Genomic DNA, 144,179 nt, shown 5'->3' on the forward strand with positions numbered 1-144,179 from the left:
TAAACTAAATTTATAAGATATTATATTCAATTATCATTTAATTAACAAAAATAGAAAATTTTTTTTTCCATAATCGAATATAGCACAGTACAAAGAACGGTTGAACGCATGTATAATATATATTTTTTTATGTGGTATGTATGACGATAAATGTAAGGGTCGATAATTTTTGACATCATGCCGAACATCACAATGTTGCTTTACACAAAACTACTTACAATTTTTAATGTAAATTGAGTCTTAAATATATTCGTTCTTTTAATTGTACTAAATATTTTTACAGTTTTTTTAATTTTAATACAATAAGGAGGGGGGCTATTTTTTAGTCCAGAAAATATTATTTAAGTATCATTTTTAAATAAGACTTAAGAAGATGCACCCTAATTTGTTGAATTTTACTTTTAAAATACGTTATAGTATATAGTATAACATTTTATTTTAAAACTTTAACAGTATCTCAATCATAAATTAAATAATAAAAAAAATATATCTGATCACGTTTTTAGAATTAAAAATAATGGTTGACTTGTAAAAACCAAGTCGATAAATGTAATTTAGGGTAAGTACAAAGAAAGGCTTACCCACGATGGGTTTTTAGAATACTCATGAATTTTGTGTATTTAAAAATACCAAAACAGAAAATTGTACACTAAGTCAATATTTTAAGGTATTGACTAATAAATAGGTGGGTAAGTACTCCGAATAAAGTATAAATATTTCGATCACCATATTGTACTGCATACCCTTTAATTATTGTAAAATAATGATCAGAAGACGTCATATGCGCTTTCGCACTGTATACTGAAAAGTTTGCAGTGGATGTATGGATCGAGCCTAGTCATTTTTGTGAGTCAATGATTCAATGTAATAAAATGCTGTAATTGTTTATGTATTTTATGCCTTGTTTTGTGTTTTCTATTTCCAAACGCTTAATGCGTATTTTATACATAACACAGAAGGATTGTTAGAAGATAATAATAATATACAGTTAATAATAATAATAATAATAATAATAATAATAATAATAATAATTTTAAAGTACTGCAGTAGGTAGCGTATCTAAGCGGTTTTGGCACGAATGCACTTGTTGTGCATTGACACCGCATAATGATATGACGCTCTCCCCCGCGATGGTAGTATAAATTATTATAATATAGGTGTATACGGTATCCGTGTGGACGTCGGTAATGGAATTAATTTTTTTTTTAGTTAAATAAAAAAAAATCTTCCTCCAGGTCTGTGGCTAACCACGGTTGGTCAATGCCGATGACGGGCAGCCGCCTGAATATGCCAAAGGTAGTGATGCGCGGTAATAACAATTTTTTTTACAAAATATTATGTAGGTACGCGTTAAAGCATTTTTTTTTATAAATTATATGGTGAGTAACGACCGTCGGAAAGTTCATGTCTTGTGCAGCAGCAGATTAGTCGCGTTCAGACCTGTCGTCGGCGATGCTGTGCAACTCCTGCTAGCCGACGTCCGGGACTTGCTCTCCGTCAGTTTGAGGTTCTCGACGGTTTTGTTTTCGTTCGAGTCGTCGGCCTCGTTGACGCATTTCCGGTCGTATGGGCCGACCACGCCGGTGAGAGCGTTCAAAGGTATCCGGTACAGGCGCAACGGTTTAGTTTCCGGAGACACTGAAAACACGAAGAGTCTGGCATTAGGATTCGAACGACGCAAATTATTTACCTTCTACTAATAGTTATAGTAAAGCAGTATAATATCATTTTACTAGAAAGTGCCGTCAGTATTCGGATGTATCCTACCAGGTGTTTGGAATCGGATTTGTCGGATATCCTGATAAGATTAAAATTTTCTTAAGTGTATTTTTCGATTACCAGGCCATTGTATTATGTTGAATTATTATTGTAATAAAAATGAGTTGATAAGTTTATACACTGACAAGGTTATATACATGGTAAATATTAATTATTAATTTTATGATCATTTAATATTATTAAATGATCATTTTACGAATCGGTATTTTCCAAAAATCTAAATGTATAATTTTTAAATCTAAAATCCAAATAAGTAATTTATAAAATGTATATATTACAGTTTATTTTCCCAGAACTACACACGCGTTTAGTCACACGAGGATGTGCCAAATCTGTATTTACTAGAAGAATTCGGTAGGTATTCACCCAAAGTCCTTCCCTATATCGATAAATACATTCTTATAGGTATTTTAATAAAACTTATAAATTCACCTGTGAAATATATCATTTTTACAGAGAAACAGGAATAAGGAATAAAAAAAATTCGAGTTGGCTAATGTCAAGTTAGTTACATGTTTTTGTTACACATTTAGATGATGAGGAAATCATCCATTTAAATTCTGGAAGTAGCTTAGGTGCGAAAAGTTGGATAAAAAATTTAAAATTTAAGTTTGAGTTCAACGTCAACATTTTCAAGTAGTTTAAATTGATCGATATCCCATGTGGCCATATTATGCATATTATTATATGTATATTTATAGGTTATAATATATGAGTCGGAATAAGGGGAGTTATTTTTTTAAAAGTTATTCATTATCTTTTTCTTACAAAAAAATATTTTATTTAAATATTCAATATATGGTGGTTTTGCATTTATGGTTATATTACATTTTATATTTACGTCATGTTCACTAAATATAATATGTTTGATAGTAGGTATAATGCCGACTGCTTTTCTGAACTGATATCGCCATTGCACCCAAGATATACATAATACTTAATATAGTAATGCATGTGTGTAATATTATAAGTACAATGTGAAAGTCACCGCGTCCCAATAAAGCTATATTTTGTATATTATTATAGATGCAGATTTTAATCGAATAAATATAGCTAAGACTTCGGTTGCATTGTGCTTACGCCCTACTCTATTATGTTAATGCCTATTATACTACCGAACAATTAATGAAGTAAGGTGTAGGTGAGTGCAACTGCAGTGCAAGTGCATTACGATAAATAAGCCATCACTGGAACAGGGTAAAACAAGAAATACCAACAGGTTTTCCCCGTGGCCCGCATGTACGTGTCCTAAAAAATACTATCGTTTGTCCAGACATTAATTACTCCTATTGGCTATTACTATAAATTATTTTTTCCTAATAATGTGATGCACAAAAATCAAAACTACTACACATAAAATATGCACACTTCTTCAACCTTGGGCCATGTACCTACTCAAAACAGTCTTTGAATACTTTTTGTCGGTTTTAATCGAGAAATGGTAAAGCACTGAATAGGTACAATGTCATATTATATTTGCCTGTTACAACGCGGTGTGCTAACAAAATATTTTCATAATATAACTCAAATTAAATACGCTAATATTAATTGTGTGTTCACTATTGTTGTCGAAACGGTTTAATGACTACGTCTTGGTCGCTATACCCAGTAAGTACTTTTATAATATTTCGCTGGAAAAAATCTAAATTCAACGTATAAATACGGTATTGTTTTTTTTATTATTATTATTTTATCAAAAAGCATAACAACTAAATAAACTTCTCGGAATAAATCAAACATTGCAAATTAATTGAAGTCAATTTTGAATTGAGTTTTTACGAGTGCGTATACAAATCGAAATGTATTTTCGCTAGACCCTCGAAACGAAGACCTACGGTCGCCGCGGGTCTTTAGTTATTGATCAAATAATGTTAATACAGAATTGTATAAGTATGTTCAGCAGTATTAAATCAATTTCAAAAACAAAGAAATACTCGTTTGATACTTCTGATTTAAATAAGGAATACAGCTACTGTATGATTTTCCAACCTTTGGGCTTTGATGTTAAAATTCACGTTTTCTTACACGATCTTTGATTTAACACATTTAAGATTCGTATTATGTGTTCAATGAGAACGTTGCTTTTTTCTGCCCCCACCCCTTCCACTCAAAGTTAGACTTAAAGTTTGATAATGTTAAGCACATAGTTAAGCACTGTTTGTTCGTTAAATCGATTTTATATCGATTATATTAGCTGTAGGTATAATATATTATTTACACGAACTTATGAAATTATTTATTATTTTTTGTTTAAAACCTGGGAGTGTGGATAAGGATAGATTATACTATGTAATAAAAGATAAGTTTATTGCTTCACGGGAATATGAGTATTAAACCTTTTTTATACGGATAAACTACTGCTGAGTATAGTGTTTATTCAAACGACCTAAGTGTATTGTACTTATAATGCCTTATAACTATTAAATCAGGTTATATTAATGTCTCTTTTTGATATGATTTATCATGTGCCAGCTGCCAAGACTAAATTACCTATATATTTAACTTTATCTAGCTGTATAACCTAACACTTATATATATATTTATTTACAGTGTGGCGAAGCAGGCGGTGACATGCTTTCTCGTTCTGCTTTCTGTTGGTCCATTTGCAGTCTTTCCATTTTCCCGTGGAAAAATTCAGGAGCAGTAGTTGCGAAATATATGTCATTCTATGTCAAAAAAGTAATAGCAACGTTATATATAATATCAATAATAATAAGTAATTGAAAAATAAATTTTCTGAAATGAAAAATTTGATTTAAAAAAAAAAAGTAATTTAGTCTTTGACTCGTACCTTGGAACAAATTAACTTTAGTTTTGGCATAGCCATGGTCTGAACTAAATTGCCATTGATTATAAGTCTGATTTCCATTGTATCCGTGGTAAATGCTATGATGTACGGGAAGGAACACACTGTGGAAACATAAATAATTTTTAATATAATGTCTAAATAACATATTATAATAAAATCACCTGTAAGGAACATGTTTAATATTTAATAATACAACTACAGTATTATGTTATGGCTACGACTAAAAATTTTGGAAAATATCTTATTCCAGTTCAATCAGTATAAACATTTAATAAAACTTATTACAGCAATTCAACTATAGATAAAAATGTTGATAAATTAAAAATACACATCCCCAAGTTCGGTGTATCCAGATTATTCCTTCTAAATGGAAAATTATTTAAAAAAAAATCACGTTGGGTAGGTATAATTTAATATATAATATGATCGTTGAATATATGGATATATAACATAAGATTAAATTTATAATAATATTATGTAGTTGATAAAACGAAAAAAAATGTTGGCTTGTCGTTAAAATGAAACCGTGAAATGTCACGTCAGACGAATGAAAAAAATATAAAAACCGTCAGACGTTCCACTGCAGAACTCGACTGAACGGATTCTGCGGTCTCGTAAAGTTTGATTTTTCACCGTCACGCCAAACCGCAATGCTTAATTAGACACGTCGCTTATACGTACGGTCCATCACACAGACGATTCATTATAATTACCTATGTCTTTCGGAATGGAATTCCAATGGAAATCAAATTCAGTCGTATTGTTCGTCTCGCTGAGTTTTTGAAAATGACAAGTGTCTGTAAAACACGAAGCGCGCAATTAATTATAGACTCATTATACAGCCAATGTTAATGTACTAGAATGAATTTGAACGTGAATAGATCATAATATACAGAACCTGTAATGAATTTAAACACGTGGATTTTCATCTAGATTTATACGTGACGTATTTTTGTGTGTGTTGTATGTTTGTATATTGTATGTATATAATATATATATAAATATATATGAATGATACATGTATTTATAATGTATTTATAATGTGCATATATGAATGAAGAGTATGTATGTATGTATGTATGTATGTATGCATGAAGGTATGTGTGTGAGTATATATTTTTCAATTGATTTTACTGATTTCAGAAAGAAAGACTGACTCCAACGTTTAACCCGGTTATATTCCATGAAAAAATTTCATTTTTTAAAAATGGTATAATTTAATTTAATTATCTAAAACAGAATACTACTAAAATTTCGGTTCAGTAATTATCGAATATCGAAAGAATAGTTTTGTTTTTATTTATTTGCATTGTTTATAGAGCCAATATTAGATTGTCTAGTTAAAGTTTAGGCGAGGTACCTATGACTCATATTTATTATTATTACAACAGTGAACAGTTGTTTGTGAATCACCTCTGCCATTTCAATCCATTCTGCATGAAAACTATTCGCTATAAGCCCAAGACTATATTTTATACTGAGCAAATTAGCGTATCTGGTTAAATGGATCATCTTGCATGATATAAAATGCATTATATAATCCTATACGCGCCTATAATATTATTGGTTTTATCGATGTTTTTTTGACTGTGGTGTGTGCGTGACACAATCAGGATGAGCAGTGTTGTCGAGGTGAGGCGAGACGGGTAATTGACGTGCTATATCGCACCTCCCGACCCCCGATATAATAATGTACGCCCACCGATAAATTATATTTTATCATTATAAAGTTTAAGCGAGTTTATTTTATTTTTTCAAATTGAAAAATATGACTCACACTGGGGGGTATAATTTTTCCGTATAAATCGGATTGTATTGGCAGAGCCGTTCAAACTTTATGTGGACGAGGTAACTGTACACAGCTAAATAATGGGGACTGAATAAAAACCTACACTAAAACTAGAACGTATATACTATATAATATGTATACATAATATTTTATATTAAATTATTACGTATAAGATCGTAACTATCAGTATATTATAACATATACAAACATAATATTATTATGTTTATTTCATAAATAACGTACATTAAAAATCCCGAATATTAGGACCTGCAGTTACTGAGTTACGACAGAGAACCTTTATTATTTATTTAGTATTTGGCTTTTGAAGTGACTGGTAATATGTTTTATTTAGGTATATATACATAATATATAGGTATATCATGCTATTTAAATTGATCTGTCAACCCAGACTAAAAAAAAAAAGAAAAAAGAAAAGCATTGCAAAGTACAAGCCAAACATTGAATTTCCTGTACATCTGTACATGTTAGTATTGCATATTTGCACGGATGTGTACATTGGACAATATAATAACATATGGTATGAAGGATTTTTTTGAAGTAGGTGAGATAATGTCGGTGGTGGAGTCAAAATATCCGAATTATAAATAAATTATAGATTTCTGATTTATAGTTTTGTAAAATTAATTAGCGATGCAGTTTATGATATTCTGTTTTTTAAACTAAATATCTGATATATTTGCTTAAATATTTAACTTCAAATTTGGGAAAAAAAAAAATTTTTGCTTATAATTTTAGTTTTATATATAGGTATACATTAGGTGATGTGTGTGTGTAAGTAGCAACGAATTGTTGTTTTCTTATACCACTAATAGTTAAACATGTAACATGTAATAATAAATAATAATATAATATGCTAGATGTTTACACTATAAACGGTCGAGTCTATAATAATTGATGTTCGCGCGTATTAAAATTTTTAGAAATATATTCGGTTGGAATAAATAAAATTGAAATGAGCTTTACAAAAAACTGAGGAACTGGGCGTTGTACCTAAATTTGCAAATGTAAGTGAAAGTGTGTGTGTGTGTGTGTGTGTGTGTGTTCACGAATGAAAAAAAAAAGTCTTTACTGTTATAGCACAACAGCAACTCAGGCTCCTCGTCCTCGTAGAGATCGGTGGCCGACACCAGGTGAGCTTTGGTGCCCTCTTGGACTGCAAACAACCGGCGGGCGGTGCCCGATCCGTCGGTGATGATGTCAAACTGATGTTTGTATCCGACGCATATGCTGCAAGTGTCCGAGTTGCCACCGACGGCCGACTCGATTAGAGTGATGATCGACGGCTGTTCGGCGATTTGGAATTCCTGTATAACATGACAACAATGATTCTATTATCAATCGTATAGACGTACTCCAGATTTTTTATTTTTCTAAAAAATATCCACTAGATTCCTCTCACCCACCTTTTTCCTTAAAAAGTACTAGAACCAAACTCCAGCAGCCTTAGTCAGTTACTCTCCTCTAATAGTGAGGGCATTTCATTAAGTAAATCAAATAATCGAGGGTAAAATTGATTTAAATTGTGAGGTTCCACCACAAACCATTGTTTAGAAAAATCTAATCAAGTATGACTACACAAAATTATATTTTGCGATAATTGATATTGAATTAAAAATATTAAATTATAACGAAAACCATGGAACTCACTCTGCTGTACAGTTAGGTGTCGAGTTTAAAAAATTCTGATTGAGTATAAATAACTGCAATGGATGTGTTAAATTTTAATTCCATAATCATTGTATATGAAAAAAGATTTTGAGTGGATATGATGTGATCTATTTCTAAGGATATTTTATAATAGTATACAAATATAGCTGCAAGTATTGTTATTAATTTTTTATTTAAATAGACAATACCGAAGTACAACGTACTATAGAATGGTAAAATGGATTAAAACTATATCAAATATTTTGAAAATGCCATTGTATATAGAAAATAATAGCATATGACGTTACGTATAGAATTAGTTTCTGCAACTAATATCTCTTGTATTACAACATAATTATAATTATTACAACGAAATAATTAACAACTACAATTGTTGAAGGAAAAAAGTTGCTTATTGTTAAAAATGTGTAAATATACATTTTTTTCTTAAAAATTTGATCTTCAAAAGATTTAAAAAAAATATAACTATCGATGATACATTTTTTTTTTTGATGAATCTTTAGCAGATATCTTTAATTTATCGTTTATTCTAGTGGAATTGTTGTATGTCTATGGGCCTATTGGGATATTATACTGTGTATCCATTTAGACACAGAAAACCTCCATAAAAATCGGCTTGGTGAGTTGTTTGATATCATACATCGTATCTTGTATTTACTATTCGCTACCAGAATTTTAGAGACACATAATAAAGTCATGAACTGAAAATGTACGAGGCCTCGTCATATCATATTACATACGGATATGAGACTCAAATTGCTTTATTTCGTTTCCATGCCTGTGGCGGTCACACAATCCTAATTAAGTCTACAAGATACACCACAATTGTGAAAATTAATACTCTCTAAGCACGAAGCAAATAATTTCAGAAAAAGAAAGCGTGCGTGTTTAATTTAAAAATAGGGAGAGGTACTATAAAATTACAGAATGATACACAACCGTGTTATTTTTCTATTTTATCAATTAAAATAACAAAATAATTAAAGTGTAGGCAGTATATTGTATTATTTTAATAAATGCTTTGAAATAAAATGAAATAAAAGTGTTGTTGTTGTAGATTAGAAAGTAAAATTCAATTTCACCTGGTATTAAATTGATATCTTGTACACTTATGTAGTAACAAGTTGTTTTACTTTTTCAACATTTCAACAGAATCTATTATTCTATTAATCTATTAATTCTATTATTGTACATCTAATGAAAGTGTCAACAAATATAAATCACATCAAGTTTCAATCCGTAAAATCTTAAATCAAACTGAATGATATATAGTACCCCATAGGATATAATTATTCATTATGGAGGTTATTAATAGATCCCTGGGGCAAACGATACGAAGGTTCTTGACAAGAGGAATCGACTTTGTGCGGATGGTGCTGCACTGACCTACACTAAAGTGCAGTGAAATGTTCAGAATTTTTCAAAATTGGGAGGGTTTTTATAACTTTGATTAACTGTAATAAAGATAAAAGTCTTATAATTATAGTTATAAATGTTCAAATTTAAGGTGTTTATTATACGTAGGTGTATAGTCCGTAATTTGGTTGAACATTAGCTATCGATTATGTACATCGAGTGAATTGGACAAATATAGAGAGCTAGTGTGAAGTTTGTTTCCCAAATAAATTTTGATCACAACATGGTGCTCGTTAGCTAACGAACTTTACCTTCGACTTCTACATAAATACCAATGATTAGTCAAAATATATTTGAACAAGCATTAGACGTAAAACGAATTAACGAATGCATCACTAATCTAAATTGGTTTAATTGACTTATTCTGGCTATTTTCCGGACATCCGAGTCTCGACGATATTACCAATAGTATCGTACTTTTGTACGAATAATTTACACGTATATTATGCAACACTATGTTAAAATATTTACCCTCAGATACATGAACCCTTCGACCGTGTCCGTGTCGCTGGCCGGGCACCAAGCTGTCCAGGCGGCCGAGTGTTTCCATTGCATCAGCGTCAGTTTGCGGTTCACACAGATTACCTGTCGGGTAGAAAACTGAAATATTACATGGACCACCTACGAGGTGGGGCGGCGATAGTTCGGGTTAAAAACTGTTGCTAGGGGCTAAAAAATGGTTGTGACCATGACGGGTATACACACATATATACAAATTATATCTGACGAGTACCACCTACGTCCTATGATATACGATAATTGTGTACCTGAACAATATATCATCATAATACGCGGCACTGGCAATATGATATGAGCAACATATTCGAAGGCCGAAATTCGCTCAGCAACGGTAAATACACTTTTCTCGACCTCTCTCTAGCGACACCGCTTTCAACACCACAGTAATTAAGTAATTATAGTCACTTGCTGTAATGCCGATAACGTATGTATATACGTAATTTATAGTGAACAGTATTTGTCACGATATGACGGGATAAAACGTTTGCATGGTCTGCACATTTTATGTAAACTATAATGATGTCGAGTTACACTCTCCAAAAAACGTTTAGTTATAACCACTTATATTTGATAACTAAAGCTAGGATTTTAATGACCTAAAAAATATACAAAAATGCACTAAAAAAAAAATGCAAAAATGACCTAAAACCTATAAAAAACGAACTTAAAAAATGACCAAAAAATATACTTAGATGATCGAAAAAATGTATTTTAAAAATAAATATTACTATTAATTATAAATTAATTAATTATGAACATAATAGGCTTATGAATGTAACCGCTTTCTAAAATAATTATTCTTTAAAATTAATAAAAGTATAAATTAAAATAATTTAATGAAAAATATATCATATTTTTTTTACNAAATAATTATTATTTAAAATTAATAAAAGCATAAATTAAAATAATTTAATGAAAAATATATCATATTTTTTTTTCACCTGTACACATATCATTGCGTCGCACAATTAGATGATTTTTAAGATTTTCAAACAGGAAGCTGCAACGGAGGTCAGATAAAATGTTTTTAGGTATATGAAGAAAAACTTCGTTCAACGTCCACAGAATTAACAGGGGTATATTTGAAATTAACCATATCATTTAAAGTTAGGTCTTCCGGAATACCATCTCTACTTGTTGTATTTTCACCGTCCAGAATAGCAGATATATTTTTGAAAACTTCGAACCCATGATTTTTCATCAAAATATTTTTCAGTTTGTTTGATATTGTTTCTCCGATTACATTAGGGTAACGGACAATGTAGTCTCAATATGTTTTATTTTATTATTATATTCTGATAGTAAGATTCCAGGAGCCTCCAGATTTTTTTATTTCTGAAGGAATGAAACCAAAATTAGATTTTATATAAATTAAATTAGCCTCTAAACTTGATTTAGACATAAGTTCTTTTGATTCTTTTATAGTAGTCGAATCATCATGATTTAATTCAAGCATAACTTTTTTTACATAAGAAAAACTCTCACAGTTGTAATTTACAGCATTTAGCCAGGTTCCCCATCACGTGATTACGGGTTCGGGCGGCAATGGAATTTCTGGAGCAAGAGTTTTAAACATTTGTGTACGATTTGATGATTTAAAAAATTTCTTTTTTACCCAACTTATAAGTTTATTGACATCTTGAAAATTTGATCTTATTTCTTCCGCAACTTTATGAATTGCATGCTCCATACAGGTAACATGCACCATTTTTGAATACAGAGTGCAAATGGCTCTTCCTGCTTTCGTCATATATGGAGCAGCATCAGATACAAAAATGAGGACATTATCCTGTTTTATTCATTCAGGCCACAATGTAAACATTGCCTTATCGAATGCTTTTGCAATGGTCGAATGATATGTTTTTTGCAAGACATCAGACTATAACTGAATATATCCTGATTTTTTTGCTTCCAGAGTACCATTAACGGTATTTACTACATTACAGCTTTCAACATCTGTCGTTTCATCTACACTTATGCAAATTTTTTTTTATCATGGTGTCTAATATTTCGTATTGTATTAAATAGCATTTTTCAACATAGTTTTTACGCAATTTAGACTCGTCTGGGATTTTAAATTTTATATTTTTTTCTAAAAAATTCTAAAATTTGTGTTATTTAATTTAGCAAGTGGAATATTGGCTGCCAATAATGTTTCACAAAGCTCTAAATTAAATGACGATTGATCACTATTATTTGTTAAATTAGATCATAAAACTTGATTATTTTGTTTCACTTCATTCAGTTTTAGTTGAATTTCACGAGCATGCTTATCTCAACTGATGCGTTGTTGAATTGTAAATTTATTTTCGGAGGCAACTGCGACATTACAAACTTTACAAAAAAGCATCATGCCGTCCGTGGAAAAAATATCGGCACCAAACTCGCTCACAAAACTCTGTAAACGGTTCCTACTGTTGACTTAACTTTTGGCATTTTGTACAGTTAAGATCGATAGAACGACATAGGTAGGTACTTTTTGAATTCACTACTAAAGCTACTATTGTATGCCTAAATAGTTATCGGTTCGTTCGATATTTAATCTTATCGGATAAATCGACAATTAATTATATTAATTTTTCAATATTAATGGACTGGAGTAGGTAATTTCCTATAGGTACTAGTTGGGATTACTTTTACAACACATACAAAAATCTTAAAATAAACAAAAATTAGTTTAAATACACAAAATGAAAGTAATATTTGTAATATTACTAAAAAATGACCTTAAAAATTCAAATAAAATGCATTTAACACAAAATATGCAAAAAATGCAAAAAAATGTAAAATACAAATTACATATTATAAATTGTTATATTAAGAAACAAATTTAGTTTTTGGTTAGAATTATATAACACTTAGAGAAAAAAATGCAAAATTAACCAAAATCCTAGCTCTAGTGACAACCATTTACTTACTCGGCGATTTAAAATTTGTATTTGTCATCGTAGTTACGATTTCTTCATTCACAATATTTTTAATAACAATACTAATAATCAATTTTTTAAACAAAATATCGATAAGAAGTAACTACCTATATATTAAAGGAATTTTCATTTACCGAGTTGCATATGTACTATTACTATTTTCAATTTTTAATTGATTTGTTAAATATTTTTCAATATTGAACAGTGATTAGTTTAAAAATCGTTTATGTGTCATGCTAGTCCTTAGCAATTTTGCACTCACCGAATTATAAGAATCATTACATAAGTGTAAGTAGATAGTTAATCAAGTTATTTGAAGGGGCGGAGGGGGGGGTCTATCTAAAATTTAAGGTTGCTAAGTACACCCTATCTCCATTTTACGCTTATGACCTCCTGGCGTTTCCCCCATAGTTCAACCTGCAGTGTTCGGTTAACTCGGTGAAACACCCAACCCCTAGCTGTATCATTTATAGTGGTGGTATATTAATGCGTGCATAATACAGTTTTTGCATAAACAAAAAAATGTTTACTTTTAATTAACCAACATAAATATTAAAACTGTTGTTGTATTCGCATCTGCTGCAGAGATTATTTCCGACGAAAAAATATATGCGTATTATATGCATTACAGCTATAGAAATAACGTCTATTATACAGTGGATGTACCTTATTATGAGTTATGACGAACGCGGTTCGCCGATTTTACGGTAACAGCGTCCATCACTGGTAATTTGATCGTAAGGTTAAATACTCGGAAAAACTAAACTTACTCTATTATCATTATTATTATTAAATGTGTTAGTAGTACGTAAGCGGTCTGCGTGTTTCTACACACTTTCGCATTATTATATCGCCCTCAATAAAATATGTTGCTGCGTTTCAAAATATTCAAGACCAGTGCTTTACTATATACCAAGTACTGTACTGTGTACAGAGTGGTTTTATACCTAACCACCAGGAAATAAAATAATATAAAGGTATCACATTATATGCTTTTTTCACTTTTAACTTTTAACTGCAACTTACATAATATTTAAACTCCGAAAAATCTGCTATACCTTTTTTAATATTATTTTATACTATTATTATGATTTATGTGCCTAAAACTAAAATCGAATAAGATGTTGTCTTGTTCGTGAAAACTAAATGTCACTATAAAACATTAATAGGTAATAAAATTTACCATTTTGAGCCTCGAGCCCCCGGGCTTACTAATCGCGTACATACTGCAGCCCCTCGTGCGTTCTAGTTTATGGTCTTTGAGGTCCGGTTTGCTTTTTACTTCCGTCTGCATGTCAGCATCGAACTCGGACAGTCTGAACACGTATATCTTGCTGTCGCGCCCTGCAACCGTAAAACAAAACAAAGTTTAACCACCGTAAACGACACTATCCGACCGGTTTCAAAAAAACAGAGCCACTTGCCGGTCACCACTCGCACTATTATAATAGCACTCATACTCACCTTTTTCGGTCCTGAACAAAAGGATACCGTGAGCTTCTACGACGTTCAACTGATTGGCTTGTATCGCCTTGTCGAAGATTTGCCTCTGAGACACGCCATCTGCGGACGAATAAAAATTGAAACGTTATGGTCGAATTTCAAGCGATTAATAAATGACTATATAAACACAAGCGGGATCCAGAAAAGTTTGTTTAACGTCCGATGAACAAATAATGTAAAATTTGTGTGCTCCGTGGAAACCTCAGTACGTAGGCATAGTATAATAGATAGGTTCATATGCGTTTAGCACAGGACGGGTTTGCAGACATAAATATATCGATTGTGTATAATTCTAAAATGTATTAGTGTGTATAGAAAGTGTCGCTTAATAATTTAAAGCCGTTCAAAGGTTTTAAATAAACTTAATTCCAGTGGCACTCGGATTCGTCTGACTACCAGAGAAAATCGAATTCACGCAGTCATAAACCATTAGAATTAAGGACGATACAAAGGCCAGTGTTTTTAATAGGATTTGTATTTAAAAGAGTTAAGGGCTTGTTTATAATGTTGATTGATTTTTAAAACGTATATAGAGGTATATAAGTATAAATTGTATAAATTATTGGTATATTATTAAAGTCGAAAAACAATAACTTTTACGGAATATTTCCAATAAATTAATAATTAAATTTAAAGCTATTGTTGTCCGTGGTTACAGTGTAATATAATTACTATATATAATTTATTCATATATATATATATAAATAAAATACATTTTAATTCAAACGAAATATTTTAAAATTAATTTAATGTTGAAACCAGCAAATAATGCTTTTATTTTTCTTAAAAAAACATCTTTCGTAGTTTCGTTATGATTTTGTTAATTTTTAAACGAAGGATTCTAAAAATATATTCATGAAACCTTTATTTTCTTTTGTGTTGAATAATGAAATCAAGAGTAATTGGTTTTGGTTCAAGTTATATTTTTGAATATCATACAACAAGAAAAACAACGAATAATACGTTTTTTACTTTTAACAATAACACCAGCTATTGTATTAGAAAAAACGAATGCATATTCGTCATCGAAGTTAATTTTAATTGTCATGAATGCAAATATGCAGTACACCATTATTATAAATGGTTAAATTGTTGAACGAACCATTAAATCACATCACTTATTTTGTTTCTATTGTTTTTCGAATCAAACACATCTGACACTTATATAACTTAAGCATTTGACCTAAAAAACAATTTCGATACGCGTGGGCCGCTGGCATATATACGTTTGTTTTCCACAATTATGTTTTAGTTGTACTGTTTCTGAAATTTCATAAATACACAATAACAGTGTCGGAGTAATATGTGTGTAATCAGAATCTGAACACGAACATTCAATCATGTGAAATTAATTGGTGTCGAAACTATTTTAACCATATTATTAATCAAGTTATCCGACATAAAGATTTGAGTTACAAATGTTCACAATTGATCTTATACGTATGATACATAATCTGTGAACTCAATATTATAACAAAATATATCTAACTCAGAAGTCATAATATTTAATAATTTAAAACTTAAGAATATGATTAATCCGATCATGAATCACCGTGTATTATGTAAAAGCCCACAAAATCATCTTACAATAAACAATACATTATATTAAATAGATACATTTTATATTTTAATTGATTTGCGGTTCAATTAAACTTAATTATACTATTATACTTAATAGTTAATATTATGATATTACTATAAATCTAAATCTCATATTATTGTGGGATGTAGTGAAATCCGTGTATTCAATATTAAACACAGTTGAGTTGGTCTTAAAGTATTTTTTGATATATCAATAATAATATTTATATTAAAATTTAAAATATGAAAAAAAAAAGAAATGCTTCATTTTGAACTAACGAAGTTGATAAGTTTTGTTTTTAAAACATTAAAGGTGAATGTTTTCTACAACTATATTTATAGTTTTTATTTATCTTTTTCTCCATGTATAACAATGTATCTACTCAATCGTGGTGTTTAAATGATTAAAATAACAAAACAAAAAAAAAACCATTGTCAAGAATTCAAATTACTATTTTACAAACATACATCTTAATTTATTTTATGGAAAGAAAGCAATAAAGGAAGAAGAATAATATACATGATAAGACAACAAGCAAAAAAAAAAAATTAAAAGTTTTTCTGAACGAACAAGGATTTGAGAATAAAAACTTAAAAGATTTTCGTTAAATTAAGGTTTACTCGATAAAAAAATTGAAATTTAAAACTGTAATATTAGAAATAAAAATTAAAAAAGTTTTATATAACTGCAGGTATAAGACCAAGAAGGGGCTTAGTTGCTCAATTTTTCAACACGTAAACTATTTTTTTTATATATAACGCAGAAAAAATAACATTATATAAGAGATGGTTTTGGTGAGGGCGAGAGAGGACCGATCTAATCTTTTGATGTATCGCTATTCATTTTTGAACAAGTGATTTAAAGGCTAGAGACACCCGGTTGATATTTATGGGTAGGAGAAAGAAGTGTCTTCACCAGTATAATTTATTATCATCCATTTAATGACATCCCACTCAGCTCGTTCACCCCTGAACCACTTGTTCGAAAAGTGGACAGAGATTAATATATATAACATCTATATCATTTCTATATATAATAAACTGAAGGGTGGGCCGCCGTGTTTTCTTATAACAAAATATAGATTAAATAGGTAGTATATTATACGTCAGGAAGCTAAAAATAGAGTTTTACCAACACTTTGTTACAATTACACATATATCGAATACCATTTATAAAATAAAGTCGCAGTAAACATCGCAGAAAAAAATATATTAAAAATAAATATTGTGTTTCCCACAATGTTGAGGAACCCCAATGATTTTGTTGTACTTACGAAAAACACGTTACAAAAAATATTCGTCACCATATTGAATCAGGTTCGTGTTGTTTGTACGTATATAATATATATATGAATTGATGTTATTAATTATTATTGTAATACACTCGTAACACCGTCAAGTGCACAAGAGTATCCCGTTTCAATGTTCGTCATGATTCATGAATAACAAAATATTGTAAAATCGTATTGGTTGGAATGCCGATTTATTATCCGATTTATTAGATATTGGAGTGTCCGGTGTACCAGTGACTGGTAAAAAAGACGAGAAAAAGTAAATATTTAAAGGTACTTCATCTACGAAGTCCATGTCTCAGGAGTCGTAAGAAGTCTAAGCCTCGGACGAAATGTAAAATAATTAAACCATAGTGTTTATTAGTTCATCGGTAGTTGTAGACGGATTAATTTAACATACGGCCAGTAATAGTAAACAAAACAAAAACCCAAGCTAACGGATAAACTTCTATGAATAATTTACTGTTAAACTGTAAGACGCGTAGGAATAGTTATAGTAACTAATACGACTTTAAAAATATATAATCTTCCATTATATTATTTATCAATAAAACGCTTTATCCGGAGTATGTTTCGTGTTCCAATATAGATTTACTTTTATGTGAGACCTTTAATAATATTTATTATTGCTTAAAGTGGTTTCCTTGTGTTTTTCAATGTCTGGCTCAACAGTAGTTACTTAAATTAATTCAATACATATAAGTACATTAACATTCTAGCAATTCATGGTACTCAAGACTTAATAGAATTCTAAAATAGGGTTTTTTAATGTTTAACTTTAAACTTTAATGTTTGGTTGTACTAAAAATTATTCAAGCATTTTTTGGGTTAAAATGTAAAAAGTAAAACACTTTTCTCTATAACACAATCATATAGTCAAAATTATTATTTAATAATATGGCATCGTCAAAAAGTCGATTTTACAATAAACATTCAATTTAGGTGGTATATTTGATTTCAGACTTCTGTTATTCCCGGTATTTTAAAAGTATTAAAACAATATAATGTATTTCAAATTATAATAAGTTTCATCTGTATATATTATAAATTAAGATGTACTAAATCACTAATCAACGTATAGACAAAACTATGATAGCTAGATACCCAACATTCTCGTGGGAACTTCGAAGCAGTAACTTCTTTATTCCGTGGATTACCAATAGAAATATAACTCCAACTGATTACTTTGTGATTTTTAAACGTACATGATTAATAAAATATGTAATATTCCCCAAATCACGCATACATGCATTTGGCTGTCTTTTTGTCTGTTTGTAAAAGAAAGACTTCGAAATTGATAAAACGATTTTGACGAATTCTTAACTGGTATTTTATTATTTAATGGAAAACGGAAAATTATAGATTAATATATTCACTTTAACTCGAGGATAGTCTTATAATATAGTTTGTAATAATATAAATGTATAAATTTCTATCCTGAACATTTGATAACACGGCGATTTAGATAGGCAATTTAGCTACATCACGGTATTGAGTTTCTATTTTTCCTGTGTCTTTATAAGATACTCTTTAACTTTTGACACCAGTTATTTGAGTTATAACTATAGATAAATGTTTATCTCAATAATATACAAGTTTATCAGTAGGCTTGAAAGTATTAAAATATCACCAGGAAGACTTTTTTAGAATTATTCCTGAGAATTGTATGCGACCAGACCACAATACGGATGTAGTTCTGTAACTCGGCGAATACCTTCAATAGGTACCTACCTATTCAATACCTACCTTCAATAAGTTTTGAAAACCCTTTCATTCAAATGATTTGAGTAAAATTATTTCGCAGATCCAAGAGAGATTCATACACATAGAATTGAAAAATTTGTTTTTATTCGTCAATGAATTCTGCATCTTCATATTTATAAGTTATTACACTTGTTGTGATTTGAGGCATTTGAGGAATATTCAAGGTGTAATATTCAAAAGTTAAGTTGCTTCTGTTTTGTCCAAACATTGTTGATTACAACTAGGTTTGCTCGGAAAAAATTAGAAATGTTACGTTTTACCTAAGTACTGTGCGCAGATCACCCACCCTAGGACATTTCTGGGACTTGTCCAAATATTTTTACTCATTTATTATGTTACTGTCATAGAGAAGAATATGAAATTATACATAATACAAAGCATTTTTTAACACTGGGCCCTTTCACTTGAAAAGTAATAATGTTTTTTGAAAATAATTTGATTTTATGACATAATAATGGTCTAAAAAAAATATTTTTTACTTGTCATCGTTAGAAATTTCAACTCCTTAATTTATTTTAAATTACCACACATACGTGATAATAATATTTTACTAAGAATACATTTTGCTGTATAAAAATCGAATTTCAAATTTATGTTAATTAGTTATAAGCAATAACTTAAAAGTATTTAAAGTTAACGTGAGTGAAGCTTTGAAATGGTATCCATGTAGGCTGTTATATTCCACAACACTCGTCAACACTCATACAACTATTAGACGAATAATATGCTGTCGAATATGATATAAAGTTCCAAAAGTAAAAAAAATACTTAAAAAAAAGTAAACAATTTGTTAAAAAAATATTTTCAAAAAGTTTATACTTTTCTACACTATAATGTATGTTAACTGTTAACATTACCAGCTACACTATAACGCCCAGCTATATCCAGTATTGTAGTTACACATGAAATTCCGAAAATCGCTGTTTACAATAATTAATATGTACATAGCACAAACGTTACATGCCAAGTATAGTAATTACGTGCAATGTGTACAGAACACATAGTGGCGGTAATATTGGAAAACATAAATCAATAATAGCAATAAACGGTTTTTATCGTTCGTCGTAGGTTTGGCACACCGACAAATTATGAGTTAGCAAACGAGCAGCCGACGGACACGTGTCGTAGTTCTTAGAAATTCGTGATAACTCAAATTGAAATGTCTTCAGTCGTTATCGTGCTTAAACAAATACGGACGACTCGTAAATTATTTTCGACGTAAAACCTGTATAGACATCTTAAGCATAGACGGATACGTGTCGTAAGCGACCGTCGCGGGTAGAGTGTCGAATCCTTTATAACGTCACACGGTTATCAGATTCGATTCATTCATCCGACAGCCACAGGGTCATTTAACACACACTGTTCGAACAATGTTTACCCTTATTGACCCTTTGGCGAAAACAAAAGTTACCCCATACAGTGCACTAATGGTCTGGTGGCTAAAGTGTGAATATAATACACGTATATTGTATTTATATTTTATTTATATACATACATTTCTTCATATGTATATACAATATATACACATATTATGTACAGCGTACATAAATATAAATATACAATATACATAAAATATATTATTATTTGTGTACTACGATACTATTTTATTTTACCATTAACTAGAATGAAAAAACATAAGAACTTCCTTAAAACACATTTTTCCTTTCTCACAATTATAACCGCGTATGGTTTAATGTGAAAATAAATAACTTTGTTTATATACCGAAAAATTAGTGATATAAATTTAAACGAGAACAGCGCTTTTTTCCTTCAGTTGCTCACCAATGCAATTAGTGCAATTAAAATTACTAAAATGGTAACATTTGTGGAATCTGCAAGTGTCCTTTTTACATTTTTATTTAGAATTAATTAATTATCAAACATAACCTCGATTCACAATAATTAACTTATATTTTGTAATGCATAAATAATATGGCGTAAATATGTAATTGAAATATACTAATGTTTAATAACTAACTACCCATTGCGTTCATAATTAATAACTAAAACCCGTGCAGTTGTCCATAATATGTTTGTCCCATGCCTATTAGTTACACATCGACGAATATTATCACACGTATTTAATTATGAAATATATCTTGCCCACGTCTTTTGATTATCATTGATAATGTTTTACAATTCACGTAAATAATAAGTGTACAATGAGTTATCCATATATTATATTGATTACCAGTTCAGGGGAATCATATAGGTATATGGTACAATGGTCACTCATTTTTAAGCGGTGGATAGTACCTACGGTATACTATGTAGTTGTGGTGAAGTTTCGTTAGGGCACTTATAGTTAGAAATGAGAAATCTAAATTTGAGGTGAATGTAAATTTAATTTAAATAATTAGTGAAAATAAAGACTTTCGAATAAAAACAACGAAGAATTGAAATAATAATTTATTTAGTTGAATAAAACGGTCCGAACCTCAATGGTACAGATCATTTAAGAACAATTAGGTGCAAAATAAATACAATATTCAATAAATAAATATCTTATATAATACGCAATTTACAAGAATCTAAAAAAAAATAATTGTATTAAAATTGATAGGCAAACCCAGCATTACATATAAACGTTGTTCGAGTGGGTATTTAATTTATTAAATCCCCTTACCGAGGAGAAGAAAAAAAATCAACTCTCGTTAAAAGTTTATTGCATAGAGCCACAGTCTTAGGAATATGTGAGTTTTTTTTAAATAGTTTGTGGTACGCACTAGAACATAAAAAATTGATGTAGAATGGTTATTGTATGCTGAAATGTTAAAGGGAAATACAATTTAAAAGATCAGGAGCAACGACGACACCATTTATTAGCTTTTAAATAAAAACTATCAGCTATATTTTTATGTCTGAAAGATGGAATGTTTAAAGAAGACTTAATTTGTGTATAATTATGATTATCAATGGGTAAACTAAATTTGAAGGCTACTGATTTTGAAAGTGAAAAATTTCAATGAAATGAATATCAGTTTTACAGTATGGATTCCAGATAGGAGCTCTGTATTCAAGAATAAACTTGACTAATAAAGAAGTTAAATAAATAAATAAATAAATAAAAAATAAATACAGACGTTTAAACGATCTAAGGTCTTCGAATTCTGATGAATGGCACTTAAAAATTCCCAAAACTTTCAATGATTATTTTACAATACACTCAGTATGATCACGGAAATTTAAATGACTGGTTAAAGTTATTCCTAAGTTTGTAATTGTTGAAACTGATCTAAGTTTAATATTATTTATAGAATACATATAAATTAATTGGTCAGAAGATCTGTAAAAACGCATTAAGTAACACTTAACAGTATTTAAAGCATTTAGGCACCCATTAATCACGACACCCATTACACAAAATATTTTATTCATCTTGTAGAACTAGACTACCCTCTAGCGAGGAACTATAAGTATAATTATAATAACTACATGCTTCGACCACTAGTTAAAAAAAAATAAATTTATTGAATCTTTAGCTTGGATGATTGGAAAGAATATCGAATTTCAGTTAATATTATAATCGAGATTAAATAAACTAAAAAAAAAGGTGGTTTGATTGTATAAATTATTTTAAATTCAATTAAAAAAATACCGAATAACGCTGACAATTTTAACTTGGCCAATTATTACCAATTTTATTTGTTACGTATGGCTTATATAATTTATACGAAACAGAAATATTATAAAATATGTTTCAGTAACCACCTGCGGGCTTGTATTACACGAGGCCACCATCGTAGATACTACGGTATAAATAATTATATTGTATTCTATGTATTCTCTCTTCTACAGCTGCAGGGACTACACGATTGGTTTACTAGTTACTACACGACTTTTACTTAAATTAAATTTCAGCAAATATATACGTGTTGTGTGTTTAATATTATAGTATTATACTGTGCATACATAATTTAATCGCTGATTTTCACGGATTAATTTATTATTAAAAACAAAACATAAAATATATTTTTAGGAAATCGAGACGAACGATGATTACAGCGTACCTTGTAACTGCGAAAAATATAATAAAATAATAATGGCATCGATAAACGGAATAAAGTCGACCTTTGCATATTTCGATGAACTGCACACCATTATAATATAATACAGGATGATTTATAAGTCTTCGTCCAATTTTAAAATTGCATATTCATTTTATAAATTAAGATTCAGTCGAGAAGCAAAACACTTTTCTTAAAATAATCAAGGTGTAACTCAATGTGTACAACAATTGTCAATATGACCCCACTGGCCACCTGGCACACACATATATATGGTATTTTTTTTTATTTGTCCATCTCAACAATAACTGGCGGCAGTTCGCCTATATTCATATAGAAATTCTCTCAAGGCATGTTCGTCAGAAATGAAAATAAAAAATACTTAATGAAAATACACTTGACCACCTTATTTTTACAGTGGTGTGTGTATAGGTTGTTTACCTGCAATAGCTTACTTTCACTATACATACTTTATAAATTCATAATCGGATGAAGGCTGTTGACTCACTCTGTACAACACGAGTAGTACGTCGAGTACTATTATAATACAAACTGATGTACACTCGCAGCAGTACACTAGTGTTTTAATATATTTTTTGAGTAGGGTAATGATGCGCAAAACTGCTCGCGGTATTCTGTAACAAAGTAATGGCTAGGAGGGACGTTTGCGACACAATTAGATATTATACGTACCAGACCTGGTTATATTATACATATATATTGAAGGAGAGCCATCGCTCGTGTACGTTACGAGAAGCAGTCCGGCGAATGAATGGGTTTTTATCGAACCCGTAGCGTTAAGCGCAGACATTACAATTCGTTTCGCCGGACCTTGAAAGTTCTCCGGCGAGTACTGGCTATTAAATATTATGACCGTCAATTTTGGTCGTTGTCAAAAAGTCTCGATGTGACGTGTGCTGAGGGTAGAAAGATCAAAATATGTGAACTCGTCAACCTCACTGAGTCGACAGAGCGAAGAAAACAAAAATATTTTAGATAGAGAAATCCCCAATAACGTATAACCATAGAGTGGCCACTTGTCCCGGTGTCCATAAAATATGGCTTGCGTTCATTTTCTGATTTAAAGAGGTGACCAAATTCGACTAGATTTTTAGAATGTTTATTTACTGTTGAAGTTAGTTATAATTTGCTAGACATCCTGTCTCGGAAAACTATTTAAAAAAAAAATTAGATAACTTGCTAAGTTTACTATGAGAGTGGATATTGTCAGGGATTGTTGTTAATGCCTTTTATTGTCAGGCAATAATTCATTTAGCAATATTTCCTAGGCAATTAAAATCAACCCTGTACTTTTCTACCAAAATTGATAAAAATGTTTATTGAATTTGCTTATTGAATTAAAAACGGGCATGCTTTGTGAAATTGATTTATCTATCACAGTTTTGAGTTATTTATGGCCGTGAGCATTCTCTATGGGATATATCTATATACCTAGTAGTAGGTAAACAATATACATTATAAATCTCAGAAATAGAAAACTTATTTGCAATAATATTTGTGCACGAGCACCGGAGCACGTCTATTAGCATGTTGCATAAGAGTATAACTTATAGTACCCATACTTATATAATTGACTGATTTTCTAGGGACTGTGAAGCATTGTATTAAATTTCTAACCCAATTAAAATATTTTGTTGAATACAAATATTAACATTGTCCCTGCCAGTAGTAGACATCTAGGCAATTTTCTAGTCATAATAATATTAAAATATGTGTGAATGAAATAATACAATATTAGATTTTTTCGACGTTGTCTATAATGTTGTATGTGTGTTAATGCCTAGGCATTGACAATATCGTATATTAAATACCAATGTTAGATATAAATGACGACGGCCTCGTGCAATTACGTGATTTTTTAAGTTGCATAAGTTCCATTATTGACGGGGTAACATTTATATTACATACCAATTGTTAAACATATTATATTATGACAAATTGTCAGGGCAATATTTTTCTTCTATTTTTTTTTGTGGTTATCGACTGGGGTCACGGGTCTATCGAATACCTACATCATCGTTCGGTTATTTAGTACACGTACTACCACAATTATTATAATGTTACGAATTTTTTACTTGCCTTCGATTACGAACACGCCACTGTTGTCGGTGCTGATGACCAGCCGGTTGTCAGCCCACGAGTCGCCGCACACGATGTCGTGGCCAAAATCCGGGTAGAAGCACTGCGGTTCCCAGGGCGCTCGCTTGAACAGCCCCGTGGTGGCCAGGCTGGTGGGTGCATCCCCTTTGACGATGGTGTCCAGCTTGAGGGCCTGGCCTATCCTCACGAACTCCACTTGCCGAGCCTCCTCTTTGCGCCTCGAGCTGCGTGGGGGGTCCGGCAGCACGTCACTGAATGCCCGTCTGTTCAACATTGCCTGCGACAAAAGCGTTTTCGTTACTACAAGTCTCCATATTTACAATGCGTGTTTGGGTGTGATCGTCACGAGATCTTTACGGCTTTCAAAACGCGGTATACAATAATACCTATGTATTTTTTCAACACGTTTATTTTAACGATTCAACACGCGCCGTGAAATACATATTTCGTCAAGGCGATAACTATAAAATATGTATCGTTCTACTTACGTACGTCCCTATCCTGCACGACCACCCCATACTATACCTGAGCCCGGGCATTTTCAATCCCTCGGGGGCATTAAAAAAAACGCCTTTGCGCCACCACTGCGTTTAACCCGTTTTATCAGCACACTGCAGTCGTCATTGCAGTGTTTCAAACGAAAACTTTTTTTTGTCATTAAAATAATATAATATTATTATATCTTATAATAGAGCGATTAAGATTATTTTCGAGGATTTCGAAACAAGGACAACGATATACGGTGTAAGATTTAACGAGCCAGTTGATGATTACCCTACCCATGTCATGTGATATATAACATATATATAATATATTATACTACCAATGGATACCAATGGATAGAATTGGGCTAAATTTTTTTTATCGAAATTGACATAAACGTAATGTTGCACTGTCGTTTCAGTTTGTTTAAAAGACATTTGGTAGACAATGTTATTGTTCTCAAAAACAAAAAGATTTTCGTATTTTGGTTTGAATATAATATATTGTATTGATCTTTTCGTATGTAGGTATTTTATCATCTCAACATCTTCGAAAATGTCGATACCTACCTTTAACCTTACCCGGAGCATAATGAAAAATCACCATTCCCATTAAAAATTACTAAGTTAATTAATACAATTTAAAAACAAAAAATAGTATTATAATTTTTTTAAATTATTTTCTGCTTCTAGATTTGTTGTATTAAATGTAAAAATGCGATGTAATGTTCTTAAGATTGCAAAAAAAAAAACACTATAAATAAATATTCATTATTTTGCAAAAGTTTCGTGAATCTTGTGGACAAATGTTATTTTTTGCAACAGCAGAATAAATTGTACTCAAAATGTATTCATATTTAAAAACCATTAACTTTGTTACATTCTTAACTTTTAACATATCGACGCAGCTAGTGAAAATCCAATAAATATAATACCTAATATCTTAGGTTCAAGTACATTCTACTAGTGATGGTACTTAATATATTATTATATGTCAATAGTTTTGATATATCTTAGTAATATACATATTACCATTACACACATCGGAGATATGAGTATATTAGTCGGTAGATAAGTACTTATTAGTTGTACATACTTTATGAAAGAAAGGTCTATATTTTTTTTCTAATTTTATGACAGTTGTATAATTTAATATTGTTATGAAAATCACTTGTCAATTAAATAATAATAATAATAATATACGAATGACGGTCAGAATAATGTACGTGTAAAATAATTATGGCTAGGTAGGTATTAAGACCAAATTAGTTCAGTATTTTTATGATGATGTAAATCAAATTGGTCAAATAAGTTGTTTTATAGTTATTTAAAAGTATCAAAGATATAGAGACGCAATTTTTTTTTTTAAAGCAATCTAAGTTCAAAATTTAACAAAACTTTGTTAAAATCATAATAATTTGTAACTAATTTTGTAGTCAACTTATAAAATGTTCAATTGCAGTTTAAGTTGGAAATTTCAATACAGGATTCTTCATAAATATTAGTCCATACTGAAACCAAAACCTACCATAATACTTTAAGTAAAATAAATGACTATAGTTAAAAACATTATATCACGAATTAAAAATATTATGCTTAGACACTAGTCACAAAGACTGACAGTTTGACAGAACATCTAACCTCAGAATAGTTTTTCGTGTTCAATGATATATTATTGAATTTAGATTTAACACATCTATTTAAGTGACCCACTCGAAGCCTGCAGTACTGCAGCTAGAGCGGTATCCACTTGCTCACCTTCTTTAGTCTATAATTTTTAAATATCTCTGTCGCCTAATAGAATTACGCACCAGCCAAAACAAAAATGTATAAAAGTTATTCATGGACCACAAGAAAATTTGACAGAGAGATGAAAAAAAAGTTACCAGGTAGTGGAAATTTTGCAAGCCCCGTCTCTGCGGTGTGTAATATAATACATCAGACGCCCCAACCTGAATCGAACAATATTATCATCATAATAACCACACTGTTCGTTCAGCATAGCGTGTGGTAAACCTACCTCTACGTAAATATAATATTATAATTTATAATATATAATAATATTATACCTGTATAATTATGTACCGTGTGCGTATCGCGTTGTCCTCGCCCGCACGATGTGTTCGTGGTCGGTCGTTCGGTTATCGTTACTACACCTACCTACATAATACTAAACATATTATTCTCCTCCACCGGTGCGTATTTATAGCCAAAGGCGAGACGGTCTCTACCCACGTCCCGTGAAAATTATACGATCGGCAGGAAAAACGCATCTAACGATATGACGCTCTATAGTGTGCCACCAACGGTGTCGGTGTAGAAATAATATTATTATTATCTCAACACCGGGTCCAACAAGGAAATAAAAATAAAATATTTTCAAAAAAAATCTGTCTTGGAGATTATTCCTATCACCTACGGTACAAAATTATTGTGTATTGTTATTAAAATATCTAAAATATTATAAGGCTGTTTATTATATTATACATGCGAACTCTCATTATAGTTTGGCCACCATAATTTGAATTTTTTACCTACCAGTGACCGCTATACGGACAATTTTAGTGACCAATCAACATTCCCAAAGTACTAGGCCCACATTATCATTACAAATTGGTTGGGTAGTAATAAAACCTTAGAATCGTGGATATAGTTAAAATGTTCAATTCGGTATGCCAGGCCGATGGACCCCAGCAGATTTTAACTGATCGAACATGGAGACTAATATTAAGCAATTGCGAAAAAAATTAAGTGTGTGACGTGTGTATTAGTTTTTGGTAAGTCGTGCGTGGTAAAATGTAATCACCACATTACTATACAAAGATGTAATTATCGCGGATAATGGTTCTCATAAGTAAGTAGATACTACACAGATGCAATTTACCAGCGCAAGCCTTAGAGTTCACTTCGACCAATCCGAAAACGAATCAAAACTTCACCTTTTTAGACACTTAAGGCGTTAAATAATTTCTTTCATTTGCTGTCGATATTTATTTTGGATCGGAATGAGTTCCACTAAACAAACGAAAAACTAACTAATTATTTTTGAATATTTATAATTTAAGTTTATAATAATAATAATATTATGAATTTAGGTTCTACCTCACTATATTGTGTACGTTTACGTAATGAAAATTGAAACACATAAAATACAATTGAATACATTTATTAAGTGCTGGAGTAGAGCATCAAATGTTTATTAATCCATATGAATAATATGGTGATATATTATTGATTAGATGGAACCAATAGATATAAGTAAATTGTGTCCAAACGACTTTTTTATGTTGACTGCGCTCGGATTATTATCTGGGTTAAAAAATTATAACATAAAAATGAATCCCATTTTTTTATCATCGGTAGAAAATGGGATCGTAAACTGAGCCAGAAACCAATATTTGAAAATTATAATTTAATAGTCAAAATTTAAAATTAGACAGTTAAGTGAATAAACATAAAATGGTTAAACGCAAATTAACAAAATATATAATATCAACGATATTATATTACATAACCTGTGCAATTTGCAATTTCATAATTTCACTTTTTTATAATGATCAATTAAAATAGACACTTTGTTATTATTTAAACAAGTGACCATCATGTATGCAAGTTGTACGTTCCTTTAATTTATCTTATTACCACATTATGGTGATAAACTGATAACAAACGAAGTGCAGTTTAAATGTTTAATATTGTTTTCACCTGTAATTGAGTGCAGATCACAACCATCGAGAAAAAGATATATTTTGCTCTGCACCTGTGATACGTAACCTATATTTGTACATGTATAGTGAATAATTGTACGTTAGCCACCTCCTAGCTAAATGAGTTATTCGTGACTACGCATACATGTCGTGAGTGTCAGTATTTTTCTCAATGTTAAGTCATGTCCTTATTAATTTATTTTCATTTAAGCTAATGGTGCTAAATTTGATTATATTTGTTGGGTAGCTATCGTTTGCCGAATAACGTAATTCAAACAGAGAACTTGAATGTCAAACCAGTCGGTTTTAATATTTATATTAACAATAAAAAAGTTTTTTTTAAATATTTATATTGACTAAACGAATAACACCTTAAAACCCTCACTCATAGACAGAAAAACAATTTAACAAGAGGATAACAATACCTTATAATCTGTCTTCGAATATAGTAAATTATAAATTAGGTACCCTTATCTGTAGCGTCTAAAGCCTATGGCGGGAGGCTGTAGACACCATAAAAGTGTCCATTTATGTTTGAACGCAGTCCTCATTGGTTTCAATAAAACTTAATATAACCCACATACCTATTATGAATTTACATAATTTACCTGGTACCATCACTGCAGTAAACGAATAATAATTGTATTAAAATAACGTAATACGTATTATTATATGTACACCTAAAATGTTTATTAATTGTATAAATATTGAACGCCGGAGCAACGCTCGTTCGTTAGCGATTTATTAGCTATGGCTAACTGTCGAAACGTTATACGAATTTTGCTGCGTCTATATATAAAATTCGGTGTTATTTCACCGTAGTGGTTATAATGAAAATATCTAATTTGACCGACCGAAATGTCGATAACGCTAGCGTAAAATAATATTACATCGCACGACCAGCAAACGCCGACGAGTGGTCCACTTTAAGTGCCCAAGCATAAAGGTGTAATCATCTCACCCCAAAATTGGATATATTTTTAACTATACTATCCTGGACGCTCAAAGCCAAAGCGTAGCAAAAAGCTTCCATCGCCTATATTATTGCAGTATCCCAGTATTATCACGAGATTGCACGGTCATTCAATTATTATTTTATTTATTTATACTTTTGTAACTCAAAATATTATAAGGCATTTTATCTAAAAATAAATTATTCTTCTGTAAGATTATCTGATGTTGTAAAGATGAATTTTCTAAAAAACAATACTCAGTAAAATACGTCTTTTGTATAAATAAATATATTATAATATGTACATAGTAATATCAATGGCTAAGTTGTTCGTCCAATTTTTCTCAAAATTGTTGGATTAGTCACCAGGTTAATCTGGGTAGTATTTTTCATTTGGAAAAACACTATAAATCGATATCGAAGTAAAAATATGTTTTTTTGTTATTTTAATTTTTCCGTTTTTAGAGTAAGATAAGTTTTTTAGTGTACACTTATAACAAGTTTTAATTAATGAAATAGACAATAAATATTTTATAGAGGTCTGAATATTAGGCGGACAAATACAACAAGTCCGGACTTGTTACTTTTGTCTAAAACAATTCAGTCAAACTCGAGTTTTTAATAAATCACCAACTTTTAATATGTCCATTAAAACTTTGTATGACTACGCTTAAAGTACATTATAATTGCCATTTATAACAAGTTCAATTTAAATTTATATAAATGGAATATTCATATCATCTATATTATAAAAAGATTCTTATATTTTTAGTATACCCAGAAATATTTTGTCGCCTGCAAAACTAAGAGTTTTATTTTTTGTGAGCTTGGTTCAATCTATTATTAGTTATTGTTTGTCTTTACGTAGAATATTGATGTAAATAAAATAAAAATTACATTGAATGGATTTTTGAAATTTACATTTTTCAGCAAAGGTTATAACCTAGTAATGATATTTTTAATGATTATTGGCTAATTTAGATACTTTAAATTACAAAAATGTATGGTACTGGTTATAAAAGCTCCTGTGGGACTGCAATATATAATGTAAAAACTGAAATGAATAAGTCTTAGCCTCCGCTTTTGTTTTGTTTTTGTTAAATTTGTGTTCGATCCAAAACTTCTTTATCTACTTTTAGTAATAATTATGTTCACCCTAAACACTACATATGACGGTGTAAAATTGTATGATTATATAACGTAATAATATTTATTGTTTTTTAATTGCGCTTTAGCTTCGGTGACGAGAGCTTTTAGCTGTATACATTATATTTCATTTATTTTTGGTAACAATTCGATTTCAATAATATGAGACTTCTAATTATTCGTTTGTAATAATATTATTATACTTATATTCGATACCTATATTTATTGTATAATATTTTTAGAATAGTATATTGTATGTGCCTATATATTTGTAGTTTATTTTTTGTTTTGTTCCCTTTCCCACATCACAGCTGTAGTGAGTAGACCAACTATGTAATTTTTGTGTGTAACTTTATTAAATAAAACTATTGGTGTTGGTTAATAAATAAATACATATACTCGTATAATAATAATTATACCGATTTGTACCGGCAATAAGACATTAGGACGTTATTTTTGGTTTCGAGAAGAGGGTGTAAATTGTATTAGTTTCGTAATGGTGTTAATTTATTTTAAAGTAGTAAACTTCTACAAAAATGTTCTCACGTAGTATCGATTTATTCCTGAACGTAGCATATAATAATAAGGTTAGATTCCTTTGTTTTAGCATGGTGAAAAAATCTACAGTAAAATGTTTATTTAATAACGCCTGGATCTTACATGATTGTGATTGTAATAACATTGTAGTTGCACGTATGTTTTAATTACAATTTGAAAATCAAAACTTAGAGATTTAATAGACATTTTTACTGAATGTACCAAAAAAATTCACTTGAAAATATTTTCTTTTACTATAAATCATAAACATTTATGGAGAAACAAATTCATTTTTTACTCCTCTCCGTGTATCTAAAAACTGTTTAGCTATCCAACAAAAGTGAAAGATACCCGGTATCTGATACCTGTAATATAACAATTAAAAGAAAAAAAAGTATGTAAGAAATCGATGGTTAATATTACTTGGTTTTAATTTATGAAAGTATAACGTATAATTAATACATGAAAAATAACACAAATGACACAGAAATGTTTATTAACTGTCGTATTTTACGAAACCGCAGTGTGAAAAAGTCGATTCAAAAGTTTAAAACGTTCGTTAAAATTAATTCGTTCGCACCAAAACCAGTATACCGATGGTTATATATCCGTAATCGGTCGGAAATAACTGTTATTTGTCCATTCCTCAGCTGCTGAAATAATCGGAAGTCTGTGCCGTTTACACGAAGACCTCGAAAAGCACACACGTGGCATGTACACTCGTATATCGATTGTCATATTATATTATACTCAATATTGAAGTATAAGTTATAACCTTTCACACGAGAACATAATATTTTATAGCACGTTTATCAAAAACTTACCACTTTACTAGAATCCGACATGTAGTCCGAGTACAGGTCTTTGATAAGCATGTCAAGTGTTCGTTCTCGTTTTTTTGCAAATGTGGGTGTATTGAAAGTTGCCTTCTCGCCGTTTATCACTGGAATGGAAAAAATAAAAATAAAATAAAAATTCACTGTTAATTGAATTTTTATTGCCACAACACCAGTAATTGCGACGAAATTGATAATTGTACCCTAAACGTAATTTCAATTTCCTATTGAATTAATTTTTAAAAGATTATATTATATAGGTAGAAACTTATATTTTTTTCACAAGAGATGTTCAATACTATACATTAAAATCAAACATGCACCAAAAACCAATATAATTTGTTTTACGTGTCAGCGTCAGCGTTATAGTATTTGCCGTATCGGCTTATATTTTTAAATCACCCAAGTGTGTTGATTTTATCGATAATAATAATGAAAAATTTCACATTGAAAAAAACTCAAGAAACCAAAACGATAACAATAAAAATGAATTTGATTGCATTTAAATATTTATAATAATTTTGGAATGACTTTTATAACATTTCGAATTCCTGTTAAGCACACAGTTTTCCAACTATCGATAAAAGTTCGGAATCTTACTTTATACAATGTCTGCCGTTAGAGAATATTGCGTGAGTTATTTTTTATTGTTTTACTTTTTTTATTTTTTGTAAATGTTGGTGTAGTGAGAATACACTTAACACATTATTTGCAGCTATTTTAATTTGTACATCATAATAACCATAATATATACAATATTATAGTAGGTGTTCGACAAAATTCAAGATAATTATTTTGAAAAGTTTTAATATTTTTTTAATAATAATTTCATTAACTTAAGGCATCTATTATAACTGCCAGTAATACTATTTGTGGTATCAAACAAATACTATCTATATATAATATTATTTATAAGTCTTGAATGTCGAAATATGACACAAGCATAGTATGGAATTTATAACCACGTAAAGTAAGTAAGTAATAATAAAAAAAAAAACTCAATAAATGTCTGAAGTTGTAATTTGTGTTTTGTAGTCTGAAGATAATAATACAATTTTATGGTTGTAAAATATTACTTATAAAATATCGTTACGTGTAAAAAAAATCTTAACGCTACAGTAGTTCATTGTACATTTTTTTATTTATCTTAATATTTGTATTTTAAATAACGTATTGGAACACGAAACTTATTCTCGACAAGTCATGCTGCAATTTGTACTAACATTTTTATACATACCAGCACGTTAGATTAACACGAAATTTTTTATCGTTTATATGCTTTTATGGTAATGATTTTAGATGGATTTGAATACATTAAGATAGGTAGATTTATATTCCCTAAGCAGTACAATCACCTATTTGAATATCATGTTCTCATCATGACTATACATTTAAGCGACGCGTATCTACCATAAATGTGTGCGAGAATAATTTGAAAATATTAAATAATGTTTAATTCTTAAATAAAAAAACAATTTGACTTAAAACACTACCTATTATAGTTATTGTATTAGGGGTATCCATAAGTAAGTTTCTCTAATGCCATGAAATATGTAAGAGAATGCTCCAAAATCGAAACCTTTTTTTACACATGCTGTCACTTTAGTTTTAAAGACATTTTTGGTAACGTGGGGCGATTTTCTTCAATTTCTATAGGTAATAGGATGTGTTGTTTCGTAGAACCAGTCAGTAACTTCGATGGCGACTTCATTTAACTTCTAAATGATTTTCTTCAAGGAAAGTTTTTCGTTTTTGAAAATATAAAACTAAATAAACGTTGAATTTTCCTCGTACCATACACTTTTCTTGGAGCACAGTTATTCAGGAGTGAAACGGTAGTCATTATTTATGTTACTGACTGGTTCTGCAGAAATGACTTACCCTTTACCTCGAGGGTTTGAAGAAACTTGTGCTACATTACAAAAAATGAATGTTAAAAAACAGTGATTACCTATGTAGAAAAATTGTTTGCATCCTTCAGCAGCTGTAAGTTAATAATTTATTTCAGTTTTTGATTTTTCTTGGCATAGTGAAATTTAGTTATTTATAGATAGGTATGTACGCCCTTCATAGTATGAATATAATATTAAACATTTTTTTATACTTAAATTATTTATTATGCAATGTAAAACGCTGTCAAAAGACAATGATCACTTACTTTTGACAATAAGAAATTCTCTGAATTCTTGAGGCACCTTAAAGACTGGAGGACACGGTAACGATGGGCCAAAGAGCGGTACAGATTCTTCGGAGTAAACTACTAGCTTATAGCTGTTGTCTGACGAATCGTACGCGACCAGCGCAAAAACATCTGATGCGAAAAGTTCATAGGAAAATCACTTTATATGTCATATGTGGTCGTGTATAAATCTCCATATATTGTGGGTTATTTTTCATACGAGTTACAAGGTACAAAGAGTTAAAAATGTGTATGAATTGGTATGAAATTATATTACATATTATTATTGAAATAATGTTTTTATTTAGTATACACTTATATATATTAAAAATAACATAATAATACGGTTTTATGATTTATGATTTTTTTGTTAATGTGCAGGTATTTTAACAACATGTAACATTTATTGTTATAATAATATACTTTTAATATTAATTGCGTACCTCTTGACCTCCGTTTTCTAAATATCTCCACCCTAGACGGTCGTCGTCACTAACATAATGATATAATTTTTCTTTAAAAATTCCTCTCCGGCTCTATTGGCTCTTCTTTCATCCTTGCACTTCTAAATATAAAATAACCAATTCGAAACAACAGCAATAATTTTTGTTTTGTTATTCCACACTGCCCAATCAATTACTTATTGAGGAATGAGCCTCTCACCGGGATGATGAGAATCGCCAATAAAGATCCGTCTTTCCTCTTCTACGCTAAATTCGTTTAATGTAATAACATTTCACTTACATTTTTGTTATGCTCTCATACTACGCCTCTTTGTATATTGGGCTCTCGCCCGTAATTATTACAAAACAAAATAAAATATTATTTATATTTCCAAAGGCACGGATCGTCAGCTTTATAGCGATTCAAGTTTTCAAAGGATACGTGTAAACTGTGACTTGATGAACGCGGGGTTGAACTGAGACATTTGCGTCGCACCCCCGTCTACGTACACAATGTTGACGATGTCGTTCCCAATGTGACGTTTGCGTTCCACCTGTTCAAATTGACGGGACGACAACCATTATAATAATATTATTATTATTATTATTATAACATACGGGGTGGTGTGTATAGTGTTTGTTTCTTATAAATAAACTATGCATTTTTTTTTTGTTTTGTTCTGTTTCGTTTTTCCTTCACGCTCGTTCGGTTATCGTGATATAGGTACCATAATATTATATTATTATGTTTACCTGCTGTCGGTTGTCCTTTGAATACGGCAACATTGTGGACACGTGAAACATGATTTCGTGCCCTTCGTATATCGTGTACGCCGAATATTCGCCCGTCATGTCGCCTGCGCATAAAATAATTATATACAATATATTGTAATAGCGCAGTGTAGGTAAGTATACGCAGGGGAAACGACAGTAAACAAAAAACTAGAAATTATTTTGGTCTTCGCTGGTGGGTTAGACATAGGTGTATGTTTTTTAGGTATTAATGTATTATGTATAATACTTGCGAAAAACACACTCACAGGTGGTATCTCGCACACTTACCTTTTACGTCCAATCCTCCTCGGTACTTGTCCCATCCTTTCAGTCGTACACGGTTGCCCAATAACGATACGAATTGATTGAATTCCTCACTGCCGTTTTCTACGAAACAAAATGTGATTAAATTATACACATAATTTTTTACTCAATATGTACTGGTTAATGTATACAGGCAATACAATATTATGATTACGATTTTCATTTCGCATTTAAGGTGGTGCAGGAAAGCTATACAATATTCAACGGAAATGTAGCAGGAAAACTATACAATACCAATATATCAAAATATAGGCAATATCAAGCCTAGAAACTATACAATCATTGAATTTTAGATTCTGAGTGGAACGATGAATGTATTGATTTTACAATGATGTGTGTTTTTTTATTTATTTATTTATTTATTTTTATTATTTTTTTTGTGTCTGTCATCACCTTTTAGGACAGTAAAACTGCTTCGATTTTCTTCAACAACAACTTTTCTGATTGGAAAGTGAATCTAGTTGGTACTTTGGGGGTCAAAAGTAAAAATTTCTTTGTAGTTTTCAAAAGCGACGTGAAAAACAAAAGAAAAATTATGGAAAAATGGGAATTTTTGCGCAAAATCGATTTTGGTTTTTGGTGTAACTCTTAAACAAATGGCCGTAGATATATGAAATTTTCACAGGTTGTTTATATTTGCATTTTCTATACAAGGTAAAATTTTGAAAATAATTTGACTCTTTTTGAACTGTTTACGGACGTTGTCAGTTTTCAATTTTCTTAGTTTTTTTTTCTATAAATACCAATAAAATTTTATTTGTTGGGCGAAAAAGCTTGAAAATTTAATACAAGGCTCCTAATATATTTTTACAATAGCAATTGTAAAATATTTAAAATACATAGGCATAATTTTTTTTTATAAGCATTTAAAATTCGAATTTTGACTCAGATATATTTTGGTATTAATAAGTCTTAAACCAAGGCTGACATACCGTCTCCACTCAGAATCGTTTTTCTTATAAAATGATATTGTATCATTGAATTCAAATTTAATTCCATCCATTATACAGTGACCCACTTGTAACCTACTGTACAGCAGAGCGACTTACCCGCTTTTTTTTTTTTTTAAATTTATTTGGAAAATATACAATCCGTAAGGTTAGTTTACAATATGCATATATGCGGTGTTTATGTGTTTTTACGTGAGTTTGCATGAGTTAAAGGAACTACCCAAAAGTAGTAGGTGCTTATGGCGTGGCCACTGAATTTAATTAATTCACTATCATCGTAAATCTATAAAAAACATGTCAGTTGGGCGAATTGTAACATTTCAAATAATGCAGGTTCTTTCTCTCTACCTCCGCACAAAGTAGAAATGAATTTAAAAAAAAAACATTCAAATTATATACCCGAACAAATTGTTGGGCCTAAATGAACGTGAATATGTGCTACGTATGCATAAATTCGTTTGAGTTACATATTTTATTAATTTATCATTAACTCGTACATTTCTACTCTCAGTCATCAATGTTTTTCTAAATTGTTTTTGGCTAACAGATAAAAGATAAACTTACGATCAAATTTTAGCCTGCTGGTAGCGTTTACTTTGCTTACGCAGAGCCTCATTTAGGCGAGCACCTGGATGGCTCATAACCTGACCTCCAATTTTCAGAACCTTAATGTTTGCATAATTTTAGTTTTATTTTTTGTTCTATGAGTTCATTAAAAATTGTTGTTGCTTCAACGTCTCCAGCTCTAAAATCTGTAAATCATCAGGTTTTGGGTGTACGAATAACTAAACTAATAATTACTATTAAGTTTAAAATATATTATATAGTTTTATTTATATACAATGATTTGTGTCACAGTGATGAAATTATATAGAAGCTGTTTTTTTTTTTTATCAAAATTTAAAATATAAATGAAAAGTAAAGTGGAGTATATGATAAGCAGCCGAGTATTAAGCAAACTTTAGAGAGTTGTAGATCTTACTTTATTTGTATGATGAAATAATAATTATAACACGTGTATTATCAAAATAAAAATATATTTTGAATATTTTGGAATTTGATACACTATTAGAACATTACACTGCATTGTCATACACACACACAAACGTATGGATGGAAATGATTTCATTTCATTGAATTTTCATTATCTCTCTATACATACACTTAAATACACTGTTTGTGATATTGAATACATAATCCTCAGGAGAAATGTTTCATGATGATATTAAAATATTACCATCAAAGATCTTATCAAAATGCGCCGTTTTGAGTTTTCATAAAATGTATGATACTCATTCGTGTATGTATAATATACGTATGAATAAAGTATGAAAATTAAACATTAATTTTAATAAATTACGTTAAAATATGTTCATCGAGTTTCAATGTTAATGTACAAACGTTGTATAATCGGTTTGTAGAATAATAATGTATATTTTATATATCATGTCCGCGAGTGTTATTATAATATGAGAAGTTCGCACTATAAATTATACCACTCAAAATAAACAATATTTGCGCATATAGGTACGTGTATCATTTTAATATTAACGATAAAAATGTGCAATATTGGAATACAAAATATACAGTGTATTAAAATAACTTTTTCATCGTAGAGCTATTGTATTGGTACTTGCTGACCGTGATAAAAACGAGTAGTATAGTATAGTTTGTAGGTAACAATTATAATGATGAAGTTTTTCTCTGTATTTTTGTTTTATTGACACTTGAATACGAGTTTCATTTATGCTGCAGAGAAAATACCAATGACGCGACGTTTGAATTTCAATGGATATTTTTACGAATGTTTAGGGGTGAACATGGTCGAGTACACAATCACAGAAGGGTTAACGACACAAAAACGAACGAATATCATTCAAAAGTACTTTTAAAGGGTGAAAATAACGTGCGTATAATATATATATAAAGAGGATCAAAAATCTCACGACTTTGAGGGTATGAATTTATTACAAGAAAGTGTCTGTTTCCACTTTTCAACTGCAAATCCGAGATTTTATTTTTAAAAATTGTTTTTCTCTATAATATTAACTTTAGACAAATAACTATCAAATCGAATTTCGTATACCTCTAGTGTCAGAATGTATTAGTCACTCTACCGAAAGTTGATATTATCTATTTATCTTTAATCAACCAACCTATGTCGTTTCGATTACTTTTGATAGTTATCTGTGCCGAAACAGTATATAGCTAGATGAGATTTAGAAGTTTCCAAAATAAATGATAATATTTAATATTGATTTTTTATCAACAATTATAAGAAAAATAACGATTACCTTTATTTAACGCAAACCAAGGTATACTCATGAGTTTTTAAATATAATATAGGACGTTGGTGCTGTATAACACAATAATGCACGAGGAGGATAAAAGAATTTTGTTTTTTTGCATAAGGAAAAAAATCTTTCATAAGACATATTATGTATACAAAGGTTATAAATAAACATTTGTATTAAGATATTGTTCAAAAAAAATACATTCTTTACTCAAACGTTTCACTTTTTTCAATATTATATTATTATATCAATACCTATATATAAGAAAAATGTGCTAATTAATATGCTGTAGCCATTATAAGTTCTGTATTCTGACGAACTATTATGTTATGTTCACATAACAATGAAAATATGATATTAACTCAAAGCATAGGAAACCTCATATTTGAAAGCAAAATATGGTGTTGAAATCACGTACCGCAATTCACTCGTAATAGTTCCTTTGTAAGTACCGTTAGAAATGCATATATCTCAAACAATATAATATGTTACAATTTTAACTGATTATAATATTATGTATGGTTTAATAATGGATTATTCTTAAGTGCAATAAACACTTTCAGATATATTCCATTTAAGCACCATAAATGATTTTCCTGAAAACCCAGTTACTTATAAATTAAATTAATTTAACTCCATATAATTATTTCCGTTTTGATGTCATTATATAACAAATCAACATGTACGGAATCTAGGATTATGAAATATTCAATCTTAGGTACATACCCAATCATATAATACACTATATAAATAATTAAACAAATAATAAATCGATTTAAATTATTAAGTTTTAAAATTATACAAGACTGTTTTATCGAGAATTCCAATAAAATGGTGGTCAATAGAATATTTTCAAGGTTGGAAGTACTTGGAACGTTGGTATCACTACAACAATTCACAAGCAAAATGAGAAGGTATCAGTTTTTTTAGCTTATACAAAAAAGTGAAAAAGTGTATACAAGTATAAAAATAAATGTTTTATTTTATGAGATCGTAAAAATGATTATTTTTGAATGTTGAAAAAAATAGGGAAAATAAACGATGTTAAGTTACATTAGGTACCTGTATGTTTTTATATTCCACAAAGCTTTGTCAGTTTGGACTTTCAAAAATATTTTTTGTACAAACTACCTTTTACAATCGACCGACGTTTTTGCTTATTAGAGCGTATTATACTTGTTGAGTGGATAGTCGCTACAATGTATACATCGCATTGAAATATCATGACTCGTAATACTTTAAAAAAAAATATATTTAGACGTTTGATTAACAATATATATTATATGCCTCTATTTTTAAAATTTTTTATTTTCAATTCTTGTTAAAGTTGATTTTTTTTTTAAATATCTTTGAATACGTTGCTGTATGAGCTCTGAGGTACCTATTTTTGTAATTTTTAAATTTTTACTATTAAACGAGTTAAACAGGTCTACGAGCTTAAAATGAAGTGTCCCGTGAGAATATACCCATTAGCCGTTGAGGGTACTCGCCGTTCAGACAAAAATTGGTTTTTTGGAGTTTTACCTAAGAACTAAAAAAAAGATTAAAAATCACGAAATTAATGAAAATAAAATGTTGAAAGGTCAACATTTTTAGAATAATAAACTCTACAATGTTGATGTCTTCAATTTTTTAAAAAATAAAAAAATGAAAAAATATTTTTTAACTTTTTCACCAAAAAAATGTAATTAAATTAAAAAATAAAATGTGTACGTTTATTTAGTCTGTGGCCTCTGTGATTCTAATAAAAAAAAACAGATTTGTAGTACATTCATTATCTTTAGAGATATCGCAATGGGTAAATATTTGCGGGACACCCAATGTCTAATCATCCAACATTTTAAAACGTAGGTACAAGGCCTATTTAAAATTTCTTATACTTCTTTACATTTAACTTGGTGTGCATAAAAAATTAAAAAATACATTTATAGAGAAATTGATATTAATGTTCTTGGAAAATAAGCATTCAGACATCTATATTATAATAGTTTATAGTAGGAATAACTACTACGTACTTTAGCTGAATCACTAAACGCCGAGTTAGTCTAAGATATTATAATTATGTACGGCGATATCTTAGGAATAAATTACTGTAAAAAACTTAATTAATTCAATGAATATTAAGTCTGCTTAATCGGAACCAAAATAGGATTGAAGTGTCCGAAATTAATCGTCCTATTTTATACATTTTGGTACAAAAACAATCGCCTCGAAGGCCGAGCCTTAAATTCGATAACGATAAGGGTACGATGTGTCATATGACGAAAATGGTATAAAACAAAGGTCAGAATGGATGATGGAAGAAAAGGTCAAGAGGAAGACTCCGAAGCAGATGGTTGGACAACTTAGGTCTATATATGAATATGTGAAGAGGCATAGTCCGTGGCCGATGGACTGAGTGAGACGCAGCATGTCATACAGAAAGAAGGCATGTGCGTTGATGGTTTTGTGGGCGGAAAGCCTATAAATAGCCCGCGAAGCGTGAAACAAAGTTTTCCCGAGAAAACACACAGCACATAATATTATTATGATATAAAACCAAAAAAACTTTTCACTCAACTTGGAACATAAATTTCTTTGATATTTTACTATATTACATTACACGTACATATACATTATGTGTTATCATACATATTTTAATCTCAAGTTACACATTTTCTCAATCATTTGTTTCGTGGAATTATGTTCAGAAATTAGATAAGTACACAATATTATAGTTTGTCAAATGCAACTGTGAAATTATTGTTTTCCACAGTCATATTATATGTATCACCAACAGTAGATTCGTAAAAAAATGTATAAACATACATTTTGTCGGATCAATTGGTTAGTCGTGTGTACGAACTTAATCAGTGGCATATTGTTTATTGATCCATCTATTAATAAAATATTCATACTATTTGAGAGCACTAGCCATTAATTTATAATATATTATTTTAGGTAAGATATATAGATATATATACATAGATTATTGTTTTATTTTCTTGAAGACAGCCTACATCACTGCGAGATGTTGTTACGTATCCCTCATGCTGTTTTCATATACGAGTAGTATGCACAGTTCTTGTCTAGTAATTTAAGATTTATGAGTATACCTTATGGAAGATATCGGTTAATAATCTGTTTAAGAGTGAACCTATTTATTCACTTTCAGAGGTCAGGAAAATATATCATTATTGGAAAATAATAATGTTTTTAGAAATCATCTAGTTTGAAATATTACTATAAATTATGAAATTATAAATAGTTGATTTTTTTTTTTTTATATTTAAATTTATCATAAACTGAAAAACCCAATTATTATTATATTGAAAAGTAAAAAAAATTACAAGTCAATTATTATTTTTAGCTGTCGACGTGAATAGAAACTTTTTAAAAAATATATACAATATTATGCATAATATAGTTGTTCGAAAATAACTTGGGACCGACACACGTGTATCAAGTCCATTAAAAGTTTACAACGAGCTTATAACGAGTCCATATGCAGAATCTACATAATAATGTATTCTATATGTAGGTATATGTTCGTACGTTAATGTATATAATATTTCCACAATGTTATTGAAAAAACATATGTAAAATATCACACGTATTAGACAGGTAGACGAAGTGTGTCAATAAGTAGTGTGGCGAAAAAATAACTTACAATATGACACATTTCATTTCGCAGTCAAATAAATTTATTTTTATTATTTCTTATATTTCTTATTTTTATTTAAACTGTCAAAATCTTAACAATAATTGCAAATCATAACATTTTTTAATAATATTACCCTTTTTTTTATAGTTTATATTCAATAGATTTTCAGAACAGGCATTTTTATACACGAGGTGGTATTATTTTTAAAGTTTTGATCACAAAAGTCGTTCGGTCGTATATGGAAACAGAGATAATAAACTTTTTCGTATCATGGCTACCCCACACATGTCTAAACTGTAAATCACTAATAATTAATGATAACGGTTTGTTCGATAGTAGTTCTATGTTTACATCAGATTTAAAAAAATCACGTTTACGCAAATAATAAATTAAATGTAAGCTCCAACTAGAATACTTCTAAACAGATTCAGCAGCCACAACATACCTCTTGCCATCAATAAAATATATAAAAATATCAGACCTAATGAACATCAAACCACTCATATTTAATAACAATACCTTCCGGTCATCCCCTCCTTGGAAATGGAACATAAAACTCAATACTCAACTACTTGAATTCAACAAAGATCTTTTTCCAAGCTCAATTATAAAAGAAACTTTGAAAAAATAATTGAAGAAAAATACCATCACCACATAAAAATATTTACGGACGCATTGAAATCTCTTAGTGGTGCTGGATTCGCCTTTGTAGAAAATAATAAAACCTCAATGTTCAAAACTCCGCCTGAAACCAACATTTTCTGTGCCAAGCAATCGAAAAAGCAATCTCACACGAAGTGAATTTAGACCCGGATTGGACACTTTTGTTTAACACACCTGTATCCTATAGCCAAAGAAGAACGTCTGACCTGCGAACTATGTGACATACTATTGACCATCAAACACTTTGTACTTGAATGCCCTAAGTTTAACAGCGAATTCTTTTTAACGTCTAACAGATTCACATATTCTACAGTTTAACGAATTCTCGGGAATCCTCTCACTGTGAGACAATCACACTGAGAAGAAAACTCGAGAAATATCTTCTCTTTTTGCACGGAACATATACCCAGATGGCAAATTTGTATTGATAACATATTGATAAAATAATTGTTTTAAATATACATTAATTGTAATACTATTTTTTTAACATATAATTATAATGTTTTTTTATTGTGTAAATATTGTAAGAAAGACCCGTTACCAATCATAATATAACAATGATGTATTCAAATGCCTCCGATGGTTATAACTATTGTCATAATACAATTATTTGAAACCATGTGGATATAGCGTCATTATAGCTGTGGTTAAAAGTTTGTTGATATAGCAAATCCTCAAAAATTTTAACAATTTTGGAACCGAAATGTGTGTTATGAAAATTTAGATTTTTTGACTCAGATTTATACATTTTATATGTACAGATAGGATAGGGATACAATATGATACAACAAGTTAAAAGTAAAATTTGTATAATTAATAATTCTATTTGAATAGATATCCCTAAAACTCGGTTTTCTAAAAAAAATTTAAAAATACAGTCCATATATATACCTATAGGTGGAAATTGTTACTTATAATTTTTAAAGTATTAAGATCCACGTCTAATAATAATAATATTATAAGAAAAAATAAATCATTTTTGATTATTCGACATAAAATATAAACAATTATAATGTACATTATCTGCCAGAAACTCAACCTGTCCAGTGTCCATATATTATAAATTATAATATTATATAATATTATTTTATTATGTTCTCAATAGTTATAGAAGTAAGTTGTCTCAATATTTTGACTTGATGTTTCTTCAAATATTTTATTGTCTATTTAATTAATACATTGCCATAAGCATCTACCAGAACATATGTTATCAATAATATATAGAAATACGTTGTCTCAATATTTTTTACTAGATGTTCTTTAAAATATTTTAATCTCCAATAAATAAGCTCATAGTTACAATGTTGACAAAAACATAATATGTTATCAATCGTTTAAAAAGAACGTTGTCAACATATATTTTATTGATGTTTCCTTCAATATTTTCTTCAGTACTTGAAAAACATCGTATTATAATACGTTTAAATTATTATTTTTAAATATATTTTTATTAATATAATAAAAACATTGTCAAAATGTGTTTAAACAAAATATTTCCAAAAACACAAGGAAAACATATTATGTCTACAATATAAATATTTTTAAATTGCTATCTGGGTAAGTCTATAAAAATTACTGTTAGAAAATTTATATTATAAATTTCTTTCAAATGTTCCATAAAGTTCAAACCCCCATAGAATTAAGCTTATTGTAAATTCAGATAAAATAATGGGATTATATGAATAACTTTCAGGCTACTGACCTAATGACTTCAGATTAAGCTTTATTAACTGAATAAAAAAAATAGTTCAATGTGATGGCAATAAAATAATAATATGTAAACCAACAACGAAAACAGTCAATTTAAAAAGTCAGTAATAATTTTTCAGCCTTCTACAAAGAGCACAAATAAATATTAAACGAGCCCAAGACGACACTACATTTGTTGAAATCAAAACCTTTGATGTTAAAGTGATGTGGTGTCGTGTATATTTGGTCAATTTCATTTTATGATCGAAATGGACGAAAAAAAAATGAAATACCTGTTGCATTACAATGGTGTAGCTAAATTGCTTATCTAAGACGCCGTGTTACAATAATTGTATTTTACAATTAAAAAAATCAGTCTTTTGCGGTGGGTTCTGGAAAAATGGCTTAAATGGGGATACCAACTTTAGGCCGAAATGTTTTATTTTAAGAGAGCTTAAGTTATTTAAAATTATCAGACACTTACCGTTGCTCAACATCTCGTCGTCGGTCAATTGGCTAGGTTTGGTGTACAGTACGCCGAATTTGAAATTCACCGATCCTTCTTGCTCTTCCAAAAGCAACAAATCCTACAAGCATAATAATTTCAAAGGTCATAGATTTTTTAACATTTCACGAATCATTTGCAATATGCTTACCTTTTGAATTTCCGGGGAAAATATTTCTTTTGGACCTTTTTCTAACTTATCCATAGCTGGAAAATTACTGTAACCACAAAATACATAATAATATTAATAATACGTATATTTATAACCACCATTTTTAACGCTTATGCATAATATTTATTTGTCGATTAGCGGTTTCATAATTTCATATTTCATATTACTTAATTTTAATGTTTAACACTTCATAGTAAGATTTTATATATTCTGTCAAAGTGGTTACCAATCTTATTTTTTCGTGGTGCACCAGAATTATCCATCGAAAGATTCGACACACTATCGATACATTTTGCACTTCCCAATAACAAGTACTTCTATCAAACTCAGATAAAAGTTAAGTTATTGATAATGATTATTAAGAGGTGGTTACAGATAAATTTGTTCATTTATTTTTAGAGTTTCTAAGACGACTCGTTTCTAATTCAAACCACGCTTCAATAACACTTGAATCTAAATTTTTAATTTTTTGGCATTTTAATTTATATTTAACTACTTGAAAAAAATCAATATTTTTCATTATAGTATTTTTAGTGTATGTCAGGCGTACCTTATGGACTTTTGTTCTAGTAATTGAGAACAATGGCATGAAACATGACGTGTTTGCGTATAGTAAGTTGAACTTTTTTTGAGTGTCAAGACATCAGAGATATATCATTCGAAATACTTGAAGAAAGTTACTATTTCTTATATTATATTAAATACATGATATACCTACCGACGGGAATTAATTAGCAATGACATTGTAGATTATGAAAATATGTGTTAAAAATACCTATTTTAATTTTGGATTAATGGATCTAATTACGAGGTATGAATTTGCAGGTATGATAAGCACACAAGTTGCGTCCTGTAAAAAAGGTATACATGAATTATGTCCCAAAAAATCCAGGACGCAATTTGTGTATTTTATTCGATGGTTCTTAAACAAGTAACAACTAACAATGAAATAATTAATAAATAAATAGATAACTATAAATATAATCATAAGTCAATCAAAAATGTGTTCATTAAATGTCATAAAAAAGTAAATAAACATTAATTCCTTATGAAAATTAATTGATTATTCAATCAATAAAGTCCATAATATAATAAATAAAATAAAATAATAATAATAATAATGATGTCAATCAAAATGTCAGTAAAACATTTGGTTCATCCTTAAAAGATAACCTTTTTTTAAAATAACTAACCTTGTTATTTTATTTTCATTTACAGATAATATAGTATAGGTAGAATATAGGTCGTGTTTTTATTGTTCATGATGACGATAAACCAACTTGCTTATTATTCCAGGTATCGGTGACAAAATCCATCCATTATCAAAATGTATAATATTATTCACGTAATATAATATATCGAAACATAATGTCAGAGCCCCAACCTCCCTTATAATTATCACACTACCAAGAGTCTCTGAAAAGAAAAAACAAATCTACTACTTAACCAATATTATTGTGAGACTCCATTTGTGTATACATTTTTTATGGGACGCAATGACTAAGGTGCCTCGTTTGAAAATAGGCTGTGGTCCACGGAGCTGACCTAACCAACCTTGAGATTTTCCTCGACTGTAATTTCATAAAAATTGACCAGTAGGTTGGTTCACAATGTGCATTTTGTATTGAAGGTATTTTAAAGATATGCTACAAGACCTATGCACAATGTCATCGTATTTCGTAAATGTACATCATCTTGCTGTAATTTATTAAAAATATGAGATTTCGGTATTCAATAAAAAGCTTGAAAATACAATTTTTTTTACTTTTGTGAGTGTTACTAACTTATTACAGATTTTCCCGTTTCTCTGGAAGACCCTGTTTAACCGTTATATATTAAATCATAGCACTAATCTTGGCTGCTGTGGTAGCTTGTGGGAGTATAAGAAAATGAATAAAAAATGCCCAAAGTTCGATTATTTTTCAAATAAATTATTTTTACATTTTCGTTTTCAATTATATATAGTACACACGTCATCGGTATAGATGGTGTATTTTAATTTTCTTAAGCTAATTGTCGAAAAAATAGAATCGAAAAAGTACAGTGAAGTATTGAGAATAACTTAATAACATCGATAGCTGCACCTGTATACATATTATACGGTATTATATTTCCACGCGTTGTGGCTATTATAATATACAGATAATACTCGTATGAAACCATATTAATAAAATGATTGGGGTTAAAACTTTCAAGCTATAGAAGTTACAAAAACGATAAAATATAAAAATCAATGAAATAACTAAAAATTATATTTTATGCGGGTTAAAATAGTAAAGACTTCACAATTCAAAAATCGTAAAATTCCACAATATTCAATTCTATGATAATGTTTGTTTTATATTTTTATCACATTCATTTTATTTGTTCATTAGTGGTCTAATAAAAATGTCCGATACCATTAGTGCCAAATATAATATATAGGTTCTATGCCATTATAGGTATTTTTTAAATCATTAAAAAAAATGCTCTGCAAGTTGAAAAAAAATTATGCAAAATAAAAATTGCTCCAATCAGTGTGAAATGAAGCATTTTTATCTTGCGTAGCAATATTTTAACTCGTTAGAAAATCAAAATCAAAAGAAATATATGTATATATACAAATAATAAAATAGAATTCCAATCCTGAATAACTATTATCATGGCATTAGCATGGATTCCAAACGGGGTCTTTTAAATCTCGTGCCACATAATTGACGATGATCATACTGAGGACTAAATATATCACGGTGCGTATAAACAATAAAATAATAATTTGATATCTATACAGACGGACTTCTACGTTGGAACATTACATTATCACACACACATATACACACACACAAATAAGTGCTTTTGAGAGCTCGTCGACACCGGCCGATCGATCAACAAGTCGACGTCCGTTTATCGTTCGCGTAATCCGTCTTGGCGTTTGCCGCGTACTCGGTCGGTTTCCAGACCGGGTGGCGTGTCGTACGGGAAATTCAACCCCAACACGGTGGACAGGGTTGAAACAATCCATTAATACACCCCGAAGAGTCGTAAAAAAAAATATTACATCCAACGTCGTTTTATACGACAGGCGGTGACGTGGGCCGGTAATGTTATATTATTGTACATTATAATATATAAATATTATCATGCATACACGGTGTGTGTTTGAACACTACACGATGATACAAAAATGATAGGTTATTATGATAGGGTACATTATTATTACTATTATTATCATCGAGATATTTTTTATTCCCAGCTCGATTTTCATTTTGAAATAAAATATTTAATTTCATCACAACAAGTCATATCGATAGAAACATATTTTCAAAATTATTTCGTATCACACACGGAATTGAAATATTTGCGATAAAACATATTTCATTTGTCAAATGACTCAACTCAACTATGTGAAATGCGGATTGATATAGTTACAATAATAATATTATGATATCGAAAAATAAAAATAGAAACACCAAAATATTACCTATGCAATTTTAAGTTATTTTTTGTATGGATTACACTAAAAAGTGTCTTAAATCCGTTTTGTAATTGGATATTTATGATGCACAACAGGTGTTGATGGCTAACGATAACCCATTGCTTTGTGCTTACATACCTACCGTGGTAAATGTCATCATCAGATTTTAATTTTTCCTTCTCTTCATCTATTTCTATTCCACTCTCTGTCTCAATAATGTCATATTAGGTTTCAACGACAACGCTTTATTCGTGAAATTATATAATAATATTTAATAACTTTGCAGTCTCGGGTCACGATGAGATTATAAAATAATAACACAATGGACGACATCGGGTATAATAGTCGGGATTTCTTCTTACCTGTTGTCTCATATATATATGCCTAACCCCTGCCTATATCGTAATATTACACTTATTATATTCTCCACTAAAAACACGTCTCTTACTATGTTTCAAAAGTATTAACATTGTTTAACATCATGCCGGGTTTTCATGGTAATCGCTGTGATAATAAGGAGAAACCACTGAGAGAGGGAAACGTATATTTTATACGTATTCTATAATAACATATTATATGATGTATTCATAGACCTTATACTCTTATACCTAGTATAAGGTCTATGGATGTATTAAAGTATTGTTGTTGTAGAAAAAAACTTTGTCCACACGTTGCCGCGGCAACGAATCTGAATTTCACGAAGACAATACTTTGGCGTGAAACTGTCAGATATCACATAAATATTTTATAACCTTTTAATCCTATTTGGATAGAATGAACTAATCATTATACTGACATTAATTAAGAAGACACTTAAAAAAGAATAATAAGTAAATTAAAGTAGGTATTAAAATAGCACAATATTTATAATTATACAAACTAGATTTTTGTACACTTACTAATGTTCTAAGACGGTTAACTACAGTATTATTACCTATTATATAAGACCTATTTAAAGTACGAGCTTAAGTCCAAATTAATTATAATTATACATAGAGTAAGAATATATGGAGATACCAATTATAGGCCTTATGGTAGATACTCCATGCAATAATTTTGAATAGATAAGAATTAGTCTGCCATCTAGTAGTTTTATTTACCTATGTGATGACATAAGATCAGATGGCTTGAAATGGTGGTCAAGTTGCCGACCGGACTCCGTTTTAATGTAAATATTATGGCTGCTCGCAAAGATACTTGTTTCGACAATTTTTCCTTGGCTCGTCAGATTTTTCAATGCCGAGATATTCAGCTGACGTCAATAATATGTCTTACAAGATTTAAAAAAAAGTAGAATATGCCATCATTCAATTATGTATGTGATTTGTATCCAATTTCATATCAATGATAATAATTGTTCGTCATACATGGGTGGGAACCATATTATATACGTAGAGTGACGTTATAGTGATAGGTAATATATTTAGAGTGCACCTAGGTCGATAATAATTCGCTTGGTATACCAGCATTTTAAAACAACACTTATATTTTGTTCTTTTTAAAGTATGATATTTGTAGTATATAATTATCAATTATTATACTCCGATTTATCCTATTGACTGTATACAATATTCCCTAGTATTTTTATTTTGAAAAGTTCACAACAACCTACATAAAAACAAAGTTCGTTAAATTTATGCTGCACCATAGTTTTTTGAAAAAATGAAAAACTTATTTATGTCCGTTTATTATTCACATAGTTTTAAGCAAAACATGTACACATATTTTCTAAGAGTCATGCTAAAAAAAAAAATTGATATTTTCTATAATAATATTATATATAAGCATCCATTAAAACACGGATGCAATTTTTTAGCATTTTTTGGGATTCAGCTTCAATGTGATAAATCATTAGAGATTTACATTACAATCACTGTTTTGTGATTTTATTGGCAATCATATTATTGTGAATAAATACCACGATTGTTTGTCCTTGTAAATGTATATACGTAGAAACCATGAGTACGATACTGGAACGAGTGTAAAATAATAAACTAGCACTGACCATTTTCAATAATCATAAACATATTTTTATCGCCTCAACGAGGGAGAGGGGCTATACTTGGGGTGTCCTATGATCGATATTAAATTCGTACACTGTTCAAGACGTTTCAAACGAAACAAACGAATGAAGCGAATAATAATGTGAGATTAATAATGGCGAGATTCCGAAGCAGCTGCCGCCACCGTGTGCGGTCTGATGATACCTATTTATTATTTTGTTCGACGTGAAACAATAATACAACGATGTACTGTGGTATTGGCATATTATAATATAATGCTCGCGAATATTTACGAACCGTATCAGAATTCCACCGCGCCGTGGTTATAGCTGCTGGATAATAGATGACATTAAATATTGTATGTAGATAGTTGAAGTTTAGGCAATATGAAAATTTTCGTCAAGTGTGAATGGCGTCATTAACGCACGCGCCAGTAGGTATTATATGTGCCGCCGGCGCAGCACTTCAAAGCTTTCCGAGAGTTCGAGTGATAATAAAGTAGTCTTACAGTTGACGGCCCTCGGCTGGTGGATAATGTTTTGCGATTCGCCGTGTATCATACACAAGGCGATTAAATTGATTTATGGAGACGCGCTTGTCTTTTTTCACATTCTCTCGACTACGCCTTTGGCCGTGTATAGGATCTCGATTAAATCGGATCGAGCTTCATCCCACTCTTCGTATTTGAACGAACCACCATACATTAGAAAATATGAATTTTAATTATTTCTTCATAATAATATTTGAAAAAACGATACAAATATAGACAGTGTCTAGTAAGTTACTCTAGTTCATAAATTATGATTTTAGTTACATCACTCTAATATATGCATAACGGAACAGAAACGGATTCATTAGCCGAGCGAAAAAAGTCTATCACGATGTACGATATTATTATTCATTACAGATTAAGTTTCTGTTCGTTGAATTCGTATAAGATATTAAATAGCCTGTGTCAAACATAGTCTGTTGTATTCGTATGATTTTTTTTTAAATTAAATATTATAAGTACATATTAATACACACTTATCAGTTGAATTTTTGCATCTCTAAGCATAAACTTATAGAAATAGATGGAATATTAGGTATGATAACTCTTGAAAGTAAGTGGAGCTCATTCCGATGATCGAGCTCTGTTTAATTGTGTATTGGCTGTCCTTGAAATAGTATTATTTCTCTCAATTTTATGATGAAACTCAAGTTACCTTTATCAATCAGTTTGGCGCTATCCTGCCTTTCAGTTACCGGGGCAATTTTTGAGTCTATTTCTATAAGACTATGCCAATAATAAGTGATTAGGTTGAAGGATCATTAAAAGATTATATTTTTGAAAAATTATCAAAGTATTTGCATCATTAATGGTTTTTTCTGTAAATAAAACACATTCATTTTTCATCCTCGACAAAGTAGTAACCAAAAAAAAAAAAATGTCAGTTGCCCTTAAAATCAAAACCGTAGTTTTTAACACCAATCGCATGTAAGAAGTTAAAATAGTAATAATAATACTTAAAATTTCGGGAGGCGTGGGTATGGATGTCGAACCCACTAAACCTCCATTTTGTTACGGAGGTCGTCGAGGCGATCCATGAAGCATAATAAATACATTACATAATGTTTTACACAGGGTTCACCAAGTGTGCTCACCCCCTCCCCCTTTTCATCATTAATAATAAATGTAATCAAAAACTTCTTAATATACTTAGTTAGATCCGCGATAATGGGTTAGGAAAATATGGAGGGTATCAAGATTTTATAATATTTAGTTATTATCTTATATTAATCCAGCACACATTTATAATTTTTTAAAATTGTTCAAGTAAGTATACAATAAATAAATATTAGATCCAATGTTGAATATACCTGTTTTATATTTTTGTTAAACCAAACTTTTGTTCTTAGTATCTATATGCGTTTTATAACTCAACGAATACTCGTTTTGATTTTGATTTAGTTACATCAACAGTTTTCAACAAAATCATCTATCTACTTAAAAGCTTACGGTAAATAAAGCTGGTTCTATTTGAAAAAAAAAAGAAAGTTGTATCGCCACAATACTACACATTCGTATAATATATAAAAGTAAAAAATAATTCAAAATATTATGGTCCTGGAGTTTAGGAACTTAAAAATTTCAGAAATCATAATTTGAGGTGCGTTACCTTGGCCCCACCACTTACTCTAAATATATAATAATTAATGTCAAAGTGGTGGGGCCGTGGTGACGTCACTACAGCCCCACCACTACAGATACTTGGTTTTGAGCGGTTTTGTTTAGGTTACACATTTTTTTTTGGTGGTTACAATTGATTACAAATGATATTACATAATTTAAACTAGGTTTAAGTTACCGGCAAGTCGAACTTCTGTAGTGGTGTGGCTGTTGTGACGTCACCACGGCCCCACCACACAGATACTTGGTTTTGAGCGGTTTTGGTTAGGTTAAAAATGTTTTTTTGGTGGTTACAAATGATTACAAATGATGTTACATAATTTAACATTAATTATCATATATTTAGAGTAAGTGGTGGGGCCAAGGTAACTCACCTCATAATTTGAATTAATTCATTATTAAAGGAAAAATTGGAGCGAGCATCCTTGGCGAATCACCCTGTAATGTGTTGACGACATTTTCAAAGCAGGTGTTGTGGTTCAGTAGCTGTGTATTGTATGATACAACATGAAGGCGTGTATTGAATTTCACAGGAATTATAATTATAATTATATTTTTCTTATAGCAATGGTATATATAGATCACGCCATCGATAACATGGATTTTGAGCATAATATATTGTGCTGGTTTATAATAATAATAGCCTGATCCTATATATTACATAAATACATAATATGGGCGTAACCAGTTACCACAGAAATTATACCGTATTCCGTTTTCCCCTGAATAATGACACACGATTCCAGTTTTCGATAAACCGATTAAGCTCCAACCACGGATCAAAGTCATTATATTCGCTCGTCTGGCACTCATCATCTCGGTTCTATCAATCAAAAATACCCATGGACTGTGGGTGAAAAACAACAAAAACCTCACCTAACTTATTACATAATATTATACATTATTATAGCAGTCAAAGCAACTGGCTACATTTTGGGTGTTCAGTGAAATGATTATATGAAGATTAATTATTATAATTATTATATTATATTATTATTATAATTATACATTCATTGTTGTGATATTCTACAAAACTGTTACCTACGAGTACTCGTTGGATAAAATAAAAGTACCTATGTATTAAGAAGTGTCTGTGAGTAATCCGAAAAAAACAGTTTTTATTTAAGAGTCGTAGTACTTTAGTTTATTATACTTCCAGAATAACGATTATAATATATTATGATAATACCTACGCTATATATCAGGGAAAATGTTATTTTATTGTGAGTGTTTAAAAATAAATGTTAAGTATTTAGGCTGTGGAAATTATTTGAGAGAACGATCAAACGCGAGTTTATCATGTTTCCGCTATGCTTCGGTGCACCGAGACGGTTTTCTAGTATACAATGTATAGTATACATAGGTGTATAATAAAAAACAAGGGTGGCAGACCCCGTGTAGTTGGGGGCGAATGATGATGAGAAAGAAGAAATTCCCGTAGCATCATTTTTTTTTCACCACCGCGTTCTTTAAACACGAGCATAGGTAGGTACAAGACAATCTCGGATTATGGTTAAGGAGGAGAAACCATTTACCCAATACACCGCTGTACATAAATATATAATAAATTACACCTAAACACGAATTTATAATGAGTGTCGTTCAATTTGCGTCTCAACTTGAATAAAAAATGTTCCACCGCGCACAAACAAAGTGCTTTGGATAGGCACCTATATTTATTTATTCATTTTCGCATTACTGCTGCAGTTGCTCCGCTACAGGTTTTCCGTTAACAAACTACAGAAACCGTACTTCAAACATAAATTATACGAGGTCGTTATAAGGTACAAGCCGCAGCAACAAATATGGGGGAACTAATGAACGTTTAAAATTCAAAGTAGGTACAATACAGGATAAAAGTATAGTTAAACCGTTAACGCGAAATTTCTGTAGTTGAGATTTGACCAAACACTATAATTTATAAATTAATGATTACCAACATAAAACCTAGCTAGTTTTTGTTTATTTTGTTATTAATACTCCACGTTTTACTGCAGTAAGGTATGTTTTATTGATTTGACTTGTGAAAATGTATTGTTCAATAGTTGAATATTTTTTTAATAATTGTATAACATTGTCAATCATCGCAATTGTTCGATGTTCGACAGTTTTAACAGAAAATAATAATTCAATCATTAATAAATTAAAGTTAATTCCTTTTTAGTACTTTTGAAGTTGGGTGATTAATTTTAAGTGAAACAAAAACTTAAAAACAACCTAATTTAGTATAATATTATATAAAAAAAAGTTTTCACTTAATGAATTGAGGTAAAAGGAAAGTTTAACTTTCATGAAAGACATTAAACCTAATATAATATTTAAAATATAATAATAAATTATAGAAATCCATTTGACTTTGATAAGACTATTAATAAAGCATAATGAGCACTTCAAGTTTTAAAGTCGAGTTTTGAAGAATAAAAAGGTTAACGTATAATTTTGTAATTGAAATAAATAAAGTTATAAGTGGGTGACTGCTATGAGTTTTTACTATTTTATCCTCTATTTATATTCATAAACGCGATAATGAGTCTTTCGATGAATTTATAATATTTTTCGATTTAACGTATATTTGATCTGCTAAACATGTCTACAATGACAAAAGGCTGCACCCGTTCGCTCTTTTACTTTTGATCTATACAAATTACTGTTTTACCGTGTTTTGAATTCGATATCGGTGATTCAAATTAGCAAGAGGGGACTAAAAGAGCTTCCCAACTCTATGTTGGTTGTTTTTTTGTTAGTCAAGTATATTATGTATGGTAATTATTGGTAAAATATTATAAGTCAAACCTTTACATATTTCTAGGTTGTCAAAGAAATAGAATAAAGGTCGTAGTACCCTAGCCTCACGATTTTAGCTCTATGATAATGCGTTTCAAAACCGATAAATGAAAGAAAAATAATTTTATTGATATCGACATCGAGTACCTATACCTATAGTACAAATTAATAATTATAATAGTAAAAATAAATTTATTTAATTTTCCGAATTCGACAATAAAAGCAGTGTAATTGGTGCAGTACTACCGACGTCAGAGTCTGCATAGAACATAAAATACATTTATATTGCTATAGGCAGACATCATGGCTCACAGAGCAATATTATTTAACGGGCCTGTACCATTTCCGCCAAAATTTGAAATGACCGTTTCCGCCTTTGCCAGTTTAAGCCAATTTAAAAAAAGGTTTGATTCCCATTTCCGTTAATCTACCTGCTATGGTAAAATTATTATAATATATTTAACAAAAAAAGGGAAAATCTTCATGGTGCATAAGTCATAAAACACACTCACACACATACATGTACTATATACATATATATTATAATTTATAATATATATATTATATATATATAACTTAAATATTGAATTATCTTTTAGAAATCGATAAGATTGAAACTGGAGCACAAACTTTACTACCTATAAATTGTATTTGAGTTATTAGTCATTACAATATTTTTAAATATTTAATGTTGTGGTATAAACTATGTACAATTATTTTATGATAAAACTGTATTTTATACCTTAAATATAATGTGGATAATATTCCAATAACATGGACTATATTATAATAATTTTACCATAATAGGAATAGATTGGCAGAAACGGGAATCAAAACTTTTTTTAAGCTGGCAGAAACAGACTATAGGGGAAACTATCATTTCAAATTATGGCCGAAACGGGACCTCTCTCTAACTAAACAAATCAAACCTTATTTATGGTATCTTAAAATTAATCAATAAACTCAATTTACTTATTTTTTAAATTGTATTAATAATAATATTAAATAATACGCATTTAATAAATAAATAAATAAATTTAAATATTCGAAATAATATTTTGGATTTAGATTTATTTTATATAATTACTATAATATAAATATTTATAATTTATAAACACTAAAAATACAACATTAATTGTTTTTGTCATTTAAGTTTTTAACAAAAATAAAAATAGATAATTTTTACAAATTAATTTTTGTTGGTTTAATGTTAGTGAAGTTGTCAAGTATCATCACAATTTAATTTATTCAAAATTTCCGTTTCAATTGAAATATGCGCATGCTAGATAATCTCACTTAGCTCATTATAAACCTTAGCAAAGTTATCTTTTAATTAATTTAAGTTTGCTGAAACTTCTTTTATATATGGCCATTGTAATTATGGACGCATTGAGGCAAAAATCCTAATGGCAATTCCAATATTTTGAAAAGATTCTTGAAGTTTATAATCATGAATCATTCAAACAATGCAGTGAATTCAAAAACGAAGTTAATTCAATACTTGTAAAATGTACTGATAATGACACATGTTTAAAACATATTATCTCCTCAACAATTTCTGTGACATGTATATCTTTATTTTTTTTTGCCTAAGCTGGCAGTTGATTTTTACAACGCAAATTCGAATTCATTTTTATCAATGGAAAGAAATCCGAAATCATTTAAGGGGTCATCTACATCACGGTTATCTAGAGCTGTGGTCTATAATATACACGTATTGATCTAGATATTTTATTAGCATTAATTAAATAAATCATCATCCATTTAATTTTAAAGACGTGTTTATATAACTATGTTTGATAATAATATTGTGTACCTGCAGTTAATAATATAAAAAAAAAAATATCTGATTAACAGTGTATTTAAGAGGTATTGGGAAGACAGATCAACGAAACGCGCTCCGGTAGAAGCAATTTCTTCCTTCCGATTCGGGATATATAGATGTAGTTTTATATTGGTTATTTTACTTTTTATAATAAATACATTTTGTTATTGAAACTTTATACGCTGGTCTAGCTAACAGTATATTATACAGGTTAGTACAATTTCTACTGATATTATCAAATACATTCAAATGCACTTGACTTTAAGCAAAACTTATGCGAAATGTCGGGGAAGTAAATACAATCTGATTGTAATAATATTCCAACTCCACGTAGGGGGGGGGGGGCGAAATCGTCTAACCATCAGTGCGACAGCGCTCCCAGCGTTAATCTGTCTTCCCAATAGTAAATTGAACTAGCTACGATGAGTCAAGTGCCCGGCTGGCCTCACCCTGTAGATGGGGCTCTGCCAGACACAATGATATTATTAACAATAATAATAATACAGTGATGGTTTGATTGAGAAATAACGGCGAAATCGGCGAAAAGAAGACATAATAAAAACCCCGGGACGAATTTTAATCGCACAAATTACGCCATGCTTGTCATAATGGCCGCCCCCGACGTCCGTCGTAATTATACACGAGTGGCGCCCATTATTCAATTATTTATATTACGCCGAAGCATAATAATTGTACTGCACGACATCATTACTATATTAATACAATTATACAAGCATATCATTATACCTATGTAAACAATAATGTGTGACGTGCAAAAAAAAAAAATGTCCCACCCTACTAGTTGCGCCGATGCACTTTAAAATGATATACATATATATATCATATTATACGGGCAGTCGATACAATACGCTTTTAGTCGGGATAATCATATTATCATGTATTATGCACGTATGCGAGTGGTGTGTATATAAGATGCGCTGCACGCTTATTCAAATCGGATTACACCGGAATACCGGATCTACACAGCTTTTATCCATTTTCAGCGAGTGGACGTCCTCGCCGGACGCATGCGATATAATATAATATGTATGTATTATTTTAAATATTGTAACGCACGTCATCTGCTTATTATTACGTTACGGTCTCCACAGTGCGAGGGTACTGTATAATATGATATTTATATTTTGTTCAACAACCGCGTAATGTACAACGCAAGCCTGGAATACAGCGCAAACGTATATGAGTTGGAAAAATAAGTTGTCATTGAAAATACTTTTGGAAAACACCTAAGGTAATAAATTATTTCTGTTTAATATAATTATTATCGTACATTCCTTCCGTGTAAAATATAAATAGTAGGACCAGGTTCGGCGTATCACACAGTAGACACCCCCCCGAGGAGTACTGATGGCGTATTTAGGACTTTCAGGATAGGGGCAACGCGTATTTTGTCGCCCCTTCCCTCGAAAACTTTTGGATGTGTGCGTAGACATTTTAGAGTAGTACGTAGATTTATTTAATTTTTGAAATTTCGTTATTACTATAACTGCGTTGGTCATTGGTACTTGTATACAAATACAAGCGTATTATGTAAATAATTTAAATCTAAAAACTGCTTAAAATTTTCGTCATTTTGACTATACAAAAATGAATATAGGTAACGTAATATTTGTAAATTAAATAATGACTTAATATTAAATCTAATCTTGAACCATATTGGATTGAACAATGAGTCAACTTCAAAAATAAAGTCAAAATGTATTTGAACATGTATTTTATGATTAATTTCAATTTCAAAGTATACTTTCATTATATTTATATTGTATACATTGATTTTTTCCGTATAAATTTGAATTTCAGACTTCCGTAGATATATTTGTTCAAAAATAATACCAAATTACGATTAGTAATCAAACAAGATTCTGTTGAATAATAATCACATCAGAAATCGTTTAGAATCAACCGAACGGGGATTTAATTATACATCATAATAGTATCCTTTTCTCGGGCGCTTATACATTTACTCGAATTCAGCTTAAGTGCGGAACTCCCGCTTTTCATACAAATCCTGTCCACATTTGACATATTATTTCGACGCATTTATTATATGTGACCGACTCACCAGATTACGCACGTCTAGTCCAAAGTCCAGACACAGACACGCACGGGCTGAGAGCAAATATATATATCAGATTCGATCGGATAACTAGGCTTTAATCCTACGCATATCATCGTCACGTCTTCTTTATTTTATCTGAACAGCAATTACGCAGAGAAAACATGCCCAAGCCATCCCGTTTTATAATGTCTCTTTTCAGTGACTTGTGAGCGGGCAATCAATGTAAGATAGAATGACGAAATCTTCTAACAACCTACTAAGACATAAAAACGTTCCAAAAACTAAAACACTTGAGGTTAAAACGAAAACGATTACAACTTCGAGTGTAAATATAATAATTAAAGAAATAAAATATACGAAACCAACACGTTTGTTTTCGAGATTGAGTATACATATATGAGTGTATATTGTTGGGTCATAAACTTATACTTGTCATGAGTTATTTAAAATTTTAATGTATCCGTTTGTCTAAATGGCTAAATTAAAATTTATTCATCACAGAGTATGAAATATTAATACAATTTTTATTACAGACGATAACCTGCAACGGAATAGCTTAAACTTAAATTGATTAACTAGTGAAATATAGGTAACTACACTTTAATCACAGTTATGAATAACTTTGATACAGCGCGATCATACTGTACAATGAATCACAATTCACAATACCATATGATATTAATATTATGCGTGTGGGGTGGACACTTTTAGATAAGATTAATAGTAAAGATAATTATTATAAATATGATAATTTATCATCACATGACTGCGGGATAATATACGTTTTAATAGGTGCACGAGTTATAAAATATATATTATTTTAGGAGTGTAAAAAAACGAATTTATATAATATAATCATATTTATGACCATTATATTTCATAGTGAATACTTCACTGGGATGTAGTAAAAATAAAAATCCTTTAACAAGGATTGTGTATGTGCATTTTTTTTTTTAAGTCATTAATTAAAATCATTTTGCAACATTTGCGTTTGGAGCGTACAAATATTATGTATGGGTACAACTACATTCAAACCTAATAACCACGTGATTAACACAAACACGACGACTATATCGGCAGGGGATTATTATAAATGAATAATATAAAAATGTAGGATGTCATATACTCACACGCAACTCACATGAGATGATTATATCCATGACTTATTATTATTATTTGATAGAATTCAATACTATTTCACAGTAATGAAAACATTTTCATTTCGAAAAAATAACTCCACTTCTAAAGGATAGATGAAAGGGGCCTACTATTGAAATAATAATTCTGATAATACAACGAAAAAAACATTATATTTATATTATATGAAATTTATTAGTTTTTGAAAAAAAAATTACCACAAATCGAACTCTTTTCAGTCTTAGCATATAGACGATATGGTATGTGTATTATTCAAAGAAAAAAAGTTGTAAGTAGTTGTATGTTTGTATTTTCATGAAAGGTAAATTTAATCATTCTGTCAAATATTGTAGGTCAAATAAACAACCGTTTTATATATATCTTTTCTTATTGGAATAAGAGTTTTTGGATATGGACACGTATTTTAGTGCTCAAATATAACAATATTATGTTCTAAAATATTTGACATTGTACAGTATGCATTTACAAAACCATTTAGCTTGACTATAAACTGCACAAGTAAAACATATCAAACATATTTGTTTTTTGGTAAAAATGAATCAATAAGTAATGAGCTATTGTTGTGTTTCAGAGAAATAGAATCTTGTATGACCCAATATTGATATGGAGTACTGCCATGTTATTATTTTTATATTATTTATATGTAGTGTATTATTGTATTTTATACTGATATTAGTCAAACATGTATGTTTGACTACCTAAAGATGTATTGTATATTTTAATACATTTTTATTTTAAATATTTTTATAATAGTAAATAAGAAATCAACAACTTTTAATACATCTACCAAAATCGTGTTTGTCTATAACTGAGAAGAAAATGGATTTTTACTTATTCGAAATTCGTTTTAACATAGATTAAACATACTAGTATTTAATCGATGGTTTTAATCAGAGAATCAAAAAGACAAGTACCTAAATAGTAGTAGTAAAAAAATAAATGTATTAATTTCTGTTTCAAATTGTTTCAAATTTGTTCAAATTAATTCAGATATCATGAAAACACATTTTAACGCATTTATGTGTTTAAAATAAAATCGAACATATTTTAACGGTCCTGTAAAATATGTAGCTTGTGACAAACCAACATTATTTTGTACTAGCCATCGAATTTTAACCTATTTCAGAGGTGCGTGGTCACAACATGACAACAGTTTATGTACTGAACAACTGATTGAAAATCAATAACCATAATATTATACGCCGGTATAACGTGTGCAGTTGTTAATTTGAATTGGACATGCATATAAACATAAATTAAGCAACACACTTACTTTGGACTCAAAGAGATGACGTGTCGATTTCGGGACTATATTTTGTCCAGAAAACGACATCGGAGAATCGACTGAAGTTTGGGGATTACTGTTACGATATAATTGTACATAAAATACGGAAGTAAAACAAAATATATGAAATAAGCTTTCTAGTTCCTGCCGTCGAATGGAAATAATTTTACCTGTAGAATGTACTTCACTACCAATATATACAAGTGGGAAATCTGAATAATCTCGGATGACGCGACGTACGCATGACGCACACACACACACACGCACACACCAGGACATTAGGAGGTCAGTACCATTGGGAGCTTATTGCTCTTATCAGTTTTTGACAAAATACGTTTGCCCGTCAAACCAATAAATCAATGTTATCAGTTAAATATTTGTGGAATGATTTTTATTTTGCGTTAAAGAAAAAAAAATTGCAAACTAGAATTCAACACAATGTTTATAAAAATTTGAAAATGGAGTAGAAAAGTAGAATATACTATCTCCATTGATCGAAATAAATAAACTGTGTGTGAATTTATTGTGGAATAAAAAAATACATGGTCATATTTTTTAAACATTCAAATTTAAAAAGGATAAGTACATAATATGACCGACTGTAATTATAACTGCTTATGAAAACCAATGTTTAAATATTACAATCTGCACGTGCACGACCCGTTTGTGTAACACCGGTATTTTACAAAGTTCTCATTCCACTCACAATATATTTATTCTTAAATTGTCACCAAATAAAAATGCTCTATTTATACATTATCTTGTATAAACTATAAATAAATCTATAGTAAGAAAGTGGTTTTTCTCAAACATTTAGAAATAAGTACCTTGTTTAAATCGCCACAGGACATTCTTTAGTTTTCATACACAAATTAATTTTTTATCTATACTCTTCAACGTATTGAAATGTGGATTGAAATTTCCGAAAAAAGTATAGAGACTGTAAAGAGTTTTTACTTTTGCCGATTATATTATATTCCTCTGTCACCATCAGCTTTATACGGCGAAGCAATTTTCTTTAAATTAAGAGTTAGTAATTATAATATCTTTAAAAATTTTAAATAAATTGTATTTTAGATTATTTTTTCTATAAGTAATCATAGAATTATTTAAGAATGATGCTATTAAGTATTGACTGCCAAAAAATTATAACTTCTAATAACGGTGTTATTTTTTCAGGTTTTGAAAGTTTGGTCGTGTTTAATCAATGTGAAATCATTTTGAATAGTTTAATTCCCTAAAATCCCCTTAAACTGTACCGAATACACAAATATATAGACCACCGCAGCGTGTTATAATAACGTATTTTTGACATATTATAAAGCCTAACGGGAGACTTTTGGGCAAAGAGTAGCATTAAATTGTACGTCGAACCCAACATTATACACCCAAACTACCACATACCGAGAAATATTCATATATTTAAACCATAATTCATATTTGTTAAGTACCCACAGCTTGAATTTCAACCGTAATAGCATTTTAAACATGAACAATATAATCGTTAAAAGTACTATTGCACTTTAATATCAAATTTATTGAAGAATATGTTTTTTAATATTCATAGATTTTTCTGCAACAAATAAAAAATTCTATTAAAACTTTAAAACTAATAAACAATTTTCGAATGGTTAAAAAACGTATCACCAATAAGACCGTACATATTCGACAAAACCTAATTCATTCCGATAACATTAATAATTATACATCCGTTTAATAATATGTTGTAAAATAATTATTTTAGTAAGCAATTCATTAATAGATATATTAGTGAAATCTAGTCAGGTTTCTTCTATTTTTTTTTTATAAATTTAAGACTCGGTGGAGTCATTAGTTGGATAGAATGAACAGTAAGCGCTTGTGTCCAAAGTCGGAGTAATTTCTAAATAGCAAAGTTTTTATATAGAAGAAGACAGTATTTAAATTCCATTTTTGAAATCAATTAAGCAATAGCTTAAAAGTTAATTATTTATTAAGCAAATAGTTGCCCCAGTTATGAATATTATTGATAGATGAGATGTTATTATTACAACAAGATTGTAAGTTGTAACCAATAAAATATAGTAGTTAAAGTTAATAATTAACTGGAAAATATTTTCATCTGAAAGGAAAATTACTGCAGTGACATATTAATATATAAAGTACAAAAGCAATGAATTGAGTTTTAAATTATTTGTTATAAATTTTAAATTATTTTAAAATGAATTAGTTTTTATTATCACCTAAACCGCGTAAATAATTTCAATGGAAAATCCATTAAATAACTAACTTCACGTTTGATTAACCATCCATTTTAATAGTAATATATTGAACAAAACACCTACATTGGGATTTAAAATTAAAAATTAAAAATATTATTAAATTTGATGCATATCAACAGTAATTAAAATTTCGTAAACACAATATCAATAGCGTTATAGTGGATTTCCGAATTTACTGTCCCTAGGTATTATAATATGATTTACTGTATTTTCTAAAAGTAATTTAACCCTACAAACAGGAAGTGTAATTTCGAGAAGCAATGTTGGTACCCAGAAAGTGGTGTGTACATTTGTACTAATTGATCCATATTCCTGGGTCCGGTCCACACAATTTAGTTTGCATACCAAATGTCGTACCCAATTAGAAACACGACAAGAATAAATTAAATTTATTAAAAAACAACGTATGTATGAAATTAAACTCATGCGCCGAAAATGACACGACGAATATAGAAAAAAAAGACAGATCACACAGTATTTGTATTGTTAATAATTTATAATCGTTTCATCGGGCTTAAAAATAAATACCTACCTGCCTAGTTTTTACAATACTCATCGTTTGAATATTGACTGACTCAATTTATGTTATTAATTCTATTATATAATTTGTATTCAAATTTATTTATGTATGGAGGGACAAGTTAACAAGTAAACATTGTTTATATTACCAATTATAAACAATTATGAATTGCTATTAAAAAAATTACCATCTTTAATTTTAATCAAAAAGATAAACTTGAAACAAAATCAAAATCATTTAGTTTTTTAAAACAATTAAAGTTTGAATACCAGGTAAGTACCTACCTGTTAAAAATACCATTTTTGTACTTCAATACTTATAATGTATGCGAAATAATATTCATATATATTCATACGAGATATGTAAAGTTTAGCTATCTAGTACCTACTATATTAAATTTTGAATTAATAAACAATTTCTAATGTACTAGATATCAGTTTATATGTGTGTAGATTAACTGTAAATAACATAAAAAAAAATCGACGATGCAACAAATAATGCATCAACAACAAAATGTTGTTGTCACAACAAATTAGCACTTTAATGTATTATTAGGCCACCTATTATTTACTATATAGTTCAAAGGCTGTTTTAGGTATTTGACCACTAAGAGGTGGGACGACATTTGTTTGCCGTCCAGTTACAAAAGTTAAATACAAAGTTTATAGTAGGTAACATAGGTAATTAGGAAGAATCCGAGATCCGAGATTCACCTCTAAAAAAATTAAATCTACCCTGTTCAGTGTCCACCCACTGTAACCGAATCAGTGCAAACGGACTCAACAACGTCCAGATTAAATTAATCAAGATTACTCCTAAATATATCAAAATATTGTACTTTAGACTGACATTAATAATAACACTAATAACAGTCACACTAATAATAAATACTTTTGCATACATGTATACCAATATGTAGGATTTATGGTGGAGTGGTTTTAAAATGTTTGTGTTTTATTTATTATCATTTTTTCTAAGTACGAAAAAAAAATTAAGTTATAAGGTATTATACATTAGACAATATACATTCATTAAATCTATTATAAAACCATTTATAAATATAGATACAAATAAGTTATTTAAGCTGTAATAGTCGTTGATATATTTTTTTTAAATTTTTTTTTCAATTAAAATGTTGTCATATTAATTTTATAATAATTTCCTACTAAATGCCTCAATAGTACCGATATATTTTAATATTTTTTCTAAATAATTTTTCATCTATATTTTCATTAGATTTACTAAAAATGAATGATTTACTATCAACTTTTCACCTATAACAAATGCGTTTTAGCAGTCTACACAACATAATTTAAGGTCATATTTCATAAATTAATTTTTTGTTACCTCTTAGACACAATCATTCAAATCAAATATTAATTGAAAATGGATGAATCCAAGCAAAATTTAATCTTAAAACACCAAAAAATGAACTATTTTAATTTATGACGTGTCATTAGGAATTTATTTCATATTATTATTGTAAATAATTGAACAGAATATCTAATATTAACATGTTTTATAAGAGATTTGAGAATGAAGTTATTACGCGAGGATGAGATGAACATTAGTCTAAGATTATTGAAACAAGTAGCATATACGATGTACCATAACAGAATATAACAAACGGTTAAGTAATTAATTCATGTATAATGCATAACCTAGTAATTTGCATAATTCTATACGATATCATGTGATATACACATTACAGTTATTATTAATAAATTAAGATTTTCCTAATAATCATTTCATTGTAATAATCAAAACAAGATACTAAGAGAAAAAAATGACATTTCATGTTATACAGAATAATTAATAAAATTATTATTTCATTATAAAATGTTGGTACTTATCCTATACGGCTATACCTCACTGCGAACAATGATATTGTGTATGACTGAACTTGTAATAAACTGACAATAATAGAGAATAAATGAGGAAACAAATAGGGACAGGCAGTCTAGATTTTTAGAGTAGTATAGAAAAAGATTTATGCAAAAAGTAATTAGTGCTCCGTGCTCTGGTTGGTTAACTATTGTACTGTTGATGGAAAATAAAAACATAGAGTCCTCGCCGTATAGGCATACTATAACAGTTAAAAAAAATGTACGTAGCAAAACAAAAGTTATGAACTGTAACAATAGGGGTAAAATAGAGGATTAAAAACAATTCAATTAGAAGTTTTCTTTCACGTCTTTTACTGTTTGATATGTATTAAAAAAAGATTTCGTACCTATTTTGATTTTAACTAATTTTACTAACAATTCTTGTTGGATTTAATATGGTTGTTTGATTGCCACCCACTTTCAAATACCACCAAGAGAACGAATAACAATACTCAAGCTTTAAGATTCAAAACAACGGAGTTTTTTATGCTGAAAATACCTATTTTACTTAAAACTATGCAGTTCGATCTGATTACGTGATATGGATTTTAAAAACAAGTTTTGATTATTCTTATATTGTTTACTTTAGATTCTACAATTACATTTCAAATACATCTGAACATAAACTTATTAAAAAATAGAACTAAAAAACTTAAAAACGAGTTAAATATTTTTGTACAAAAGTTTTGCAGTGAATTACGTTTGTTCAGATACATAAATGGGGGAAAAAAATGTTCGTCATATCCTAATTTAACATTAAACGTCTGTTCTCTCAATTTCAAAATGTCAATGTCATAATCAGTATGACGGAATGAAAATTGATGTATTTAGCAAAGATATAATATGCGATTAATGTGATTGTTGAGATAAATAGATAATAAAAGCTATTAGACAACAAGAAAATAGTATTCGATTATCAGAGACATTTTAAAATGTTGACATGATGTGCAGTGTTTGCGTGCGAGAACAAGACGTGCTCCTATTTTATAACCACATCCAAAGTCTAAACACACACACACTGATGATTATTTACTATAAATTATGTAGACACTACCACGACCACGACCATCTAGAAAAATCTTATTATTGCCCTGTTAACAGAACTATTTACGAACAGCGCTTTTTTCAAATCCAGCATGATAAGCCTAGTTGGTGGTTATTATCATATAATTTATTATTTTACACAATTTGAATTAGTTATAACATGCCAGAAACTATCACCACAATATTATTTCAAATTATTCTATTATAATTGGTTACCTAATTAGTTATTAGTTATAACTATAATTTAACAGACTAGTACTTGAATATGGTTTTATAATTAACATTTCTTGCAAACGTTGCAATAGCAGATTATTTTCACTTTTAAAAACTTGAACAATTCTTTGTATTCGGTTTTTAAAAAGTTTTTAAAGGTTATTGTTGAAGTTAACAAGAAAAAGTACTTAACGGTTAATAACAATATATTTGTTGTTTTTAAACTTCATTGCATATTATCGGCATATATTGCAACTTAATAGTTAAAAAACAAGCGGTTCTGGCCTCTGGGATAACATTGATTCAACACTAAACATAATGTGTTACCATGACTACTAACCTAACCGTAGTTAGGTTCATAGTATATTTTATATATCGTACCTAATATTTCATTCTAAGTCCTTTATTATAATACATATACTTATATGTATTTATTGGTCGGTGGAATATGTTTGGTACCTATATAGTAAACCAAAACAATACAGATAAAGAGAATAAAGTAACATATTTTTATTCATAAAGGGAAACGTGAAAACGTATTAATATGTAAATTTCCATTTTGTTTTTCTTGGGCATACACTTGGGAGAAGTAAAACTAAACATGTTATACGGTCTTTTTTTATTATTATTATTATTTCGTCAAAATTTCGTAGTTAATCCCAGGAGTGGATACCAGACAAGTTGTTTATTTAGTGCATATACATTTTTCACTATAAGGCGGTAGGAAATTTTTTTAAAATAAAATGAAAAATAAACATAGGTTTACTTTTTTAGTAAAAAACGAATACAATGCCACATTGGGTTCCAATTATTATTCTGAATATATTACTTTAGTATCTTAATACAATAATACCTAATATTTTTTTTTGGGCACACCTACAACATTAAATGATTACTTATGTAAAATAACTATTGGTGTACTTATAATATATCACATTGAAAAATCAATGATAAGTCAACAGTTCCATTCCAATATTAGAAAGATTTGCAAATTGTAAAACATGATAAACTAATTTCATTTGTAATTTTTTTCTCAATCAACAACTGGCGTTTTTGTTACGGAGCTTTCCCTTGTACGAGTTGTACGATACAGTAATTGTAAAATTATTATGTCTGTCGGGTCTTTGTATGAGTCAAACCCAAAGAATAAAATGAAAAATAAAATATAACCTCAACTATATACAGTACATACACTAGAGTCTACATGCGGATTTCCAGAGTCTCTTTTCGAAGAGAGACTGGTAAAAATAACAAACTTGTTTGCCACACAAACAACAAATTGAAAAAGGGAGTATGACAATATGTTCAGTGTTTTATTTTTCAAAATGTTTATTTTCTTAATCAACAGATGGTTAAAATCAAAAACTAATTTACCTACACCAACTTATGCAAATTTGTAAATATCAAATTATTTATTATTTTTTTGTAATTTTGAGCACAATGATAAAGCTCAGTGGTATTGATTTTAGTGTTCCTTTCTATACTAATTTGGATTTTGTGATTAGTTTCTTTATATTTAAGATGTTTGGGTTTGAAAAATTAGGTTTTTGAATGTGTATATTTTTTGTGTATACCTATTTTAGTCAAACCTTACGTTTAATTTATTGTTTCTATAAAATATGCGTAATATGTTGAAGTACATAATTTTGTTTAAAATGTTTTTTTTTATAAATTAAAAAAGGTTTCAGAATTATTTTATACGCTAATCGATTTTCAAGAATCTCCTTATAATATGCATTATGCTATATTTTATTAACAAAATATTCGTCATGCACGTTAGATATTATACTTATTTGTAATAAGTCGAATATAATATTATTTATGTATTTATTGCTCGTTTGATAGTCTGATACATAACTAAATGTATACAATTGCTTCACATACTATAATAGGTTTTGTATGTGTCGGACAATTTTTGTTTCATTTTTTTGCTAGTTAAGTTAATGAATAATAAATTGTTATGGAAGAAACAATCTTGCTATTAGTTAGAGGTACCTTTTGGTATTTTATATAAGACACTTCGTTTTCAATATTTCCTCAGATATTTAGGGGAGAGAGCAGTATCTTTTGCAATAAATAATATTCAATTATGATTGATATTTTTGAATTGTTATTTTTTTTTTGTTTTCGTTCGTCCAAATAACGACTATGACTGTATTCGATAATTGTCTATAATTGGTCTACGGCGGCACACGTGTAATAATATTACGAAATATCGACGAATCGCACTTAGTTTGGAGGATAAAATATTATAATACAACATAGGTACCTGTTGATTTTGCTTACGTGTGGCGAGGTGATCAAAGCACCGCGGGGACTCGTGGTCGTTATGGCCGCCGTTCCTGCGAGCACACCTCCACTACCGCGACTGTGCGGCATTAGATTGATGAAGAAAAGAAACGCATTATTATACGACCCAGTGAGGATTTCCCATTGATATAACGCTGCGGCCTGTGATTTAGTTTGTGTTTTTTTTTACGCTTTTCGTTATTATGATAATAATATAAATATTATATACGTAAAATAAAATAAATAATATTATTATTATCTGAGAGAAATCTTGGAGGTTTTCATTTTTCATCGTAAAATAACCGTGAAAACACAATTTTCGCTCAAACGTTCGCATATTATAAAAACTATCAACATTTTACAAATTTAACGCTATTATACTTCTTCTTGTTATTATTTTTATTGTAATGTATTTCATGTGGTTTCGACCAAAATAACGAGTATAATGATAAATCTGTCAGTTTATACTGGTATTTTGGGTATTTTGCCAACAGTAAGATGCTTCTAGAAAATAATAATAATATTTGGTAAATCAATTTTACCGTACGTTGTACTGGCGATCTTAAAACAATGGACGTTTTGCATATGTTAAGTATCAAATAGATGCGCATATATAAATAAAACTTCTAATCATATAATAGCAATTTGTCTTTGAAAAAAACACTAAATACTGCGTTTAAATGTACATTTCATCGATGTTCACAAAAATAGTTCCGATTTTTCAATATTTCAATATTCAATAATAATTTATTATTAATGATTCATGATGAAATAATAATAATTATTATTATGTCTTCGGACGTGAGAAAGATCTGAAAGAAGCTCTATAGTTATTTAAGACTTATTGCACGATGTGAGTGAAAGAACATGGAAAATTAAAAATAATTTTTTAAAAAAAGGGGTAGGTTATAATAATAATAATAATCTCTGATTGGGTAGATGTCAAAAGAAATATGATGATAATATTGAAGATTGAGCATTCTTAAAGTCTAAGGGGGAAAAAACTGGCTGGAGGAATATGAACAAATATTTACCAAAATATGTGTAATATGGCATTTAGCATCGAACAAATGATACCTAAGGAGTTAAAAATACAAGACTATATTATTATAATGATAAGATACATTCTACATTAAAGCAAATTTTTTAACATGAAAGTTGCAGTATTGTTTATTGGCCAATAGTGATTATATTATTATTATATTCACGTTTACAATAATAGCATCATAATTAGAGAATTATTACGGATTGAGTATATTTTGTTTTTATGTTTTAACACAACTGAAAATCATTTTGCATAATAGATTAATAATTAGATTCCCTCTAGGGGCAATGTTAAAATGTCACACCCCAATTAAAACCTAATCACGGAAATGTGTGATTCTATAAGGTCTACTGGTACTACCAATGTTAAACGTTCTGAGTCGTAAAATTTTGTATGGTTTTACTACATAGGTATAGATAAATAATATATATATAATATATTATAGCTTATGATCTTTAATCACATAAACATTTCACTAAATTTAATTTTAATGCTAAACAATACACAATGCATCAAAGCATAACCTAAATGTGATGGTTAGAAGGAAAAATAAATTATTTATAAAACAGAAAAATGGCATGTTTATCTACCGTTGTTACCTAATATAATATTAATACATTTATAGACACCATAGTATAATTAACAAAAAAATCTTGTTAGTAATTTTAAAATTAATTATAAGCTATATAAATATTTATCATAGTTAATAATGTATTATTTGAACAGAATAAATAAATAAAATATACATCAAAGAAATTATTTTGTCAAAAAAAAAAAAACGTTATACGTATATATATATATTACAATATTATTATCAGTACTTTAGTAGGTACACAAGTAGTACTTTACTGTATAACTTGTCAGTTTTGACGAAGGTATTTGAAGTTATTTTTAAGGGAAACAGTCCTTTTTATTTGTCAGACTAATATTAATAATTTATAATAACTATATATAACATAGTCACCTTTTAAATATAAGTAGGTACCTGCACATATTGTGTTTGACTTAAACGTCGATATAAAAGCTGTATTTTTATTTAGCTGATACATTTTTTTATAATTAACTAATAATAAATAATTATTACATATGATTAAAAATAGTAGGTATTCAATAAAAAATGTTTAGAACATCACCTTATTGTGTTATTTGAATTAATAGAAGGTATTGAAAATTATAATAAATAATCTTGATAAAAAAAAGTTTAAATTTATTAAAAATTCTTATAATAATATATTATTTTAAATACAATTTTAATTACATACGATTTTATAATATTATGCTTTAGAAAAAATAAGACAAGAGAAAAAATTTTAAATTATTTAAAGATTAAATAAATCGTGGGTTTTCAATTTAAATTTTCACATTTAAAACGATTGAATCTGCATATAGTGTTATGATCATAAATGTTTTATTACAAATTTTTTTCCAAGTACTTACGTGATTTCTATAATACTCGTTTATTTTTTTAATAGGTACTTACCTAAGTTTATAGCAGAATCTAAATTCTATGAATTAATTTAAGTTAGGTACGTGATAAATAAAAAAATGATACTTTTTCGTTATGTAAAATTTATTGATACTAATAAGGAAAATAAAAATGTATGTTATGGACTAAAATGTTAAATTAATAATTGTTTTAAATATAGAAAATGTAGTATGACCATATTTTATAAATTGATCATCGTCGAACAAAATGTAATTCAAAATTATTGTTATTGTGTACACTACAGATTTACTGCAATAGTTATTTAAAAAAATGAATAAAATTAATTGTTGTTGCTAAATAGTGAAAACGATACGAGCAAATACTATTTAGTATTATCTAAATGTGCATGCGATAAGTGGACAACACAATTTCTGAGTATATACTTTCTAAGTATTTTTAATTATATTCTAAATAGATACTTAAAATGTTATAATGTAGTGCCTCGCTCAAATAACTAAATAAAACTGATTTTCTACTCTTGTATGTAATAATACGGGACGTATTAATTAATAATAATTGTTACGGACGTCCAAGGATGTCCGTGCACAAATAATTTTAACAGACGATTTCGAACTAATTATTTCTTCTATATTTAAAATTGATAGAGAAAAGTTACAATACGATAAAATGATAGTTGGTATAATATTTTATGAAACGGTCTGACAATATGAATGCTCTGTCTTACTATTCTAAAATTCAACTGCCACGGCTTGCTATGCGAGCTGTGCCTACAATCAGCGATTGCCCGGAATTGCTGTCACAGATATTTCTTCCAGACAGTCGCTGATTTACAATTATTATAAACTTTAACATTACGTACTACGCTAACTAATATAATTATTGGTTCATAACGGTACGATATATTATTCTTACCTCAAAATTTGTTTGACTGTCATTGGCTTGTGTGGTGTATGAGGTAACAGGATTTTTTGTGCTCCCTGAAAATAATTGTATTTAATTATAATTAAATGAATTGTTTAATAGTATAAGTATACCAGTTTAAAATTAATAATATTTATAGTGTATATCTACAAATGTTAATATTATACAAAAAATGTTCTTATCGATAACCCAAAAAATAATAATTACGTTCCTAGAAAAATGCTTATCTAATAATTGTATTTCGTTATACTCTATATTATACTACATTATTTTAGGTACACAATTTTAACAATAAAGTAAATGTATAAACAACAATGAAAATACTTATGGTTATGATACATGTTTTTTTAAATACTGTCATAATAGTTGGCGTGATAAGACTATTAGACAATTCTATAATTCAGTTCAAAAGATAAAACTATTTTTTTTTTAATTGCAACTAAAAAAAAATCAAATTTGTATTTTAGATTAATTATTAAAATTGAAAGACACGGCATTACATTATATATTTTACTATAAATAAGCTATCTGAGGCAATTCGTGAAAAAATGTTTTATTATTGAACTCGGTATCAAATATTATACTAATCAATTTTAATAAATAATGTGTATGTTTACAAAATCAAAGAAACAAAAACCTAAAACATCCAACAGGGCTTAATTAATTTTACTGACAAAATTGAAAACAATGTTTCAAATGCCCATTTTAATTATTAAAGTAGATTTTTATTTTAAATTGAGTTAAGTAAAGTTATTTAAAATGTATTTTTTGTGTAAAAATGTATTTAAACTATATACTTGTATAACTTTCAATTGGGATTCACATTTATTTTATTAAATTTTTTCAAGTGACTGTCATTCTGTTAAAATATGTAAATTTAATTTTACTATCCAACAGTAAATCTATTCTACTGCTGTGCTGACAGTCATTTCAGTTTTCTTTTACTTGATTTAAACGCATCTAAAAAAAAAAAAACTGAACAGTTTATGTATGTGCTTTTGAGAGGCATCTTGAACCCGAACCACCATCATATTGGCAATCTAGTTTAATCATAAAAACCTATCGGCAAGCAATCGGAAAATGTGATATTACAAATAAATATTCTACTTAGAATGTTTCCCGAATCAAAAAGCATATTTTTAAAATTTTTCTATGAAATATATTCTTGTATAAACGTTTTAATCTTGTGTGGAAAATAATAATATAAGTATTAAATTTAAAATGCGCAATATTAAGCCAAAAGTGTAATAAAAATGTATCTGCAGGATCAGGTGTACGTTTTATAGGCCTATATACGGTTTAAGTGTTAAACCGTCATCGAGGATATGATTCATAAAGGTTATGTACAATAGTTAAAGATTTTAATATGGATTTTACAATATATATATATATACATATTATGTATTAAAAATATTAACTCAATGCTTAATATTATGTTTACTACTTTAATAGTATATTATTTTTAGTTTGAATAAATTAAAAAATATATTTATGACTTAAGTCGACTTCTATACAATATTTTATCAAATTAAATTAGCATGTGTTTTTAATATAATATATATAATGATTATAAAGTTACTTGATAATTTTGTTGTACCTATAATATAATGCTCAATTTAAATTGATTATATTATTTTTACGATTCAAGTACATTTTAAAAACATTTTAAAATGTTTTAAAATTAAATACAATATACATTTTTTTTAAATCTGAAATCAATTATAGATACATACTAATATATACAATTTTGCGTTTTAATCACGATTTTGTCCAGGGAAAAGCGTGATTAAAATTGTTTTCGTAGGTTATTAATACTTTTTAATTTTTTATTGCATACTTTATAATTTGTTTTTAAAATCTACAAAGTTAAGTTCATATTCTAAATACAAAAGTAAAAATATATTGTTAATAAGTTAATTATAATTTATGTATTTTTGAAAGTTTCTGTGAATTTGACAATTCATTTTCTACTTTTATCAAAATAATAATAATTAATCCATAAAATAATTTACATGCCAAAAGGATTTTATAAAAATTGATACATTTGATAAATTATTATTTATTCCAAAATGGTATGTTCCATGATAATTTTAAACGTTTAATATAAAATAATATCTTTACTATAGCAGCTTAGTAATAAAAAAGGTTTTGGAAAACACATGTTTCATAGACTTAAGATATTTTTTTCAAAAATGTTCGCAATAATAAAAATTAAAAATTAAAAATATTACCGTTTTGCGCCACAATATCGCTCTATACTGAGGAACGCACTGATGATTTGCATCCGTCAACACAACGGATAAAAAAAATGGAAACTTATCCACATCCGATCCAACATAATTCTGGTGCACTATGCAAAACATAATTAAAAATATTCTTTAAGGATATAACTATTACAAATGATTTAAATAAATTTAGATATTTTTATTCAAATATCATATACAATTAAAAACAGCTGTTGATATGTTAAAAACACGTAAGCAAGCAAAATATAATTTAAAAAATATACATACGTTTTCCCAAAAAGTACTTAAAGTACCATCTTGTCTGAAATTCCGGATTTTCCAGAACTGGAGTACAAGGTGATCCAAATATCTGAAAAACGTATTAAATGAAAATTGTTTATTGCTAAAGAAACATTATTTAAAAGAAAAAGAGAGAGAGGGAACACAGTTTGATATGTATTATCAATGTGCCTCATTCATGTAGCTTTTCTAATATATAATGTATTTATAAAAACAGTTTTTACCACAACAATGCAATGATAAATAAAAATTCTTATTTTAAATTAATTTTTTCAGAGAATACTTAATTACAATACAATATAAATATATAAATAAATGTATATACATCATATTTTGTATTGACACTGAATTATTTTGAATAACACAATTTGTATAGTGAAATATTATTAAAAGTAATATATTATTATGAAGGTTGATTTTTAATTGTTGTTGTCAGATTTGAATATAGAAACAAATAGAACAATACTTTATTAACATTCTCACAGACCACAATCGTAAGTATACAAATTCTTGAACTTGTTAAATTTGTCTTATTATTGGTATATTATTAACAATCATAAAATTATTGTTCATATTTTATAATAAAAAAATACGGAATAATATAACATTGTTAATTATATGTTTTAACGTAAATAGTAAGAACAATGGCACAAAAATCTATTTTTTAGTGAATGTCGAAGTAAAACGACGGATTAAAATTGTTCATAAAAATACTCCATATATAACCGTATTGTGTAATTTAGTTTTCATTGTAGATAGGAATAAATATATAATTTTGCACTTCAATAAAGCATTTATAAAATAAACTTTTTCGACCCTTGAAAATCGATTTAATTGAAAAAATATTTGTAATTCTATCTCTCTTTCTCTCTCTCTTTTTTTGTCAATGGTTGTTGACAAATTTAATGGAGAAAGGCAATAGGTGTATATGTATTTAATCGAATTGTTTTTTTTATCTAATAGTGTGCCCAGAATATATATCAAAAATAAATATTTGAAATTATCAGTTTACATTAGAGGTAGAAATTGACTGAAATAATTGAAGTAAAAACACGTAAGTAGATAGATTCTTAAAATAACAATATAATAATATGGGTTAGATTAGGATTGGTAGTCAGGTAAGTACGTTTTTCGTCTATGGCTTAGTGGATCTCCGATCTATTGTATTTAAAGTTATTGTTATTAATTTATCACGCCCCACAACATTAATTAAAATAAATATCACCATCAGAGTGTGCACAAGTTTATGTAGTTACTTAATCTGTAATGTGCTTAGTGATTATGATGAATTACAAAATCTCTTCCTTATCTATCGAGTGAAAAGATTTTAAAGCCGTATAATATTATTAAAATTTTTAATTTTTCGTCATAATATAAAATAAATTGATGATTTTTTTCTAATTTTTAGGCTTTGAATTAGGCAGTCCACATTATCAATGTGTGTGTATTCATAAAAAAATCAATATTGAATATATACTATATTATACGCTATAGTAGATTATGTCTATTGTATCAATTTTAAAATTGAATGATGTTAACATCAAACACATTTAAATTAGTTTATCAACTTTTCACGAATCAGAATGCTTTTGCAGAATCAGACTTGTTTTACTTGTAGTATTGTCATATATATATTTTTAGTAAAAACATATAAATGTTTTTGAAATGTTTTTCCCTTGAGGTCTGAGCCCGGCTTACAACATACAACACTAATCAGTATACTTAAACAGTATATCACTGTAAACTTACCATAGTGTGCAAAATCGTCGATAGAATAAAATTATTATTAATTAAATTTCATCAATATTTCACGTTTATTGAATACATATTAAGACAATTCAAATATTTTACTGTAATAAGGCTTGTATCATGTACCATGTACAACCTTAAAATTTTTCTATTCAACTTTATTCTCACTTTGCTTAAGTAGTAGTACGGTCATATATTTTATACACAAGGTTTATATAATGTTGTAGTATGAATTCTTCACATAATATAACACATTAATTTAAGAGCATGACGTAAACCATTCATTAATTGTAGAATTTCCAGTCAATTTTCTTTAAAAGGAAGATTTAGTATCCATTTGTCACTTACGCATTCGGGAGGTAGATATTCATAGTTGTTAAAACGAGAATGATTAATAAAATACTATTCACGTAACTAGGTCAGGGGAAAAAGCCGAATTGAAAAAAAAAATGTTCAATTGGTAGAAGATTTAAAAAAAAACATTTACAAGTGAAAAACACTCTATAGTATTGTGGTTCAGGTAATCAGGTAAAGTATTTTAATTTAATATTAAGAACATAATATAACATGAATCCGTATTGTGTGTTACTATGGTTAGTCGTGGTCAATGATGATATCGATTATCCACAGGTGTACGCACGGTAATACGGATTTATTATTATAATTATTTCTTATACAATTATTCGATTTATTAAAAAAATAAATTTTATCACAAAAAATATAAAATAATTATGTATCTATTTACTTATTATATAACGGGAGTAATGGTTTTCATTATTACGGAAGAATGCGAGACCCACATTTTTATCAATTCCTATTAGTCAAAAAAATGATGTCATAAAAAAAAAAAATAGAACAAAGTTTCTCTATTACTGTAGGTATTTTTACATTTTTAATTATATCGATAACCGTTGATATGTAAATGACTTCCCAAAACTTAAAAATGAAGAAACGAAGCAAACATTTTAATGCACGTCAGCGCTCCGGTTATTCCACTCTCTTATCCAAACTATATGTGATGTACTGATATTATAATATGATTAGAGATGGTTAGAACTTTAAAAACTTAGAACTTAGAAATCTAGTTTGAAGATATCCTGCTCTATAATTTAAGAATATAAAATTACAGATTAAGACGGAAATAAACAAACTTAAAATAATAACCAGAATACTAATTCTAGGAGAAGGTTCTAAGAGAATTCTACTTCTTAACTTCTAGTAAACTCTCTATTTCCTCAAATCGTAGTACAAAATGAAGTATTTATTAAAGAAGCATGAAAATTGAAATCGCCCTTGTACCCACATGAAAACGCACACGAAACTACCAGTCCCCGAGAAAGACCCGACTCGGGCCACACTCATGAGGAAGCGTGGGCGGGGATTTTGACTTCGTGCAAACTGTGGTTTTATGCAATGACGTCATCGACGATAACAATAAAGCAACACGTCCCAAAGTGGCGAAAACACCGATTCGTACGTCAGTGTTCGGTCCGTCGATTCGCTCAAAAAACTGTGAATTTCAGTCAAAAGTGCTTGTATTATTACCGGAATATTATACAGACTTCGTATTATACTTTCCCCAGGTCGAATTCCACCACCTCGAGTTTGGCGTATATATGAATCACATCACCAAGACTACATGTACAAAAGACTACCACAGTTCAAAAAACATAAGTTTTTAAGATAATTCAGTTTTAAAATCGAATCTGCTCCCAAATGATTAATTTTTAAGCTTTGATTTTAATTTTTAACACCTTATATAGCAGTAGCTATTCATGTTACCCAAAGCTTTTAGTTATATATTGTTTTCATTTTAAACTGCTGTTAGATAAATATATCATTAGAAATTATTTTATGTGGCTGTTTAGAAATGATTTGAATAGTTAACAAAGCTGGCACATTTAGTTTTGTGGCAGTGTTCCATTTATCTAACCATAGGTATCAATTATTAATTGTCATGTGACAATAACCAATACCACCTCTATTCAGATTGTGTTGAATAAAACAAAAGGCTAGCAATCCGCGACTGCCAAAATAACGAAATTAAACAGTTCAATGTTTGTTCACGAGTATCAACTAGTATAGAATTATTCATTTCAATGTTAAAACGCCTCAAATCAAAAACGAGGCAGCGTTATTGGTTTATCATATTTAACTGGAAAAAAACCATACAATTGCGCAACAAAGCAACGTGTCATGATGTGCCCACATTATTATTTTTTCAATCAAAATAATGAATATTTCGAATGCAGTACCGATATGAATGTATTATGAAATCGTGGTTTGAGATGCGGCTTTTGACTTCTGGGGATGTAGTCGTATAGAATTATTTAGGGGGAACAAGGCTACCTGCAGCCCTAACTAAAAAAAAGACATTTCGAGTTTTGTCCGAGACTCCGGTCTTGAGCCAATAGAACAAGGGTGCGATATTTCATAGCACCCGGTGGACTTAGTCGAGTTCGATTATACATACATTTTCATTATTATCATGGAGGGAAATGAACGTCGAGGCTTGTAAAATAAATAAACAGAAAAGTAAATAATTTAAGCGGTATGTGGTATGTGCATAATATGGAAGTGGTATAAAATATATATAGCTGTGCGCCTGACTACACAATTCGTTTTTCGACGTTCTTTCGTTGTCTGCAGTGATATATAATTTTATTAGCAAATGATATTATATTGATAAGACGCAGAGCGATTTTCCTAGGTACCTTCTTCTACTGTGCGCATAACATAATCCGACCGACCCGATGAAAAGAGGTCCGAAATGGTTTCGATCGAATCATTGTAATCAGTAAATTTTCACGTGGACAATGCTATACAGATCTATTCAAATCAACTCAAATCGAAACGTTCAAATTGATATTAATTCAGCCACGAGAAACACGCATTTATAGTCACACCTTTAAGCCGGCGAACGGTTTATATACCTACAGATTTATTATTACTGGTTTATTATTATTTTTTCTAAACCCCAATATTCGTTACTCGCTCTTGCCCGTGGCCTGACAGGGAACCGATTGGGAGTGAGGAATAAATGCAAATTTCCATAAGGCAATATTCCTCGTGGAAACGTGTTTGTACATGTATGTACCTATACACGTTTAATATGAATGGACTCTTGTATAGCAAACGGATAAGAGAATCGGATGTTCCTCGTCCAATTATGGTTTAACACGGCGAACAGTCAAAAACGATAGTAATATTTGATTTAGAACCCTAGGTTTAAGTTAGTAACCAGTGGGTAATTAATCATCAGTATGAGTAGGTACATAATATTTACACTTTCTAGCATGCGTGTCGCTGCACACGACATTGAATTTAATTTCCAAATATTTGTTATATCTCCACGCCGGGCATGGACGGACCTATACCTTCTATACCTACAACAAAATTTGTTAATATTTAATATTGTTGAAACATTTTTTAAATGTTTTAATAAAATAAATTCAATATAATATAATATACTGTGCATATTTTTTTTTTTTATTGGAGTTTAATAATTACACTTGACTGTGGATTTATAATCGATCAGTTCTATTACTTTTATTATTATAGTATTTTGAGTCACATGATGATTGTGTGTTATAAAAATGACAAATATTGTTTCAATGGTTTTCTTTTAATTAAAAATGCATTATATTGGATTTAAAAATAAAAAATAAAAATATTATTTCGCATAATTAACTATTGGTGATGAATGGTATTTGCTACTATACAAATATAAGAATTGTATTTTTATAGCTATACAGCAGTAATTTTTGTTGTTGTTGTTTAATGCGTGTATGTATGTATTTGTGTTAGGAGGTATTCTATTATTTTGAAATGTATATTAAAATTTCATCCATTGTTCCTATTTGTATTTTAGAAAAAAAATGAAAGCTTAAAATGTTTTGTTTGACGATACTTTCACAGTATATATGTGCTTCAATGGTCTTATATAGATTGTACCTTTGAAAAAATATGATTATTACTTATTATATTGACTTTTATTTGATACCCCAATAATATATATACCTACGTGTTACATTATTTAGTGCATAAATTACAAATAGATCATTCATAAAACATCGCTATAATAGTTATGAGTGCAATTTAAAAAGTGTTCCCTATGATGTTGTTTTTGTATTTCAAAATGTATTAAGATTGTTAAATACATATTTATCTAGAGAACTAGGTAAAAAAAAAAAATTAAATAAATGTGCTTCTCGATTAAGTATTAACCATGTCTAATTTCCAATATATTCGTTAAGGGTCAATTTGCTTAGCGATATGCCGATATCATAAGTTTTTGTATTTTGGGGAAAAGTGTGTGCATAAAAACCAAAAATTACTGCAAAGAGTTAGTAAATAGGTCATAGGTAAGATTACTATACATAGGCACTTTCAGCAAGTGAAGATTTTCCTTTTTGTTTTGATAACTTAAAATGTATTTTTCATTGATTATTAATTATATATTCTCTTGATTTAAACAAACCATTCCCTATCACAAGCTATGTTTGTTGGGAAGGTGTTAATTGTTGATTTTAATGTAATATAATATGTTGTATGTTGTTATATTAACAAATAAATAAACAACAATAATAATTATTATTATCACAGTCCATATAATGATTTAAATATTATGTTAAAACTTTAAGAGTAAGTGAGTAAACTACTTTAAAGTATTATTAAAAAATTTAAATGCGAATTAAATTTTTTTTATACCTATAGAAAGAGTTAGCATGACTTTTAAATTGTTTTTTTTATCTTAAAATACTAATAAATTATTTAAGACTTGGAATATAGTACAACGGTATTATAGAAGTATCCTTATCTCTTTGTACATTCACTTATACGTATAAATAAATATAAAAGTTTGTTGATTATTATGTGAATAACAGACGGCTATTTATAAATTGGATATATTTGACATTTTAAAATGCACTTAAAAATAAATAAAATTAATTAATTCAACTAAATAAAATATACTTGGATGCATTTTTTAGGGCAACTTTAGTGTGTAAAATTAATTTAGAACATTTTTTATAGAAGGAAAATCTCTGCAAAAATGATCTATAATCTTTGGATAGTTTAAGAGGAAAATTCAGTTTAGTTTAAAATGAAATCTATACATATTATATCTAAGCCTTATGGCATAAAAATGAGGACGGTTACATTACTTTTAGTTACAATATTAATAAAAACATTTTTACAGGTATTATCTCTGTATATAATTTATACTATCCATAGTATATTATTACCTGAACAGAACAATAATTACATTATGTGACTAATATATGAAAATATAAGATATTATAAAATATTATTATCCATAGAATTTCATCTGTGTTGTGTAATCATATATCTATAATATATTAGCACAATTATTTTATTGTTTTAGTTTATGTTTCAAAAGTAATGATATGGAGTGTTTTAAATAAGTATAATACTCTGTGTGAAATGATTGCCCATCGCCATAAACAATTCAATTTTTTATAAGATCTTAACTTTTTTTTATGGACCGATACTGTTCTGTTATAAAATTACTAACTAGTTCAACAAAAAACCAAAGTACAAATAAACGTTATAAGCATAACGCTATAATTTTCAAAATAAGAGGCGATAGTTTGATTGTAATTTGTAATTGTACCTCTATTATACCTCTAGGTATAAATAAAGTATGTGATCATAAAATCATAATGTGATATACATATTTTTTTACCGAAAAAGCTCAAATTATAACTTACAAGCGTTGTTATTTAGCAGTTGAACAAATTAAAAAATAAAAATAAAAATAAATATTAACCAATATTAAATAATATTGGTTCAACATTTAAAAATTAAATAAATATGTAATAAGAATAAATAAAATATAATTTAATAATATCTACTATCTAGGTGTAGAAAATATATTCTCTGAATCAGGGCTATAAATAAATCGAGAATTTTAGTGAAAATTGTGTAATTAAGAGCCTAAAATAAAGTAGTAAATTCCAATTGTTAGCAAACTATAATTTAACTCTAATTCTTGAACTTTGAAGCATAATGATGCATAATATGTATTAAAAATTAGCTCAACTAATTATGTAAATGTGTCGATAAGTTATAAATTAGTTAGTAATCAGATGTTACAACTTTTAAGTAACAAATGTAAATATTATCTTAATACTATTCTGTACTTTGGACCTGTGCCTGTCAAGTAATATACCTAAACTATCTCTAAAACCCGACTTCTCCTCGGAAAACATTAACAAATATAAAATACAGCTTTAATGTAGGTGTATCTCGATTTCAGTGTACCTCAGTTCACGAGCAAGTTTGACTGCGATCGGCAACCGCCTGTGGCGGATTGGATATATGTAGCACGCTTGGTACACTTTCAAACGTGATGCAAACTATTTTCTAAAAATTCTTGTTTTCTCTAAATTATCTCTGAAATATTCATTAAATTTGGTCGACACATTTTTGAATACATATAAAAACTAAAAAAATACATTAACTATTTTGTATGTATATATGCGAGTATACGAGTATATAAATAAATACATATATATCATGTTCGTCTCTTTGCTAACTTAAGACAACCCTATATTATATAAACAAAAAAAATATTCGATTTTTGTAATTCACGAAATACTTGTGTGAGCTGCTCTGTATGAGTTGAAAGTGAAGCTACAAACACTACCCAAGCCTCAAGGAATATGGCGTATGTAAAATATGATCACATTTGGTTTAGTGGGTCTGGAGATTGGCGAGTGTTAACAAACGTACTAACGTATTAGTATTATTTTTGTTTACAGATAAAAAAGTTTAATAATTAAGATAACTGTCGTTTTCAAGCATAACAAAAAAAACGTGAAAACCCATCACAAAATAAAATTTAAGGATTAAATATGAAGTGTGTTAATATTTAGTATGTGCGGTGTTAATAAAAATACCTACATGTAATCATAATGAGTTTTTTTAGGTAATACATATATGTGAACAATTTAATAATATATTTCTTTAGGCAAATGTAATAAAATTATAAAACTTTACTACGAATCATGCATTAACATGAACTTTAAACATGCGTATATGGCTAATGTCTATATAATATATATACATATTAGTATATTACTATAATCTAAAGGTTACATACATTTTGAAATATCTATTATCTAAGTAATCTGAGCTTTGTGTATATTACAATGCCCATGGATAACCCCCAAATTTTTGATCCACTCCTACGATTAAATTCATTATCATTTCCTATTGCTTATACATAATTGAATATTAAACGATTTTATAATGACTGTATCATTTAATAATGGTGTATATCAGTAGGTGTACTTACTGATAAATAAAGAAATATAAAATGTAATTGTACGTAGTAAGCTAATATCTATTAAAACTCGATGTAGAAAAATAATTTATTTATCAAAATATTTTAATTTACTGATCAAAAATTTTATAGTGGAAAAAACAGCTAAGTGCCTGAAAGTAGATTTTTGGATTAAGCATAATATGTGGAGAATACGGTCAACATTTTACTGTGTCAAAATATGATATCTGAGACTTTATTTTTATATCAGCTGTAATAACAGATATCATATTTTGACACAGTACAATTTCGACTGTAATCTTCAGTCTTCATAAATGTTTAATTCCAAAGGCCAAAATTGACTTATTGGATACTTATCAGCTTATTCTACAATGGTACAAAATCGATGCTTATGAAAATCAGTTGAAACAGACAGTGCTATTGTTAAAAGTTAAGACAGTGTTTAAACTTGATCTTGTCGACGCTACCTCAAAAATTATATTCATTTTTAAATCAGCAAACGAAATATAAAAATGTGAACTTAATCAGATCGTGCCCTGTATTTATGAATTTGTATGCTAGAAAATCTGATTCATAATGATAATCAAATTGTATTCTACTTAATTTTGGATTTTGTTCATCATTAATGTATCTATTCAAACTTTATTTTATTTACGTCATGTATTTTAAAAATGTTCACAAATTAAGTAAGTATAGAAAATTATTTACAATGTCTCTCTTAAATTATTCGAGTAAAAAATGGTCAAAAGCTTGATGATACGGCTTAGATAGAAGGTACTTTTTCTTTTTTCCTGTACTCTTTAGTTTCTGAGAAACCGGGAAAAACGTCGTAATAACCATGAAGAAATCTATCCTCGCCCTCAGAACCATATTTTAGAATTCAACAAGTTAATCACCATTACCTTCAAACATCAAGATATGCTCGCTCCTGTGACTCACTTAACTACAATATTATTTATTTGAATTATTCGTGAAATTGAGTAATATATATATTATTGCATTTATATACATATTTATACCTTTATATATATATGATAATTTATATTCTATAGAATTTTTCGTTTTGACCTAGCTGAATTAACTCAAAAGTTTTGATACAAAATGTATTATATCATAGAATTTTGCACGTGTAACGATGGACTGAGATTACCGAATTGAATAATGTTTGGAGTTATTATAATATAATTAATATAATATTAACATTATAAAAATACCTGGTGTATTGCCACGATTCAATTAATAAGTATAAAAAATATATAATGTTATTATTATACATTTTGAGTTGAAATTAATGCGGAACAACCAAATACTGACATATTTCTTGAAAACTAATGTGTATTTGTATGTAGGTACCTGGCATCAATTAATAATTATATTAATTGTTAGTATCAGAAGAACGTCACACTATCCTGCACTAATACCAATAGTTTTATATGTCATTTCTTAAAACAAAATATTACATTACGCATAAATGTAAATATGTTTAATAAAAATATTGTAAAATTATCTCTTGTTTTTATTTTATTTTTATTTCACACTTTTTATTTATACGAGCACTTTAATATGACAAGATAAGTTCTGCTCAAGATTACAAGAATTATAATTCACGTCTTACTTATATCACAATGCTTATGTCATTTATGGTTATTACTTATTATGCATTCGTTTATATTTCAATTTATAAACATACTATACAATAAGGTTTGGGCCACACGATGCACAAGGCAGTTGCAATTTAAATAACGCAAATGCTTTATAACAGCAGGAACATGTTGTACATTGTAAACTTAATTAAAACAACATTTCTATACATACACACATTACGTATGAGTGAATGTGAAAGCTTAATACATTTCACTTAGAAATTACAACTTAAGTTTTTGAAATTCTAAGTGTTTGATTACAATTATTTTAAAGATAGTTAGGTAGTTTTTAGTTACCTCTTCTTTTTCTCCCAGAGAGTCACCATTTTCGATTCGAAATCTTCTTCCTCCTGGATCTTGGCCAGACGCATCCAATTGGGGCAACTAAAATTCAAATCATACATTAAGATATTTAAAAAAATATATTATAATAACAGTAATTAGGTGAAGCCAAATTTATATTGATTCATAGAAAAATATAATTATTACACCAATATCAAGCACTAGGACTGTGACATATATTTAGTATTTAAATTCCGTCAGGCTTTTTTTATATGTAACTAAAAATTTAATAAATTTAATATACAACACATAAAAACAAAAATTCCTGATTAATGCGGAAGAAGTATAGTTTTAAGCACTACATAAAAATAGTAAAAAATGATATACGACCTTCTACGGATTGTACCAGATAAAATGTTCATGGACAAATTTTATGATTACACTATAGGTAATCAAAATTGACACTCACAGAGGAGTGTATACTTTTAAGTGCCTTAAAGGTGTATTGAAACATATTTAATCACTCAACTTTTACTTTATTATAATTTTTTTTATCATAGTTTTTAATGGTTTTTATATAAAAAATGATTTTGTTAAAATTCATTATATAATCGAACAATTTTAAAAATCTATGTCATGAAATTATTTTGTTTTCAAACAATCTAATTGATATTTGACTCAAAACCCAAAAATCTGAAAAATATAACTGAAAATATATAACTTAAGCTCTTTTTAATATTTCACAATATTATATAATATTATACCAATATTTATTTAAGATTTTGTTCTTTATAATATTTACCTAACTTTTAAATATTAATATGTATATACATATAATGAATATTTATTTAAACTGACCTACAATTCAAATTTATTTGTAATATTAATGACCATGTTTCGGATGCATTTAATAAGTTCAATTAAAAAAAATCTCTATCATTTTTTATGTAAAAAACATTTTTTCTATTTGCCCAAGTGTACTGCTGTCAGTTTGGTATTTATAGTAGTCGGTGGTTGGTATTCTTATTATTCAGGTTAGCTACTTATGGTACATAGCAGTTAATCCGACGTTGTATGTATTTAAAATCGGACAAAATACCACTGAATGATATTTTAAATGCGTTCATTATAATTTATTTGAATATTTCGGCATAACTAATGCAAGTATACGATAATACTTATCGCGTATATACAAAATACTACTGTATAGTTGTATAGACTGCAGAGTTTAATATATTGTTCAATAAAAATCAGCACTATTTAATTTATTTTACATTTAGGTTTATTTTAATAATATGGGTTAAATTTCTCACTAGGTACAATTTGTCATTCGTAAATAAGAGTGCTTTATATACGAACAAATCTACATCTTCACTCTACAAAAATAAAAACAAAAATAACAAGCCACAAAATATTATTATCTATAATCTATATAATTTATCTCTGATAACCGTTTTATTTAAATGGATGTATCAAAAGATTATTTTTATCTGGATAATATAAACAGATCGATATTTGTTCGAATTAAATTATCAACGCTTTACACTGGATTGCAGTAATCTAGGCATTCGTCTATGGGTAATAACTGTGATTGACACTGATGGTGATAAATGGTTGTAAAAACTAGAATTTTTAAGAATGTTAGAGTTTTTATAAAAATATAACATAATATTTATACGTACCCACCCAAATAAATTTGTATTAAAATGATATTTCTCTAAAACCTATAACATTCAAGGAAACAATAACTTTTATTATTGACAGTAAAACGAATATACATTATTTATATGGAGATTTATTTACCTAAGCTAAGTAAATATGAATAGTGTAGAAAATGTATTAAAAACATTGGGTTAAGCATGGCTTTTAATTTATATATGGTTCTACGATAAGTAACGAGGACACAATATCATTTAATACTTTGTTCGAACAACGGTCCGTGGTTTTTGTGTACGACAAAATGAATCACACTTGCACACACTCTTAAACACGCAATCGGTACATATAATTTGGGTATTCGCTTACCTATATTATCCCTACTCAAAAATATTACTGTGCATAAAAGAGTTCTTAAATTATATGAGAACGAACTTGGTATTTACATAATATATTTTTATTCATGATATGTCGACAGCGTAAATCGGAATGCCTATTTTTTTATAAAAATATAAAAAATTAAAAATAAAAAGCGTAATAATATATCATATTTGTATATAGCAATCGTCGGCTTTTGTTTTGTCGATAGAACAATTATTATTAACAAAAGGTTCTTAGATATAATATTAATATCGGTTCTTGTGCGATCGCTGCTGTCACCGGCATTTCATCTAAATCCTTTTACAGCAAACGCGAGAAATCGAGCTTTCGTCTCTAAATACACGAGCACAATGCGTGCCACAATATCTCCGTCATTGCCATTAGCCCGAAAAATAGCAACCCATAAACGTCATATACAAATTTTAGTGCCTCGTTCTTATATAATGACACCGTTGGCATCACTTCTCCCGCGGTCGACGACTGTTATATTATATATTATATTATTATGAATATTATACGCGTTCGCGAAACAAAAATTAAAAAAAAAAAAAAAAAACCGAAAAACAAACTATGGGAGGGGGGCTGCTATTGTGGGGTCGGTTAACGACAGCTAGGATTAATCATGGACGCAAATAATGATAATTATTTATCGTCCGCGTCGTCGTGCTCATAGCTCGGGCAGGCAAGTTAATGACGTGACGGTAGGGATGCTAGTGCGCTCTAATAGAGTGAATTTGGTATTGTCAAAGAAAAGGAGAGCGAAAAAAAATGAATTGAAGTTCGGTAGTGGTAACAATACGAGCGAGCGCCGCGGTGGGGGTGTAGGGGTGTCTCCTTATCTCTCACACACGCCGACGACTTCGATCGATAAACCCTTTACTCGATTTTGATAAAATATCCCCACCCCCGTTCGAACATTCGTCAGAATGCAGAAAATATTCCGGCACATCGTAATATTATTGCGATGTTATAATATAATCAATTGTCGGTCAGATAAAATCCCTGTCACTAAAATAATACGATGTTTATATATACACCCATATAGAAACGCACACCAGTGTCGTGTGCACGCTTCCGGTGAACACGTCACCATCATCATGACCTACATAATTAAATACACTTAATGTATAATGGATATTATAAGTTGCGGTTGTCTATACATACAGACTACAGATACTACTTTAATTAACATGTGATCGGTTACAGAAATATACCTACAACAAGTAAGAAGACGTTCACGATTGCATATTATATTATGTGTAACGTAATGTAGGCGCAATCAACATATTGCGTTGAATCCTGGCTAATTCTCAAATGACTACGTTTTACATTTTGAACAGATCAATTATCTGTCCGTAATCGATCGTTTATTGAATGCGATAATTAGGTAAAGTCACTTTGAAATTCAAATTTATGACCACGGTAGCATTTTCATTATTTTTTAACACGATGGGTATGATGTAATGAAATATATAATATTATGAGTTTACATAGAGGTGATGTATAACTTGTCACCATAGAATATTTTTAATCTTTTAAAATAATAAAAAATGAGATGTGATTTATTAGATTCTAATTATTTTTTAAGAAATGTGTTGAAAAAATGTGTTGTAAAAGTGTTGATATTTATAATTTTCAAACATAATACGACAATTTTTATCTTGATAAATTAACAATTTAATGTTGAGGAAGGATAAGTTATTACCTAAAACCAAGATAATCCAGATGAATTTGTTCTATTATTTTTTCAAAACAATGATATTTTAGAAATGTATAATTTATTTTATGGTATTTTGTATGTACCTTAAAAAGTTAACATTTGTAACTGTAAATAAATATGTTTTTTTTCAAAGTTTTTAAATAAATGAAAATGTTGCGTATCCAAAAATCAAATCCTGAATTTGCGCTTTATTATTTATAATCATTGAAAATTTAAATGCAAAGAGTGGTGAGGTATCCTACTTTATTTATTTAAATTCGAAAAACTCCCACACAATTGATATTCATTATTAATCGACATTTTTAGAAAAGTGTTCTTTGATTTATAAAATTTAAACAAGAGCATTGCTATTAAAATTAAATCTATATAACATTTTTTTATTTGAAAACATTCCTTATAATACATCTAATTATAAAAACAAATATCAGGTAAATAGAAATAAAAATAAAATAGGTACAATAATTAATGGAAATCAACTAATTCAGTATTTATGAATACATTTTAGGAGGTAAAAGTGAATGAAAAGTATAATAGCCTCATAATGAAATTAAAATTTGAAAAATTCTGTTTGATAATGATAGCATTTGTTTGTTGCAGATGATATTTATTTTTTCCTGTTGTTTATTTTGAACGATTATGTATGTAAATTAATGGAAATAAAAGCGTGTGTACCAGAACATGTCTCGCTTATAAAAAGAAACAGGGGAATTTAGCGACCATAGGTTTATGTGGTATTACCAAAAAATCACACACGTATGGAAATGAAAACAGATAGTTAAATTACTTAAATTAAATTATGAATATGAATGACGTTATTGTGTTTGAATATTAATGTATGAATATACATACTGTGGTCCAGTAAAAATATTAACATATACCGAGGAGGTTATTTGGCATTTGCTTTTAACTTTAAAATTATCTATATATATTTTATAATTTTTTAATAAAATTCTTTATTAAGCCGTTACAGAGCTGAACAATAAGCTTCATTGATAAAATAATAAAAATAATGACATGAAACTGAAGAGAAAAAATGAAGAGTACTTCGTCATGAAACATGATGTATTTTTTGATTATAATTTCATAGTTGTACACAGTGATAATTAAATTTATTATGTTATTCGTATTTGATTGTGGCGGGGTGTCATACGTTAATATAAACAAGTTTAAGAGAATTTTTTGCAGGTAAATAAATATTTCATAGGTACCTACTTACTTTTTAATTACTTGTAGCTTGTACTATAGTTACTCAATATTATTTACTTATTTTTTATTAGTTGTACAGCAGAAAAATAGAAAGGTATTAAGTATACTATTATATGTATTTATTTGGACAAATGTTGATGTACCACTTATAATGAAACCTAAATTTGCTTAAAATTTCAAAGTCGTGAAAGTTGTTGTACATTTATTCAATTCATGACACTAATATTAATTAATTAAAATCATATTGCATATCAAATTAAAATAGTTTGATTAACCTTTAATGTGTTATATAATTTTTATAATTTTAATAAAAAACATTACCTACTAAACATAATGATAGAAATATAATTATCGTTTAAGCTACTATTATTTACATTATAAAGTAAGATTATTTATATCAAGGCTGACAAAGACAATTAAAGGTTTTTAACTTAAAAGTTAACAATACCTTTGAGTATCCAATATTTCTTTTATAATATTATATATATATTTTAATTACCTAATGATTAATTATGAAGGCGAATATTGTGCGATATGAAGTACGTTTTAGTCGCTACACAATTTAACCAAACCCCTCGACTGGATCCTCTTAGTGGTATACGTAATTTCACTATATACAAGTGGCAAACATAAGCGTCAGGAACCTGCGACCGTTTAGATATGTATCTCCCTGTGTGGTTATGTCCTGCGTCCCAAAGATTTACGGTTCCAGCGAATCATCAATCTTCAAAGTCTTCAAGGGTATACACAAAAAAATATATACCCAAGTTACGAGATAGGGGTGGAAATTTCTAGCCTGAGTTCTTCACATTAACTCTCCGACGTACCATGGAAAAATCGTTTCGCAAAACACAATTCCACACTGTTTCAGCTTCTGTGCTTACCAACCTAATACTTGAGAAACTAAACCATTGAAATTACGACAAGACAAATGCGTGTGTCATCCGAGAGTAAATGTACGTATTTTGTCAATACCTAGTTTTTAAGTCAACACCATATAATTAAGTATACGAAGTTGAGCTTTCATAATATGTCACCACATATTATGATACATATTTTTCGATAAGTTATACTATCATATTTATATAAGAGTAAAGTTCTTTGTAAGCGACTCTTAAAACTTTTTTTCTAACACTAGTAGTAACACAAACGTTGCCACTCCTATCTTTTAAGTCTACTATGGTTTTTGTTTTTATATATTCATTGCAATTTCAAAAACACGTTGGACATGATTAATGTAAAATGGTACCAGTATCAGGTACATTTTAAATCTGACTGGCATCGAATTACAAGTTAAGACAATATGCATTTCTTAAAAAAACAAAAAAGTAATTAAAATTACTTAACATCGTTTACTTATATGGTATATCTCATATTTTCTGTGTCGTTTTAGAGATACTAACATACAAATGAAGAAAAAAAACAGTGACAACTATAAGTCATAGTTATACTGTATTTGTAACTGTAATCATAGTTATGGACAATATTTTAACTCTAGAAATATTGTCTGGGTAAAATATTATCTCGTTATATAGGTATGTGTGTATATCGTTTATCATCGTATACATTTGATACATTATTGTACATTGCTAAGTCGTTTAAAAAAAAAATAAGATAATTTATCTGTTAAAAATGGTAATATTTTGCTTCGATGTTTAGACAAAATGGAATTAAATTGTTAAAGTACGTAGGGATATATTGAATATAATTTTTATAATGGTAAAAATTCAAAGCACATACAATTTCTAACAAATCTTCTAATTATTATTAAGTATACAATGCATATAACATAATATATATTCATAAGTGCATAATTAACAATATGATTTCTATGAAATTACCATAAGGGTAAAATTAATAATGTTTATAATAATTAATAATTAATTATGCGTTTCCAATGTAAACAACATTATAAACAGCATTATGTACTCGCATTAAATCCAAATTCCATGTAATAAAGTACGATTTCGATTTGTCATTTATTTATAACAGTTTAAATATCCGAAAACAATAATAATTATAAAAAGAAAATTGGAAATGTCAAACAAATACTTCACACAAACCTAGAAAAGCTCTACTGCAGTCTACGTGTAAGTATCTTATGTGTATATCTGAAATATATACTTGAAAACAATTGTCATGGAATCCTTAGAACAATTTTAAACGAAGCCATTTAGCATAATTTAGACAAATACTCGTAATGAAAATTTTAAAATATAAAAACAACATTTATTTAAGTAATGATCGTCCAAAAAGTTCTAAATTTGTTTTCCAAACACCTATTTTACGTATGTTATTGTGTTTGAATTATATTAAAATCTATTATAATATGCAGAGCTAAAATAATGTGTGAAAGGTTTTGATTAATCTTAAATGCACTGTTTGAAAATCGAAATAGAATTTTCAATCATTTTGTTGTGCCTATTTTTATTTAAAATTATAATTTTCCAAATTAAAAGTTTAATATAATTATTATGTGTAATTTTAAGAGCACTATTTTTAGTTCAACACACTTTAGTGATATACTATAAAGCACAATTTTATTTTTGCATTACTATAGTTTTATATTTGTAAGTAATAGCATATTCATCGATTTTTTGTTCATTTCATATTTGATGGTTATTGTGTTCTACAACTACCTATGTATTTTTTTACCTAAAGTATATAATGGCTACAGTAACTACTAATATATGAGAATTATAATACAAATCTTTGAAATTTAAGTAGAAATAATTTGAAAATAAAATAACGACATCGATCACTTTACAAAATAATATGTTATCATTACAAGTGAATATTAAATTAATTGTAAAATGAGATTTCAAAAGTTCTGGTAGTTCTGGTGTACCTTACGTATTTGTTCAGATGCTCTTAAATATAGTTGTGTATTAATAGGTTTATTTGTAAGCATTATTCATGAGTCGGATTAGTACATTCATTTTCGTTGAGTTGTTTTCGTGTGACTGATGGTTCTATCTAACAACGTATAATAAATAACCTGGGAATTCTATTCAGGTTCATAAATATAATTGGAGCCATTTATTTATTTGTCTCATCCACATAGTTAATAAAGTACCTAAATAATACAATATTAATTAATATATTATTATAATTCATACACCCTAGTATACTATTTTAATTAGTTTAGCATAAAAGTTTATGAATGTATTAATTTATAATATTTTAACAATGAAACCATGTATTATATTATCTCACTTTATCAAACTATTAAATCACTAATTAATTTTAGCACTGTTTATTCTAAATTAAATATATCTGACAAAATAAAAGTGCAGAAAAAAAATTATTTACTTTAACAGTTTAGATATTGTATTCCTTACTAAACGCTTGTATTGCACCATAAAAAAATAACAACTAAAATAACTTTAGTAAATTTGTAAATATTAGGAAATATAAATATACATATTCTCAAATGTTTACAATACTTTACATACTTTTTTGATTTTCTAAGTTGCTGATTGCATTTCCATAAACGTCATGAACGTATAAACAAGTTTTTTTTATGCAAATTTGTAAATCCCATTCTGTAATGTTTGAGGGATTGTTATGTTAAATCACTCCAATCTTAATAAAAACACAAGTTTTGTCGGAAATTTTAAGAAAAAATGCATAAAAGTTACATTTAGTACAAGTAACGTTAGGCACCTAGGTACTAATTTTATAATAGTATGAATTTATTGCCTAAGAAAAAAACTCAACAGTCTTAAATCTAATAAAAAAGACACATTCGTAACATAACAAAATATTGTACACAAGTTATTCTTACTAATAACAAACTCAGTTACTTATTAGGTACATAATATTTTTTTATAGAACTTAGCCGTTTTTATAGTTTTGTTGAAAAATTCAGTATATTACTTTATTAATATCATATTAAACACAGTATCTATAAATATAAACGCAGTTTTAAGTTTGAGATGTTAATATGCCATGATAAGTCTTCATATTGGAGATAGAGTAATGTATGAACTGCCTGTACATTTTCGTCGTATGATATTATTTAGTAAATGTCAAATATTGTCTTAATATTATATATATGTATATAAATGGTATGGTATTGTAAAGTATATTATTTCTCGTTTAAAAATAAACTATTTTATTAATTACTTTATAATAATAACAATAATAATAACATGTTTGGGGTTCTGATGTTAATTGGTTATTATGTAATTTAAATTTATAGTAACATTATTGATTTTTTTTTATTGTCATGTATAACACAGTTATCAAATAGTTTAATATGACAAAACCATGTGTGTTAAATGTTAACAAGATAGAGGAAATTGCTGTCGAAGAATGACGAACAGCAGTCACGCTCGAAAATAAAAGACAATATCACACTGTTTATAAAGTGTGAGTTGAATTTTTGTGGCAAAAACAAATAGGAAACTAAACATTTAAAATTCCGGCAGGGTATCTTATGTATATGCACATGATATTAAATTATATTATTATATAATACACCATACAGTGCATGGGATGTTTAACATTCATTTCGATTCACAACTGATATCAGAGCACAATAACGGGAATATTATAATACATTTTATAAAATGATACTGAACAAAGTTCTGCTTATCAGTGTTTATTGGATGGGTAGTTTAAAATTTTAAAACTTTGTTTGAAAATAAGTTATCAAATATTTATTTTAGAAATATAGGTGTAACTAAAAACTAATTTTGTTGAAAATAGGTTTACAGATAATTTTTCTATTTTTTTTCGAACAAAAACAACTATGATATTCCAAAATTACATTTTTCGAGCATCTAATTACTAAACTGGGTTTTTAGTTAGCCATGAGGTTTTTTGATCAAATTTTCTATTAGGAAAAATCATAAAATTCAAAACTAAAAATATCGGACATTATTATTCTAAAACCAATTTATTAACTCACTTCCCGGGATCTTTAATACTCGGGATTGATAAAAATAGGATGTAAAATATATTCTTCCTATACGGAGAAGACAATTTGTTTTGTACATAATATTATAATATGCGTTGTATATATTTGAACGATATGCGTAAGTGAGTAACGGTCGATTAACATCATCCAACACCAAAGAACTGCATTGTGTTATTGAACGGCCATCAACGAAACATGACAATTAAACGTACACAATATAAAATGCTGCAGTAGTAGTTTGGTTCTGTTCGGTTTATGTCAGAACGAAGCCAACGATACATTTTACTGAAGAAAGAAAATGGGTTGTGTAGGGTAGACATCGAAGTTTAGTGTAGCTAAGTCACTATGTTGTCCTGCCTTACCGCTCATACTAAGAAAGAAAAAGTATCACCCAGGGCGATTGTCAATAGGCAACCCAAAATACCAACCACACCCAAATAATACGACCTAGATTTTAGATCTTGGAACGATGAAAATGATAAGTAATTACTTACAAAATACTGCGAAAAACGATTGCAAGCCCCGTGCTTAATTTATTTTTCTTGCCCATAGTGAAGGTTTTTTAGGATCAATAAACGGGGCTCAAACGGAACATTAATTCCTAATAAAACATAGGTAGAATCAAGTTCTCAGATACTTGTACCTAAGCACTTACTTATTTATATAGAACGAATGGATGAGTCGCAGATGTGTATCAAAGTATAGACACAAAACAGATACAGTTATACAACATTTTGTTGGTCCCGTTTCACAGGTCAACAGACCATATAACAATTGTGCTATTGGGTATAGTCTATATTGTGACGAATTACCCAAAAAAAAAAAATTTCGGCATCGAAATGTACCTTTACATTTGATGGTTGGACTAGGTTGATCTTAACAAAAAATGCTGGTGCTTCTTTTATCTTAATATGTATTGACAATACAGGCAAATTACAGTTAGTTCATTGAATGTATTAAGTTTCAAAATCCATACTAGAATGTTCAATTTCTTATTGCTCATGAATATGAAACACTATCCTTTGATTCCCTTTTTTTCAGAAAATAATTCAGAGAGAAAAAATGTGTTTTATAATTAATTACCAAATCAGTATGATAAAAATAGTGAGGGTTAGAGAATCCCAAAGTTTTATTTCTAGAAAATACTTTTATATTAATACATGTTTTCAAAAACGTTTTGTGCATAAAACAATATATATTAATATTTATGTTTAGATCCTTACTAAACTAAGTACAATCGTATAATATATAATAGTAATAAAGAACTGTTTCAAACAAATTACAAAAGTGTATTTTAAATATCTAGGTAATCATATTACTTATACTGGGTGGAGATATTATTATAATTAATTATGTTTCGTTTATTAGGTACTTAGGTACTCCAAAAAAAAGTTGTAATCAAGTTTTTTTATTATATACTAGATACGACTCTCTATAATTATTGAGTACTAAAAATGAGATCATTTTTCTTCTTTAAAAGGAAAAAAAATAACGATAACTTAAAATATAATAGATGTATCTTATACTAATTATAAAGTTAATAGATAAATTTAAAAATACTTTTAAAATTTATAAAACGTTTGTAAAAGTATGATTCATTTGTAATGTTTTTAAATTGTTAGTTTGTCAAATCGAATAAATGATGCAAGCAGGTCGTGCGTTACACTCATTCTTCAAAAAATAATAGTATAAGAATACTTAATCATTTTTTTTTTCATTTTTACAATAGTTATTTCTATAGTGGAGTAAGCAGAAGGGTTGTAAATATTCACATTGCACTTAAAGTAAAAATTAAGTATAAAACAGTTATACTATATTTTTTACTTGAATAATAATATTCAGAATGTACAACTGCTCCGTTAAAAATGCATGATAACTCTGCATTAGGACATAAACTGTTAATGTCGTGATTTAATCAACAGTTTTTCAATCATAGTCATTTCCTCGAATAAATTATATTCTCGCTAATTGAATTAAGTTATAAAACGTACCTACCTTATTATTGAGTATAATATAATATAATATATTATATATATAAAAAAAATGTAGTGTGAATCATGTTGAGTTTACAGCGTTGGCTGAGAATAAGCTATAGCGTGGTGGCCTCGAGAGGGGTTTGTAGAAAATCTCTCATACCCAATGGCTACCAAAACGGTTATGATATAAAACGGATATTTAATATTTTTACCCTTTAAAAGATTTAAGTGGAGGAGATGACAATTTTGGTGTGAGAGGTGGAAGCTATAGAGGAAAACGGATAAAACGACTAATGGAAATCTCTGAGCAGTCACACTAAAACGTTTCTGATAAAGCTTATATATATCGTATATATTGTAGCCACAAACGTAAGCCTTTTTTTCAGAACGAATTAAATCAACTACGATGCTTGTAGTAGTTGCTGTATACGCGTCTCTCCAGTCTTTTTTTTTTCATCGGTAATTCAGATTTCAGACAAAAAGTGTCGACGACAACAATGCTACATACCGACGACCAAAAATACCTACCATATGTTTACCTACAAAATCGTATCAAGAATCTAATCATTTCTCTTCAAATTCTCTTTTTTATATTTCTTTTCTGAAATATTTTCCTAATGTGCTTTGTACACATTGTTAAATTGGATTTCAAAAGCACTTAAATGTTAATAATTTTTATAGATCCATTCAATATTATTAAGTTAAAATTTTTTTTTCCCAGTATCTCAATCTTCTACTTAATACCAATACCGAAAAGTAAATTTACTTACCAATTCAACAGAACCATAATGCCGCCTGCTGAACACACCACGTCGAGATATGAGATCATTAGACGACGATCTGAAAAAAATAAATTATTGTTTTAAATTAAAATATTTTGTTTTTCCGCTTTTTTATTTTGTACTTTGTAACTTTGTTTAATCAAAAAAAAAAAAAATGTTCGTTTAAGTAGTAGGCTTAAAAAACATGTTTATGTACTACGGTAAATATTATACGAAACATAATTATATGAAATTAATCTGCTCGTAAGTTGCATTTTATCTATTATATTTATTTTAAACAATTTAAATTGCTAAACTTATGAAAATCAGCGGTTACATAGAATTTATTTATTTACTTATAGACTACAACAAAATTGTTTTTGTTTCGATACCCGTTGTCCGTGAAAAGATTGTATTATTATATTAACTAACCTGCCATAGAATTTAAATTTGTATGACTGTCGCATAAGAAGTACTGTTTTTTTTTTATCAAATTATATTTATACAATGCACTATTGAAAAAATATAATATAATTTATTTTTGCTTACAGGGGTTAGATTTGGTATCAACATTGTTCTAATATTAACTATGTTGTATAAATGTAATATCATATAAATGTTTTGAAAATAAATACAAATAAACTATACTTATTCTAACCAACAATCAGTACTTTTATAACTTTTAACGAATCAGTGTAACTGCTCCTTATTCTGGCCTGGTCAGAATATATTTGTAATGACTTGAATTTAAATCATATCAGACAAAAATGAAGAACACAGACGACACTTTATTACAAAGTCACTCATTTTTATGACAATAATTTAATACGATGAGTCATACATGATGATCTAAATAATCCAATAATCAAACTATAAAATAAACTAGTAACAAATTACCTACCTATGTATATACAAATTCAAGCGCGGATACAAGATATACAGATATATTGCAATTAATAATATTTGATAATGAATCTACATTACTGATATCATTTAAAGTTATGGGATTCAATTAAATTCACAAAACAGGTAGGCTGTAACATTTTACTTTTTTTAATTAAAACATTTACCTACTGTGAAACAAAACATCCATTTTTGCTTCTTTACTTATTTGCATAATTTCCTTTTAAAAAAGAATGAAAATAAGACAGTAACAGTTGTAAAACAATTTATCGAAAAAGTTCTTTCTAACATTAAACTTTAACAAGAAGCCATTAAAAAACAGTGTTTTTGGCAAGCTTTTGGGTTGAATTTTCTTCTCTGTGCACCTAAAAGGCTACAAGTATAGTGTGTTGCGTGTATACTGTACCTATACCTACGTTATATTATTTTCCTTTGATAACACAAAACCAAAATATTTCACATCAATAACCTCCATAATACATTGAATTAATTAGGTTAGGTTCTATAACAGTAGGTAGATAGTTAAATTTAAATGTATTAAATATATTAGGACATATCTAACTATACGATTAGATAAAAATATTTTATATAGTTTATACATTTATAATATAAGTAAGAATAAAAAAACCAATTTAATTTAATTTAAAAAGCTATTTTTTTATGTTCTGTATGAAAATCGCCTAAACGTAAGATACATTTTTAAGTTAAAAATATTGAGATTTTTATTAATTGTTACTCTATATGGCTATATTTGTTATAATTGTCAAGTTTTAGTAATACAAATTTCTAGTTTAAAATAATATGTTAATTTAAATTAAAATAATGATTGAGTAACTCTAACTGTTGAATCTTAATAAAAAAATGTTTGACTTACATTTTTAATACCTAATAACTATAATTTCAACTATGTTGAATTTTAGGACTAAGCCTTTGACCAAGGCAAGTGTCTCGTACTCCCATGTTATAAATATAGTTTTTAATTCATAAACAAAGATCAAAATTAGTAAATATTACTTAATGAAGCAACTTATAGTAAAAATAATATTATGACCTTAGAAATATCAATTCAATGTAAACTTATACAAACAATGTTTAAATCGAGTTCAAAACAATAACATTTTATTTATATTTTACATAACATTTGAGTGAAAAAATTAACCACACTCATAAATTTGACAAGGTTTTAAAATCCTCATGATAGTGCACATGTTGCAAAGCTTCAAAACATGAAATCGAGCATTCATAAGAAAATATCAAGTACATGAGAGTTTACGCTTGTATGCATTTTTATAACAAAAATGCATAAATAAATTCAAATTTTCCACTTGAATTGATACCGTAAAATATTCAACATTATATACTCAATAAAATTCTTAACGACTCAAGTATAATATTTGCATTTAGAGGGATTCAAGAAAAATATGTAAAAGCCTAATGCTTTATCTTATAGTATTATTTAGTGTGCATAGTTGATTCAGTATGTCACTATTTTACGATGGAAATATTGTTAAAAATAAACATTATGGAAATGGAAATGTGTTTTGCAAAATGACAAATCTAAATATTACACGTGCTATGAATTGTAATTCATTTTTATTTTATCAAATACTATTTGTTATAAATTCCAATTATCAAAGTATTTACAATTTGAATTGTTTACTATGACTGTTATTTTACAACGAATAACCTATGATGTTGTTATTAATATTTAAAATCTCAATCATATTTAATATACTACTACGTATTCATATTCACATTTCAAATTTACACTTGTCTTCTGGTAATTGCACATTATATTATCAACATGTGTGTGAAATAAATATTTCGTGGAAATAAATGTGCCACGGGCCTACTTGAATACTGTTATATTTTGTTTGTTTGTTTGTTTGTTTGTTTATTTATTATTATTGTTTAAGAGTTGTTGTCTTTAAACAAATTAAGAACGACTGGTATTCACAGTTACTAACTGTTTTACTATTCAACAATATTATAAGCAAGTTAACATAATACAATTTGTTTAAAAATATACAATCGAATTTTTCTAAACTATTATACTTATACATTATTGATATTTAAAAAAAAATTAAAGGTGGTGCTCTGATTTAGAAAAAAATATTATGCTTGAAATAACTGTGAAGGGGGAGGTTTCTATAACCCCCTTTGCAAGTAACTCATAGATATTCAAAGTTGATCAATAATTATTATTGCAAATTATTACGCAGAAAAAATGCTTACTTATTTTCAACAAGTACCTATAGTTTAAATTGCAGTTTATCTATAAGAGCAAAGTATATCTAAGTATCTAATATTAATAAATATAATGATTACTATTATAAATTCATATAGTATAGTATATATTTGGTAATGGTAGGTGTAATATGAGGTGAGTAAGAAAAATAGAATTGTGAAAAATCGAATTTTTTGTAAGTTTCTAACCTCACTTTAACGAAAAAATGTAAATGAACGAGAAAATTACGGGTTTGGTCGTACAAATATGTGCTTACGTGCTGAATAATGACACAGGAAAAATATGAGAAATCTAAATATTTTGCTCCAGGATGGGGCTAGTTTGACATGTGTGAATTAGGACAAATGTTTTTAAAAGCCAACAGTTAAAGTTAGAGCTGTGGTACCAGACGTGCAAATACATGGTAATTACGTACTCAGTATGAGGGTTGGAAAAACTGAAAAATTTAATTTGTGTCACAAGTCACTGAACTCAACCTTTACGCTTATCTTTGATTTACTCCTAAACCAAATGCGTACAAATTATATGTTGTTTAAATTCTTGCAAATTATGTGATAAATAATTGAATAAAACAATTTGGAATTGGGAGGAATTGGGAACATACACTTAACATTGCTCAACGTAAAAAATATTATAAATTTAAGATAACATCATATTATATAATATGCACAAAATGCTTTATTTAGTAGTTTTAAGTAGTCGATATTTTTTTGAAATTCTTTTTGTGTTTCTACATTTGTCTCACCAAACGTAAGAATGGAAATATAAAATATATTAATTTAAAGTTTTGAAACATTTGATGACATGATGCCAAATATTCAGTATAAATCAATATCGCAGATACGATCCATAACGCCATTGTATTAAAGTGTACTATGGGGCATAATTTTTCTTTTTATGATGGCGTACAAAATTTTTTTTTACGATCCAAAAACCACTTTGAGAAGACAAAAGTATGATAACCTGATGTAGTGATACACAGTGGGAATTGAAAATGGTTTTATGGATTTATCATGAATCTGGTAAGTAGTCCCAAGCTACGACTTGCAAGAAAATAATAATAGTACCTAATAATTAAAAATATTTCCAGCCAACTTGTCATTCGTCCAATTATTTCAATGTGCATGTTATGTCCACTATGACAGTAATGGACATTTGGTACAACTTACAACTTAAAGATTCGTTTAAGATAAAACTATTATAGTATTGTGTAGTCCTATATATTATTTTAGATCTAAATAAAATAATTTCTGGGACTGCGGCTGTTCCACATAGGCTTTCACATGAGATTAAAATGTAAAATTAATTAATTTGACAATAATATTCTACGTTACAAGCATAGTTAAAACAAATTGAAGTATAATACATCGCTATTATTTAAACATCTAGAGAATATTTTTAGTGAACTACCATAATATCTCTTCACATTTAGTATACATACTAGAATAAAAAATGTAAACAAAATTCTTATCAGTACAATCTTACGATTAACATTATAATTAATTTTAACTTAAAATACCTATACAATATTAATCATACTTATACTTATTCTGAATAGCTCATTTATTAGTGGAATGCAACATGAATAATAAAATTCAAAATATAATTTCTATTATTTTGCTATTCATTTTTAAAGATAATATATATAATATATATACCTTATAATATGGTCTTAAATATTTTTAATTACTTAAAAGTCGAAACTTAGAATATTTTTTGTGTATAAGTATTAAAATCAGAACATAATCATTAATTACTGATTACCATCATAAGCTATTAAATATTACTTTACATACATATATTATCAAGAGTATTTTAAACGTAATTTTTATGAAATTAAATGTAAAACACGGCAAAAAATCACTTTAAATCGAAAAATGTATTTAAGTATCTATAATCTATAGGGATGTTTAATAAAAATGTAATTTATTGAATTTCACAGTAGTTTCTCTAAACATTAAATAATACCTAGCTTAAAAATGTTTTAACGATATTAATTTGGATCATTGTTATATAGGTTCAGAATTCAAATAATGAGGACTCATTATTTTTAAAAAAGTGTCTTACAAATATTAAGCACTGTAATACACCTACATATAAACAGAAGAGATAAGTGTCAAATATCATGTTTCTAATAATATGTTTTTATTTTAATATAAATAGTAAATAATTAATAAAATCATTTAAAATTTTCACCTTGAATGGTTAGCTAATTTCAAAGTTAAAATTGTTTGCTACAGACACCTTAGTTGAGTTGTAATATTTGAAACTAAAATTAAAGTTTGTTTACAGATAATACTTAAGGAGTCATTTACCGATTAATAAATCACATCTTATCTCACTTTATTAAAAAAAAGATTTTTTAACATTTGTAAAACCTATTTAAAACTTAAAATTTTAACGACTCTAAATTACAAAGTCTATTTAAAGTCGATAAACGGTTAACTTTTTTTGATAAATTGTTTGGTAGGTACTAGCAGAGTAATATTCATCTTTAGTGTGCGTTTTTGGAAAATACCTACCATAGAATCAAGAATGATAACGAAAATAAATAAATAATATTGCATGTAATTTATGACGATTCTCATTGATGAATAAACTGATAACACTATTAATATATAAAATACAGGTACCTAGTGTTGCAATAACAACTTTAAACTTTGAAGAGTGATTTTTTCGCCCCAAACTTAATGTGTGGGTAATTAAATTGGGGCTGCTTTGATGAAAATCTTTGAAAACGTAATACAAATATCTAGAAAAATATCTAAAAATAGCGATATCTTAATATTTTTCACCCCCCCCCCCAAAAAAAAAAATGTAATCTTTTTGTTCTGTTTCCTACAGTCTCTATAGTATATACTACGGTGAAGGGCGTTTCGATAAAAAGCAATATACTATTCATATTTTAATATTGCATTTGTCCAAATGACCTAAAAATATCTGGATTAATTTTTTTTTTTTTGTGAGCATTTTCAAAAAATCGAACCAGCTAACGTAAGTCATAATAATAATACTAATAAAAATAATAACAATAAAGTCAATAAAATATTCTGCAAAGTCCAGGGTCTCGAATCAATATTGTCATTGTACACATCGCGCTTATTTCCTCTGAATTTTGAGCGCACATCTCAAGTACCCAACGACCGCGGGTACATGGTTTCGTGCGCGAAAAACGCGGTATAACAACTTTAGTAAAATGTAAATACTCACAGCGCGGACGAGGCCCGCCTCCTGTTGAGTTCTCTGACCGGTAAGGCGGCCGGGTGCAGGAGCGTGGCCAGGCCCAGCCGTTCGACGCACAGCGACCTGGACCGGTCCCTGGCCGCCGTGATGCCAGTGGCGGACGCGGCGCGTGGCGGGGCAGCGGCCACGCTCAGCCGCCGGCCACCCGGCAACGTGGACGGCGGTGGCGGCGGCTGCTGCTGTTGGCCGTCCCTGTTGTCCACGCCCCGGAGACGCGACACCAGCTTCATGGTGGTCGCCGACGACGTCCGTTCGGCGTCGCCGGCCGAACCGTCGGCGCCGCCGCCGCCACCGACGGACGACCGTCGCCGCCACGTTCGCGAGTCCGTGTTGGAAACGGCGACAACGACAGCGACGACAACAACGACAACGACAACGACAACGACAACGACAACGACGACAGTACGACGGGTGTTCCGGCGCGCGGCTCTTCGGTTGGACGTCACGGGCGGGGGGAGGGTTGTCACGGGTTCCCCGCGGTTTTAGACTTTTGTTCGTTCGTGTTTTCCAAGCTAAAGCTCGCCAAACTGACCAACGACCGTTTTCGTGTTCCAAAATACACACGACACTGCGATTATATCATATAACGTATTACAATAAGTTATTAGTAGGTACTTGTGATGTGGTTATAGGTAGTAAACTTGGGTAAAATATGTTTAAAAAGTATATTTTTAATAAACACTCGAATACTCATTCGATAGATTTACTCTTAAAGTATTTGGAATGCTTTTAAAATACATTTTTGTTTTCGTTCTAGGTATTAAACCAATTTTAAATATCGACCTTCAACTTTTCTCTGAGAAAATTTGTAACTAGCACCAATATAATATTATAATATAATTTAATAATTTTAAATATCGCATATAATTTAAAGTTTTTGATAATCGATTAAAAATATTGTATACATTATTAGAAAACAACAAAAATAGTTATTATTGTAAATAAAATGCGGGAATAAAATGCTTTTAAAAAGTATTATTAATCGTTATTCCCTTATTTAGAATACTTTTGAGAAAAGAGTTCCATACACTTTATTCGCAATGTTACCCAAGATTGGTAGGTTTATCGTATAGGTACCACCTATATATTATTATTTGACATAAAGATAATATGTTCGTGTGTGTGTGTGTGTGTGTGTGTGTGTGTGTGTGTGTGTGTGTGTGTGTGTGTGTTAATGCACGCCTGTGTCTCCACTCATCGCCCACCCCACAACTACGAGCAACCACAATCTCGGAAAAATCTGAATATTATTAAATAAATATAATTTATTAACAAGATATTGTAATAAATAATAATATCGTTATCACCCACACTTCATCAACATCGCACTCCCGTTTGGTAATTGCAATAATAATACCAGTAATAATATAATTATCAAGTTAACCAAAGTTGTTCATCAATGGTTTTGAAGGTGCCCTGACACTCTATCGTGTCTTATATAATTTAAAAAGTTGTGTTTTAATCACAGTTTTTTAATTGGTTAGACGATGAGGTTATCTTCTAAATATACCCAATTGTTAAAATTTGTTGACGTAAAATTTAAAAATATTAAATTTGTCAACGTTATGTGGTTACAGTGGTCAAACGGTTAGGTCTGACCATTCAATCGCCATTACTGTTTAAATTCTGAACCATTACACTGGCTAACCTCTATGACTAGATTCTACAAATATTCGAAGGTAATATTGTGATAAAATAATAGTAGATATTACTTAGAAAATATAAATAATGAAATAAGTACATAGAGATTAACTCGTAAAAACTATATCGCATCACTCTTATAGTGATATTCAAAAATAACTTATTATTATACTACCTTTACATTTAGGAATACAAATAAACAAATTGTTGAAATTCAATTTTTGATACATTTTTGGCTGAGTGCATCAATTTGTACTTTTCATTTTTCGTTTTAACCAAACCTACTTTAACAACTAATTTTTCGCTTAGTTATTGGTGCAAAATTGTTCAAGTTAATACATTGCATATATTTGGATACAAAAATTAGCGGTTTAATAATATAAGAGAAGTGGAAACTCATTTTACGAATGGACAGAAAATGTTGTTTTGAGTTTAGAAATACAAACCTGACACAACAATGCAAATAGTCAAAAAACATTTTTTTATACCATAATTAGGTAGTCTATTACCTTCCCGAATCGACGTATCATGAATCTTTGCTCTATGGCCGTATACCACATGTGTCGACTAACCTGATATTTAAATCAGAGAAAGGGTTCAAATATAGTTATGATAAACGTATGATAAACGTATGTAAATATTTTTAAAAAAACATTGTTTTAGAAGAAAGGGTCGAATAATTAACTAATTGATGTCACCCAAACTTTTTAATTCTACCTACCTACTTAATTTACTTGCTAATTTATTGATATAAGCAGTCAGCTAAATCTTCAGTTGTTATGTTAATTGTATTAAATGGTATTGTTGATGTTATGTTTACCATCTGCACATTGACATTGTATTCAGTTAAGTACTGATTCATGAATGAAATTAATTAACACAAAATTGTGTGCCGATAAATTTGTTTATTAAAATAAATATACTCATATATTTTACTCAAGAATATTTATTGTTTCATCATATCTTATTTATAATTAATAACAATTTACCTAAATGAAACTATTTTTATAAATCCACTTTTCTCCAAGTCACAACTCGTGCACTAGTTATTTCCCACAGGACACGACTCTTTAACTTCAGTCTTGTGGTGTTAATCATTAAAATATTAAAAACTGAAATATCCTTCTTCTTGCAACCGTGTTACCAATTAGAGGCAGAATAAGAATCCAACCTTATCTTTTAAGACCTGGGATTAAAATTAAAAGATAACAATAACCATTTATATTTAAATGCGTGGTGTACATGCATTAAATAAACAGTTACTTAAATTAATCTTTGCATGTTGCGGTCATGTGTGATCTTCAAAATATAAGAGTCGAGAGTTTTTAAACTATTTAGTTTCTAGACACACTGTATTTTTATCATATGTGTATTATCCTCCTAATACGTTTAATATGTCATATAATATAATATGAATACGTTTTTTTTAAAACTTATTCCTGGAATTAATGAGAGAATTCTGTGTTACTGTTATCTGCTCTACCGGACCATTATTTCAGCAAACGAGCTTCGCTCCCCTCCTTACTGGTCCGTAGAATAATTAACTCTGTACATTGTTTTGTTAATTATTATTATTACTATATTTATCCCCAACACCCTATTTTTTGTCTTTTGACGAGTAAAAACCGGTAATTGATTTTTTTTAAAATTAACTTAAATAAAACGAAGCAATAAATGTCAGGATGATTGGTAGGCACGCCTACAAAATAAATTTCATACCAATTTCAAAATGTATTTACAAAGGTTCGTTTAAAAAACCAGTAATTTGATGTAGGTATTGTATTTTAAAATGTTATGTAGGTATTAAAGAAATTAATATAATTAGGAATAAGTATCCACAGTTTCGTCATTTCTGAATTCAGGATGTAGATTAATGATTAGGTTTCACTGTTTCATATAATATGACTATATGAGTAGTAAATAGTATAAATAGTATATATATATATATTTGGTGTATGGGCAAATTAATATATCTGTTATTGTTATCTAATGTAATATAACTACATATTATTGAATACTTAACTTTCATATTAATAATTTGTCTATAGTATGACAAAAACACTGACAAATAAGTTTTAGATCCATATAAAATATTATGTACAGTTCTTCACTGGTTACTATTGAAATTAATTATTTTATTTTTTCATGAAATTAGTTGTGGTACAAAACACTATAATAATAGTATAATGTATCATTTAAAAATAAAATATACCTAAATAATTTTTAAAACTAACTATAAAGCAGCTAGTTAATACAAAATTCTAATATGAATTTCAAATATAAATTTTCCAACATTTTAATACAAGTTCATGAATATGGAAAGATATGAATTTACTACCTACTAATGCAAATATGATAATATCTCGATTAAACAAATTGAATTTTTTCATAACAAATAAATTAAAATTATTATCATTTTTGTATTTATGTATAGATACTACTATGTAATAATACATCATATATAATATATAGTGCACTTGTAAAAAGTGTTTCCATGTTTATGACAATATTGTAATCATAACAAATTTATACATGACAAAATAACTAGCCATTTCATAGAGAAAATGCACAATAATTAAAAACATATTATGATCGAGGAGTTATTCAAGTGTTTCGAATAGTCTATACGAAGTCAAACATAACGCGAAATTCTGTAATTAACACTTAACACATCTGTCACGGCATCGAGTATGGATTAAGCATTACAATCTGCCCTCGATAATTAAAGTGGAGTCGAACGCAATAATTGTTACCTAACCAAACACGATTCGGCCACGGTGTAATATAGTGTGGTTGTATATGATTATAAGACCGAAAGTTTGATGATGTTATTAAAAAGCGGATAAATTGTGTAGCTCTTATACCGTTCATATTATTATGAAAAAATATTTCTCGACGACGGCGACGTATTATTATACACATACGGTGGTTTAGAAACGTGAGCGGATTGATTAGAGGGCATTTTTCGATCAAACTGACGATATATTATAATATATATATATATTGGGATATGATGTATATATATGTATAGAATGTGTATATAATACATATATATATATATATGATGAAAGACGCGGTAACGTCGGGAGATTGCGAGCGTTCGATATATTTCCTCGTTGAACGAAAAAGGATGAAAAAACGCAGGGAAAACGAGAGAGAAAAAAATGGAATGGAAAATAAGACCAATCTGCCAGCCACGGAGTAAATCATTTTACTTACGTCTAAAATATACGCGAGCCGCTTTTTATCTGCGTCCGACGTGCCGACGCCGACTGAACACTACAACGTGTGAGGTATAGAAATATGCGGTGAGCATCATACGTGCACATGCGAATCCAACGACGGTGCTTAGGGACTAGTTGTATACGACAGAGTAAAATCGAAAAATCACCGGTTAAACGGGCTGTCGGAGAATTCGCGAATGCTGTGGAATTTTTTCTATCAAATTTTCGAATATAAGGGTTTTTGTATATCATATTATTATTGTTATGCATGATTTGAAATATTTGAACATGGCGACATCATATTTTCATCGTTGCGTGGTGAACTTTTACCCTTTTAACTCACAGTATTATTGAAAATTTAATCATAGATATGTCTTAGTAGAATATTTTTCGTACTGAAAATATTTATGTGATGTATTGATATGTATCGAGTATTTTATTTTATTTACAAATACCTATTATGCGTTTAAATAGTTAAGACGAATGGAGTAATGTAACTAAGATTTCCTTTCATCCCACCTCTCTTATCAAAACTTTAAATTGTTATAAGTTGTTCGAATTACAATGATACTTCTATAAAATTGAGGTCATTGAAAGAACCAACAAATATTATCTCTATTATTAGGTGATATCTTTCTCTCTTTCTCTCTCCCATACACACAAGATACTATACTTAATATTTATAGTATGAATCTCAGCAAAACTAAAAAAAAAAAGTAAAAGTCCACTCTATAAAATAGGTAACCGAATTTCAGAGACTTTTAATACAAGTTGAATGGAAGTACTCAGAATGAAGAAAAAACACGAAAATTAATTGAGAAAATGCGAAACTTACGTTGAAAAAACCTGTATCTATGTACATCGTCGCAACCTGCAGAGTTTTAGGCGTGGCAAACACTTTTACGTGCTCGAAAAACCCATATGAACGGTAGCCACACGTAAAGCTATTGAATTGAATGTGATAAATACTATTGCATTCGTACCAAAATCGTAATGAAAAATATATAGGTACGTATTCTGGCGGATTGTTGTATAAAAAGTAACAATAGAGTGGTTTCGAGATTTATTTTTGTAATCACTATTAGATTAATAGGTTGTTACTAAACATTGTTATTTCTCATTGAATTGTATTTATATTGTGTTGATATTAAAATTATAATTAGCTACTAATTTGTAATTACTCTGCAGATTGTGTGAAAAATTCTTAAACTTTAAAATTTAATGTAAATGTTATAAAGATAATGGAGATTTAATGTTTTTTTTGGAATTCGTCTTAAAGAGATAAATCATAAGATTAGTTATGATATAGCTTTGCAAAGCTACCCCTTTTACCCAAACTCAATAAAAAGAATATCTAGCATTATATTCCGCTTGAAACTGGAACTGAAACAGTCAACAGGGCTAGGAATGAAAATCGCAAGTGTATATTATTATTACAGCCAAACTTGATTAACTCAAACTTTTTTCGAAATTTTGTCTGGTCCTTTCAACTTGGAATTGACCAAATCCTACTGTATAGCCAAATGTATCGAAGGGGTGGTATTTGGGTTTTTCTGAGACCTACAGCTGTTATAATACCTATACGAAATTATTGTTAAAACTCGCTGCCGATATAATATATGATGGAATAGCGAGGTGGGCTGAGAGAATGGATGGAATGGACTGTACGTAGAAGTAGAAGTATTATTCTTCTTATTATTACTATCATTATATAGGTGCGTGTTTACTGTTACACGCTGCGTGCGACCGCGAACAAGTGTTGCTGCCAGCCGAGCCGAAATAATCTGCGAAACGCGGTTATATAGGTATATCTCTCGGGAAGGACCCCATTTGTCATGTGTCGGGTAACCGTGGTAGTGGTGTGTAGGACGGGCATTTTAATAGAGGACTGGAGGTCTATTAAAGGAGTGCGCGGGTGGATTGTGTGTCGAGGAGCAACTCTAATTTGTGTGTTCGTATACCACTGTGGCACGCAAAAGGTGCTTCAAATCCTCCCGCCGCATACACCGGAGACAATTATTACCCCCGAAGGAGGTGCATAAGGAATTCTTGGAATTTCCGATATCATATTATATAATATATATATAAACACACACACACACACCCAATGATACAGTATAACAATAGTATAGTACCTATATACCTACGATATTTCCATTTGATTTGGTGGAATGGTAGTGGTTGGATATAAACTAGACGAAAGAACGAAAAATGAATTATTTTGAAACATCTAAGTGTGCTCGGACCTTCAGATGGCATTCCGTCGATAAATAATAAATGCGATGAGTGAACTATAGAATTTATATTAAAAATAATGCTGTAATAACTTGTTGTTACTCACTTTGTATTATACTCTTTTAACAAAGACACATGTAATAATAGAGCATCGTACAACACACCAAAACGTTGGATGGAGTGCAGTCCAAATTCAGAAAAAAATTATAAAATATTATAATTTATAAAAATAGCTAAATTGTTTGACGTTATCCGAAATAAACAATATAATAATATAACATAAAAACAATTTAAAAAAAAACTAAGGGCACATATTATCAAACTTGTGTTTAAATCAATAACAAAAATAAGTAAAATAAATAAATATGTAATAATTAATATTTAGCTTACTATATTCAAAAATATGCAAAATACAATAACTTCGCTTTTATACATTATTTATATATTCCAAGTATAATTTTTATTTTACTCTCCTATTTATTGAACGATTAATAAAAAAAAAAAAACATGGAACTACCAGAAGAATCCGTCCCTAGTAATTTGAATACCGTATTGTATTGTTTTTTTTTACATAAATGTAAATCAAAGTTTAAAAAGAACAAGTGTGTAAAATAAATTACTCATCTGTGTAATATTATAACACTTTGTTTTATATTATACAATATTTCATCGTTTTTTTTTTGCTTTTATTTATTTGAGTATTACACATCAAATCAAACAATAAATTAGCTTAACTCGTGTATTTAATAACAAATTACAATTTTATTGATTGGAAAAAAGTTTAATTTCAACTATTGTATGCTAAATTGTATTAACTCGTGTGAAATTTGATGATCGATATGCAGAGTCATAATGAATTTAATATCGGGATGCACTAATTTACAAGACAAAAATCTATAAAAAAACCATAAACGAATTTCGTCAAGTAGGTTGCACTACTGATGTACAGTAAGTTTCAATTGTAGATATAGGTACCTCGTCATTCAGTAGGTAGGTTTCTGTAATGTACGTGTTAAATTAGAATTAAACGATAAACCATCATACCTAAAAGTTAAAAAAAGCGAAGATGATCTAACGTTTATCGAACAATTATGTTAGTTATACCTAATATAAAAATTTTAATTTTTAACATATTTTAATAAATTATTGTATTTTATTTTGTTTTTCACAATTATTTGAAAAAGTTTCTACTTAGATATTTCTATTTTTAACCCATGAAAGTACAAACCGTATCAAATTTTCTACCTTAAACCTCCTTCAAAATTGATGATTGGAGCATTTATTCCACTAGAAAAGTGACTTCTTCGGACACAAAAATAAAAAAATAAAACACATCATTACCCGTTCAGGATCTAAAGTAATAAAGAGGGGTCAGATTTTTATGATTTTACACATTTGTTTCTAGTCTATGCAGTTAAACGGGAGTGAGAAATCTTTATGAATAATGAAACACAGAATTCACATGAAAATTTTTTTTGCATAAAAAAGCATATTTTAAGGGTTAGAGAATATTTGAGAATATTTTGATAATATAAGGCATATATAATGAACATATTTCAAGTATATCAGCACTTAGACGAATACATTGTTCTCTAAATGATTTATTTCTGGGTTTAAAAAAAATTAATCTCCAGGTATTATTGATTGCGATAGCACATCGGTTATTTCGTTAGCTATCTCGACTATCCGTTGAATAATATATAGTTATTAATTGTTATTGGAAAACTAATTTGATTAAATATAATAAAAAAATAAATTTAAACTGAATTTTTTTTTAATATTAAAATAATATTTTGCATATTTAAGGACATTAAACATCGTATAACTGGTATTTTAAAAGAATATTAAGAGAATATATTGCCTATTTTATGTGACAAAAACATCATATTTTAAGGATTTTAAGAGAATATAAATCCGACCATAGTAATAACCAATGAGTTAATTTAAAATCAAATTTTATAGTAAGTAATTTATAAATTTATAATAATGTTAAATAAAAACTGTATAATATTATGAATGAAATGTTTAACCAAGTTGTTTGAATATTAGATATATATACTTTAGATTTAGATTTCCAAATTTTAAATATATTTCTTAATTATAATATTTATTTATATATATAAATGTATATTCAATATTAATTATGTATCGCCCATCATAATAATATAATATTATAACTCGTAATACATGACGAAACAAACAAATGTTTAAAAGGGTCATTATGTTTTATACATAATATTAATCATTGTTAAATAATTTAATATCACTGAAAGTTTTACATTAAACAGATCTATTTATTATCATTTATAAAAATGATTACATTCTTAGAAATGAAAAAACAGAAATAATTGATAGTATTGATTTAAACGGGATAAATTTGTTTGAATAAAGGATTATTTTATTTATTATTGGTTTTGAGTACTCAGAAATCAAGTAAATTTAGGTGTACCGTAAATTCATCTTAATTTAATAGTATGAGTATTTAATTTTAGCAATCTCTTTGAGTACTTTTTAGTACTCATACAATAAAAAATTATTTGAACAAATTATATTTCCTCACCTGCAGTGTAGAATATTTGTATGACAAAAATAAACGAACTAATGCGTTCTTAAAACAAATACATTACGACCTTTTCGTTATTACACATGAGCGTAATCACTTTTTAGATTGGTACACACGACACCACGACACATACACACACACCATTAAAATAGAACAACAAAATAGTAATTCCCCATCGACAATTAAAATATTATTAAACATATTATATACGTAATATAGGATGTATTTTAATAGGTATACATTAATGTACTGTAATATACGAATTTAAACTGGGGTATTGACAGTTGTTCGTGATAATATTATACTTTTTGAATAACAAGCGGTGTGCTGACTGTCACACACGCAGATATTATGATACACACAAGGACGTTAAGGATAGGGGACACTAATAAAATACAAGTATCGAGGTTGTAAAAAAAATAAACCCAGTATTGAAAACTAGTCTTGTTTGCGATATTATAATTTAAAATGCATATAAACTTTTACTCATGTTTTAATAAAGAAGACATATATTATATGTATATACATTTTATCTCGTACAGTATTATATTTTACTACTAAAAAATAGGCAATTGAATGAGAACATGCGTTATGTTTGAAAATTATTTATACCATACACACGGAGGAGATTATACACTTAATGATACATGAACAATTTTTGTTTTACTCTAATTTAATTAAATAATACTGTACATAATAATATAATATGCATAGTAACTACAAAAGTAATATAATAGTATTATATAGAATTAATTCGTTACAGAAAAATTTTGGCTATGTTATTATAAGATTAATTGAGTCATTTTATTTTATCTTTTAAAATGTCTAGATTGGTGCAATGTATTTTTCTAAAAGCATATGACAATATTGACAAGTGAATAATGGAACTTGGGTAGTAAAATCTGATTGTGTAAGCCTTAAAAATCGCATATCATATGAACCACTTTCAAAATCTTATTCTCATATCACTTTGTAAGGAAAAAACAATACCGACATTTTATTTATTTTTATAGATATACACGATGATATGATCTTTTTCAGTGAACTAAGATTGATGTTTTAGTACATTTTACATGGCATTATTTTTCAATACAAAAAATTTTTAATCATGCGGTACAGTCAAAATGTTACACATATTTAAAAAATCAATCACATAAAGTAACATTCATTTCTAATTAAATAAAATAGTTAGAACATTTTATTATCATAGTACGAAAGCTACAATTAATGATTAAAAAATTACTGAGAATAAAATGAATAGCAGAGATATTAAATAGACAATTTCTACTAGAATCAAATAATTATTAAGCATAACTGAAATTCAACTAATATAAGTGAACATTTAATGTTAGATTTTAATACCATATGGTAGATATTTTTACCATACATCTTTAAATTATTTTTTAGTCTAATAATTTATTTTGTACTTGTTGTATACATCCATAAAAAGGAATCTTAACAATTTTATTTTAACTATATGTATGTTTTATACTTTATATTTTTATAAAAAAAACATATTAATTGTATTTTTTTTACGATTTGAAAGCTTAAAACGTATAAAATAAAATATGATTCACAATCAGGTTTGATTATAAGCTGTCAAAACGTCATACAAAATAAAAAAATAAAAAAATTCCACGTTTTTAAATCATTATTGTATATAGCTAGGTCACTATTATTATAGTTATAAAATCAGTTCGTATAATAGTCTATTTATACTTTGAAAACATTAACTAGGTGGTTTGGTACCTTTTATCAAAAAAGTTAGAACTATTTTGCAAATTAAGTTACTGCATAATATATTATCTTAAATAATTAATGAATGTACATGGTATGTATAGTCGTGTATGGGAGTATAATAGTTAATAGTATCAATCGAGAAGTAAAACAGTCTTACAATAATTCATATAAAATCAAATTTATAAATATACATTTTACCAAGTTTAAAATAAAAACATATTAAGAATATATCTAGCAAAAGTTCCAGTTAATTTTAAGGTATAAATGATGTTACTATAAAAGTAATAACAATAGGTACCAAGTACCTACAATAATAGTAATCTAATAAGATATGCGCACCTAAATTCTAAATGTATATTAATATATATTACAAGAGTTTAACACTTTAATTAAATTAATACTTAGTAAGATGAGAGTTATTGTTCTTATTAATTACAACATAATTTAAAAAGTATAAAACAATTGTATGCGCCATTATATCGACAAAAAAAAAGTTAAAAAGAATATTTTTCAAGCAATAAGCAAATACGAGATTGACAGTTACAGTACCTATATAAATATATGTTTAGCGACATTGTATAACAAGTATATAAATGCAATGAATAATAATTTCATACCACTTGAACATACACTCAAGGTAAATATTTAACTATTATAAAGCACTCATTTGAATAAATTATATATTAACAAGTGTCATTTGGGCGAGTGATTGATATTGAGCAATTTTTTCCACCGATATTAAATATAATAAAAATAAGAATGAAATAATATGAGTTCAATATGTGTTTGTATTTTTAACATTTATTCAAAATCTTTAGTTACGAAAAATATATTATGAACTTAGTATAATTGTCATACGAAAGTATCAACCACTTTTTATTATTCGAATTTAGTTGAATATCAAAATATAATGTTATACAGTAGGTAGCTCTACTTTACATAGTAATAATGATTTTTTTCCAAAATGACTTGATTTTCCATTTTTCAATTATGTTCAATATTTATACAACGCGATATTTTATATACATATATTATATTTGTAGGGATTGATCTATTTAGAATATTATTGTAAGACTGTAAGTAATTAAACAAAACAAAAAAAAAACTTAAGCAAACTCAAGTTAAATGTTTTCCCTAGTTCTAGTTGTTAAACAAACATTTGTCAGGTTTTTGTGTATATCTATGACCTACCTAATAATATGTACAACTATTTGTGCGTAGACGAAACCAAATTACTAAAATACAGATATTATGCATTTATAAAAGTGGTATGGTACAGACTTTTCAGTATAAATGATTCCTAATTATACAATACATTAAATTGATGTATGTTAATATGTGCATTATTATGTGTAAATAATAAATAATAATTTAAATGTTGTAATATAATTTAGTATAAATTACAACTATGCCAACTATAAACTTTCTGAATAAATATATATCCTTCAATAATAGATATTATATTATTATTTTGTTAAAGAAAAACATAATTAATTTCTCAGGTAATAAATAATTTTGGCATCGTATTTTATACTTAATTAGTTATGAATACAATCCTAAGACAAATTCCTAAATAATAGCTATTGACACACACACATACACACAATATGTACAATTATACAAAATCCCTAAACAACTGTACAGCGATGGTGTTTGCATTTTATACTTATTAGAAAAGTATATAACACTGTGGACAATTTAACATTTCAATAATATACATCACTCAGGATTGGCAATTAGACTATATTATTAATTATTCCTGATGTTGTTGATTATTTCTTATGGTACCTATACTATGAGATTTGGTAAATCGGTAAGCAGTAGGATATCAGTGATAACTTATCACACACATTTTTCGATTATATATTATAGTAAGATGTTCACACAAAAGCTTGTTAGGGAAAAAAAGGAATCCACTTGAACTAATAAGAATACTTTTATCAAAATTGTCTAAAATAAAAAATACTCAATGTAAAAGCACTTGGTGTGCTTGGAGGCCAGCTTCTAAATAATCAGTTATGTAATTTTATAGTTAGACAAAAACTCATATTCACCTACACCTGGCACGTGCAACTGTTCTGTATGAAACCCTAAAGGGTCGTTTTTCTAAAATTGTCGAACAATTTCGAAACAAAAAAATTATTATTCATGCGTCATATACTACGTTATAAACTATTTAAAAGTTTTCTCTGAAACAATATCCGTCGTCCATTTTATCAACAGTTAGCTATCTACTATTGTGCGATACGTCTGTGCAGTGTGTAGTGTGAACCCATGAGGTAAATATGCATAGGACGTCCCTATATTTATATTAAACCTGGCCTGATGATAACCCAAAATTATATTATGCATTTTTCTGTGTCAACATACCTTAATATCGCTACCGCTTTTTTTTTTTTTTTTAATATTACACGATAGGTACCTATTTTTCCGATTTAAATCATCTCCAGCGGCTACCAAACACAGAACGTTCCAAGGCGATTACCCAGTACCCTACATGTACACACATAAAACGTGTACGTACAGTATTTTACGACGATTTAATAATTATTAATTCACTAACTAAATCCGCTTGCGTACAACGAAACCGACGACGGACGAGTCGAACTGGGCGAGAGTGACAGCGTAGCGGACGGCAGCGGCTGACCGACGACGGATTCGCACTGCAACACGTGCGCGTGCCGCCCGATCATCAGCCGGTCGGCGGCGAGCCACGGCGTGACGCCAGCGTGTCGCTACCTAGTGGACCGCGACCGCCGCCGGCTGTTTTCGCGCCCGTCGGTGAACAACCGACCGTTTGCCCTGTCGCCGTAGTCCACCGACAGGCGTCGCCAACATTACATGAGTCCGACAGACCGAATTTTTAAAAATTACACTCCAATGCCCGTTGATGTATTACATTTCAATAGTTATCGTATTAGAAACGTCATTCACTCGGCCACAATAATATCTCGATGAAATGACTGCAATATTGTAGTATTATATAAATTGTGAAATTCAAATAAATCGAGTTTGTTCGCCGTGTCGACAATATAAAATTATTAAGTGAGATGTCGATTGTCGAGTAATGTAAGTGACTTCAACTTTCAAGTAAAATGTTGAGTGGTAATGTAAGAGCATCAATACTTATAACACATCATACTGCAATAGAATACATTTCGTAGACAACTAGTGCTGTATACAAGTATTTCGAAAATAGAAAACAAAAATATATTATTAAAATAAACTATAACGTTATAATTGAAAATTATTTCTCACTTCAGCCGTTGGGATACAAATTAAATGAAACAAGTGGAGATCACTAGATAAGAGATAACACGTATATAAACACATAAGATTTTTTATTTCCTTTGATTGGCATCAGGATTCAGGACCCACCTAACAATTAAATATTATATTATGCAAAACGGTGGGATGATCATAATATTTTATACTCACTGTGATTATCATTCTGTAATAAATTTAATTTATTTATTAGATAGTAAAAATAGGAATCCAGTTCAGTATTTTAATGACTTTATTATCTAAAGATGAAATCTGAATCTTGTCAGCTGCTATACTTAATAAAGTTTCTCAATGCAATTATTCTCAGACTGCGACGTATTTCTATACTCAAACCAATCCAATTTCCAGTAGTTTTTTTTTGTTTTCTAAAATCATTTAAGTTTTGGTTGGTGTAAATTCAGAACCCAGTGATGAATGTATTGGTTTTACAATTATTACTTTTATTTGTATTTATTTATTTTTGATTTCCGTGTCCACTTTCGGTCTTCGGGAGCAGTAAAAATTCACTGAATTTCAACTTTGAGGGTGGTTTCTAGTGTACCAGTTCTTGTATATCAGTCATTGTTGTAAATTAGTCGTTACTCGTAATATGTTTTAATATCGAAGCTGAGTGTTACCTATATATTATATACGTCTAGGTTAGGTTATGAGAAACACAAATTGATCGTAACTCAGTCTGTCTAACGGTATTGGCTCGGTATATGTGTTTATATTATAATAATATAGTGAAATACATATTGTATAAGCGCATATATCCATTTCCGGCTGATGCTTGGTGAGTTTCCTGTGAACACCAAATCACGGCAACCACGAGCGCACACGCAGCGTGTGGTTTGTAATCTGCAGCTAGCTTAGCGTAATAATAATAACGTAAATAATACTTTAATAATATGCAATAATCCACAGGATCGATGTCGATGAGATGAGTGTAGAAATAGATTCGTAGATCTTAGAAATGAATACAACTACTGGAAGGATAATAATATTATAGTTTGACGTGGTTAACGATTATAGACTATTTTAATACATTTAATAAGCATTGTAAACCTTATTTGGACATAACTCCCCTCAAATCACGGAAAAGTTTAACAATTGAAAATTGTAAAATCTGGATCAGTTCATACGACTTATTAGTATTAACAAAAGGTGATGTATCGAACTATATTGGGGTTATTTTGAAATTATAAAAACTTGATTTTGTAATAGTTAAAAATTACAATATTTTCAAAAACGGTTTTTGAGCAGTACTTTAGGTAGGTATTTAGTTTCTTAAATTGACGGACGTGTAACTTTTATACATTAAGAAGAATGTTCCGTTGACCTGTCAACTATAACATTTTATGACTCTAAATTAAATTTCAGTGTCGGGTAATAATCCTATGTGTCCGCACCTGAACTTAATCTCAAGGAAGTATTTGTCAGAATTTTCCTGGTTAGATTAGGTTAAGACAAAAAAATGTTTTATTATAGAGCACCAACGTTGGTGAATCTATTATAGGTACGTATAATGTAATTATTACGTAGACTTGTGTACATTTGTTGAAAGTTGAACAAAAATTAGTCATAATTATAAAATTAATGTAAACTAATAGTAAGCGAAAAGAACAAACATAAAATTTTTAAAAGTCAAACTTGGAATTATATTTTGTACATTTAGCAGTAAACCTAGTTGGTATTTACCGTTGTTTTTAAAATTATATGATTCAAACATTTAAAATTAAATTATATTATTTTTGATAAAAAGGTAGTCCGTAGTATAATAAATAAGGTAAATAAGGTAAATGAAAATATTATTTTAGAATGAGAAAACTACTTTAAATGCACATATTTTTATACTCTGTTTAATTGTTTTGTTTTTAAATAGTACACAAATATTTATTTAATTTTTATTTATAATATACCGCTAAAAAGAAAAAAAAATATTATTCTAATTTCATAATATTTCTCGTCAGCTAGTTTTCTTACTGTTGAAACGTTTTATAAAAAAAAGTATATTTTCCTAAACCACACATAGCTTTATTTCAATTTTTTTATCTTCTTGGTATATGGTAGTGAAAGGATTCAAGGATTGTATGTAGATTTGGTAAATAATACGGTTAATGGAATTAGTTTAACAAACTAATTGTTAAAATATTAAAAAACCAGAATGAAAATAAGTTTGAAATGCTTTAATACCTTAAATGTCATCGATGTTTGTATCGATTATCAATATTATTATATTATATAACAAAATATTATACATTTTTTATTTATTGTTTGTGTAATAACTGCGCGTGACTGGTAAACCAGAGAGGACAATTTAGAATTATATTTATTATTATTATATTTTTTAAAATTAAATATATAAAAGTCCAAGTAGTTATTACTTATACTGTATAGATCTTCAATAAATAATAATTAATAGTAAATTGAAAATACTGTAAGATACAAAAAATTTATTTTGTAGATTTGGGCATTTTATTTAAATTAAACCCAACAATCATTTACATAATCGATGATTTTAAAATTATGAGATAAATTTAAAGCTTTAAACCAATAAAATAGTTAAATTATGTATTATTTTGCCAAAAAGAAAATTTATATAGGGACTTGCAAAATATTATTTTTATTAGGTAATTAATTTATGGCTACGCATAGATACTTATCTGCACATCAGGAAAATAAAATTTAATATTGTATGTAGTTGAATTATAATGATCTTATTATTTTAGAATAATAAGTGTAAAATTTTGTTATTTTAAATATTAATCCATTTTTTCCAAATAAGAGTTTTTTTTAAAACTTTATTATGTAATTTTTAAAAGTATTGATTAAGGAGAATAATTATTGAACTGTTAACTCAGTTCGTTGTAAATGTTTTAATTTTGACTCATATATATATAGAACAATTATTTGATTCATTATTCGCATGTATTCATCAAAGAAATCATACAATATTCGGTATACTATACTAAACCCATATTGTTTAGAAATTATTTCTCATTTAAACTTATAATTTATGTTTGTTATGATTATTTTGAATTTACCTCCAACTCATATTAATATTTTTAACCAAATAAAACTAGTAATTATTATAGTTTCCGTAAGTAATCATTCGTAAGTATCATTTTGTAAAATGATAAATTGTGGTAATTTAGATAACGTAAGACTTTAACTGTTTGACTGGTGATACGCATAAAATAAGATAGAAATACGTACCTTTAAAGTTAAGACACCAAGCAATCTAATAACTATAGTGAAGGTTTAGATGTTTGGACATTAATTCTTATAGTTGGATTAGTAAGATTAAACTAGCTATCAAATATAATTAGATACCAACTAAACAAACGGCTTAACTTTGATTGAATTAAATGAGATACTATTATTTATTTTTGGCTAAATTCAATTTGGCTGTACATTTATTTCATATCTCTAATTATACTATTTACTACCAATATGTAGTGCAATACTATATAGGAACTAGAAAATAATTTACTATAGATTTAAGGCAACAAGTACCTACCTAGAGCAATTCAGTTATTATGAAATCATTAAGTAGGTATTGTATTATTGTAATATGATCATTTTAATAACACACGCGATATTTGTATTTACAGTTAATCTATAATTTTAAGGTTATATCGTATAGGTTCATGCATTTTTAGTTATTTTTATTTTTTTCTTAAACTTCAAGTATTGAAAAATCTCAATATTAGTTCACATTCAACGAAAAATGGCATTGATTAAGATATAGCTATCTAATTTGTCATGGATTTATATTGGATTAAATAAATATTTTTACGTTTATAATGATAAGAACCTAAGTAATTTAACTGAATGTAACGTATAATACTTGTTTTTGCATATTAGAAAACCACATTGAGCTACTCGAGTTTGTTAAATTATCGATCTACAACCAGAAGTTTGAAAAACTTTGTCATAACATTTCAAATGAAAGTTTTTGAGTTGACATTACATACAAAACTATATTTTGTGTTGAATTTTTAATTTCGAAACTACAATATAATAACTTTAGAACATTTATTTCGACTAATCTGCTGAGTCTGAGGTCATTTTTTTGTTTGTATTATCTCGAATTATTTAATACTATAGGTAGTGCAATGGTTCTCAAATTGATATATCTTAGTACAAGCTACGTAATTTTCAAGTACCGATCACTCGAAAGAAAAATTGTACTATAGAAATAAAAATCTAGAAATTAGTGAACTTAAGCATTAATTAGTATAACATGATTAAATAAAAAGGTATGATCATACTATGTTATTGGGATGAGTTCTATACCATACTTATTGTATAAATAATTATACCATGGGGACTGGAGAGGTAAATAAGATCGTTTGAAGTTGAAATGTAGTAAAAAAAATTAATACCATAGAACCTCTTCATGAAGATTCGTTTTCGGTATTCTAAGAAGTTCTACAAACATTGTAATACATTAATTGTTAGTTATATTATGTTTAAATACATCTAACTGTGCATTATTGATAACTATTTACTATCTAAGACAAAGTTTTTAATACATTTTTGCCGTTTGAACCCAAAAACAGTCGGAGAGTAACTATAGGATCTCTTCGTAAGAATTTCTTTTCAATGTTTTAAGAAGTTTTATATACAGTATACACTGTAATACTTTAACTGTAAATTATATGTTTCAATACGTCTAACTGTGTAGTATCGATAACTATTTACTGTCTACAAAAAAAGTTTTTTATAAACTTTTGCAGTTTGAACTCGAAAACAGTTGGAAAGTAATTTTGTATGCTACGTGTTCCATGAAATGGAACGTTTACTCAAGTTAAAAATGTTTTTTGTAGGATTAATAGCTTTGACATCAAAGATACTTTGTATGCTTTCCCCAGTGTATTATACTTTTAAATCAGTGTTAGGTTATAATAATATTAAAAATATAACATTGCATATTTAATTCAATTTTACTTATTATGATGCTTGTTAATTATTACCTACATTTTTTTTTTACAAATATGTTAAAAAATAAGTATCATACTTACTAACGTTGTTTGTTTGAAAAACATGATCAGATTATACTCATTATAATATATGTCCTCTGAATGCTAATTCTCATATTATAATATTTATGAAGCTGTTTTGAAAGTACTTAAATGATGAATATATTTTCCAAATTATATGAATGGTAGATCATGGTTTAATTTTAAATATTTATGATATTAGACACATTGTATGCACATGCCATTAAAATACAAAAATTGAAATGGTATTTAGATAAATTAAATAAACATTCATGGACTGTGGACAATTAGCTGAAACTGGAATTTGTATCATGTTATGATTGTGTACATGTGTTAATTAATATTAATAAATAATAATTTATATAGGTACTACTTAGTGTACAATGGTGCCGAAAATGGCTACATCTACAAACAGCTATTTAATGTGGATCTAAAAACAAGTGTACAACATGTGTTTTACGTCTACTATAATATTCTTAAAATTAATTAACTTAGTTTCACCTAGGTATAGGATCACTTGATTATACACTGTTTGCAGTTGATATTAGTATAACATGTATGCATTAATTTTATTTATACTTATATAGTTATATATAGTTACCTATTTAATACGCCGGATGAAATTTAAAGTGAAACACAATTTTTCTTTGGGTTCATAAATAATATAACATAACTATCAAAGTTATAACACATGATTACATTTTAACCTTGATCTTGTGCTGTAATAATTCAGACTTAGTCAACGCTAATAACCTTGCTCATGATGCATATTTATAAAAATAAAAACATCTCCAAACAATTTTTTTTTCTATTGATCTTAAGCATCGGTAACTTTGGACATTAGAATTGTGTAGGGGGGTTACGGTTGCTTGAGAAACACTTTAGATTCGTCACTAATAACCTGGGTGGTCACCCATCTGAGAATTAGCGACGTAGGCCGATGCTTGAACTCAGAACCCATTTGTTTCCAACTGAAGCTAACCATTAAAATACACCAGACACCCACTATAAAATTAATTATATCTTTAATGTAGTTTGTATATCGTAAAAAATTGAATTATAATATGTAGTATGTAAAAACAAATTCAAATATACTGAAAAAGTTACTGCGTGCAATTATTTGTCATTCATTTCAAGTTGTACTGGTCTTATGGTAAGGTATCTAGATTCTAAAATGTATTTATCAAATAAGTATTAATACGGCAGATTAATTTGTTGAAGACTATAATACCTATCAAAATAAAACAAGAAGCTCATTAGATTTAATAGTTTTATTTTAATAATAATTACCTAAGTACATACTCATGTTACCATACATATTCAAAAAAATATATACATATATGTTGGTAATATTATGTTTATAAGCTATTATCATATCTACTTTTTTTTTTTTAAGTTGCATGGTTTACTATGATTATACGAAGATCGTTCGAACTAATATACAGAAGAAAATTATTGTTTCTATACAATTTTGCCAAATTATAATAATATATAATTATTTGTTTTTGTTTTTAATATTAAATATTACGCTATTTATTTTACTGAATTTATTATTAAAAAAGCCATGCACATATTATCTCGATTAGAGTTTCTCTATCAAAGTTTATTTGAAAATACGATATACATATAGGTACAATAAGTTCATGCACTGTTATCTAATGTTAATACTGTTATAAAATGATTGAAATTTCCTATGTTTCGGTTGTTTTTGTTTTTAACTTCACTGAATTCGCATTTAGCACTCAATTCAATTTTACCGTTGGTCTGTTGTCACTGGCCACTCCAATCATTTTATTATAACGCTGCAGTTAAGCAAATCCATCATAATACACTTATATTCAGTATCTATTTTACTATAATATTGATCGTGTATATTATAATGAATAATGTTGAGCGATCATTTTTAATAATATGCGGTATCTACATAATATGTATCACTACTTTACCAAGGCGCACTTGGATTTTCCAAACCTGGACGAATATGTTTAATCAGCTATACTTTTATAAATTGAAATACAATACATTCTATATCAATTATAAACTTCTTAGATTCGTATACAATTTTAGGTATTTCTACGAAAAATTCCTTAACAATTTAATAACATAGGTAATCAATGTGCACCCTACCTTATGTGCGTAAACATCTTGAAATGTAGGTACTTCGCATTTTCTCCAGGCTCTGTGTGATATATAACCTTCTGATTCGAGACTAGTTTCACCGAAATGCACTGCATTATCTTATACCTACCTACTTATAAAATATGATCTCGCAGATGACGGTAACCCGAAGACGGTTATAATATTGAAATAGTTGTCTCACTGTAAGACACTTAATAATATAATATATTTGTGGACTCACGGACGTCGAAGAGAAAACGGTTCGATTGAACATAATATAATCATCTGATAATCACGACCGGATTTCGGAAATAGTCGAACATGGAGAAAACAGATCGTTATCACAAGACCATAATAGACCGCATACTACTAGACAAGCAATGAGCGAACGTTACAATCGTTACAACTTGAAGGGTTATTGGTGTTTACTTATTTGTTCAATATGTATGGTAGTGAGGTACCCTTTGTATATTGTCGTCAAGACAAACTACATCACTGTACTTTTTCGTCACGACGGGTAGGTACATCACTGCAAGCAGTTTTTACGCCACTCGCAATGATGTAATTATACACAGTCCTTGTCTAGTAGTATAACGTATAAGTCCTATATACATATAAGACCGACCGAAAATATCTTGGTGATCCGCGGCTGGTCCTCGAGTATTCTTTACATCGCAGTCCATAGAAACATAATAGAGCAAAATAAATCGCTAACTGTGATAATAAGTGAAGCTACCATCCACCATTTAAAAATAGTCCAATAGGGGCTTATCACACCTAATTAATATTATCTCATAAACAAGAGGGATAACGAACATTGGCCTCGATTAAAATGACGGCCAATAGCTTCAACCAATAACACAAGTGCTGTATCGCAGTTAGCAATCTATAGTTTATTCTATATATCTTTGCTTTACAATGTTTACATAAATAAATATGTGGACCGACACCGACGAGGTCGAGTTTAATGTGGTTGTCTGCGTACAAATGGCCACAGGTCTTACGGTCGATAATCCCCATGGCATTCTTGTTTGAAACAGTTATCGACGAACTCATGGGAGGTTCTAAACAAACGTGGTCCAATATAGCACATATTTGTAACGGTGCTCTTCGCAATATTTTGGGTTCGTCAGTCTTATGTGAAACGATTGTAAGGTCATTTACCGTCCAATTCTTGATCAGACCATCCATTTTGGCAAATTATTTTTCGCTTTCATATGTATCGTACTATCGTTTAATATCTTTTGTGTTTAAGAGCTGTGTAGAGCGACGAAATTTCAGCCGAGAGTTCAAAAACTCTGATCTACAACCAACCGATAACTTGTCGTACGCGAGTGCATATTAAAATATAGTGCTTAGTCGTATTAGAGTCTTGAACATCAATGGGACTGATAGGTAAGATGCTGTAAAATGTCGTCTTCATTATTCTAGGGCTCTTAGAATTTATTGTTTCATATGACACGACGGAGTCATTTAGAAATTAGAAAAATTAGGATTTATTGTACTTAGATATTATTATAAGTTGGCGGATTTGAAAATTTCTAGTTATATCCCGGTAAAATAATTAAGTTCAACAAGTGTTTTAAACAGAATTAACATGTTATCATGTAAATATCGAGTATAGTTGTTATACATTATCCCTGGTTTATTTATGAACAAGTGACTATTTCGCGCATTTTGGTGCAATGTAACTTTTTTTTTTTTTTTTTTCGGTTTAACCGACGACGCCGCGGGAACAGCTTTCGCATTACTTCCGCGGGTGCAATGTAACTGTAATACGCAAATATAACCATTTGGTTCACGAAACACCCAATTCGGTTTTACGTTTCTAAAATAATATGCTAAGCACGTATAGAAATACCAGAATGACCCTAATTATATGAAAATCAATATGTTTAAATATACATTTGTCAACAATAATATATGAATAAATTCCTATTTATAATAACATAAATCTATTAAAACCAATCATGAGCGAATTTTTCTTAACTCTAGAAACAGGTAATTTTGATCTTATTTTATTGAATATTTAAAAAAAAAAATTAAAATAAAAAAAAAATATAAGTTAGGTATTCATGTTGTAAAAAAACTAACACCGGTGACTGGTCGCATTGGTCTGAAATTTAAATTAATTTTGTTGTACCTAATTGGGGATTTTTCCTGCTGATATTGCTAACTAATAATAATCCAAGCCCTAAGGAAATAAGTTAATTTTTTGAAATTAGGTTTTCGTCCGTATTATAACAAAACAATTAATTTTTTTCCATTTTAGCAATAAAATAATATATTATTTAGTATCATAACTGACATGTGATGATGAAAAACGTACTATAATCAGTTGTTATTGATTTATACACAATATATATTATTTTATTAAAATTAACAGTGAATCATATGACTTGGTTAGAATTTTAATATTTTCTTGAAGTCTACGGTTCATGATTAATGCAAAACGCACTATTTTCATCGACAAAATAATGTTAAAATAAAATATTTCTAAATTATTCACGGCATATCTTAAATATGAATAATATTAAATAAAAAATCCTATTATTTTTTCTTAAATTTTCATATTTAAAGCGAAAATAAAATAACTTAAACACTTTTAAAACGATGGCACCAAAATGTATTATAATATTAAATAAACACTACAAAAATAAAATAAAACAATGTCAAAATTAACTATAGTGGAGTTTCCAACATTTTTCGGGATAAGTGCCACTTTCTTTTACTCATTAAAACTTGAATATAATCTTCTAAACTATTATTAACTATAGTCATTCAAAATTCGATTCTTAATTATTATATTATAATTAATTCTCAGAAAAACATTGAGCTTGAGATACTTAATATGAAATTAAAAAAAAATGTATACTGTGATTAAAAATGAATAAATAATTTTTATTTAATAATGTTATTTGTTATGACTTGCAGCTTAATATGTGGAAAAAATATTTCTAAAATCAGAAGTAAGTTTGAGATTATTATTAGCGTTTAGTGTTCATATAATCACCTTGTATGTACAAAAAATAGTACTTTACCCATGTATGATTCAAAATATTATAATAATTGTTGTAATCACGGATTCAACTAAAACGAGGACAATATTATTTGCTTTAATCGGGTCGATACATTTTGATCAAAAAGTTCTGCTCTATTTTACACACACACACACACACACACACACACACACACACGCACACAAACATTTCATTTTTCTCATCACTTAAATTTGATATTTATTAGAATTTCGTAAGTATAAAGTTAAAGCTGTTATAGATATTTTTAAATAAAGCATTCATAATCATGCATAGGAAAAATATAAATATATGCACCCATATCATGATAACCCTTTTTTTTTTTATTATGTGTGGTATACTTTGGGAGTACAAATCTTAACCGAAGTCTTGTTGAAAACACAATTGTTAAACCGTGTTCCTATAAAATATTAAGAATATTAGGTAAATTATATTTATTATTGTTTTGCTGAACAATTTTTTCACGTTTATGACATTGTCTACTGAATGTATAGTTTTTTTTCGACACTCTTAATAATGTAAGCTGACTTGTATAAAATAATAGTCTTTAGATTAGTACAAATTGTTCCATTATTGTTGTTCATGGAGTGAAGTGGAATTGGAAAGTTTTCAATAAAAAGTGACCAAAAGTTTAGAATAACTTCTCAATCCATATCCAAAATAATTTACAACATACATATATATGCAGCATAATCAGAAGAAAAGAATTAATTGTAATTTAAAATCAAAACTTTTTATCCTTAACAAACTTATTTTGGAAATTGAATGAACACTTTTATTATTGTTTAACTTATCAATTAAAAGAAAATTATTTATTTGGACACATTTTATAATGTATGTAATATATTGTATTGCATTAAACTTATTGTCATTATAATTATTTAAAAAATAAGAAATATTTAAACGAAATCAAATCAAACGTTTTATTTATGTATTTATCATGATTATAAATGTTGATCACTTAATGTTTTACTTTAACGATTATAAATTGTTATATATAAATAATCCTAATCAAGCATAATATTATAAAAACACACATTTAATGTCTTTAGTATGACGAAAATGTGTTTCAAATTTAACACACTCCAGATCAGTTGCTTCAATGCACATATTGGTGGTGTCGCGCATGTTGTAATTCGCCAGTTTATGATATTGTAATGATGAGAACCGTCAGTGCAGCAATTGATTTTTATTGTAATATGCATAAATTAAATAGATATATATAATATATCGTTTATCATAATATTAATATCGAACTATAATACCATGGATTCCAAACATATTATGTATTGATTACTTTATATCAAATGTATAATAATAATCCTTCTTTAAGCTACATAAATACATATTAAGTACAAGTGTACTGCCAGGTAATCGGTAAAATAAAATAACTACAATACACATTTTATTTCAACACAGTAGGTTAAATTTTGCTTATTATAACTATGTGTTTACTGTCTTGTCTAATTTAATTTAAAAATTATCTGATGTTATCCCATTTGGTATTAATCTATTACTGATACATTGTATCAGATACAGAAAAATATGTTGTATAGGTACACATAACAATATAGGTATACACCCAATTTGGTTTATATGCGAAAGGGTACACATTTGAAATCTGAAATTTACACTGCACAGATCTGGATGAATGTATTCAACTAAATAACTATAACACATTTACTCAGTTGCTACGAACAAACAAAAATCACCTTAATAATTAATTGAACAAATGCCAATTATAGCCAGCCAATAGAAACTATTTATCTGCACACATTTTTTTACAGTGCTGTTCACATCAATTGTATGTATCCTTGGGACCCCATTATATTATCGGGCATTATGCCTTTATCATCATGGCTTTATTTAAAATTTAAAATTTCTTTATGCAATGTCAATTTATTATAAGTTAGTGTTTAGCAGTTAATAAAAATACAGCTAAATCCATTTAAGTAGGCACATAGTTAATTTTCCAAGCACAAGATACATTTACTCTGATTGATTTCTTATAAAATAGGTCAACTAAATTAAAATGATGAGAATAATAGTGTTTAAAAGTTGGCACTTAATTTTAGCCCTCCCGAAAAGCATATTATTACGTATTGTAATGTATATTTTGAAATAAATAAAATATAACACAATAAAAAATGTAATTTAAGCCTTAATTAAATAATAATACCGAAAATAAATAAAAGTATAAAACACATTTTAATAAAAAATGAATATTTTTTAGGAATTAACAATTAAGAAGTCGAAAATACGAGTTTGAAATGTGCATAAACTATGTCGGTTAATTATAATAACTAGTATTTTTTCAAAATATATCATAGGTAATGTATAAAATGTGTAAATCACTCAGCAATATTTTGTTTCAAATATATTCTATATCAATATATTATTTTGTATTTTTTTTGTTTTGTCGTATAAATTATTCATTTTACGATTGATAGAAAATTACAAACCAATACTAAAAAACAAATATTTACCGAATTCCATAATTTTTTTTTTTCATCGGGATTGTTATTTAGATAAACATACAAACACACACACTCATGTTAGTAAAATAATATTAAAAATTGAAATCCAATAAATGTAGTACAAAAAATGTACTTTATTACATTTATATTTAAATGGTTTATAATAACGTAGGTGTATAAAACATGAAGTACAAATTAAAAATTATTATTTAATTAACTATACATAATTTTTAAAATGTTCTGTACGTTATATTTGTGTTGGTTGAAATATCTATCTTTGAAATTTCAACTAGGTAGATCTAACATTATTCAGCTATCTTACAAAAAATTAGTAACTTGTAGTCACTTTGTGGTCAATTCTGGCTCCTTTTATTTTTTACATGTAAATATGTACAAAATCAAAAGGAAATAAAGTTATAACTGTGGAAACCTTTTTGGATTTTAAATTGTAATAGATCATTAGCTTAAATTAAACATATCCATGTGTAATGGAACTATTAAAATAAAAACTTATGTTATTATAACTTGGTTTGTGTTTAGTGAAATTTATATTTATACACCTATTAATTTTTTTATAAATACAATGACTTATAGTAATTTACAATATTCTTGTTAAATATACGGAGTGATTCAGCGAGAATGTTCAAATGTTCACCACTATTTTTTCCACTAATAATACATTTATTAAAACTCTGATATATGTAATTTCACTCAGAGATCATTTTTTTAAATTCTTTTACTATTTTTCTGTACTATTTAATGAATATCCTGCTGAATACAAACTTTTGCTTTAAAATAATAATAATCCTCCTTTTTTACTGTAAATTAATTAGAGGAACTTTTTATTGAAAATGATCATGCACTTAATTTAAAATTTAAATGTGTAGTTCTCTGTTATTAAAATGTCTGTTCTAAGGATAATAGTAATTAAAAATGGGTTTAAAAAAAAAATAAAATAGAATATTGAAAATTGCAGGATCTAGTATTTATTATACTGTAGTGACATTTTTCCAAATTAATAATATTAATCCTTAAAATGTGTAAACCACCATAGTATCCATATCTTACAAACCCATTATCAAGGACCTATTATCCATAGAGTACTATACAATGTTAAAAACTCAAAAAATACTTATACGTATTTACATTTTAGATACCTACGTTAATATTTTCAGAAACATTATTTATTTTATAGTCCACAATAAAAAAAAACAGGGGTCCTATTTGGAAAACAGAAGTTAGTATTTTCACAAAACACTCCTTAAGCAGAATACAAATATCTATAAAAAAATTAAAAATTGGAATTCTAACTATTAATTATATTTATTTTGAAAATTTTAAAAGTCAGATTTTGAATGAATTTGTTATTGTTAAATAAGGGACAGCACTATGCTTGTAAGTAAATCGTTTTTAAACATAACTATAACGATAAAATAGTGTAATACTCGTATAGATTGTTTAAGTCTTATGATATCTGCAACAGCAAAATATGATGAAGTAACATTTGTAATATATTTATTGAAAAATAACAATAATCTTAGGTACAAGTAACAATGAATAACCTATATAAAATTGCATAATGTAACTATACATTTTTGAATTTTCTAAGATATTTTCTATCTAGAAACACAATATAAATGATAATACTTTTACAAGCGCTAAGAGAAAATATTTAAATGAATAAAGACAAGAGAACAATGAAGGGATAAAATTGAACAAAAAGATAAGGAAAAATGTTAGCAATAAAAGTCGTTTTAAATCACAAATAATTCATAAAATTTTTATTATTTTCATAATTCATTAAAATGGGTGACAAAGTCTATACAGGAATTCCTTAAATCAGAATTTCAAGAAATTTATTGATTCAAATAAAATATAAATAAATATTTTTTATCATATAGTTTTTAAATATTAATCAATTCATATTAATATAATATGTGTTTTGATAATATATACAATTACCCCTACTGGATGGATGAGAATGAGATAAATATGATTTACTTCTATACATGCAAATAGCTTGATAATATAAGCTAATAAGTTCCATTTGAATGTTATGAACTTAAAAATAACATTATCATTTATACGAATAGAATCTTATTTAAATATATATATTTTAATTAAAACCAAGTTAAATTATGTACACAATCATTTTTTTTATCGTTTTGATGTTTTCCGTAGCAGTCAATTGCATCAATAATAAAAATAATAATAAATATATAATTAGTATAATTTATTATTTGTTATCCAAATATATAAATATATAATACATGAATTGTCAATATGCTTTAAAGTTAAATTTAATCATATCACTATTTTAAAGTACTTTTAAATTAAATTAATTCCACTGAAATTGTAATTCAATAATTTTACCATAAGACTAACCTAACCTAACCAAATTACTTACTAAATTTGCTATCTTTAATATTGTATTACTTTAAGTGCATTTCATACTGTTGGCATTGAAACAACTGAGTATAAAAATTAATTTGAGATTGTGGAATTTTTTGTTAAAGAGTAGGTATATCGCCGTTAATACTGGCTACTTAGCTACATTCTGTTCTCAGACAGCCATTTAGTTAACTGGTTAACAAAAATAGTACTATAATATAGTTTTTCTCATTTGGTCATAATATTATGGACATTTCAGCTGTATATTATATTATAATTTATAAATAATCTTATTATTTATAAATTCGACTAAATGCCGTAATGAGTACAACTATTATGTTTTTTAAATAACGTTTTTATATTCATCCAACAGCTCTGATTTGTTCCTCGATGAAAAAAGGATTCCATGAACAATCATTATAAAAATAACCATTGACGTCTATAAAATTTCTTGAATTCTGAGCAAGTGCCGTGATGTATTATGTACCTTCAGTTTACGCGTGGACGGTTTAAGTTAATATTTTTGAAAGGAAACTCTTCCTGGAGTATTTTCCCAGTAAATTCAGTATAATTCTTATAATATATAATTTGTGTATAAAATGTAATGATGACTTAGTAAATTCAATACTATGTTGTCATATTTACAAAATATAGAAAAAACTACTGCACTATAATATTATAGGTATGATATTATATTGTTGTAATAAGTTATAAAAGTATGCGTAATGAAACTAAGAATTTTTAAAATTACGCACGTTCGATGGAATGAAATATCACAAATTAAGTTACCACTTGGATACCTGCAGCGAACTCTTCAAAGATTCTAGAAAACACCCGTTCTAACCTACCCAGCCATAAAATACAACGATGAGATTTTATCCTATTATGCGAAAAAAATCTCACGCCCGAATAGACAGTACACAAATATTACTTTCTTTGTAGATACTACTCTTCAGTTGTGAATAAAATACGACAATACAATAGCGTAAAATTTTTATTATTTTACACACTTTAATAAATGAATTAGAAAATATAAACTCGCAAGTACTGAGTGCAGTTCATTATTTTAGCGGACTGTAAATTCATACCGAGAATAATAGGTAAATCATATTTTATTTATTAAGTATAATAATGTAATATACGTATAGGATAACTGTCGAGTACGCCGGATGCAATTCGTGAAATGTAATGAACGGCTGCAGCTTCACTGTTGCACACTATACGGTCACTACCCAGTATTTTACTGTGAAAACTCTGCATACAATATGGGCATTGTGTTGTCTGACAGGTACATGAATGTCCTCCCCTTCAAACTTAAAATAGTGTTCATTTTTCGTTGCATGGTTAATTAACCTCACGCTGGCTTGCTGTTTATTTTCAAATTAATAAAATTCTGTTTCCCAGGAAAATTTTCCTAATATCCTTGATAATATGATGCTTAATAAATATAATAATCCTTTGAGTTGTGTCCAAAATGTCAGAAATGTATTAGTTAAGTTATGTCGTTCTAGAGTGTCCGCTGTCAGTGGTTGAAACCTTTTAAAGACATTACGGAACGAAGGTAGTTTGGAATCTAGAGACCCCACTGGAAGTCTTAATTAATCTTTTTACTCGTCAATCATGATTTAACTTTTCTTAGAGGTACCTAATGTGTGGTGTAATGGAACTATTAAAATAAAAACTTATATTATTATAACTTGGATTGTGTGCATAGTGAAATTTATATTTTTACACCTATTATTATTTTTATAAATATAATTACTAATAGTTTATAGTCATATTTATCAATTGTCCTCTTCCAGACAGTCAAAATACAAAAATAGAATTGGGTAAATGATAATAATCGTTTGAATAATGAATAAAATACTTCTATTATGTTTTTATCTGTACATAACATCCATTAAATTGCAATTGTATTACTTTTACATTCATTTTTACATCATCGACATTGTTATTAAAATTAATTTAACGTTAATATGGAGCTTATGATAATACACAATTTAAGTCTAGCTGAATAATATATTAATTCTGAATGCTGAACTGTATCAGGTATCTAAAAAGTCAAAGTTCCCATGTATCGAAATGCAGTGTTATATGTGTACATAAAATGACTGTCATTCATTATTATAAAAGTAGACCAGGTAAATCACTCTGTAGGTATATAATATTTATAAATATTAATTATTATGTCCACTATGTTATAATTTGTAATAGTATAAAATTAAAATATAAATACATTTTCTTTACGGAGAGCCAACACTGTTACGAAATTCAAATTTATGGGTAATATATTACTAGGTTTGTTGCCGGTTTCGGTTTTTCAATTTTAAAGTGACGCATGTACCAACACATTTTAATTATTTAGAAAAAAAACTTAACAATAGAAGACACAGATGTAGATACCCAATATATCTATTCATTTGACATTGGATTAATTAAATATCGATCCAGAGACCAGAGCCCAGCTCACTGTGTTGTCACTTGGTCCTATAAAATGTAGTCTTTCATTTGATGCGAATCGTAGCAAAGATTTTATGTGTTCCATTATAGTCAAACTGAAAAATTGCTTAAATTTGTTTTTTAAATTAAAAATTGATTATGATCCCTCATCTTTTTAATGTTTTTCTATAAACATTATTGTAAAATAATAATTTTTTATTCAAATGTTCAACTATAAAATAATTAAGCCTGTATTTTTTGATTGGAGTTATATCGTATTATAATATGAATATATAATAATAATTTTGCGCAATGCATGTCTATAATAATTTCTAAAGCTAAATTGACAATAATATAAAACATACCTAGGTCATAGGATATTTAAGATAATTATTAGAACTTCTTAATGAAACAAGGATGGTGGAGTACTTGAGTTAGGTATTTGCTCAAAAGCTCATTGTAAATGTTTATTAATTATGGAGAAAATTATTGAGAACAGAATGTCGAATATAATATGATGAGATATTTAATACCTTAATACTGGCTACTGTTAACTACAGTATAATAACAATATAATCTGATTACTGCACATTTTGGTGTGTATGAAATGTATCAATTTAGTATTATATTAAAAGTGTTATTTTTACTTATACTAGGATAACGAATATAGATCAAAAACTGACACCAGGACATATGGAAGGTATTTACATGTAATAATATGTTATTATCTAAGATATATTTTATACATATGTACTGTATAAATAACGATTAGTATTGAGGGTGGTAAAAAATAATTAAATTATACCTTTAGTCATTCCATTATGACTTTTAGTTAGGGCCTCTCTCCATATAGGCTACCGCTAAAATATTTCATATCACGTATTTGGTTCGACTAGTCTTAACTGGTCGAAAAATATATGGTTTATAGAACTAACCACAGTCGATACATGACGTAGAATTTCAGCTTTTCATAAATCAAAAACTATTTTGTTGATTAGTTTGGAAATTGAACACGCGTACGCGCATGAATAAAATTTAATTATCCAAGTTTTGTGTTTTATTGTTTTCAATCTTTAGCTAAACTTACAAAAAGTAGATGTCTATAAAAGGGAAGAAACAACAATGTTCACAACTAACGCCATCCAATTAGATAGTTTCTGTATAAATATGATATTATCGAGATTTTTAATACAAATTTACCCTTTATTTTGAGGGTAAGAAATAATCGATAGATTTTCTGTAAAATGCTGCTGGTTCTTCGTGTGTTAAACTTGACCAAAGAGAGCGTCTCGCCAATTACAGAATGAAAAGAACTATCTATCTGAAATGATATACTATTTTAATTGAATTACTTGATTATTGAAGAAAGGCAGAGACATATTATTGATAGAATATTTGAGCCTGATTTTCAGAGCCACAATGATTTATTACGAAATAAATGCTACATGCAATCGTGTTTTATTTTTTTAACTGAAAACGTGATTTATATATTTTACTAATAAATAAATAATTTTTTTAATGATTTTTGGAGTACGGTTGTTTATCACTTTTCAAAATAATAGATCTAATTGTCCATCCTAACAATGCCTTTCTTTATGTGACATGTGCATTAGCATTTTTTAATTTTAAAATGTATGTATCGAGGATACCAGTCATTTATTGATTATTATTTGGTTAAAAATACTATCGGAGATTAATGAATTCCCGTATTTGATTAGTAAATTATTATAATTATTATTTTTTTTTATTACAAAAACGCCCTCGATAACGTGATCATTGGCTTGTTTTACATATGTCTAAATTAATAAATTTACTCCTTTTTTTTATGTAATAAAATTTCTTTATTATAGAAGTGTGAAACACGAATAAAATAATAACATTTTTGATATTTTTACTTATTATTGGTTTTTATATTAAAATTGTTGGACAGTACATAATTCGATTTCGTATATATAATATTCTGTTGTAATAATTACAGTAAATATGAATAAAAATTGTTTTTATATTATGTCATATTTAAATACGATTATATTATGTATTTCAGCTTAGGTAGAATATTCATTGAAAGCAATATTTCTGAACAAATCCATGATCATACACTAGGTTTTTTTTTACAGAAGTATAATTTTCTTTTATTGAGAATTTGTCGAACGAAATAAGGGTGAGTTGTGCAATTATGTATATATCAAAATGTATATAATAATCATGTACGTTTATGTGAGGGTTAAATCTCGATGGTGTGGTAGTTTCAAGGATATTTCTAAAAGGAAAAGTTATACGACTCGCACTATAAACAGGTATGTGCTCTACAGAGTGAATTCGCACTTCCCCCTTGTTAACATCTGAATACTGTAGATTTGTCGAACAAATAACACTGAATCACATTGTATACAAATCAGTGTCATATGTACACATACACATGAATACTATACTTACTTCACTGAGGACACTTAGTTAAATTATTTTATTTTTGTTGCTGTTTATTTCCATCCTTGGTTAAAAGGATTCATTTAAACCACAATATTCAAGAAATTGAATAAAGACAAAGTTGATAATATAAAGATTCGGTAACATATGTGGGATAACGTATTTACAAATAAATGTTATGCGACACAACAACTATAATATATTTTTATAGTATTCTTCTATAACTATTGTATTAGAAAACAAAACAAAAAAAATAAACATTATTTCTATTTCACATTCTGTATATTATTATATGTACATTTTATTATATTCAAAACGGAAAGATAATGACTGACTTAAAATTGTGTTAAATTTGTTCAGCTGAATCTACATAACATAATATTTACAACTTAATGTTTGGTTTTTCCTTTATAAAAATAAGTTAAAGTGAATGCATAAATTGAATTCTTACGAGATATTATGTAAATAAATATTTTATAATATTAATAACATTAAATTGTTATAATATTAATAAATAAACCATTACTATTTGGAACCTACTATACCTATATAACATTTTGTTATTGACAATGGTGTTTATATTTTTCTTTTGATAATATTACGGCCTAGGGGTAGCTCTTTTTGGTGATTACATTAAAATATTTAATCATATTTAAATGCGAAAGGTAATATTAAAATGTAGATAAAATATTTTATTAAAATAACAAAATAATGTATGTCATAAATAATTAATTATGAATTATTATTACATTTAATTTTCATTTAATTTTCTACGAAATTTTGCTTGTGCCGCTACAACAATTTCAATATTTTAATATGGTGCTTATTAATTGCTTTGAAAACCAATGAATAGTCCAAATAATACAATATTTAATAATATGTTCATGATTCTTTATTAGTATTTATAGTACGAAAAATGTTAATCTAATAATATAATTTTGTTACACAATATAGTAGGTATAAAATATACATGCAGTACATATTATTACACTTATTTTCATACTTTTGTTGTTGTGATTTTTCGAATTATTTAAAAAATTTATAGATATAGAACACTTTCGAGGTACACAAGCGGCTAGACTCTATCACATAATATATTGTAGACATTAATATTTTTACACCTGATTATTATAATAGTATATTTACAGATATAATTATTTATAATTTATTGGGAGTCAAGTATTAAGGTGCTATTAGGCACTTTTACCTGCATAATATGGCTTTGATAAAATAAAAGATAAATACTGTTTCACATTTTTAAGAAATTTTAAGTCATTAAGATTAGTATATATCAATACAATAGACATTATGTAGTTATCAAATTTGAAGTTCTTAGGATACATGAACTAGAAAATATAGCAATATTTACAACGAATGCACGATGTTAATACAATACTTACAATTTACATATGTATGATTTGTAGTAATATGCAGATTTGAGAAAAACTGTAATAAAATTCTAATTTTAAATGATTGTTGTACTAGCTAACCATTTTGAGTGGAGCAATAAATGTACTGATTTTACAATGATGTGTGTTTTTTAGTTGTTTTTTTTTAATTAAAAATATTATTCATGGGGACTTGAAACTTTACATTTTTTTGAACAACCATTATTACATTTTATACGAAGAATGACATATTTTTATGTATGCAATGTATTTTTAAAAACTAATTCGACCTTACATAATCCAACAAATAGATAGTAAAATAAATTACTTAAATTGCAACATAAATATTTCATAAAACAACGTAGTAATATTGGCTGACCATATTAAAGACTTCACGATCAAATTCATTTTTCGTAGGTAATGAATAATGATTTCTCATTTTATACAAATTTAACTCATAAATTACAGTGACATATTAAACAATTATGACTGACATACATATAGTGATAAAATTATACTATATGGCAGAGCGTTTTAATACTTTCCCCTTTTTTTGGGTTTTCGTCAAAACAATATAATATACATTTGTTGTTTATTCTAGGTTATTAAGTTGTAAATCTAAACTTGTTTGCTATAATTTATGAAATATAAACCAGGAAAATTCATAAATATTATCACAGGAATGAGTTTTGACGCTAACAATTACTCAATGTTTGTTCAGATTTTCGCAAACTATGTGGAATTTTCAGTTATTAATAATCTTTGAAACTTATCACAATGTGTATCTTACAATACACAATATGAGGTCCATACTATAGT

At 28.2% G+C, this 144,179-nt stretch overlaps 1 protein-coding gene across 2 annotated transcripts; it reads right to left on the reverse strand.

Moving 5' to 3' along the window:
• Nucleotides 1-452: 452 nt before the first annotated feature.
• On the reverse strand, nucleotides 453-121,470 carry LOC111036789 (GTPase-activating Rap/Ran-GAP domain-like protein 3). 2 transcript variants are annotated; one of them, XM_022318975.1, is made up of 23 exons: nucleotides 121,232-121,470; nucleotides 107,374-107,974; nucleotides 101,022-101,091; nucleotides 88,404-88,490; nucleotides 77,394-77,475; nucleotides 77,112-77,230; nucleotides 74,872-74,936; nucleotides 46,475-46,541; nucleotides 46,303-46,405; nucleotides 36,544-36,642; nucleotides 36,235-36,338; nucleotides 35,924-36,035; nucleotides 35,018-35,170; nucleotides 32,848-32,966; nucleotides 25,179-25,476; nucleotides 14,393-14,491; nucleotides 14,112-14,272; nucleotides 9,954-10,067; nucleotides 7,468-7,702; nucleotides 5,302-5,385; nucleotides 4,571-4,689; nucleotides 4,328-4,445; nucleotides 453-1,638 (listed from the first exon to the last, which is right to left on the reverse strand). In XM_022318975.1, exons 2-23 carry the CDS (start codon nucleotides 107,634-107,636, stop codon nucleotides 1,403-1,405), a joined length of 2,907 nt encoding a protein of 968 aa, XP_022174667.1. In that variant the 5' UTR covers nucleotides 107,637-107,974; nucleotides 121,232-121,470; the 3' UTR covers nucleotides 453-1,402. The 2 variants fall into 2 exon arrangements, with proteins under 2 accessions (XP_022174667.1, XP_022174668.1); XM_022318976.1 differs by having other exon boundaries at nucleotides 121,180-121,470.
• Nucleotides 121,471-144,179: the final 22,709 nt, after the last annotated feature.

The sequence above is a fragment of the Myzus persicae genome, unplaced genomic scaffold (genome assembly GCF_001856785.1).
Source record: "Myzus persicae strain clone G006 unplaced genomic scaffold, MPER_G0061.0, whole genome shotgun sequence".
NCBI classification, from domain to species: Eukaryota; Metazoa; Arthropoda; class Insecta; order Hemiptera; family Aphididae; genus Myzus; species Myzus persicae.

What these genes read in the sequence shown, in the direction of transcription:
- LOC111036789 (XM_022318975.1), bottom strand. Translation starts at nt 107,636, where the DNA reads ATGAAGCTGGTGTCGCGTCTCCGGGGCGTGGACAACAGGGACGGCCAA. An exon ending in AGAATTTCTTATTGTCAAAA is followed by an intron (nt 32,967 to 35,017) that starts GTAAGTGATCAT and finishes TTTCCATTCCAG; the next exon opens with TGATAAACGGCGAGAAGGCA. An exon ending in TGTCGGATTCTAGTAAAGTG is followed by an intron (nt 25,477 to 32,847) that starts GTAAGTTTTTGA and finishes CTTTTGTCGCAG; the next exon opens with GCAATGTTGAACAGACGGGC.